Below are 144,179 nucleotides of genomic sequence, written 5' to 3'. Positions count from 1 at the left end.
GGTCGTTGGCAATTTTTGAGGGGGCATAGAGTAAATTAAAATTAAAATATTCGTTAGATTTGATCTTGTCCGTCTTATTTTATATAATTGCATTTCTTTATTTTGGGTATTTACGTTTCATCCACATATTTTCAAAATGTTTTTGAATAAAACCTTCCTTCCCCTTACTGTATTTGTTATTCATAGCTTATTGTTAACTAGGTATTTTTGAGGTGGGGCGATATACTTGACAAATCTTAAATGGGGGCGCCGCAATCTAAATAGTTTAAAAACCACTGTTCTAAAATGTAAAAGATATAACGATAAATAACTTCAACTAATAGAACAAATTTATAAAGCATTAACAAGAGCCGCAGGAACGGTTGTTGAGAGCCGCATGCAGAATGGCGCACAACCTGAACCCTAACCTGGTACACATACTAAGTTTAGGTTGTGCGCCATCTTGGTTCACATACTTCTGGAGGGCCAAAATAACACCCCCGCCAATGCTCAAAATAGGAAATGTAGTAATTATCCAGTTAGGGTTAGGGATGCAGATTGCGCATGAAATTCAAATTTTTAAACCATTTCTGACACTCACGCTAACACCAACCGGATAATTACTATTTTTTTATTAAACATGGTGGGGGGTGTTTACCCCCCAAATATCACAATTTTGCATTAGTGGCGGGGACTTTGTACAAAAGATCCGAAGCCTAATAAACCTAATGATTTTTTCAATTTCATTCGCTTTCTACGTCATAGATTCTCAAAATACACAGCGTGAGATAAACCTATGGGCTCCGCAAGCTGTTCGTTTACTCATTAAAATAATGACTGGGCTAATTTTGTAACTGTGCAAAGACAGTTAACTATTTGCGCTTTTATAATATATAAATATATATTGAGTTTTTGTACGCTTCAGATGTCATGCGTCTCAGATACAAGATACTTATCTATCGTTTCATATTTTTCGTTTTAAGGCAACTTTTTAACGTTATTTTAATTTGACGCCCGGTTTATGAATGTCAATGACTTGAATAGCTTCAAATGAGTGTTTTTAACCGGACCTTGACTGCTGAAAACGTAAATCTACCACCGAATCGAGACGCGTTAACGTTGCTATCTATCTCAGGAAGTTACTAGTAACTTTCCGTTCGGCGATGCCTTACACGCACGATTAACTCGAATGCCATGTAACTGGGGTTTTCACCGGCAAGGGACCGCGGTTGTGCTCCCGTGTTACGAGAGTTTTCACCCGAAAGGGTAAAACTGAATAAAACTGTTTTGAGAAAACGAGATACAGTCATAGCTGGTGCTATGGACTCCGTTGGAATGGGGGCGCAAAAAATCGGAAAGGAAATAATTTAAATTCGTATTTTCACTTGAATTGTTGTATTGTTAATGAATATTAGAACTCACAATACGAAAGTAACCCCGAAAAAGCAGAACTAACGAAAAAGCCTATGAGGAAACTTGATGCACGCAGTGGCGTATCTAGCGTGTGGTATCCATGGCTGGTATTACAAATTTTAATCGCAAAATGTTTTCGATAAAATACTTTCAAATTATAAATTCAAACTCGTATTTTTACTTAAATAATAACGTAAAAGCATCTCAATTAAACAACAATCGTTAGAAATTGCATGCTGCTTTAGGTTTCGATGTTATTGTTACTTTAGCGACACTTTGGTATGCGATCTCACTTGCTTTACGTGATCTCAACCGAATGAAGACATTCTAATAGAATTTCCTAAATCCAATTAAATTCCTCGAGATCACTCAGCTGAGATCGCATACAAAAGTGGCATAGTTGCTTTTAGGGCGTTTATTCAGCCATTCGCTCCAAATAAAGCCTTGTACTTTCGTTGCAAAAACATTCTGTGGCCATTAACGTTCACGCGCAAGGGAAAATCTATAAGAAAAACATGCAATTCTTTCTGCAAAAATGAACATTTCCACTTCATTAATCAAAATGAGAAATACCACTCAGTAGGTAAAAACAGCATCATCATTCATTACTAATACAATCAAATTTAATTAATTTATTACTAAGTCTAGCCATTTTTAATGGATTTGTGGCCCACTTGAAAATGTTCCTGTGGCCCTGTGGGCAATGGCCCGCTGGTTGAGAACCGTTGTATTAGCAGCTTCTGAAGGTTACTTAGATGTTATTATCATTTTTTATTACGACGGTTATTCATGTCTTTCGTTTTGCACAAGGCTCTTGCTAGCAGATTCTGAATGTTATTGTGATGTTATGCCATTGATATCTAACGATGTATACAGGGTTACAATTATTTGAGAGGGCGAGATATTTCCGGTTGATATTTCTGTGACGAAAATTATAAATGAGAATAAAAACAATTCAACACAAATAAATATACCGGTTTGGTAGCTAAAATAAAGACACTATGACGTTATCTGTATGGTCTGTGGTCTTTCCCAAATTTCGAATTTCTGCATTAGTGGCGGGAACTTTTTTAATGTGGCCCTTGTCAACTCAGATATTCCCATATCAAACATAAATTCCTAATCCGACAGTTTATGTTTGAAAAAGCGCTCACATGGATAAAAGTGCATATTGCGTTAATTCTTTCGTCATTTTGCTTTGTGCTTTTACAACTATAAGGCTAAGCAACAGCCACATTCTCTTGTATTTCCAGCTAATTTTTTTGTGTGGCCCAGCTAGATGTTTGAAGTTGGTTATATAGCCCGCCGACAAAAATGTCGCACACCCTTGTTTTTAAAGCCATATTAGCACCCTATATATCAGTGGCTTCTTATCTCGAATGCAGGGGTGTGGGCAAGGTTTTTAATCCAGGGCCAAAAATGTTGCCCAATTAGTCTGGCGGGCTATGTAAGTGTAACATAAAAAGTTACATTTTATAACCAATATTTACAGTGTTATGAAACAAAGGTGGAAAACGATATGCCTCGAACGAAAATTAAATTTAGCTGAAATCTTAACAAATTCCTTGAGCTATTTTTAGCTAAAACATCAAAATTTGGTGTCAGTTTGGTTGTGTCGGCAGCAGACGGGACAGATTAAATTGCCCACAGTACTTTGCCAATGTTTGCTCTAGAGTTTTGTTGGGGCGAAATGAGAAATTGATGGCCTATATATATAAAGACCGTTCGGAGCTTGAAATGACCAGCGGGGACCAGTTATAACCGATGAGGCAAATAGATCAACGAAAACTTCCCGATTGTTGATCTTAAAAACTACATTACAACGTGACAATGGAATATTCCACAATATATCCCTCGCAATGACGCAAACGTCCTATTCTTTATCGTCGATTCGTATCAATAATATTAGAATTGGCACAAAAGAATAGAAAGAATACAAACATGTGACTATGAAATGGTAACTTTAGCGTCACCATAAAATTAAATATTTAGTTTTTGATGTCAGGTGCTGTAAAATACACAGTTGAATCGAGGGACTGCCTCTTCCAACTTGTTTAAATTGCTTTTCGCACGCAAGACAAAGAGCCTTCTGGAATATCAGAAAATATTTTATAAGAGGAAAACAATAACAGTCGGTGGAGTTTCGAGTTAGAAGTTATGAAGTCAACCGATTGGGCGAGATGCTGCAAGATATGCGAAACGTTGCGTAACTTCTTTTGGAATTCAGTCGGAGAATCTTGGAAACCAGTATTGATGAATGAATTTGGGAAGCCATATTTCCTATATTTGTGTCATTTTATACTGACGGAAAGAGCAATGAAAACCTTGTATCCTTCTATAATACATGTATTTGCTTGGACACGATACTGCAGTCCCGGTGATGTAAAAGTTGTTATTATTGGCCAAGATCCTTATCACGGGGAAGGACAAGCACACGGGCTGAGTTTCAGTACATGTCTGGGACCACCACCATCTCTGAAGAAGATCTATGAAGAAGTAAAATTGGAATATCCTGATTTCACACCTCCCAATCATGGCGATTTAACTTCATGGGCAAGGCAAGGTGTTTTACTCTTGAACTCAATTCTCACCGTTCGAGCTGAAGAACCAAAATCACACAGGAGACAAGGATGGGAGATACTTACCAATGCTGTAATTCAATATCTGAGCGCTAACTACACCGGAATTGTATTCATGCTGTGGGGAAACGAAGCTCAAAAGAAAAGGGATCTTATCGACCATGTGAAACATGGTGTATTGTATGCTGGTCACCCATCTCCACAAAACACAAGAAATCCTTTTCTTGGATGCGGCCATTTTCGACAAGCCAACGACCTATTAGGACCGGAAAGAATGATTGATTGGACCAATCTACAACATCCCTAGCAACCCACCTCCATCTTTTGTTGACGACCATTCAATATTTTTCGATGACGTTTCCCACCGAACCGAAACCGAACACATTTTGAGACCTCAGACTTGTTTATTGAACGCGAATTGGACCCATGGATGCCTTTTGTGATTATTATGTTGTTGTGGATAATATCGCTTTTCTCTTCAACTACCGGATCGATTGCTTTCTTGTTTTCAATAGATAAAACTTGGTATTGTTTCTAAAAGGCTTTTGTATTAGATATGGGAGTTGTTTATAACCCTGGAGTTTTGTGTGATGTCATCATCAATAAAATTACGTGCCGTAATTCCTTGATCACATATCAGTGATCTGACGGTCAGACTTTACCGGTACTGTAGAATATTTTAAAACTACTTTGTTTTTGCTTTCGTGTTCATATTTGTTAGTACTTCTTTCATGTAATTGTATATATATTTAGTTGAGAAAAATTCAAAAAACCAAAAAAATTAGTTTAGTGCCTGTTATTATTATTGAATGTTATTGCTTGTAAAAGCCTTTGATATTAATTTTTATTTATACAGCTGACGTTTTTGTAAAATCTAGTGATTTAGTAAACTTACATATTCACAAGCCGACCAATTAATCAATTATTCCATTCAACAATTCTCTACTAAATGTTATGTGCAGTTAACGGAATACCGTGTTTCCCCGAAAATTAGACAAAATCTTATTCCGATTTTCTTTCGAAGAATAACAATATTTTTTTTTCTCTGGGCGGGGGGGGGGGGGTCTTTTATTTTCATTTATCAAAAACAAAATTACAAAATTTTCAAATATATAAAATGTGAAAACCGATATTCATTTACTTATAAACAACATGGTTTTATTAATTAAAACTGCTAAACATCAGTTATTAAAAAATGACAAATTATTTAAAACATGTAAGTGAGGTTTTTGCTATCTCCTAGGCAAAAATAAATTTGCGCCATCTACTAGTTCTTATTTTCAGCGGAGGGCTTATATTAAAATCATTTTTAAAATACAAACCTGGTCTCATTTTTGAGAAACACGGTACTTGGATTAACTCGTCCAGGACTGTTTCTATATTTTTATGCTTATACCTAATAAACCCATTCAGCCATTTCGTTTAGTGTGACTTTATTTGCACGGGCTGATAACATTCGATAAACGAAAATTCAAAACATCATTTCCTCCCAATAATGGGATTTTACTCAAACCATAATCTGGGCGGCGTGGAATAATCGATCTGACGATTTCTGTTTATTATTGTTGTCGCCACGTCAGTTACTTCTGAAACCTGCAAAATGTATATAGTGCGTGTTATGATTTAAAGTTATTATTTGTTATATTTTTTAGATTTTTAAGAAAACGGTGTTTCTCAAATTTTTTAAGCCACTTTTTTGGGGATTTGTCAAGTTTTGCGCCCCACCTCAAAAATACCTAGTTAACAATAAGCTATGAATAACAAATACAGTAAGGGGAGGGACGTTTTATTCAAAAACATTTTGAAAATATGTGGATGAAACGTAAATACCCAAAATAAAGAAATGCAATTATATAAAATAAGACGGACAAGATCAAATCTAACGAATATTTTAATTTTAATTTACTCTATGCCCCCTCAAAAATTGCCAACGCTCCCTTTTGGGCGCGCCCACCGTTTGTGAACCACTGTTTCAGAAGCTTCTGATACTAATTTTCATTCATACAATTGATGTTATTGGTTAGTTAATTCATAGATTCACAAGCTAAAATACGATTAACTATTTCATTCAACAATTTTCAACAAAACATTTGTGTGCTTATGTTAACACCAAAGTTAACTCACCCTGGACTGTTTCCTATATTATTTGCTTATCAATTCATGCCGCCATTTTGTTTTATTGTCATTGGACGATTACATTTCGATATTCGAGAATAAAGAATAGCATTCCATCCAACGAGCAATATTTTCGAACCATGATTGGTTAATCAAAAAATCCAATTTTTTCAAATTCCTCGAAGTGTAAAATCAGGACAACGCGGCAAGTCTTTGGATTTTTTGAACACAGTGCCTTGACATTATTGTCAGTTATTTCTATTCAATATTTCAAATGCATGTTTTATAGTAATCACTTGTATTCTCATTTCATCTGTCACTTCATAATTCAATTCGATTTCAAAATTTTACAATAAACGGATATTTGGCAACTCATTACTGTGTGATGATTCTGGTCGGGTTTTCTGGTGTAGCGAATGTGCATTGTGTAATTATGGATTATAATGTATTTAACCCTTTCATATTAATAGCATGTAATATTTCACAAAATAGGCCACATTATGTTCGCACCAGCGATAATGCATTCGTTCCATGTATTGCCTTTCTCGTTTCGACCAATTTGATGACGTATCGTTTCCGGTTTGCCGAGATAACTTTATAATATTGTGCTTTTTGTTCTCTTGTGATCTGACCGTAATCTTACTGCATTAAGAATTAAGTGTGTACAATTTTATCTGTATTTGGAATTTGGATCTTTTCAATAATATACAACAATTCGACATTCAACATCGTGTGCTTATTATCGTCTGAGGGAATCCAGATTGGAGTCACATTCCATAACACGTGTCAATTAAAAACGTGGGAATCGAACTTTGAATACTAGGGTGAACAGTCCTAAGACCCGCATTTCTTCTCCCTATACTGGTACTCCAAAGTATGTGTACCAGGTTAGGGTTAGGCCATACTTTTATTATTGTTAGCCAAGTGAATATACCCCCTGACCATAGGATTCAGTCCCTTTACATAACTTTATGTAAAATAAGCTAAAATCAAACAGTGATGTCACAATAAGAACCTACCTTTTTTATAGCATAAGCTTAGAGCAATGACTATGAACCTGTTTTACAGTAAGCCTTGGTACAAACTGCTAAATTTAACATTTGCTAAATTTGTCGAATCTTAGATGATTTGTACATCCATTCTCGACCATAACTCAGCAACCCCACTGACCTCATGACCTGTTTGCGACCCCACCTACTTATCAGTCCGATCCAATTTGGGGTCGCGACCCCGGGTTTGGGTACCCCTGCATTAGACAAACATAATCGATATAAAAATGGCATTCAGTGTGGAGACGGATTCACCACGAATGGTTATCGAGCAGCGTCATCTATGAGGGAGTCTAACATTGAATCATACTGAGGAAAAGAGTCAAACATAAAAAATAACAAAAGCCGAACTTTAAGATACATTTGAGCGACCCGATATCCCGATGTCATTCTACTTAAGATGGAGCGAGCAGTTTTGAGGAGGGAAATTTGTCTTGTATTTATTTTAGTATTATTATCATTCTTTAGTTTATTATTATTACTATTATATTTGATCGTGGACACATAATAAACTACCCCGAGGGTGAGGTGTTGCGCATCGGAACCCCTTTTTAAAATATAAAAATGCATTCTTCTGTATCATACATATCACGTTTTCGTAGCCTGAAAAACTTTTTAGACGCATAAGACTTTTGAAAACCGACGTTATCACCTCGTATGGTTTATAGTTTGCAGGTAGAACGTTCTAAATTTTTATGGTTACCATATTCTCCCCCGTGCAGGAGACAAAAACAATATTTATTAAGTGGACAATGCAAGTATCAATTTGGGTTCCATTACATTTTAACCCACGTACATTTGAACCCGTAATTTGAACCCACGACAATTACATCTGCATACTATTGCGTCTATAAAAATTTGCACCTACGGATATTTGAACCCATACTAATCCTAACCCATGGGTTTGAGAATCCACATAAAGATTGAACCCGCGGATATACGGGTGCAAATGTATGGGTTCAAATGTACGTGGGTTCAAATGTGCTGTCACCATCAATTGGTGTCTTGATTGTATGTTTAGTAACCACTTGGGGATTTACCCTAAAGTGGGACAAAGTTTTCAATTTAAAGAAAATAATTCGACTGAAATATTGGTTAGGCTTTGTTAGAATGTCAGGGTTGTTTATTTTCGTCTCTAAGTCTCACTAACAAAATAAATGACACAAAGAACCAAAAGAAAACCAATAAATGAAAGGATTGGTTGAATAAAGCGAAGTGGAAGCGTCTGAGGAGAATCTCTCTCTCTCTCTCTCTTTGTTGAGCAGATATTTATCTCTATGATTCAAATGATAAGAGAGAATAGGCGTTTCGTCGGGAAAATAATTTTTACATAAATAAAATTGCGTAAATAATTGATAACAAAAAATCGATCAGTAGTCGGAATGCATTACCATCGAAACGAGACCTCTTTTTGTAGTCGAAGCCTGTCAAAGGGATACTCCCGAAGTATGTCAACCAAAATGGCGGACGCCAGTACGTAGTATGTGTACTAGGTTAGAGTTGGGCCATAATTTCAGGTACAAATACTACGGGAGTCACTTGGCTACTCCCCGAACGCGTAATAGAACTAAAATCAGATTCAAATACTACGGGAGTCACTTGGCTACTTCCCGAACGCGTAATAGAACCGAAATAAGAAAAATTGGAATAAAATTATGGTCTAACTAACCCTAACCTGGTACACATACACATACATTCCGGTGTTCGCCACCTTGGTTCACATACTTCGGGAGTACCAAAGGGGCGAGTGCAGGTAGCAATTTGTGGCTTGACTGTGTTTTTAGTAACCACTTGGGGATTCACCCTATAGGGAGACGAAGTTTTCAATTTAAAGCAAATAATTCAACTGAAATATTCGTTATCTATTGTTGTAATATCGGGGTTGTTTATTCTCGTCTCTAGGTCTCACTAACAAAGGAAATGACACAAATGACAAAAAGAAAACTAATAAATGAATATGCCATGGAAACCTCAACGTTCTCGTGAAATTGAATATTTAAATTTACTTTGAAAGATTTCAGCTGTCGGTTATAAAATACTCAGTTGTAGTTGGAAACCGACATTCCGTCGAATATAGGGCGCTGGTGGAGATAGATTGTGAAATTAAGAAAGATTATTTATTCTGGAAGTAAGTAGTTGTAGTTACAATCTCATATATTGTACAGAAGGATGATTAAAATTCTAGCCACACCAGAGTTGTTAGTGGGCTGGATTCATTGAGGATTCAATTCAAGTTGAATATATAAGCTGTAGTGCAACCTTTTGTCGCTCGCCGGCCAATGTTAAGGGTTGCAAGTCATTGGTGCGCCGCACATATGTTTAGAATGTTGAAATCCGAGCGGATGATATATATAAATATTAAATATAAAATAAATATATATAAAATATATATATATAATGAAAATCAAGCAGTGATACATTTCTAGAATAGAATATATATTTATTTCCCCATTGCATCTCATAAAATTCTATTTGAATATTTTCAACACCATTGAACTCTTTGCACTTAGCATCAACTGTTTAGCGTTTTGTTGCCATTTGTCTAATTGTAATCAATTTTTAGCTCATTCAACCAGTAATTGTGAATTATATACTTGTTAGGTTCTATTACAATTTAGTCTAACGAATATAATCGTCAAAACGGCTGTTTTGTTACTATTATTCAGTAAAGCGTCGCGGGTCTGATCCGGCCCACGGGCCGTAGGTTGCCGACCGCTGCCTTAGTGTCTCGCTTCTATATTCAAAGTGTCATATCTTGCTGAGCTTTTCCCAATTTAACACACGATATATGCACATAAAGAGAAGATCTTACTGCTACAATTTAGTATGCACGAAAGTAACTAATACAACTTAAACAAACGGCGAATAACGATAGATTAGAACCGGCACCAGTCACGCCGTTAAGGTATTGTTTTTCGGTAATGTCTTTCTGCTCCCCTTGACATGTATCCTTGCACATTTATATCGCGCAGGACTAAACTATTAATGCAATTAATCACCATAGAACCATGAACACTTCATGAGCCATATCTTGATATAAACGGAAAACAGAGCACTCATCGCTGGTGATCGAAGATATCGGAACAAACCAAAATTATGCAGTTTAGCTATAATCCGTTATTTTCCGCTTTTAAGTGCAATTTACCGCAAATAAACACCTAAGTGTATTTTTTTCGCTCAAAATTTCAACTGAAATAAAGAAACAAAGACGACTTGCAATCGCAATCACGAATGCATACATTTTATACAGACAGCGTGTGGCAGATTGCGATTGGTTACCAGTTCCGACGTCATTAATGTCGTCATCCAGGTCTTCAGGACTGGGGGCTGTTGTGCACGTATTTAATTACTAATGCGTTATTACTCGACGACTCATATTTTCATGGATAACTTCTTTTTTCTCCAGATTTTTTTATGAAAATAAAATATTAAAATGGGACAAGAGCAATCGCATACTGTCGGTGGGGCGGCTGGTAATAAACCAACGAGTTATTGCAAAGACAATCACAAAATAGAAAAAGTAAATCCTGATAAACTCGAAGACTGGATCAAATGGGCCAAAAAACAAAAAAAATATTTCTACATCGGATACACTTCAACTGTGGATACCCGCTACATATGCAACACTTTACCAAAGAGCAAAGAATGGAGAAACAAGTTTCGCAAAGATATGACGTATTACGCTGACATTACGTCTACGAGAGGAGTTGTAACAGAAGCAAAACTCATCGAGAAATACAAGAACGACACATATTGCGTCAACTCAAAAGCAGGGAAGTCTGACGAAACCGGATATGTGTATGTACTCATTGGTCAGTGACAACCGACGAAATCTAATTGTTTTTCAAATGAATATCAGCAATGTGGTACTCTTATAATTAGTGAATGTAATTTGTATCCGATGAATGAATTTCAAGTTAACATTATCGCATTTTTGAGTGAATTTCACAGTTGGAACTGTTCTTAAAATTGAAAATAATAAAAATAATAATGAAATATTGTGGAATAGAAAAATGAGGATAAAAAGAGCAAATGATATATTGCACCAAGAAATAATAATATTTTATTCCTGAGGAATTAACCAACCAAGACACGACAAGTTAATAATTTTATAAATTCAAAATAGTAATGGAGATCTGCTCAACTTAAGCGATCCATCCTTCAACAAAGAGAGAGATTAACCTCAGACGGTTCCCACTCCGCGTAATTCAACCAATCCCTTCATTTATTAGTTTTCTTTTGGTCCTTTGTGTCATTTCCTTTGTTAGTGAGACCTGGCGACGAGAATAAACAATCCTGACATTCTAACAAAGAATAAAAAATAATTTAGTTGAATTGTTTTCCTAAAATTGAAAACTTTGTCTCACTTTAGGGTGAATCCCCAAGTGGTTGCTAAAAACACAATTTAGGCACAAATTGCTACTTGCATTGGCCCCTTTGATAAGCTTCGACTACGAGGTGAAGTTTTGATTCGATGGAAACTTATTCCGAGTACTTACCTATTTTTTTTTCATTTCTAGAAATTGAATCAATATGTCTTGTTCAGTTTCAGACAGATTTTGGTTATTTTAAAGCAATATTAAAATCTTATATACCAGTATATACTTAACTAGAGTCTCGTTGGGGGCAAAAGAGGAAATTGGTTTCCTATGTAATGTACCGATAACGTTCAGATTATTGAAATGACTGGTGAAAACCAGTTATGACCGGTTTTGAGCAGAGAAATCAACGAACAATACCCGATTTGTTTCAAACCAAGAACCGTTTCAACGCTCAGATAATCCCACAAAGCCTAACGAATATTTCGGTTGGATTGTTTTCTTTAAATTGAAAACTTTATCTCACTTTAGGGTGAATTCCCAAATTGGTTACTAAGCAGTAAACATGCAATCAAGACACAAATTGCTAAAAGTACCTGCATTGACCTTTTGACAGGCCTTGACTGCGAATGATGTTTTGATTTGATGGTAACTTATTCCGAACAATGGGCGATTTTTTTTATCGTTACTAAAAATTGATCCAAAAAATCTTGAACCAATATGTCTCTTTCAGTTTCATTCAGAATATGATTATTTCGCTCGCCTGTTTGGCGTATCGTGCTGAGCGCTAGAACGAGATGATCTCTATATGGTTATTAGGTCGACTTATCACCTTTCCTCTCCCCCGAGATAATATCATTAATGTGATCTCTAGTAGCCTCAGGCCTAGAGCGCACACAGAAGAGGAAAATATTGCGAGGTCTTCGTAATTTCCACTTTGACATTGACATGAATCTTGTTCCCCACAAATACTAGTTTACTTATTGGCTGTAATAATATTTGAAATTGTCCAGCAGTTGGCTCCGGATTCTGACTCCGAATCCGACTCCTATTCTTTAGAGAGGCAAAGTTGCTAGCGCCTTGCCTTTGCTTTACCTTTTATACAGTATTTTTTGGAATTCCTGTGAACAGTGCATTCGAGCATTTCCTTATAATACACCTGTTCTCAACCGGTGTGTCGTGGCCTATTTCTGGGCCACGGAAACATTTTCATGTGGGCCACAAACGTATTAAAAATTGGTAGAATATTCGATAAATTAGTTAAAATTTGATCGTTGTTGCAATGAATGATGCAGCGGCCTTTTGGATTTGGGTGGTAATTTCCAAGGGCCAGCAACCAACTTGCCTAATGTTAAACAAGTTCATGGACGCCATCTTGTGACATATTTGGGAAACGCAAAACAATGGAGTCTTATGGAAAATTTTCGTCATGTTGTTGTACCGAATCGAATAAGTCAGCTGTTATAAGGGCTAGAATGAAGCCGAAGGATGAGTTTTGAACTTTAAGCTATATGCTACCTAAATATATAACAATATTAAGCATAAAAAACTATCTAATGCGTTAAATTTGACCACTAACACAACGTGGAACCATTTTTGGTCATTTTTTAGAAGATTTTATAGTGTTACGCCAATTTGACGCTGTAAAATGTCTCCGCAACAATCCTACAATGTCATTTGTTCTCCTAGTACACCTTGGAACAGAGCAGTAGGGCATTATGGAGATTCACGGACAAAAAATGTTAACCAGGAAATAGAAACAGCCATTGAAGCGAAGTTGAGTCGGCCGGTAATTTCAACGAATAAATACAAATTTTCATCTGTGACGTCATAAGGAATGCCATTGTCAAATGGTTAATTATGACGATTAGAATAGCCAACTTACTTCAGAAGCAACTCGGAACCGGTATACTTGTCTTCAAGGACATTTTATTAATGTAATATAAATGTAATTTGGCAAATATGGAAAAATATCAACTTATTAGGCTAAGATTCTCCTACAAAACGCGACCTTCAAAATTTTTCTACCTAAAATATTAGTGGAAATAATCGGTATGTTTCAATGATTGTGTGCGAACTTCTCATAAGGCGCCGTGTTAGATGGCCGAGAACAATAGGCACAAGGTGGCATCCATTGTCGGAGCGTTGCCTCGCTTGTATTATATATACGCTTTGGTAATTCCCATTCTGATTAATAATGTGGAGGTGTCTATCTTTGTGAAAAAAAAGAATGCACGAGAAAGGTATTGTACCACAGAATTTTTGTGCAACGAAAGTGCGACACGTAAGAAAAAGAGTTGAGAACCCATGTTTAAATAGTTATCTTGTGGCTTGTGACGGTTGCTTGAATAAGATCAATAATTAACAATTGATTTGCAAGAACTATATTTTGGTAGATACTGAGGTAATCACATATTTCAGAGTCCAGTGGCGGCGCGTCAATAGGGCAATGCCCCGGTTGTTTTTTCGGTATAATAAAAAATATTCGAAAAATACCTCAATATCGGTTGCACAGACTGTCTACACTAGCCATATTCTCCCGACATGGTTCATTTTTCGCTCGCAAAGCCTTCGCCGAACGTCGACGGGGCGCCGCCGATTTTGCCCCGGTTGCTCATTGTACTCTGACAGAGTCATTGCGTCAAACATGCTTTCTTAAACAGCTGTTCGGAGTACATGCTTTCAATTCATTATTCGAAACGAAGAGGACCTATGAATCGTTTTGTTATTATGTTGTTGCTATTTTTCTTCTTGTTATTGATTTTCTCATTCACCAATCTAATGGACCAATTGTTTTAGAAGGCTATATTATTTTATTCTCTCCGAATTACTTCTGTGAGCTCTATGAAATTCGTTTTTTGTTTGATATGACGTCATCAAAATATGCGCACCTTGCGGAAGTCCCTTTACCGTCACGGTACCCCGATACAAGTATCGATAAATTACCGCATTTGATTTTCGGGAAATTGGTGATAAAATATTTCGTTTCGCCCTCCTTGTCCACATGTTTGAGCATAGCTTTCTCGTTATGTTGTTGTTATTCTTACTATACAATTTATTTCGGCATTTTAAAAACTCAACACTCAGCTAAAAAAATCATATCACAGAAATGCCTAGAAAACGAGCAAAACTCTAGGATAAAGTTTATAACGTGTAATGCACGTGCTCGTTTACCGAAAATAAGACACACAATTACCAATTGCAAGAAAAAAGTCTCGATAAGCAGCATTGAAAGGCTCATCGAGCGTTTCATTTGATGTGAAAATGAGGCAAGCATACAAGTTGAAAAAAATGACAATGTACATAGTGTATCGGACGCAAACGCGTTACAGACATGTCAACGCATTTGGGCAATAATTACATTTGATTGAGAAAGTGCAAAAACAAACACAACAAAACAAACGAACGCTGGAACATGTGTAGGCTACTTGCTAAGCAGTCAAACTGTTTCGTATGAGAAATAATAATAATCAAGATTCCATATATTTAGGATGAACAGGAGATATTTTTGCAATAAATAAAAGTATTGGCATCACTTGTTTGTGATGCGTCTCAACTTTTAAAGCGTCTCTGAGCGTCTCAACTTTTAAAGTCCATTTAGGCAGATCCAATAGTTTGGTATATATATATTCTTATTTTCGTCCAAAATTATTCCAACTTTTTTCGCCTTCTGTACTGAAATAGGATTTACGAGAAAATTCATGTCGTCCGGTTTTCCAAAGTTTTGATCCAAAAGTCTCTTATTGCATCGTCCGAGTAGCTTTATACAGATATATGTGTCGGCAAGTACCTTCTTCTTCTTCTTCTTACCTTATTAATAAAAAATCGCTTTTCCCATTCACTAATGGATCAATTGCTTTGACATTTTCAGTGGTTGAAGATAGTATTTTTCGGTAGAAGTCTATTACTTTAATGATTCCTAAATTTCTGTGAGATCTGATATTTCATTTAAAATTCGCTGTATAATTTTTAATTTTGGGAACACGTTTTTATGATATCGCGATTGCTGCCATCCAGATTTTTATGACATCGTGACGGTTGGTATCGGTTTTCTACTCACTCTACTGTGGCAAATTGCATTCCCGTACTACCCGCGTTTTAAAGTCCGCGTCCATCATATTTGAGCATCGCTCTCTAGTGTTATATGTTAAAAATACGTTTCTCAAATATACCTACACGAGAAATGATAGAAAACGGTACATTGTCGTTTAACTTACTTTTGTAAGACTATACTGAAAACGAATATTGAATCCGCTATAATAATTGAAATCTCTTTTGACATTGCGTGTATCGAACAGTACATTATTCGAATCCGTTCAGACGAAAATTTTGAATCGTCGTCGTCTCGATATTTTGACACCAAAGGTCGAGGTGAATTCCTCAATTTTTTTTTATTAAAGCCTATTTTTACAATGCAATTCAGCCATACGACTCTCTTCTTCCTTGTGATTTATTGATGAATTATGTTTCTAATTGTGTGTGAACGCTCGGCAAACTGTCTGAATGATGCACTCTAGTTTTGCAGTAATTTATGTGCCTGGAAGAGCCTACCAGAGATTCTATCTAATATACCTGCTTTAACCCGATGTAAACATATGTATGATAGGCGTGGTCATTTTCACGCACGAATAAATATCTATTTACGGTTCATTGCCTTTTCTGTTTGACTTCCATGAGCTGATAAACAAAAGCAAAGAAAACACACAAATGATCGAATCAATAATTATTATTATGTTTGGTTATATACAGAAATACAATTTATCAAAAATTGCGGTACTGTCGTAGTATGTGTACCAGGTTAGAGTTAAGCCATAATTTTTTTTCAATTTACCTTATTTTAGTTGTAATAGGAGTTCTAGAACTGTCTGTGTTAGTGAATATACCTACTGCCCATAGGCTTACGTTCATTTACACGGCTTGATGTAAAGTGGGCGAGCAAAATTAGTTACCTTCATATTGGTACACATACTTCTAGAGCGCCAAATTTGCAAAATACAACTCAAGATAATAATAGTAAAGTAATATCAAAGTAAATAAAAACCGTTTTCCCCCGAAAATAGGACAGGGTAGTATTTCAATTTGCTTTCGAAAAATAGCCATAGGGCTTATTTTGGGGAGATGCCTTTTATTTTCACTCATCAAAAACAAAATTACAAAATAGATAATTACGAGTTTTTCAAATACACAAAATATGAAAACCGATGTTCATTTACTTATAAATAACGTTTTTATTAAAAAAAAATGCTAAACATAGATTATTCAAAAATGACCCTATCTTGCAGGTCACTATCTTCATAAATTTCAATGAAGAATTCATTCAAATTAATTTTCTAGTATTCACTGGATCAAAAAAAAAAAGAAGATGTCGCGCGATCGACTATCGACTAAGGGGAGGGCTTATATTTACATTTTTCAAAATTCAGGATAGGTCTTATTTTCGGAGAAACACGGTATAATAATGTGTTGTTGAAAAAAATACATTAGGTCTAATTCTAACAACAGACCTATTTTTGACGATTGAAAAAACACAAATAAATATATCAGTAATTTAACTCATATAAACATATGTAAAGTGTTTTTATAAAATAATGTTAATGCCAGGAAGACAGACATTGTAAAAGTAAGCAATCTATTAGGATTCAAGAATAATTTGTGGTATTTATGTTTGGGGGGCGTTTATAGTCAATGTTTATAGTCAGCCGTGGCCTAATAATAATTGATTGTGTACATCCAGCAAAATAGGGCAGGGCATTTTCGAATACTTGATGATTCAGAATCGAATACAAAATTTTCTCGAATCGAATGTCGAATACTTGGGATTCTATGGGAATATGTAATTGTATGCGACTTTTTACTTATCGATTTTAATCTGTAAGTATGTTGATAGGTATTTGTCTGTTTGCCTGTTAGATGCACGCGATATCTCACGAAAACGAGGTTGAATTTGGTCCAGGTTCATGTGCATTCATCATATGTCGTACCAGAATCCTATTGATTTTGGATGAATTATGTCGTATAATTAGCGAGTTATCAATTAGTTAGTGATGGAACACAAGGTGTCACTATGTAGTAAGAGCGCTGTTTTGGGGATTCCCTAACTTTTGATCGATAAGTCCTCGGTCTCTGACCGATATTCTCGTTTATGTTTTGGGGGTGTGTATAGTCCATGTATACAGTCAGCCGTGGCCTAATAATAATTAATAGTGTGCATCCGGCAAAATATGGCTGGACATTTTCGAATACTTGATGATTTCAGAATCGAATCAAATATTTCTTCGAATCGAATCGAATTGTATGCGATATTTTTATTGTAATTGGTCCTGTCAACATATGATATACTGATGTGTTACTGAAAACATAGAATTCATCACTCAGACAGATTGGGGAGCGTTCACACACAATAAAAAACACGTTTTTATCAATAAATCACTACAGGAAATAGTCATATGTCAGAATTGCGTTAAAAAAATATGGCTTCAATAAACAAAATTGGGAAATTAACTTTGACCATTGACGACAAAAAAACAAGATGGCGGCGATTCGAAATTTTGCTTTGAACTGATTCGAATAATTTACAATTCAATTCGATTTGAATATTCGATTTGTAATGGCCAGCCCTAATGTAAAATTGACGGCCATAGTAAAGTAAACAAAATTTTTGATGATGAAACTGATATCTGAACAAGTTCAATCATAAAGTTTACAGTAAAATTTTAGTCATTTACCTGGTTTTGTCATTTATTTTATTCAATCCGTTAACGAAGTTCTGTTCGGCTTTGAGCTGGTTTTATATTTCACAGATGACAGCATTGCTATGAAATGATGGTGGATAATTGAACAATCCCTGGCTGCTGTACTCTGGATCTTTATATAACTCAACAGCAACATTTTTGTATGATTCGGATTTCTGCGGAAAACCGGGGAACCATCCTTCTGTTGCTATGGTGATTTCTTCTCCAGTAGACAGCAAGAGCTGATTGTTCTGTAACAATTGAATAACAAATGACAAAATCTGTTGCTTGAAATATTTACTAAACTGACATATTAGATCACCAGTTCGCAACCAGTGGGACATGGCCCATTGCTGGGCCACAAAAACATGTTGAGGTGGGCCCCAAATCTATTAAAAATTGTTAGACTCAGTAATAAATTAGGTAATTTCATTGTATTAGAAATTAATGCTGTTTTTTGCAACTTAATGGTAATTTTCATTTTAATTCCTAAAGCGGAAGTGTCCATCTTTGCGAAAAGAATTTTTTGTCTGCTGCGCACTCGGATTTCACTTTTTGATATGTTGTCACTTGTTGGTTTTGCTACAGTGGCTGCAAATAAGTCACGAGACTCCAGGATTCCGGATTGGTAGTTTATAGTACGACAACTCCACAATTTACCACGACATTTACAATATATAGAATATAGCAAAACGCAGTCGACCCTTCAGCCCAGTGGCCGAGGAAGAGAGAGAAGAGTATTTTGTCTCACGCCTCATGGGTGATGGAAGTCCAAACCCGGTCAAAACTTCATGAATTAGGGGCCTGCGAAATAAAAATCATGCATAGCAGGGGTGTATACCCTGCGACCCGCGAGCTAAATGCGAACCACAAGAAAGAAAATTGTGCGACTCGCTGCGAAGTGCCAATTTTGAATGGCGTGCGGCCCGTGAAACTAGGTTTTGATTCAGTTTAATTTGGTACGCGTGAGTTATTCCAATAAATTACAATAACCTAACAGCTATCTTGTGCGAAGCGAACAATGCATGTTACAAGATCAACAACTTTTTGTGTCGGCAATTAGCAGAAGACAATGTCCGTCTTCTTGTTTAGTTTCTATTTTTTTTATATTCCTATAGATCAGTGGTGTGCAACCTTCAATTCAGGAGGGCCAGATACAAATAACTGGGTAAACCGCGGGCTGCGCCTTCATTTAACTTATACTGTTCTTTACAGTATCAAACTGACCTCATACTCCATCCCAGTCCAGGCCTGCATCTTGTCCTGATCAGCAGGGATCAGCAAACGTAGATATTTGAACAGAAACTGGAGATGCGCAAGGTCGTAGATATTCGCAGGTTTTCCGTTGTTCATTGATTTGCAGATTGATTCGGCTGCGTTGAAGGTGACATTGTTTTCACGATACACAACTGCTCGGAAGTATTTGGAGTTGTATGTGACGCCACATTTACCTAAAAAAAAATTATCGTAATTGTTGGATATTTTATATTAGGAAGGACGAAAATAATTACAGATTACAGTAAAATTCTAGTCATTCAACTGTTTTCTTTTTTCTTCTTTTATATCCATCAATTCGTCAACGAAGTTACGTCACTAAATTTCAGATCTGACCTTTGTCAGATTTGTTCAAAAATACTGTACATCGAAAAAAGGGCCGATGATGCGAAATTCGTTTGAATGTAACAACAGTGAGCAAGTTCGGATACGTGGTAGACGGAAGACAAGTGCAGTTTTAAGTATTCTGTGGCGTCTGCAGTTGCCGCAAAACCATGGCGGTATTTCCATACTATGGCCGCTACGGCCAAACCTATGGCGACTGACTTTTTAGCTGCCACAAACCAATGACGAGCTGCCGTTACCGCGGCAGCAAATTGAAAACCAATGGCAGGTAAAATTTTGCTGCCGTAACCACGGCAGGTGGGCCGTGAAGACGGGGCTGTCCCTTATGGTGACAAATATTGGGTAAGTTGGCAATTTTTTTACTTATGAATACAGTTTTGATGAATTTGGGGTTAGGGTTTAAGTAGATATAATTCCGTATGATCAATTTAAATCTGGTACATTAATTTGTGAATATACCGTTAATACTGATTACTGAATAGCGCTATAAAACCATGGCGAGAGCTGCCGCGGTTGGTTCGTGGCAGGAGCTGCCATGAAGTGGTAAGAACTGCGCCTCACGGAAGAAGTCGTTGGACTCAGAGGTGAACAAGGTTTTTGGACCAGGGGCCAAAATTTGGCCCATCTAGACTGGCGGGCCCTGTAAGTGTGACATAAAAAGTTACATTTTATGAACAATATGTACAGTGTAAAACAATAAGCCTCGTGCTAAAACTATTTTTTTAGATAAAACATCAAAATTTGGGGAGCTCCAGAAGTATGGGCACCAAGATGGCGCACAACCTGAACATAGTATGTGTGCGGCGGTTAGGGTTCAGGTTGTACGACATCTTGGTGCCCATACTTCTGGAGCTTTTATTTGGTTAAATTTTAGTTTGGTAGTAGCAGGTGGGCCAGATTAAATTACCCAGCGGACTAGATTTTGCTCGCGGGTTATAGTTCGCCCATGTCAGCGTTCGATTGATGACCCAACCACGACTACGAGTCGAATTCTCGAAATATTTTGTAAATTGAATGTCGATTCAACTTACATAACCACCCCCAACGCTCAGACGGGTGTGGCAGATTTTATATTCAAAATGGTTATAAAAAAAAGAAAAATGAATTACTTTCAGCTTTTTCTTTCTCCTCGAGATTCTTTTTGATCAGGTTGAGGATATCTGTAATGAAATTGGCAATATACGGCAACAATACAAAAACAGGTGCTCCCGAAGTGTGTGTACCAATATGGAAGTAACTAATTTTGTTCGCCGATTTTACATCAAGGTGTGTAAAGGGACTGAAACTTATGGACTAGGGGTATGTATGTTCACTTTGCTAACACAGATAGTTCTCGAACTCGTAACGAGATAGCGATCAGAGAACGACGACTTATCTTTATCTTTAGATTTGAGCTAAGAATGAATTTATGACATAAATTATCCAAAATCAATAGGCTTTTCTGGTCCGAGATGGTGAATGTGCATGCAAAATTTGAAGCAGATTCAACCTCGCTTCCGTGAGATATCGCGTGTATCTAACAGACAGACAAATCAACATACCTACCGATCAAGATAAAGTAATAAAACTAAAATAAGGAAAATTAGAATAAAACTATGGCCTAATTCAAACCTGGTACACATACTACGGGAGTACCAAATTAAATATGCCCTGGTGACTCAGGAAAAGCAACTTCGTCCCTACCAAACAAGTGAAAAGTGAAAATGAAAAAAAAAAATTTCCCCAAAATTGAGCTATCAGTTGATACTTTAATTCAGTGATTACAAAAATTTAGAGCCACGCTTTTTTTTTAGAATTTGTCAAGTCTCGCACGCCATCTTAAAAATACCTAGCCAACAATAAGATACAAATAAGAGATAGTCAAAAGAGAACTTTTTTTTTCAAAACCCCGTTGAGAATACGAGTATGGAACGCAATGTTAAATACAACAAATGTTTTTATTTTTAATTGGCTTATTAACGCCACTCAAAAAATTGTCTATGCCCCCTTTTGTGGGGTGCGCCCACGGCTTAAGACTTTTAATCAGTTATTATTTAAGCTTTAATCAGTTTATATTCCAGGAAACCTTACAGATTTATGCGCAATTATAAATCCGGAGTATGTCCTTCGTTTACCCTTTGAACCCAAAATATATATTATGGAATAGAGCAAACTCACCGGATCCATCGTTTTTCTGTAAAATAAATACAAAACGAAGCTTATTAACAAAGTAATTTTAACACGTAAGTTGTTTTTATTACATTAGTTGCGTGACATGCGGAAGTCGGGTCAGCAGTGACATGCGGAAGTAGGGTCAGCGAATTCTTATTGATTTAGGGTCATGAAATTGAGTCCAATCTATAATGTATTTAGAGCAGGGCTGTGCAACCTGCGGCCATTGGGTCAAATGCGGCCTTTAAGAAAATGACAGGCCCGCGGAACGAGTTTTTAATCCAGTTCAATTTGATACGTGCGAATAACTGTTATCTATTTATGTATACCTGAGTCTAAATCATTATCTATGACGTTACAATGCCCTAACAGCTAGCTTGTGCGAAGCGAACAACGCATGTAATAAGATCAACAACAAAATTTTTGTGCGTGCAACTACTAGAAAGTTGCTATGTTACCTACAGCTACAACCCAGTTCTTTGTATCTGGCTCTTCTGTATTAAAGGTTACACACCCCTGATTTTGAGCATTAGAAATTTAGGAATTGCAAGGTAATTTTTTATGGCAAATTGCCCGCACCTAACGCAGTGTGTATTGGGTATCACAAAAAATAACATATTAATTTTACCTTGCAATCTCCAACTTGGACGAGTTTTCCATCGACGATTTTCGTGACGCAGACTCCAGCTGGAAAAAACAAAATGTTATATTTTAAGAATCATTGTGTCATAAAATTTAGGCTTCATTCGACCGGGAGTACACTTGCTGTTATGGAGTCCGCGAAGTGGTTGGCTATTGGCTAAGCCTCACAATCAATTTATAAAACCAATTTATCAAAATCAAAAATCGCAACAAATCTTACCTGGTATTTTTTTCTCCGCCATCAAGCCACAGATGAGAGAGATAAAGAATAGTATTTCGACGAAGTCCATGTTTGCTTCTAGGAAAGTTTGATGACACAACTAAATGATTAGCTAGAATGTGAGTTCTGTAAAAAAATATTTATTTTAGATAATGTCAACAACGACGCAGTAAGTTCCCACGCTTTTTATTATAGAGGGTGGCGGGTTCGAAATCGTGATCAATATTTTTCTATTAGCGATAAAACTTTTTGTAAATTATTAAAATGTGTATTTGACAAACCATTTACACCAAACATGGTCAAAGTACGGTCCGCGAGCTAAATTCGGCGGGTAATTCAATCTGGCCCGCCTGGCCCGCCCGGATCTGGCCCGACCGGACTGAAACCTATGGGCAGAGGGTATATTCATTTGGCTAACACAGTCAGTTCCCGAACTCGTAATAGAACCAAGATAAGGCAAAATTAAAATACCATTATGATCTAGCCCTAACCTGGTACACATACTACGGGAGTACCGCAATTTTAATGCGCGCATAACTCTCTGATTGACTCCAAGTGCCCTCTGCTGTTATATCTAACACACAGAATATTAAATAGTACTAAATTAGTAAATACACCATAATAACGCAGCATCAATCTTGATTCATAAATTATAATTAAATCGTATGTTATAACAAGCCCCTATCAACGCATTTACGTCACTTCCCTTAGCCATAAACTATTCCCAGCTCAGAAAATTTGCCTGTTTAATAATATTACGATTGGAAGCCATTTTAATGCACGAATACCTTTCTGTCCTAACAATAATTGCGACTCTCGCAATAATTCATTTTGTGATTTTTCCATGTCACGCGGACACCGTTACTTTTTCTAGGTATGCTATGCTCCTATCTCTGCTATATTTAGCACTAAACTAGTAAAAACGCATTATTAACTCAGCAGTTATCTTGACTCATAAATTGTGATTATGCTGTGTATGATAGCAATCCCCCATCAACGCGTTTTACGTCACTTCCCTTTGCTATAAACTATTCCTAGCTTTGAAAAATTGACCTGTTTTATGCGGCAAACAAATTTGATTCATCCATTTATAATATTACATTTCAGTCTAAAAAATTCCAAAAATCTGAATATTGACTCCAATTATTAAAATATTAAAGCACTACTTTAAAAGATTGGAACCTTTTATCGAATTTGGCGCGTGAACAAAACATCTGTCACTTATTATTATCATAGAAGTAGCAAGACTGTCCTAACAACAACTGTCACTACCGCAATGATTCATTTTTTGTTTTGTTTTTTTCCATGTCATGCGGAAAAACTTCGAAAATTACTCGAATGTGGCGCGCGAACGAGACATGTGCAATTTTTGAACAACATTTTGAACATTTAAAAAGAATTAGAATGATGCTCAATTTTGGCAAGTGAAAACGAAACATCTGACATTGATTAACACAGAAGTAATATAACAAGCATTCTGCTTTGACAATAATTGCGACTACAGCAATAATTCATTTTGTGATTTTTCCGTATCACGCGGACCACATTATTTGTTCCATGTATGCTCTCTTCTCTCTGTTGTATTAATTGCCAAATTAGTAAACACACCATATCAACGCTGCAGCCATCTTGACTCATAAATTGTAATTATGACGTATATGGTAACGAGCCCCTATCAACGCGTTTTACGTCACTTCCCATTGTTATATACTAATTCCCAGCATAGAGCAAATGCCAGTTTTATGCGGCAAACAAATTTGATTCGCCTATTTATAATATTACAGTTGGAAGCAATTTTAATGCAAGCGTAACCCTCTGATTATCTTCAAGTGCTCTCTGCTGTTATAGCTAACACATAGAATGATAAAAATCGTCCATTTCACTCATCTACCGTGTTTCCCCGAAAATGAGACCTAGTCTGGAAATAACTACCTTGTAATTTTGTTTTTTTATATATAGAAATAAAAGACATCCACCAAATTAAGCCCTAGTGTTATTTTTCGAAAGAAAATAGAAATAATGTCTTGACTTATTTTCGGGGAAACACGGTAACAAATTTAAATATCTCGTTGCAGTCATTCAGTCTCAAAACAATATTTTAAACATTTCAAAAAATTTCCAAAACCTAAATATTGACTCTGATTATCAAAATAGTCAACCAAACTTGAGTGATGCTTAGTAGCTATGAAATATTAAAGCATTACTTTGAAAATTTTCTCGAATTTGGCGCGCGAACGAAACATGTGTTACTTATTATTAACAAAGAAGTTGTAAGACAAACACCGGGTTAATACCGCAATACTTCATTTTGTGATTTTTTTTTTTGTGTCATGCGGAATAAAACTTCGAAAATTGTTCGGATTTGACGCGCGAACAAAACATCTGACACTCGTTATTAACATAGATGTACTAACATCCTGTCCTAAAAACAATTCCGGCCACTCCAATCACTCAGTTGTATTTTTTTTTTTATTGCACGCGGACCACCATTAATTTTTCTATCTATGCTCTCTTCTCTCTGCTACATATCAAGCACTAAAATAGTAAAAACTCATTTTATAACGCAGCAGTTATCTTGACTCATAAATTCTGATTATGCTGTATATGCCCCCCCCCCCCCCCCCCCCCCCATCAACGCGTTTACGTCGCTTCATTTGCCATAGACTATTCCTAGCTCAAAAAATGCCTGTTTTGTGCGGCAAACAAATTTGATGCGTTCATTTATAACTACGATCAGAGATGAATCCTCTTTATTTGTGAGCGACTGCGCGTGACTTGGATTAGAGCAAATTTTCAAACAAAATGTCGAAATTACTAATATTTTCATGATTCATATTTATTTCAATTTGATTTAGATAAATATTTCATATTCGTGGAGCTGTTTGCATGTGTGCAAAACTAGAATGAAAGCAAGTAACTGTCCAGTGAAGTCGGGGCAAATTATAGCCGGAATCTGAACTTTTTACCAGCATTGAGGAAAATTTCTTGGTGATAATTGTTATTCCTGGAATTATATCGAAACACGGCACATCATGTCTAAAATGCGAACGAAGCTCTGATTCATGCCCGCATTTCGCATAATATCAATGAGGCATGAACAGGAAAGGTGGGCTCACCCGCAATTTGAACCCGGGACCTCTCGCACCCGAAACGAGAACCATACCCCTAGAGTCTAGACCCAATACCAGTGGTTTCCAAACCGCGGACGCGGGTCAATTACGTCATTATCCCAGCTCAAGCACATTTATAATCGTAACAACTCAATTATATCAGTATCGGTATATCGGTTTTAATTATACGTACCGGTATCGTTCATTATTACATGACGTCCGGTGGATAAGCATTGTGTAAGTATTCGAAAAAAAATTCCCCGAGTGAAACTAACATTGTCAACAATAATTATCTTAAGTAATACATTAATTCTCATCTTTGAGATGGCCACCGGCGATTGTCATGGCCGAGTAGTTGAGGCGACAGACTCGGGAATATTTGAGTTCTGCCCGCACTGGTTCGAATCCTGCCGACGACGAAGTCGTTCCGTTCATCGTTGTTGTTTTTAAAGCGTTCTTTTTCGGTCGTTTTATTGGTAATATCGCCCATTTATTATGCTGTATTCTACAGCTCGGTACTTCAATGAGTCAGCCAGTGATTATTTGCGTTGTTATATTCATTCCAATTCTAATAAATCGATTTCATAGTCAGAATTTCACACCTGGCAATAACTGGGTTGAACGTTTTGTCAAGGCGTTAAACTTCCTGGGGCATTGGAACCATGTTACAACCCGACCACGTTAAAATGTTATGGTGGTCTCTTTTTGAATATTACATATGACTGATTTTTACTGGTTGGAAAATATGAACTTGACTTGATCGAAACCTTTTGAACAGTGTTATAAAAGGATGGAGTGGTATATGGTTTAATTTCATCGCCCCCGTTCGAGTTTCACGTTACTCGCCAATGGTATTGCTATCACCGGGTTGGCCGAGTGGTTAAGGCGTTGGACTTAAGTTCCAATGGGCAGATGTCCGCTTGGGTTCGAACCCCACACCCGGTAGGATTTGTCAAAATAACGATGCAGTATTTTTATCTGACTCGAGAGATTGAGTGAGCAAACAAGTACGCCTTTTTATCCGCCTCAGCCAGTACATGCTGGATTGTTTGGATCAAATCCCTGCATTTTTAGCGCCGAATGGCTGACAGATGAATATCAAACTTCGTAAAAACCAGGGGTGACAAACCTATTTTCTGTCGCGTGGCATTTTATCAGTCACCGGTGAGTGAGCGGGCCGCACAACTACCGTATGATACCTGTTGATTTTCATCAACAAAACGAACATCCATACTGCCTATGTTATTTAATTAGGTGCTCCCGAAGTATGCGAACCAAGATGGCGGACATCGGAACGTAACATGGGTAACAGGTTAGGGTGAGGCGATAATTTTTTTTCCAATTTTTCTTATTTTAGTCCTATTATCAGTTCGAAGACTAGCCAAGAGCCTCCCGTAGTATTTATACCTAAAATTATGGCCTAACCCGAACCTAGTACACATATTACATTCCGATGTCCGCCATCTTGGTTCGCATACTTTGGGAGCCCCTTTAATTATATACGGCGGCATTAAATAAAAAAGAAACATTCAATGAATATTTTGCTTATTGAGATTTTTGGAAGCTTTTTCGCTTTACTAAGCGCTTTATATTATGACGAACTGGTGATCTGAAAACTTTCAACTACATACTATGAAATTCGTCTGTCAGTCTCCACCTGTATCGATCAAGTTCGGTTTTGGGTGCGGCGTCATCTCACTCGGCCGCTACGTTTGGCTCCGATGTTCGAAATCCGAATTTCGTTCGAAAACCGTAACATTTTCAACACTAATTTTAGGTCGAATACCGGGGTATCTCTGTACTATGAAATTTTATTGTACTGAATAAAATACATTGTAGTCATTGATATTTCATCGCAGATCTAGGTTGGTAGCATCGTGATATAACGGAGTCAGTGACGCAATAATAGATCAAATTTGTATACCTAATTCGTAACAACGCAAAATTACGAATCAAAACTAAATATAATCGGGCTGTTTAAAACACTTTTCATGGTTCTGGGTTTCTGTGATATTTCGTAGTAATGTTCTCAATTTATCGACGAAACCGCAGGTTACTTTAAACACACAATTAAATTAATAATGCAAGAAATTATAAATAGACTCATATCAGTCGCCAATGAAATACTATCCGCAACTGCAAAATCATTACTCGACAACATAACATAAAAGTAAAAAACATCATCCGTCGAAACAGTGGGCTCTTTTCACAAGTGGCCCGCCTAATTGCGCATCAGTTGCATGAAAGTTTTCGGGTCTTTCCCCTCACTTTTGGTAATTTCAACGTACGTTTTAACGAATATTTCTTTATGACATTTTGTGTCGGTTAATATTTGAAATTCTAGTTAATAATTCCTCAGAAAAGCATTTCTGGATCCTTTGTCTTTGTGTTTCGTGCGCGAAAACACTACATTTCATAAAGTAAGGTTACCCCTTCTTCCATAAACTGAATGCGTTTGCCGATAAGACAGCGTAACTATGCTAAGACAATGGTCATTCTGATCCTCTGTTAGAGGTATCGATGATTCAACAAAAATAGATGCATGGGAAATAGTGCTGCTGTCAGTAATATAAATAACACTGGCGCTCCCGTTTTCTCTGTATAGTTCATAAATGTTTATGACTTTACGACAAACATGCACTGAATCGCCTGAGTTCTTCACCACGGGCCGAACGTAATTCCTTGGCGGGGCGCATGCGGCCAAAGAACAATTCAGACTTGATTTCTTCTGTGCTCTGCCCACGCAGGTTCGAATCCTGCCGGCTACGAAAACAATCCGTCCATCGTTGTTGTTATTTAAAGCGGTCTTTTTTGGTTGGATTATGGGAAATGTCGTCAATTTGCCTTCATGCAGTCTACAGCTCGGTACTTCAATGAGCCGGTCAGTGAATAATTTACGTTGTTATTTTCATCCCAATTCAAAGAAATCGATTCCATATTCAGGATCTCACACTTTGTGGTAATATAACAAAGTTGGACGTTTGGTCGAGGACTAAGCGTAAGGCGTTGGACTTAAGTTTTAATGGGCAGGTGTCCGCGTGGGTTCGAAATCCACACCCGGTATGATTTTGTCCACAAATCATTACGATCTTACCTGACTCGAGTTTTACGTTACCCGCTAATCATAATGCTATCACCGGATTGGCCGAGTGGTTAGGACGTTGGACTTAATTAACCTCTTGAACCCGGCAAGTCGGTTTACCGGCTTGTTTGAGTACGCACCCCGGCAAGCCGGTTTACCGGCTTGTTTTTCGTGTCGGAAGGAATCAACTTTATGATCTCGTATCTCAAGAACCACAATGAGTATTTAAATAATTTTTTTTTTGCATTGAAGCATGTTATTGGGACTAATTATATTGTGAATATCGGTGCTCTAATATACGATGTTTCAGTAAAATTGGCAATTTGAAAGTGCGTATGAAATTATTGTATGATAACAAATATTTAATATAAAGAATTTCGACTTCTTGCCTAAATAGCCACATATTCAATCGACAATATATGTGGAGAATTTGAATGTCTTTCCATTGACGCTTCTGCAACGTATGTATGACAAACCATTCAAATTTTGTTGCCAAATATGTTTGATATTCTGTAGCTTTGACTGCGTCGCTATACGTCAACCTGGCGTTTTTATCAACGTAATGTTTCGTCTCCTCACACACGACTTTGCGTGAGTTACGCAAATGCAACTGGGCGTATCGATACCCGCAATCACGTAACGGCGAGATGTTATTATTTAAATGTGCGCGAAAAACAATTAATTAACCCGATGTCACTCATTCAAAGTTCGCCCTAGGCTTTGAAATGACTTCCCGCTCCAGCCCCGATAAACACATACAAAATATGAACCAGATTGTGATTTTATTAAAAAAAAATGCGGACAATTAAGAACATGCAAAAAAAGAAAATGTATAAGTATAAGAAAATATTATGTGGATAAAAGACTGCTATACACTCTAAACCCAATATTGCACTTTGTTATGTCAATCATACCAAACATATGGGTTTCATTCCCTATGCATAAGTATTCATCGCAGTATCTGCATTTGAAAGACGTCTTGCATTGTTTGGCCAACTCTTTGTCTTTAGCGGCAGGATTGGCAAGTACTTATTTTGGTTGATATTTGAACAAATACTGATGGACGAATAAAACATTTTCCACAGAAATTTTATATGATGATATTATCTTCCCTTCACTTCACCATCACTGCATGCGTTACTCGACGTCGGTGCTTCAATCATATCGGGTTAATATCATATCGAAACTCGGCGACCGATGCCCCGCTGAGAACGTCGTCATAAAAGTTATCTTGCGCATTTTGCCACGCAATACGTTTCGAACTTACGTATCAACATCTTCATGACTTTAGTCACGTGATCGGCTTTTGCGTAGCTGCGTAATCAGTGCGCCATGGCCGGTTATCGGAGTTGTTCACCCGACACAATGATACACAATTGAATAATTAAATATAAAATTGATTATACGGCAGCCACGATAATAATTCGAATAATTCGAGTTTTGTACCAAAATAACAAAATTTGGAGCCATAACTCACTTACATGCAGAAAAATCACTGTTAGATTGGAGTCAATTTTATTGTTTTTGACAAAGTGTACTTTAAAAGGGGAAATACATTCTGAATGCACGATAAAATTTTCTTTCGATTGAAATGTCACACAACGTGCTACCTAAATTTGATAAAAAGTTATAAGCGTGTCAAATAGCCAATATTTAGAATTATTTTATTGTTCTACCAATACGGCGCCGCGAACCTCCAGAGTGAGCGAGTAACTTCGCTCAGAGATGTCAAATAATATATTATCATATCGGTATATTCACAAACTAATGTACCAAATTTTCATTGATCATGCGGAATTATATCTACTTAAACCCTAACCCCAAATCCATCAAAACTGTATTTAAAAGAAAAACGTTCCAACTTACCCAATATTTGTTACCATAAGGGACAGCCCTGTCTTTACGGCCCACCTGCCGTGGTTACGGCAGCAAAATATTACCTGCCATTGGTTTTCAATTTGCCGCCGCGGTAATGGCAGCTCGTCCTTGGTTTGTGGCAGCTAAAAAGTCAGTCGCCATAGGTTTGGCCGTAGCGGCCATGGTATGGAAATATCGCCATGATTTGCGGCAGCTGTAGACGCCACAGAATACTTAAAACTGCACTTGCCTTGCTTAGCAAAATTTGGAAGTTTTGATGGGGAACGGTACACGGTAGACCGTGGTAACTGATCTGGTAATATAGAAGTGACTCGGATCAGTTAGTATTTCATTTCACGTCGAAACTGAATTATGAAGAATGAATCATCGTCACAGGACCTGGAAAAGCTAGTGAAGTTTCCCTAGTCAAATTAGTTTCTCTGCCGGTTAGTGTAGAAAATTTCGTGATATTTTTCTATAAAAAGCAAGATTGCTTAGACTATAAACTTTTCCCCGACCTTTGATTCCCGAAAAATTCTTCCTATACTTCACCATTGCAAAATTTTCGGGGCTATTTTAAGAGTGCTGTTGCGAGTCGGCGCCTGTAAAATGGGGTATTTGTTTCAAACCATCATTCTGATTCATCGCATAAAACAATCTGTTTTTTAAAAGTACCGGTAAAGAATTTTAGCCTATTCTACCACAGCTATTTCTACACTAATTTTTTATTACTGCAAATAAATTAAAACTCTTAAGAAAACAGGATCATCATTGGATTATCTGATTTATATTTAGGTTTCCGAAACACAACTGCTAATTGCATTAATAAAATATTAAGGTATAAATAGCTGTGATAGACTGGGCTAAAATTCTTTGACGGTACTTTTAGAAAAGAGATTGTTGTATGCGATGAATCATGAAGAAAATTTGAAACACATACCCGATTTTACAGGCGACAACTCGCGAAACCACTCTTTTTGCAATTCTAAAGTATAGAAAGAATTTTTCGGGGATCAATGGTCGGGAGAAGTCTATTAAATCCAGACATTCCACACCGTCCACGTCCTTATTTTTGGCTTATTTTTAGCTCGCATCCTTATTTTTGGCTTGCGTATCCTTATTTTGTCTTATTTGGACTTTATAAAGGAAGCTTTGTGTAGTTTGTCTTATCGCCAAAGCTTTATTGTGGCATCATAAAAGCAACGCAATCTTATTTGGAACACAAAGGAGCAAGGCACAGATAGGCATAAAGCATGGTTAGTGTGGCGATCGTTAGGTTTTGTCGTGGTGGTGGTTATTTTAGCCTAAATTTAAAAAAAAGCAAACGTAAGAACGTTTTTCGTGAGTACGGGAAAGAATTCAAAGTTAAACGAAGCTTGAAGGGTGAGTGCTTCGCACATTGTGATTTGTGACGTCTGTAATTGTGACATTAACCTGGAGCACATAGAAAAGCCAGCTATTTCTGCTCACAATGCGGAAATTTTTTCAGTCGTTTATATTTTGGGTTCCAGATCGATGGAATCCCTGATTTTATTCCAACTACGCAGTGATTCCCAATAGCGATAGAGTCTGCATCGAACATGTTATTGGAAGTTTTAGCTTGGAGAGCTGAATCTATGTCTGTAAGTTGAGTTGCTCCAATAATTACTTAGTCATAGGTTGGTACCGGTAGAATTGCAATGAATTTAAATTCGGCAAAAGAGGTTCGATGCCGGTACGGTACACTATATTAACTGCGGAACTGTCTGTAAACTCGCTTAATTTTAGTTACGGTACCGTAACTTACCGTATTTTTTGCCCACAACTTTGTAACTTCGGATGAAATTTTCAATCGTTTATATCTCGACTAAATTACGTCATATTGTGCTTCTGACAGTTTCTATAGTGAGTCCTTATATATTTAAATCTGTTATCATATTCAATCGCGCAATTTAATTTATTTATTGATTGAAAAATTATGTTTTACGTGAAAATTGACATTTCGTTTTCGAGTGGCCCAAATCGTGACTTCTACTGATGCTAACTATCTCAAAATACCGTCATTCGATGGATGGCGTTATCAATGTACATAAAAATTAGACTGACCGCGAGATGTCGCAGGAGACTCGAGAAAAAGTTAAAAATTCAAATAATTCTTTTTTATTAAAATAATAGCATCTGACGCACACGTTGAACTTGACGCCACACTGACGTCGCTCACTTCGAAGACGACGTCATGTTATGTCGCCGTTACAGATTTGAAGCCAGACATTCCGGCGCCGACGAGTTGGCGTACCCTTGAAAATAGCAACGATATTTTGTTTGATTGGATCAATATCGGCTAACATATACATCAACAGTTTTCTGTGGATCTTGAATTCATGGCGTCAAATGTTGGAAATGTAATTTAATTAAATTTAGGAAAAATGGCAATTAACGAAAAGCATTTTCGTTCGATTTGACAATTTAAAAGTCCTCCATTTGGAACAGAAGCTGGTTTGAAATAGAAAAATTGGGAGCAGTCGTGAAATACTGCGTAATTATAAAATATAAATCCAGCGATAAATTGTCGCAAATGAGTTCATTTTCATTAATTTGACGAAAGTAATTTAAATCAAAGTTGCCTATTGCCAAATCGGTGTTTTGTCGTGATTTATGCGCGACCAACATCTAAATAGGTCAATTTCATAAAGGAACCGTCATATGAATGCTCAATAACATTTATCATTTACGACGTGGAGTTTGACAAACGGTACCTAAGCATTATCGGCTATAATAAAATCAGCTGTGATCGGTGAATATTCGGATCTAAAATTACGATAATAAAAAATAAAACGAGACGTTTTAGATTAAAACAACTTGAAAGTGCCGCACCGGAAACCCTACGGACGTCATTATCACCGCCGCTCCCGACGTGGATTGAACATCTGGCATTTAAAGCGTGTTTGTTTTCACGCACACAATTTTCGCTCGAGTTGCGGTGACGCAGAGAGGTGATTCCCCATCCGAAGTTAGATATTTACTGGCATAGTGAAAAATGAAACAATTAAGACATAAAAATTGATTCGATCGACGAGAAAATTAAATGCATGTACAGAGAATAACACCAATGTAATTGTAATTTATTGGAAGTTTGACGCGAGTCGGACACTAAATGGCTGAGTAATTGAGAAAAGTATAGTGAAATCATCCGAAGTGTACCACAAGATACTTTCAGTGGGCGTGGCATAACGAATTTTGCCTATGTTATTCCTAATCCACACCTGACTACGCCATCCAAATATTACGTTACTACGACGTCACCAACACGTCATAGGGCTTGCCAAATTATAATTACAATCGTCCGAAGTGGCATCTGCGCCGCCGATAACTCGCTGAAGCCGGCGATCTCTCTCCTATTATGATCGTTGTGACGAGAAAACGAGAGAAATCGCTTGCTTGATTTCGGGTGATAGTCTGCGCGTTTTAAACAACTAGCCTTATTACGCCACTGTGACGTCGAAATGACGTAGGTCAGGTGGGGGTTAGAATTGACATATGCAAAAATTGTTAAGCCAGGTCAACTAGAAGTGCATGTGGTACTAAACTATACCAGACCCGGTACCTCAGTACTGCACCTACTTATGTGTTGGAATTTAGGAATTGTTCAATGTTGTGCCCTACCGGTACTGTTTATTTTTTATTTGTGTGTACCGGTACCGTAAGTGGTGAGATGAGAAACGCTTCCTAATTTGGTTTGTTTGTGGCTGTGCGTCTCAAACTCCCGATTCATTTGTTGAACAGTTAGTTAGTCTATATGCCGGTACCAATACCGTACTGCAATACCAGAATATCTGTACCGCCACAGGTCTGCAGGTAGGCCTACTTTTGTACCGTACTTTGAGTTGTTTGTGTGAAAGCAGTTGGCCTTAGTTTTGTAGTTTGATAACTAAATCAGCATAATCCTGTAATCTGATGATGTTGTGATGGTTGCAAAATTATCAGCCACTGAGTTAGGGCTAGGCGGTGTGACGCATCGTGCTAAGCGTTAGGAATACGCTCGCCACCGCATCTCTGATTACCGTACCCTTCGTGGGTTCGCAGGTATGAATCCCATGCGGGGATGATCATGTGCGAGAGGATTGCTGGACTCCTCGCCGCCGTAGGGTGGTTCACGTAACTTATGGCTTCCTCCACCATCAAGTCCTTGCTTCCGAAAACTAATAACTGGCTAACTAATCTAATCCCATACCGGACCTGGATTGGTAACCGGACTAGAGGCCGTGGTTCGCCATATTATTTAGTTGTCTTATCCGTTTTCCTCTCCCCCGGGATAAATATGTAAATCCTATCTTATCCTACAATACAGCAATAAGGCATTCTCGACTCCTTAGTACGGTACCATACTGTAGTTACTGCAGTACTGTTACGGTACCGGTACGGTAGTCTATGACAGTGTGATTGTATAGCTCTATTGATCTGTTGATGAGTGAAGGACGACCGTGTATCCTACCAGTAACTTTAGATTTATGACAAAACGATCTGTCAATGTACAGGGTACTCGGAAATATGTTGCATTACTGTGTTCTGTGGCACCAAGAGCAATCATCATAAAAATGTGAAAACAAATATTAATTTTTCTTCAAATTTAATAAAAATGAGAGTATCATAAGAAATAAATAGTGTATGTTTTTGCAACTAAAAGCATAGTTTCATTTCATGTGAGGCAAGTATTTCCATGTTTTTCGTACGAGGCTAAACCAGAAAGGCCAAACCAGAAAGTTCTGGTTGCGATAAGATCACACGAAAATGCTTTGTAACCATTGTGACGTAATAAGCTAAAATTATTAATATTACGTCAAACGTCACGCTGGGGTCAACCGGCTATTTTTGCCCCGTTAATGGTTAAAGTGTTTTCCGTGAAATTCCCAGCCCTACTGATTATAGGATAGAAGTCCCTTAACCTGGGGCGGACAAAGCTTCCAAGCTGCCTAATTCACAAGGTGTACAAAATAGAACGCTTAATTGGTAAACTGTAGTCTACCGGTACAGTAATTCCAAGTACTGAAAAAACCGATTACTAATCTCTGAGTCCTGCAGTCTAATTACAATGCAGAATAATGCCCTTCGCTGCATTCACATCTCAAATTATGTTTCAGTCCGTGCATATGCGATTACTGGCCAAAGTTTTGAAATTAAGTCAAGATTCCAGTCTTGCCTAACCAATGTCTCAGGAAGCAATTTTTTTGAGCCTATTTTAGAGCAATAGTGTCAAACTCATATTGTTTTCCATGCATTAAATCTAACTTAAAACATATATAATCACTGGGATTTACTTTGGATCGTACTTTATAAGAAGATGGCTTTGTTTTTCCAAGTATTTGTTGAAGCGTTCAACAGACATATTCTCAAAGGACATACAGCGAGAGAGGATATATTAACTGGAGATTTCTACAAGTCTTGTGCAAAGGTATTATCATATTCTCATCTCAACTTTATATCTTTATTAGCTTTACTCATCTTAGCACAAAACTAAATGGAGAGTAGAATAGAAGGATAGGCTGTGAGGCTTGCTCATGGTGTTAAGCATACGAACTCGCATGCCATTACACCTTTGATCACCTCGTGTAGGGTTCTCAGGTTCGAATCCTGTCAATAATAAGTTTGTGCAAGAGGATTGCTGGACTCCTCACCGCCATAACCACTGATCCTCAACAATCAAGTCCATGCATTTAAAACAACTATTTCCATACCAAGCATAAATTTAAACCGAACGGGAGGACGTTGTCACATGATTAAGCTGTCCCATTACCTATCTTCACCCTCAGGATATTTGCTATACTTCCAAATAAAATTGTTATTGTGAAATATTCAAACTTATATGAAAGGCTACAAATCGTACATGATTGCTTCCAGTTAAGTTCCTAAATCTTTTTTGTTTCTACAGCTTTGCTCTTGTGACACAACTGAAGAATTTATCGAAATAACAACATCGTTAATAAAGAAACTCGTTTCGCCTTCAGTAAGTATTTCTATCTTTTTATTATTTGCTCATCGCAAGGTCATACGACCTCACTCACAAATGAAGCAGCTTGAGCTATTAGTGAAGTTATCGGTGACCACTGAAGTGCAGTGCCAAGAGCTGCCTGATCTATGAGGAAACATTGTGTAGAACAGTGGTTTCCAAACGGGGCCCGTGGCCCCCTAAGGGTGCCATTTTACATTTCCCTCACAAGAAAATATCTCGTTCTTCCTGGTTTTGTTGCGTGATGAGTTAATTTCACCGAAATTGAGCATGAATAGTTCAATAAACATAATGGGAATCAGAATCCACCAATCAGAATAACACTCTAAATACCATTGGAATGATAAACAGAAGAATGGTGAACATAAGTTCTAAGGGGTTCACAAGCCATAAATGGTGGTGTACAAGTTTTGATTAGTTTGTGCATTCATAGATTGGTTCATTTAACCGCAATCCAGTTTTGACTCCTTCAATGAAATATGCCCATATGAAATTATTTTTTGCCCTTTTCAGAAACCCATTACTGTGTTCTGTCGCACCAAGAGCAATCATCATAAAGATGTGAAAACAAATATTACTTATTCTTCAAATTTAATAAAAATGTGAGTATCATAAGAGATAAACAGTGTATGTTTATAGACCCTAAAGATGTTTCATTTCATGTGAGGCAAGTATTTCCATGTTTTCGTATGAGGCTAAACCAGAAAGACTAAACCAGAAAGTTCTGGTTGCGCTGAATAATGATATCTTTAACATATCGTAAGATATCAGTGACTGCTTGTATAGAGCCTTGTTCACAGCAAAATGCATGAATAAGCATTATGTAAAAGAAGGCACTTTTTTGCAGTATCTCCATTGTATTGTTCAAGTCAGCTCTGGGCTTCCCGAATTTCATGCTCGCGATCTTTTCCATTGTATTAGAATTTTCTGCTACCCCCTGTTCCGAGTAGTGCCGCTTGTCAAGTCTTACGATCAAAGTCGTCATTGATATGCAAGCGTACAGCTTCTCTGATCATATGTGTTCTCTCGAAATTGTGAGATTTATGTTTTGCGCTAGTTTAATTACCTAATGGACCTTTCCCCGAGCATCGACTTCTTTGTTTACTTCGTGACATTGGCCAATCAATAAGATGCAAAAAGTGACGTAACAATGCTCCCTTTTCGCATCCGCTCAGACACTTTTCTCACTCAGACACTTTTCTCACTCAGACAGATTTTCGAGCGGGGTCGTAAAAATTACCTCGTTTTCGCGTTTTTGGATTCTATTCGTTAGTTTTCAGTTGTGTTTCGGAAACTTAAATATAAATCAGATAAATAAATGATCACTCTGTCTTCCTAGGAGTTTTAATTTAATTGCAGTAATAAAAAATTAGTGTAGAAATAGATGTGTTAGACTAGGCTAAAATTTTTCCCGGGAACTTTTAAAAAAACAGATTGTTGTATGCGATAAATCTTAATGATGTTTTGAAACACATACCCCATTTTGCAGGCGCCAACTCGCAAAGGCACTTTTAAAATTGCCCCGGAAAATGGTAAAGTATAGGAAGAATTTTCTGGGGGTCAAAGGTTGGGGAAAAGTCCATTGCGTTTCGAAGCAAAAGTTTGAAAAAGTACAATAGATATAGAACTTCTCTATTCAATTGAATAGAATGGTTATTTTCACTCTTGCTATAGCATTCTTGCGTTATACGCATACGGATCTACCTGCGCAAAGGCATAGAGCAAGAAAAGGTAGTTAGTTTCACGTAACCCCAACTGTTAGATATAGAACTTTATGTGAATTTGGTGTACTCTTTGCGACCCCTAAAATTCGACCCCTAGTTTGGGAACTCTGGTTTATGCGATGTTCTCATATTTTTGTTAATATTTCAGTTCAACGCCGGATAAAAGGTGGGAATCGATTATTATTCAAGAAAAAGAAGAATTTACAACTTCTGGGTATTTTCAACCAGGAGAAAGAGGTTAGAATTTTATTTGGTAATTTTTGAGATAACTACTGGGTTTCCCAAAAATGCGACCTCAAATTGGAAAATGATTTTAATATAATTCCCCTTTAAATAAGACCTAGGCAAAAAAACGTTATTTATAAGTAAATGGATATTGGTTTTCCTATTTTGTATATTTGAAAATCTCATGATTTTTTGCTTTGTAATTGTGTTTTTGACAAATTAAACTAAAAGACATCGAGCCCCAGTGGTATTTTTGAGAAGAAAATCGGAATAAGACCATGTCATATTTTCGGGGAAACACTACCTATTATTATATCTTACCAACCAAGTCTAATGAAAGAGGAAGTTTGGATATTCAATTTTTTCTATAAGGAAAAAATTTATAATCTATAGGTTCAGTTGGTACCGTTAGTTACTTTTGCGATTTACAATATCTATAAAAGCATTTTTATTCTGTTCTAATCTCAAAATTTATGATGTTTCACTTATTTTTTAATGTTCTATTTCTAGTATTTCACAATGCCCCCTTTTCAATCCGAAAAATTTAGGTTGTGGATCCACTCCTTTAATATCATTAGCATCTCGTCACTGATGAATATATCGTAATATAATAACTCGTTTTTCACAACAAACTCACAATTCTGTACAAGAACTCTGTCGAACACTGTCCAGTTATTAAGAATAAATTCAACATTTGAACTATTAATCCATAAGGTATTTGTAACAGTGTATTTCGGTTTGATCAACACTTTGTTTTTTAACCTTTTTTTTTTTTTTTTGGGGGGGGAGGGCTTGGGTAGTTTGCGCGGACACATTCTTCACTAATGGCAATGTACAATGGCTAAGCCTCGCCTAGGCAGATATCTGCCTGCTTGATCGCGCTTGACTAATTTTTATTTTTTTATTTACAGTATTACTCCTACCTGTGTTTTCAGACAAACGGATCAAGTATGATCTAGTATTTGTGGTAAGTTTATATATTCGGTTCGAATTTTAAAATGCATATTTAATTTTTAATTGTAATTATTAGAAATAATTTGAAAATTGAATTTAAATTTTCAATTTTTTTGTGAAGAAGAATTTTTTTATCTCCATGTTTGTACAATCTTTGATATGGCCACTGATCAGTTAGGGCTTCCTCCACCACTGAGTCCATGCATTTGGAACGATAAAATAGTTAATTTGTATTCATATAGGATAGAGTTTACATGTTTTTCCCAGGGAAGAGGGAAGTCAAAAAAACGGCTAAATCATATTGCGGTCCATGGCAGAAAGTTTGGTTACCAGTTCATGTTAGGTATGGTATGGGATTAGTTAGTTATTTGTTTTCGAAAGCATGGATTTTATGGCGGAGGAAGCCGTAATCGATCATCGATTATGTGAAGCATCCTACAACAAGAGTCCAGCAATCCTCTTACCATAATTATTCCCACATTATTCAAAACTGCGAACACATGCAGAGTTGCGATTGCGAGCATATTCCTAACGCTCCGCTCGATGCGCCATACTGTCAAGTCGCATACTCAACATGGAACGGTAACAGGCCATGGTTCACAATATTTTCTTGTTGATTTTCCTTTTCCATGATAATCATGAAAAAGCTGATATTATGTACTCTTCAGCTATAGTCGAACATAAAGCAGTTGTGTAATGTTGCACAGTTGACGCATTTTCCAATCTGAACTGGCCCAGAATGTTTAATGCCCTAGTTCTACATACAAATTATAAACTTCAAGTCAAGTTCACACAGGTCTTGTTTGTCCATTCTTGTCCCGTTTTTCCCAAACTTGCTTCACTTGTTCCCACCTGTTTTGCATGCCTCACTCGTTTCCGGCTTATCTCACACACTTCCTGATTGTATTGAGCTTGTCTTGCTCTGTTTATCCCACACTTGTTTCGCTTTTACACGCTTGTTTTGCATGTCATATAATTGTCTCGTTTATTATTTCAAACATGTCATGCTCGTATTATGCTTATCTTCTTGTTTCACACTGGTTCTGCTTGCATCCCATTGGGCCTGTTTGTCTTATACTTTTCCTACTTCTTCTACCCTTGTCCTGATAGCCCCCCATTTGTAATGCATGTCTCAATTGTGTCAAGTATGGAGCGTTTTAGTTTAACATGTTTCCATTGATATTTCATTGGTATTGAATGCAATATGTTTCTGAAACTTTTATAAATTTTTATTTTTTACAGGCCGGCCATATTGAAATCATCCAACATGTAGAGCTGCTTGACGTCCTATTTGAGCATGTAAGTGCTAGTTGTGATGTAACACAGGGCTCTTCAAACTGGGGTCCCGACCCCCTCGTGGGTCCCCAAAGGGCGCAATAGGGGTTATGTTACCCTTTATTGTCAGAACTAGCCATAATTACTCACTTTACATAGTTACTCTTCTCTTGCGACCGCTTATCCCACCATCAGAGATTCGATCTTTTGTGCAAGAATATACATTGCATCTGTCTTAATAATAAAATATCTGAGGGACGTAAAAAAAATTGGGCTGTGCCACGTGGGTCGTGATTAAAAAGTTTGAAGTACACTGGTGAGTGCTCCAGAAGTGTGTGCACCAATATGGAGGTAAATAATTTTGTTGAGCATGTTTTACATCAAGTTGTGTAAAGGGACTGAAACCTATGGGCAGGAGGCACTTGGCGAACACAGACAGTCCCGAACTCGTAATAGAACTGAAAATGGAAAATAAGAATAAAATTATGGCCCAACTCTAACCTGGTACACATACTACGGGAGTACCCACTGGTGTTACATAGGCTTGGTAGTTCAGAAATATCAGACAGAAATATCATCTTTTGTAAAAAAGATGAACAATACTTAAAAACTTAGTTTAGGTTTCTTAAATCATTCAGAATAGTATATTCAATTATAACAATTCTTCAGCAGCGTTAATTTACTTGAAACTAAATTAATTGGCCATTCCAGGACAGACAGATTGAAATGTTTAAGAACATCTGCAATTAAAGATCCATCATGTATCTGTCATTTTAAAATCAATCCTCAATCTTTCCCTGATGTCCAATATTGATTGATTTCCATTACAAGTACTTTAAAATTTATAGGTCATTTAGCATTGAAATTGGATTGTTATTATTTAAAATCAAGCATGAGCTGTGATTGGAGAATAATTAATAGGTCTGCACCAATCACAGCCCGAGCTCGGCGAAGTGTGAAATGTTTTTTATTTTTTTTTTATCTGGTTTTGTTCCCAGGAGGATATTACTTGATTGGAAATAGGTGGCTGAATAATTATGTATTAATGAAGCCGCACAGATAATAAATGTTTTATAAGTCGGCCAATTGCAACCCAACCGTGTAAATCGTGTAAATTAATAATATTAAAGGATTTAGTTCAAAATATTTTTTAATGATCAAAGCAGTGGTTCCCAACCTTTTCCAATGAATTCCTCGGCATATTTTAGATCTATTTATTCCTTCCTTGCGATGCAATGTTCATTCTCTAATAATAATGCAGTGGTTCCCAACATTTAGGGCTCGTGGCTTCCTTCTGGCGGCTTTGAGCACTCATGGCCCCCCTGTTTGTCATTACAGTAGTATTTATAGGGTTATTACTTATCGATTTTAATCGGTAGGTATGTTGATAGGTATTTGTCTGTATTTCTGTCTGCACGTGATATCTCACGAAAGCGAGATTGAATCTGCTCCAGATTTTTCATGTGCGTTCATCATATGTCGGACCAGAAGCCTATTGATTTTGGGCGAATTATGTCGTATAATTAGCGAGTTATTAATTAATTAGTGATGGAACACAAGGTGTCACTATGGAGTAAGAGCGCTGTTTTGGGGAGTCCTCTAACTTTCGATCGATAAGTCTTCGGTCTCTGACCGATATTCCCGTTTTTTTTGGTTGATTCTGAATCCCATTATGTTCAAACAATTCATGCTCAATAAAGTGAAAACACCTTGTGGAATAACCTTGTCAAGCAATGAAACTGGGAAAACGGGGAATTTCCTGTAAAGGAAAGGGTGAAATCAGTTTTGCAACAGCATTGTGGGCCCCCAACTTTTCTGCAGCCCTCTTGGGCCCCCCCTGTTGGGACCACTGCTTTAACGGATCTTGCGTTATGCGGAGGTCGCACTCTAGATTTTGTGCAGTTTTAAATAGTTTATATTGTGCCCACAAATATGTATAAGGTATTGCTAAATATCTAATAATATTAGGGAAACTAGCCAAATGAAAAACAGTATTTTCCTTCCAATATTTACAAAATTTTTCCTGGGAACAACCAATATCCATTTACTTATAATTAACACGTTTTTATTTAAAAAAGAAAATGCTATTAATAAGGTATTATTTTAACGGAAGGGCTTATATTAAAATTATTTTAAAATTAAGTCTAGGTCTTATTTTGGGGGAAACAAGTAGGGATGGGGAATATAGAGTAATTTACTATTCTAGAATATTCGAGAATAGTTGAATCGAATCCAGAATACAGAATCCTATTCTATTTTTATACTTTTTTAAATAGTGGGACCACATTGCTGGATTTAGATGTTAAATTATGAATGCAGGCATTTCCCAGGATAATGAAATTTAAGAATATTAAAATTTTTTTTTCCTCGAATCGTTCATAATGTATGTAATCCCTAAATGCTGATATGCTATAAAAAGACTCTCTCTATACACTTTAATAGTAAACGGTCGAACACAAAAATATATATTAAACGGCATTAAATCATTAATGTTAGAGTGCCGAGAGTACTAAAACTCATCCGCTGAAAATTAATTAGATGCAGGACCAGCGTGTCACCACTGCAACCTATGCGGGTGGTGTGAAATAATAAATTTAACCACTATCAATCCAAATCAACTATGGGTCCGCGTTTTTATTATGTACTTGAAATTGCCGTCTTCGTCGTCTTCTTGTTCTGAATATGCTGGGCGGTATTACCGTGTTTGATGTTTACCGATTTTGAGGGTATTTTACGAGAAAACGCGAGTATGATTAAACGAGAGAGATTTCCACGCAAGAGAAAATGCTCATCTTTGATTATTAAATTATAAATGGGAAATACAAAATTGACGCATGACGCCGAAGAGGCGGAAACCGAATCCTGTTATCGGATCCTTGTTGGATTCGAATCCTCCTGATTGGGTATTCTATATTGCCCATCCCTAGAAACAAGGTATCTCTCGTGTATAAGTAACAATGCATTTCATTCAAATATTCAAATTTTCAATTATATTTAACAAATACCCAAGGGCATTTGTGCTATGAAATAAGCATTTGTAAACAGCTTTGTGATGTCTCCAGGGATGTTTTCATAATCTCGGATCAGAGTCCAGGCAATTATCTATGATTAGAATATTTATAAAATAACAGTTGACATTTGTACTCTCGGGATTTGGGAATAAAGAAAATTGTTTCGGAGGTTTGAGTTTTTAATTTTTTTTTGTGTATACTACATTTGGCGCTTCTTTCACTATGAACAATGGACTCTCTTAGTGAAGTTACAAACGACTACTAGAGTTCCAAGAACTGTTGATATTATAAAGCAGTAGTTCCCAACCTTTTATGGCTCGCGGCCCCCTTATGGAACCTTTTAGCACTCATGGCCCCCTATTTATCATTCCAGTGGCATGTATAATAACCAAAATTTTCTTACCCCAACTACTAGAAAGCCTATGTTGTTTTAATAAAGGTACGGTCGGCGGTTTCACCCAGTTATTCGTATCTGTCCCTCTTGTAATAAAGGTCACACACCCCTGATTTAATATCATAATAAAAACCATGAGAGGGATCTTAATTATTTGAATAATTTTTTAGCGCCAATTACTGAACTTCTCCTTAGTAAAAGTTTATTCAATTCAGTTTTAAACCAGTTTGCAGTGCGAAAAGGGTTACCGACGCCTAGCTTAGGACGTGATAGCATGCCAACTAGTCATATAATAGCATTTTTTGCTGTCAAAGCAATCCATTAATCTCAATTAAATAATATAGGTAAATTTATATTTCAAGTGTCAGTAGTTTATTTTATCACGTGCCGAAAGTACACGTTGTACAAACATAATAAAAGACAAAAAAGTGCATTTTAGTGTGAAGCGTGACGCGATAAATCAGTGATGGTTATGGAGCATCATGTTAGATCCAGGGCTGGGGAGTCGGAGCTGGAGCTTGGAGCCATGGAGCCGTGACATTTTGATGGAGCCGGAGTCGGAGTTGGAGCTGAGCTGGTCATGATAGATGGAGCTGGAGCCAGAGCCGGAGCTGCCAGAAATTTCAGCGGCTCCAGCTCCTGACAATAGATTTTTTTTTTTTTCACTTTTCTGATTTTTTAATAATTTCTAGGGTTGAGAAATAATAATTACGCCGATTTTAATTCTATAATTTCTGGCGTCTCCAAACACTTAACAGAACTAAATAGTTGTATAATTACCGGTAATCAAATTACTATTGTTCTAAAGTAAATAGTGTTGGATTATATCACGGATCTTGGTATTTTTAAAGGGCGATAACGATTTGGCAAGATCGCAAAAATATGAATCAAAATTAATTATAATCGGGCAGTTTTCCACACATTTTACGTCCGTAGCTTGTCATTTATGTCAGAGATGCTTTTATTATTTCGTAAGTCGACGCAACATTGAGTTACTTTGAACAGAATAAAAACAATTAGGCAAGTGCTGGTATCGGTAATGGGTTACATTTTTAGCACAATAGAAAATTATTTTCTGACAAGTCGTTTTTTTTTTAAATATTATAAACAAAATTATTCGCCAAAGCGCAGGAAAAAGTATAAATTATATTTTCTTAATCTTCCCAATAAAGCAACTTATTTTTCCGACTTGCGAAAGTTTATTGGGGTATCGTAACAGAACGTATGAAAACAACTTATTTAATATATGACCTTGGTTGGATCTAAGCGAGACGTGTGAACATAATAATATTCAAATTTTGATTTCACTTCCATTCGCTCGTGGGATTGGCAAGAATAAACGCTTTGCGGGAAGGTTTTCTAAAAGTGAGTGCGTTTAGTTATTAATAATAACTTTACATAATTAATAATTTCCCGACGTAACTGGAAATAAATGCGAAAATGGCGAAAAAATATCCACCATGCAACCGTGAAAGAATGCTGTAACGCGCACTGAAAAATGAATATATATACCAAACAATCTAACAATTCTATTTTGTCGTCTTAAAAACACATGACAAAGTGCATAAAATCGTTTGAAGATTTTGCACGGAAACGAAACAAACAAGCAGCTTGCGAAAAGTGACTATTACTTTAAAATTTGAAAAAGTATCGGAATACTTTGATATAGCAATATGGACTGATAAAGTTATTTTGTCGTGAAAAATAGCGGTAATGCATTCTGATATACTGTTTTCTGTGAAACTTAAGTTTCATGCTTGAGAACTACAAGCAGTCGCGGTCGTTAACGGGGTTGCACACTTAATTCATTTTTTGCTATACAATCAAATTACCATATATATGTATACTAATATTTATTGATGTCGATTAGTGGCCAATGCAACCGGCTATTTTACGATTACCTGATTACAACTCCTCACTGCTTTTCTTTTTCTAATAAATGGTATTTACTGGCAAGTGTTAAAAATACTTTTGTAGATAAAAAAAAACAGACGACTTAAATTTCTCAGAAATATTATTTGCGAAAAATTTGATTTCGGCGATCTAAAAAACCTCATTGCCGCTAACGACTTCTAGTAAAAAACAAAACTATATTGCAAAGAGGGGCGTTTTGACTATTTGGGAATCTCTAAATATTATGTAATATTTCCGAATTTAGATCTGAAGTGTCGTATATAAGGTTAGGTCATGGGCTTTCTCAGCTTGGTTGTATATAACGTAAAATGGATTCCGAAAAAAATGCGATTTGTTTTCTTGTCTTCGTCTCATAAATTGCACTGCGATATAATGATGCGACGCGGTAGGTCACATGGAGTGTGTTCAGTGGATTTAGTCGAAATCGGGATTGTGCAATAATTGATTGTAGTACAGGTGTGGCTTGCGCAATACATCGGCAATTGTGGACAAAAAAAAAGCGATCGGCCGATCGCTAATTTACCTTTGTGACGTAACTAACAGTAACGACCACGTGGACATGTCTGGGCATGTTCAAGCAATGCTGAAACATGACATGTTGGCTTGCATGCCTAGGTGTCGGAATGGAATGTATACGATACAATTTCTCGCTTGTAGAAAATGCTTAGCGGCTTTCCCGAGAAAGTCTTCTGACGCTGAAAGCCGCTTTAGCGGCTTTCGCATCCCGTAAGAGGTATGCAACTTTGAAACCTTATATCTCGCGAACCATTTATTATATTTAGACAAGTTTTACATCGTGTGAAAGATAATCTACAGGACTGTCTGAAAGGGTTTTATCTGCGGCCGAGGATATGATACTGATGCAATGATGACACAATCTGCACTCAAGCTGTGAACGACCAGATGTGCAATTGCGCAATATACCTCACACAAAGAGTTACGCACGATACGTCGCATGAACGTTATCACGACAATGTCGTCGTCGCCCTTTGCGTCCTTACGCAAACTTGACGTCAAAATAGTTGATCAATTTTGTTCGCAAACCATTTGAATCGATAGTACAAATTCTGCAATAAAATGAGTTATGCGTATGTTAAGAAAGTCATCCGTATATTCTTCGAAAGGTAATTTTGTCTACTTTTCAAAATCTTACTTATATTGATGATACATTTCTAAAAAAATGTATTAAATATTACCCAAATACAAAAAAATAGTAGATGGGGCTAAAAATAGGCTTACACATCTCATCAAAACATCTCGTGAAAAATAATGCCAGTTAAAAATAAAAGACTAAATAAGCTTTTATATGACATATTACAGACCATCTGATATCTAATGGTTTAGAAGTTATTTTGATTTGAAATTAGGGATATTACAATTTTTTAAGGCGTCAAATCGATGCGCCGCCGCCGTGGGAGGTCAGGGTGAGAGAGTAGCATCGTTCTGGGGATTCAGAGTTCAAAGAGTTAAGCTCTTTTATCGGTTCCTATATGTAAATCTTTTCTTCACAATATAAAATATATCAACCCAAATGTACAGTTAACACAAATCATGTTTGAGAAAACATCTGCGAAAAATACGCTGATCAGTTGGCCACAGAAATCAAGCAAGCCTAGCTGCCCAATAAGATGCCTCAGGCCAAAAAATGGGGTCTATAACAGCCGGGAAATATAGTAATATAAGATATCCATTGAAACTCACAATATTAAGTGTTAACTTGATTTTTCATGATTCCCTTACCAAGTGTGTGATAAAATCATGAAATAAATACCAGTGAGGCATTGACTTTTTGCGAATGATAAGCTTAGCGGTACTATCAAATACATTATAGTGTGCGGAGCCGGAGCTGGAGCCAGCTCCGGGCTAAAAAAAAAAAGCTCCGGAGTTGGGAGTCGGAGCCATAGCTCGAATATACTCTGGCTCTGGAGTTGGAGCTGGAGCCACACTGATTTTAAGCCAGCTCCCCAGCCCTGGTTAGATCATAAAAATTTCTGTCTCCTTCATAAGAATTGACGCAGGAAGGCGACTATTATGACGCAGAATCAGTCAATAAATCTAATTTACCAAATAACTGTGGTGGCATCCCTTATTCAATTATTTATTTAACTAGGTAGGCCCAATCCATAAGTAAATATAGTAATGGAGGAAGGGAATTTAATAATGATGGATATACAAACAGAAATTTAGAATAAGCGTGATGAGTGATGTCCAAAATAAAGTGAATTATGAAATTATTTTTCAACTGGTTATATACGGTCTTATGCAATTCAAGAGTCCCGCTGCGCACTATTACAAATGTATTTCTGTAAGTTGTAACTTTTCGTTTAATGAATCACGCTACCTTTCTAGAATTTTTCAAGTCTTGCGCTCCATCCCATAGATAAATAGCTAACGATGAGCTACCGGTATGAATAATAGATACTAAGCCTGATTTTTTTATTCAAGAAACACGTTGAAAATACATGGATGACACGTTAATATCCAAAATAAAGAAATGTAAATATCCAAAATAAGGCTGACAAGATCAAATCTTACAAATATTTTTTATTTTAAATCAACTTCATGACTCTCTCCAAAAATTGTCAACGTCCCCCTTTGTTGGAAGAGCTTGAGATCCACTGGTGTAACCAATACATTTGTATTATTTGGTAGCATTACTCTTGAATTGCATAGCATAGTATAGTTGCATAGTATTTTTATTCCTGCTACAACACCCTTGTATTGGTGACCGTACATTTGAACCCATGTGTATATCCGCGGGTTTAATCTATATGCGGGTGCTAAACCCATGGGTTAGGGTTAGTATGGGTTCAAATATCCATGAAACAAAAAAAAATGGTGCTCCTGAAGTATGCGCACCAAGATGTCGCATAACCTGAACCCTAAGCTGGTACACAACCTGAGTTCAGGTTGTGCGTCATCTTGGTGCGCATACTTCAGGAGGTCCAAAAAAATTCCGTAGGTGCGATAGTATGCAGGTGCAATTGTCGTGGGTTCAAATGTACATGGGTTAAAATGTAATGGAACCCCTTGCATTATACGCATATGGGTCCACTAGCGCATTTACATTGAGGAAGGATTGGGAGTTAGTCTCGTGTAACTCTACTGATAATTATAATCGGTATTGTAAATTCTTGGTTTCGGAATAATTGTGAATAGCTTAATTTGAAATCTAGTCTTGCAAAGACCTAATAAGCCTTTTTATAATTTGAGAACTGCATAAAATCATTCAAACCATATCTTATATCATTAGTGCTTGGAATAGGGATTCACTACTCAGGAATCATTTGAATGTTATTTATTGATTATGTTGACAGCTTAGAATGCTATTATGCAAATAGTTGTCTTCAGTCGAATTCAATATTCTGAGATATTCCAGATTTATTATCGATCCGGTCAGACATGATTGAAATCTGGACTTACCTATATTGTGTATAATATCAGTAACCAGTTGTGCCATTACAAACTCATTAATGCAATGGTGTTTTCCAAAATAAAAATAAAATTTCAAATTCAGTTATATTCATTATTCATAAATTCTGGATTTAGAAATAATTGGGGATAATAAATTCCAGGAATAATTGAGGTTGATTGTTCCTGTTGATGGCTAGGTATTTTATTCGCTCTGAAATGAGTCTCCTTTATTATATTCGAGTGCAGGGTGAAACTAAGCGAATTCCCTTGAAAATATAGATGAAATGGGACATTATAAAGCAAAATTAAGATTTTCCAACGCTTTGAATAACAGAATAATTCTTTACTAAATGAAAACAATGCAAATAATAATAATTTAAATTTAGTGTCTTTGTCAAGAGAGTATCAGAAGCAAAAATTCCGCATAAATTGTCGCGGGTCAAATTTCATTTGCTTGAAGAAGTTAAAGATCTATTTCCTTTTTGCACAAGGCATTAGCCACGCATTATCATCAAGGGTGGTGCGTTCACTAAGAAATTATTCTCTAAATTATCGTATTATTTTTTACAGGTCACAGCGTGCTACAGCCGTTTATACAAACACTCAAAGATAACTGGTAATGATGATGGATTTCTTACAGCCCTATTCAGGCTGTGCGGTGAGTATTTCAATGGTCCAAATATCATAATTTACATTTATCTGCTTTGTTGTTAAATTTGTTAATATCATTGAAATATACAGGGTGTCCATAAAGTCTTGGAAAATTTTAAAATTGCAAATGAAATTTATCGATACCATATACTGTTTTGCACAGATGTATCAAATGAAGTAAAAACATATGCCAGTACTTGGATATTGTGTAGGTCCTTTCTCCTTGTTTACTTTTTACTTCGGATCCGTATGTGGTACTCACCACGAGGATGCTTGAACGAGATAGTATTAAAGTGATAAGTAAAAATAACATGACCTCTTTCAACGAAATAGTAAGTATATTTGTGAGCTTTCGTTAGATCATGGTCTAACTTCTTCAAACAAAAACACTTGAACAATTACTGATTAAAAAACAACAAATCTGGTCAAGAATATTGAGAACTGGCTTCGTACCATATATGAAATTGTGAAGGGACATTATGGACACACTGTAGTGTATATTGATCATTTGGAGGTCCGATGTATATATATTCTCAACATGATTATAGCTAGGGATGGCCAAAAATAATATTTCACTATTTTGAATACATTTCGAGAAAATATTTTTGAATATAAAATATTGAATACATTCTAAATTGGTGGCAAGTCCAAGTGCAAAAGTTGTACACATACTACGGGACTAACAGGAGTACCATTAATCTTCTCTAAGAATACAACCTCATACAGGTTTGAATTTGGTCTCAGTTTTATTCTCCTGATAAAACTGTGACTAAGACATGTTGAAGTGCAAAGCCCACAGTACTACTGCTCATCCTAACCTGTCGTAATTTATCACTATGACGCTGGAGTTTAATTTGAAAGTAAATAATTTTGAGTTAAATCTTGATAGAGTCAATGTATCTCCGTCAAATTTGTTGGCTCGCACTTTATCATATTTCAATCATTTACAGTAATGATATGAGCAACATTGGTGTTCTGTATTGTTTGCTGTTAAACTCAATAAAACATGTCATGTCCTGCCTCAAGTAGAAACGTCAAATTGTTAAACAAAATTTAAAATTGCTAGCGGAGATTAAAAAAGAGAATTCAGAATTGTAGAATAGTAAGCAAAATATAATTTTTTTTTTTAATAACTTTTTTTTTACTTTCACCTTAATAAAAGATATGTATATGGTTCCGATCCTTCTGTCTGTTCCACACTTTTCCAGCTCGTTTCACACTAGTCACGCTTGTCTGAATTTTCTCTTTTGCTCCTCATACTCATGAATTGATCTATCCATCAAAATAACACTATAAATACTATGGAAGGATAAACAAAGGCTCCAGAAGGTGGCCACAAGAGGTTGGGAACCACTGCTGTAAAGATTACAGGACTTTCAAAATTAGTAGATTCTCATATGCGTTCTTGCAGAGTGAACGTGTGAACCCATCATAAAGAAAAATTCTAAATATTTTTTTTTCATTTTCCAGCCGACTGGGACGAACACAACGCATCAGAAATGGAAGTTAAAGTTATGAAATATGTGAGTTTGCCTTTTCAGATTTTCTGAAGACTGAGTTACGTTTGACCACTAAAAATCATTCTGCAGGGTGTTCGATTTTATAGTGATAAAAATAGAAAATTTCATTGTTTCTGTTTATTAATAGTTCTGCTTGTTGGTCTCATTTATCATACAATAAAATTTATTTAAACTTACAATTGTTATTACTATAAATCGGGCTAAATTTTAAACTTTCATTACTATGAAATCTGTTGCAATTTTTAGACACCTTGTATAATATCTTTTGAAAGCCCAGGGATGATCAGAACTAGGGAACAATTTTCAATAACAGTTACCAAATATTCTATGGAACATTTCAACAAAGTATTTCACTGGCATTTTAAATCCATAGCACAATGTTTTCGTCCACCGCCCACAAGCGCATTGCAAGAAAATAATCCATTTTTTAAAATTCCTATCTGTCCTTGTTTAGAAATTGATACAAATCAGGGGCGGGCAAATTATGGCCATACCCAGCCCATTTGTTTCTGATGAAATTACAAATATACCATATATGCTCGTTTTACCGCCCGATCTTGATTAAGGGCCCGTTTGAATAGCCGCCCGTGTGAACAGAACATAAGAAATAAGTAAGGGCCAGTGCTTGAATACCCGCCCGATGTAAAAGCTGATTTTTTAGTGGTAGAGAACAATAGGAAATAAGAAGCGCTTTTGTCACAACGCTGTTGAATTTTAAGCGCTAGTAGATAACACTCACGCCTTAGGCATCCAAGTACATAACAGATAGCATTGATTACGTAACACCATGGTTCTCAAAATGGGCGTTGCGACGCCCAAGTGCGTCGTTTTAATATTGATAGGGCGTCGCAAAGCTTTTCTTCTTTTGCGGATTTGTACCTGTGGTGCGTGGAAAAAGTCAAAATTTTCGCGTTTAATAAATCATACTTGAGATATAACAATATATTAATTATTGTAACGATCGAAAATAACAAGCTCCCGTGCTTGAATAAGGGCCGGTTTGAATAAGGGCCCGGTTAGTGAGTTGGTTGAAAAAAATATGGGCCCAGGATACAAAACTAGCAAATACGGTAGTTTTGATGAATATAACTTTCTATAAAAGATATCGATGAATATGAAAATAACGAATCGTTGGCTGGAATACTGTAATTTCCCATATTTTGAAGATATTGGGCAAAACAAGCCACATACTTGATACTCAAGTATTAATGATTGTGCCAATTGGTACACTAGATGTTCGTTGTACATCAGTTGTTACGCTCTAGTTATTTGGTGCTATGAAATATGTGCATCAAGATGGCGCACAACCTGAACATAGTATGTGTACCAGGTTATGGTTATCAGGTTGTGCGCCATCTGGTACACATACTTCTGAAGTGCAAGTTTCTTCGTTTATATCTGATTATATTCATAGTTTCATATTGCGCTTCCGGTCCAGTAACCGTGTCTATAATCAGAAACCGGCCCACTCCATAAAGTAATTGTTCACCCCTCTGCTAGGCTATTCCATACAATTTAAATCATTTTAAATGTGTGAAAATATCAAAATGGGTGCTCCCGAAGTATGCGAACCAAGATGGCGGACATCGGAACGTAACATGGGTAACAGGTTAGGGTTAGGCGATAATTTTTTTCCAATTTGTCTTATTTTAGTCCTATTATCAGTTCGAAGACTAGCCAAGAGCCTCCCGTAGTATTTATACCTAAAATTATGGCCTAACCCTAACCTAGTACACATATTACATTCCGATGTCCGCCATCTTGGTTCGCATACTTCGGGAGCCCCTCAAAATGTTCAAATGATGCTATTCAGTTTTTCTTTTATTTTTACTCAGTTATCAGAAGATCTTGACTGTGAAAAATGTTGCTTACTCACTGTAGAAGATGACCTCAGCAATTTTGTATCCCGAGTTATCGGTAGTGAAATATTAGAAGTTGAATATTATACTCCGGTAAGTAAAAGATGTGAAATAAGGAAGGGATGGTGCGAGCGACCTTGATTTGATCAAATTACCACTGAGTGACTTGTCATGTTCTCACAGTGACCCAGTTAGTCACAAATTATTGCAAAAAAGGGCGATAACATTTCAATGATATTAATAATTTAGCTGGCTTAAATTTTGTTTGACAACAAATCACCTATTATGAAATTAAAAGTCGGAAAGTGGCGACTTTGATGAGGTTAGTTAAAATAACATACGCCAATACTAGCTCAAAGACTTGTCCAAAGCAGGACTTTTATTCCAATATATTAAAATTTTCTGTGACTCCTGTTAAGTTGGCATTGTCATGAAAGCGTGTCACTTCTCTGATCCTATGTGTTGTCTCTAAACCGTGAGATTTATGTTTCGCACTAGTTTTGATAATTGTGTTGTTCGAAGAGAAAGTCTTAAAAAGTACAATAGATATTTTGTTTAAAAATTGGTATACTTTTCGCGACCCATAAAATTTGTTTTGCCCTATTTCCCACCCGTGGGTTCGCAACCCCTAATTAGGGAAGCCCTGGTCTAAAGCACATAAGAATGTAGTACGGTAAACCAAACGAACTGAAATGTACTTTTCTTTTGTCAGTTAAAAGGAGGATTTTTTGGGACCATGTCAAGAAATCGTCAACCAAGAATTATGCAACAGTTTCTTCCTGTGAGTATTTTTTATGAGATCGTTATAACCTTTATTAAAACTGACACGAAAGAAAATACTTTTTTAGAATATTCTGAATTTTTGGTTTGATTTGAATTTTAGGCTTCTTCTACGGCAGTGGTTCTCAAACAACAAACAGTGCCGTGCCATCTTATTAGAATACGTAGAGTTTTGCGCCCCACCTTAAGAGTAACTAGCTATCAATAAGCTACAAACGAGAATATCGGTCGGAGACTGAAGACTTATCGATCGAAACTGCGGTTTCAAATCATGACTCTATAGTGACACCGCGTGTCCCATCACTAATTAATTAATCAAATAACTAATTATACGATATAATTCGTCCAAAATCAATAGGCTTCTGGTCCGAGATATGATGAATGCACATGCAAAATTTGGAGCAGATTCAACCTCGCCTTCTTAAGATATCGCATTCATCTAACAGAGGGACAGACAAATATCTATCAACATACTTAACCGATCTTAAGACCGATAAATAATAAGATAGTATATTTTATTCAAAAAACATATTGAAAATATGTGGACGGAACGTAAATAATGAAATGAATGAGAAGATTTAATAGAAACAAATAGGGCGAGCAAAATCAAATCTTACAAATGTTTGTTATTTTTAATTAGCTTCACGTCCCCTCAAAAAATTGTTTATGCCCTCCTTGTGGGGCACATCCAGGGGCGTAGCCAGAAATTTTCAAAGGGGGGGAGAGGGGGTTCTGACAATTTTTTTTCGTCAAGTTAGATCTAAACTGCTAGCAGGTCCGATCAAACGCTGGAATACTCGTGTTTTTATTAGTCTTGGGGTCTAAAAAAGCATTTGAAGCTACGAAAATTGCTATCTATTATACAGAAAAATGATTTTATTTTTTTTACATTTCAAATGGGGGGGGGGGGGTTCGCCTCGAAAAACCACCCCCCTGGCTACGCCACTGGGCACATCCCACCGTTTGGGTACCACTGTTCTATGGAGAATAAAATTATGAGAAATTATTTGCAAGAAATGTCATCTCCAAGCTCCGTAGCTCTAAAGACGCAGAGAAGAATTAGTTTTTGAGATACAATCATATAAATATTTACTTAGTGAGGGGAAGCCCACGAGACTTTTAATTCTATGTTTAATCATGGGCCATTATCCTGCCGCTCACGCTATATTATCATACGCACTCTGCATCAGGTGAAGTTACGGGTCAAGTCAACATATCAAATCCACCTCTCTAACCGCTAAAATTGTGTATTCGTGTTTCAAATAACAATAAATTTCTTGATTTAGAACGAACAAGACTCTCTTCAAGAACTTTTTAAAACTGCAGTTTCTTCATTTATGTGCGTTCCTATAATATCTCATTCATCAAAAGAAGTTGTTGCTCTAATATGTGCTTGTAATAAAAGCAATGGGCAAAGGTATGTTGAAGGAAATTTTTTATCGTAAATATAACAACGAGAATATCGGTCGGAGACCGAAGACTTATCGATCTTAGATCGGTAATTAGTTAATAACTCGCTAATTATACGACATAATTAACCCAAAATCTATAGGCTTCTGGTCCGAGGTAAGATGCATGCACATGCAAAATTTGGAGCAGATTCAACCATGCGTTCGTGAGATATCGCGTTCATCTAACAGACAAACATACAAATAGACAGACAGACAGACAAACAGACAAATACCTATCAACATACTTACCGATCTTAAGATCGATAAGTAATCAGATGTTGCAGGAGGCCATTCAAATAGGAATTAGGGCCGAGTTACCATTCCTTTTTCTAACTTGTCGTTCATTTGGCAACCTAATATCCCTTATATAGGCTGTTCAAGTGGCGATTTGTACCATCCATCTCTATCCTTAACCTGATGTCTATTTGGTAGCTCAATAGCTCTGTCTATATAAAGAAGGCCATTTAAATAGGATTAGGTCCATATATCCACCCCTGTTCCTAATCTGCTATTTATTGGCAACCCAATATACCATCCACGGAAGAGGTCATTACTTATCGATCTTCAGATCGGTAAGTATGTTGATGGGTAGTTTGTCTGTTAGATGCACGCGATATCTCACGAAGGCGTGGTTGAATCTACTACAAATTTTGCATGTGCATTCATCATATCTCGAACCAGAAGCCTATTGATTTTGGATGAATTATGTTGTATAATTAGCGAATTATTAATTAATTAGTGATGGGACACGCGGTGTCGATCGATAAGTCTTTGGTCTCCGACCGATATTCTCATTTAACTGTTGATATGGACCATATATTCTGCCCCATTTATAACCTGTTGTCTATATGAGATCCTAATAGTTCTTTACTGATGAGGCCATTCAAATGCCGATTGGAACCATATATTCCATCTACCTATTCCTAACCTGCTGGTTATATGGCGGACCAATAGTCTTCAACATATTGATATATTGAGCCATCATGATGGCGATTGGGACCATATATGATTGACTCTGACCAGTGTTAATCAGTTGTAGAAACACTGGCCTAAAATATTTAGGGGAACACTGTTCCTAAAAATGAAGTAGAACACTTTCTTTAAAAATAAGTGGGAACACTGTTTTTAAATAATTGGAGACACCTTCCAGTTCCCACCCTAAAATAAAGGGGAACATTGCCTTAAATTAATGGGGAACACTATTCTCAAATGAGGGGGACATTGTGTTAAAAATAAATGGAAACGTTGTCTTAAAAGTAAATTGAAATAAAGGAGAACACTACACTTTAAAATAAAGGGAACATTGTCCTAAAAATAAATGAGAACACTACCGTAAAATAATATGGAACACTACCATAAAAATAAAAAAATAACACTAACCTAAAAATTAAGTGGAACTACCTTACAAACACAGGGGAACACTACCTAAATATTCTTTTCCCCATTTTAGATTCACTGTGAATGATGTTTCAAATGTTCAAACCTGTCTCCGTTACACGTGGACACTTCTCACATCTTCTCTGGCACTTCAGAAGGAAATCAAAGTTAAAGATGAATGCCAAGCTATGCTGCAGATTGCAAGGAATTTATTCAGTCATTTAGGTGGGTTAGACTTACAAAATAATATATTTTGGGCAATTGGATTTTCTTGTGTCCGGGAGTTTCGCCGTAGGAAAGAGTATTTTGCTGTAAAATAAGTATTTGTGATAAAAACAGTTAGATTTATAGGACTAGGGTTAGGGTATGCTCTCAAATACTAAAACTTTTTTAAATAAAATCTCTTTCAGATGATGTTACTATCCTTCTTGGCGAAATCATACAAGAAGCTCGGACATTAACGAACGCTGAACGTTGCTCTGTGTTTCTTGTTAATAAAGAAACAAATGAGCTGGTTGCGAAAGTTTTTGACGGTATTATAACTGTCGACGAGGTTGGTGTTATTATAGTTTTCTTAATATTCCTTTTCAATCTATTTTAAGGGTAGTAGTAGATAAGCTAAAGTGATTAGTGTATTTTAACATGCTGTAGCTAGGGATGGGCATTTTCCAATACCTGATGATTTCAGAATCTAATCGAATATTTTTTTCGAATCGAATCTCGAATACTTGGGGAGTCGATTAGAAATATGTAATTAATTGTATGTGACTTTTTAATTGCAAGTGGTCCTGTTAACATGAGCGACTGAAAACATAGAATACATCACTCAGACAGATCGAGCGTTCACACACAATAAAAACACATTTTTATCAATAAATCACCACAGAAAGTCATATGTCAAAATTGCGTTAAAAAATATGGCTTCAATAAAAAGAAATTGGGAAATTCACCTCGAGCATTTGCGGAAACAGAAAACAAGATTCGGTGATTCAAAATTTTGCTTTGATAATAAATATTTGATGCGAAATGCCCAGCCCTAGCTGTAGCTGCATTATTATAGTGTGTTTTATAATTTTCTTTATTGGATTATGATACTGACTGTCTGACTCAAGTGATGAGTAACTGTATATTGGATTGAATTCAGGCTGATATTTAACAAATAATTTAATATTTAAAATATGTTGGTAATTAGTTCAAAATTAGCAAATATATTCTGAATTTGGCGTGTTTTCTCAACACCGATCATGACCTTGAGATGCTAAACGGTTGGTTTTCTAGCAAGACAGTGACGTGACATGGCCCTTGATTTGAAATTTTGTTATTATAGTTTAGTGAGTCAATGAAACCGATTTATTCATCCTTGTGTTGTTATGCTATTACATCTTGCCAGTAATTTGTTTTGGTTTTTACGTATGGACCAATGTTGTCATTTTTCTTCTTTTTATTATTAAAAGGGGTATACTCACAATTTCTCTAATGAATGAAATGAAGTACACACCGTTTTAGTGGTTTAAATTTGAAAAAAAAAAATTTGTAAAACCTCATTTTCAAAAGATATGCTCAAATACTAAACAGCATAAAGTCGCTTCATGGCCAAAAAATAAAATTACTAGAACAAAATATTAATTTTCAAATAACAGGCGACCATAGGAGGTTTGGAAATACTAACGTTTTATTCATTGGCACAAGAGTATATTAGCAGTCACTAAATGAACAGTTTTTCTTCTCTTGGGTGGCCCTTTGTACTTAGTTAGGTATAATACATTATTCATAGCCATTCAATGCAGAATAAAGGAGAAAACTTTTATCAATAAATCATTTTGCTTTAAGAAAAATAGCCTTAACAAAAATATTTTGATATCTTTAACTTCTCTTCTAATATTTACAGTTTTGTTGATCTTTTTGAGCTTTTGAAAATATGGCAATTTTACTGGTTGGCTCCATAATATTCTAAAATAGGACTAGATAATTGATTTGTTCAGATATCAGGAACTTTTATCAATACATAAGAATGGGCCCTTCAAAAATATTATTATATCTATAACTTGTTATTAACTTCCAATATTTGGTATTTGAGGTTTTGTTGATTTTTTTGAGCTAGAATATGGCAGTTTTAATGATTGGCATCGTAATATTTTGTCTTCAATCATGAATTTCTCAACCGAATCTTTGTATTGTAAAAAAGAATCAATTTGGCAACTGTTGGAATGGCTGGGCAATCAAGCAACTAAATAAAATAAAAATGTGCAATTTTTTTTGGGGGGGGAATATTATTTACGCAAAGCAAATTGAAGAGAAATTATAATTTGTTTTCAACAACATTTTTAATTCATGCCAAACATGCTCTGGTAATCAATCGGTCGAGGCCCTGGTATGGCAAAAATATTATTTTAAAACTGTTTTCAGGCCTAATTAGCGTACATATGCAGCAATTTTGTCAAGTTCTTGTCACACTGTGTGAATAAATGTAATTTTTCATGCAATAATATTTATATTTCAGTCATTAGATCCGAGGCAATATGACTTTGAGGTAAAGCAAGTATTTTTATAATCAGCTTGTGATCATTACACTAACAATAATTTGCCCATGCTTGAGAATAATGCACTTTTGTTTGGTGTGGCTTTGGGGCTTATGGGTCATTGGCATTTGTGGGTAAACCTTTTGCAGAGGTGGGCATTTGACCTTGGGCCAAATGTTTTTCCATTCTAGACTGACGGGCCATGTTAATGTGACGTAAAAGATTACATTTTATGAACAATATTTATAGAGTTACAAAAGGAAAAGCCTCGTGCCGAAACTAAATTTAATCCTAATCTCAACAAATTCCTTGAGCTATGTTTACCGAGCCAATGGTGTGATTTTTGCCTTGTTAAGTTTATTTCTATCCTAACCCGGAACATAGAAAAAGAAGAATCCCACTTCACACCCTTACTTTTTAAGAAGCATTCTTAAGTTTGGTAGATTGAGCAAAAGGTTTACTTACAAAGGAACTGCCCTTTAATAATAAAGAAGTTTTGCTTTTTTCAATAACAGCACCACTTTGTTGTTTCCCAATTTTTGAAGGATTTATATTAAATTTCTAAAATGATTTTGGTTTCTTGGAGTTGAAACATATTTTCGGAGTCTTGTTTAAAAGTTTGTTTCCTGCTCAAACTACCATTTACAGAAATGTTTTGGTCTTCTCAAATTTATTAAATAATCAATTATTCTTGAATTTTATCTAGTATCTAGTCCAATTTGAATTTGAACGAATCGATTTTGTACTAAAATAAATAATCCAATTTGGATATAAATATATTTTATATCATGATCTTAGATGAAAATCCCAAATTTCATTAAAAAAAAAAACATTATTTTCAATTTCCTGAACACCCCAAATTATTCTATTTTAAAAGATTCCAATTCAAATTTTACCTCCTCCGTTAAATGTTCGATTCTCCTGTAGGACACTCTGAAATGCTGTTCTATATATTTCTAAAACAGTTTAGTTTACAGACTACGATACACACAAAGCTTTATTCATTAGAAGGTGGTTGGTATTCTAGGCTGCTTGGCTTTTCATTTGCGAATAAACTCATAATATACCAGTGTTCACTTCAGTAATATTTAGAATGAATACTGCTTTTTTGGTAATCCTGAAGTATTGTACCAAGATGGCGGACACCGGAACATAGTATGTGTACCAGGTGAGAGTTAGGTCATAATTTCAGGTGCAAATACTACGGGAGTCACTTGGCTAGTCCCGAAGTCATAATTTACCTAAAATAAGAAAAATTGGAATAAAATTATGGCCTAATTCTAACCTGGTACACATACTATGTTACCTTGTCCGCCATCTTGGTTCACATATTATGGGAGTACCCTTTTTGATTCATTATTTCAAATTAAAAATTCTCCCAGTTCACTATTTCGTTATTTGCTTTATAATAGTTTATGCAGGCGCAATTAATTTTTTCTCTTGCAAAAAAATCTTGCATTTAATTTTTTATGGAAATAATTCTTGAAGTGAACACTGATTTTAAGCATCGTTCATCACGCTTGTTTATATTTGTTTCCATCATGGCAATACAGTACAGTTTATGACAAGGGTCCGCAGCCAATCCGGTCGCTTCACTGAATTATAGTTACAAAACAGCTGTTTTGACGATTATATTTTTTACGTAACAGTATTGTGAGACAAGTAAAATAATCTAACAAGTCTAAAATTCACAATAACCCCTTCGATGAGCCTATAATTTAATTATAATTAGATGAATGGGAACAAAATGCAGAAAATATGATGCTGAGTGCTAAGGGTTCAATAGCGCTGAAAATATTCAAATGGAATTTTTTGAGATGCAATGAGGAAATAAATGCGGGCGACTGCGGACCTCTGACTTATGATATCGTTGATTAGTGCAATTTAGTTTATTTCCCAAAAAAATAATGATAATTCTTGAAGTGAACACTGAGTTTAAGCGATATTCATCACACTAGTTTATTTTCATTAACTATTCATCTTAGCAATTCAACGACGATCGTGAATTGGTTTGTACTACATGTTACTAATCATTACAATAAAAAATAATTTCACACTAGCTTTTAATTCTTCGTTGATCTTAGTTTTGTCTTAGGTAATTTCTTGTGAAATGATGCAACGGAATTAAATAAAGTGATCACTTCTCTCTTTTTTGTAAAAATTGTTGGAGTGAACACTGTATTTAACCGTTATGTCATCACATATAATAAATTTAATTCTGTCAAAAATTAATCGTTAAATAATTCAATGCTGATATGGGTTAATTTTATTAATTACCAAAAGTGATTCATGTTTAACATTCTTTTCCTGTTTTATATCGGTTGATTGATTGATATTCAATTATTTGAAGTGAACACTGTTTTTGAGTGCGTAGATCATATATGCAATGTTCTGTATATGTATTCAAATCATTTTTGTTGAGGTTAAACCCAATCTTAATATTATAATTTTTCCGCCTTGCAACTTAAATATGCATTCATCAAATTCAATAACAATCATTATTTCAGGCTGTACTTTGTCAAACATAATTCCTTGTTTTAATCTATCAAGTTGTGTTAACAGCAGCATAACTTAACAAATTTTGCTTTCATCAGCATCACTATATCTTTGCTCAATCGCTACTGATAACAAAATGTTGCAGTTGATGTTTCGATAATTTTCGACGCTCCATTCTATCTGTGCTCAACATTCGTTCTATTCACAATGCTGACTATACTTTGTTGTCAGAACTTTATTATTGCCTTTTTATTATGTCATCACAAACTCTGAAGATTCAACATGACTCCTTGGCCTATTATTAATCGGATCAGGATTTCCAAAATTTTTGGGCTGCCGCGACCCACTTTCATTGCCATTTTTTCTGTGCAACCCATAATGAGACGTTGATATATGAGAAAAAAAACAATGTATTCCCATGCAATTTACCAATAATGTGAAACTTGAGCCTACATATTGGATATTATCAGATCAAGTCAGATAATGACGCTTAATTCTAATTGTTACGTGAGGATAATGCCACAATTTCTCGATCTAATCCAAAAACTGCTTGTAACATTTGAAATGCTTCGCGACTCGCCTTGAATAGCTCGCATAGACCCACTGGTTGGGAAGCACTGCTTTAACCAAATAAGAGTTTCTAACGACAACATTTCATAGTTGAAGTTTTACTTTCACTGTATTTGGAAAATTATTACCTTGAGATCTGGATATTTGAATATTTTAATCTGTATTTTCTTCATTTTCATAATTCTAACTTTATTACAGCTCATTTTAAACAATACTAAATCGAAAGCATGCCATTAATTTGCTTGCTGTGTTGTTCTAACTTTAGTAATCAGGTTCAGGTGGTTTTGGGTGTTTTGCTTTTTATTTGAACATATTGATGTTGGTAAACAGCTTTTATTATTATGAAACCTAGTAATTTGGTCGACTGTAAGCATTCTTCAATGTTATTGATTGGGTTTTTACTTTGAAGAATACACTGTATAGGCAGCCACTGCTTTGGAAGAAACAGAAATTATCTTGTTTGGCCTCGCCGACTCAATTTTTTACGTCCTGGGTAAGGTAGCGGACATGGGGTTCGAACTCAAGATCTTTAATTGGGTTATTGTTTTTCATGGTGTGTTTCATAAACAAGGCACTGAAAAAGCATTTTCTGAAACACAAAAAACTATTATTTTAACTACTGATGAAATTGCAAAGGGAATTTACCGATATCATATATTGTTTTGGCCCTCACAGATATATTAAATGAAGTAAAAAAACTTTAACAATTACTGATTAAAAAACAACAAACCTGGTTAAGATCTTTTGAGAACTGACTTCATTGCAAAACTAAAATTATAAATGAATTTTATCGACAACTTGTATTATTTTAACTACTGGAATCAACCTGAAATTTCACATAAAAGCTAACTGTTTGGCACCATTGGTTATATGCACCACATAAAGTTATACCCATTCATTGAATTCTTTAGCAAAGAGTCTGCCCAGATCTGTCAGTATTACATCCTTCCATAGTTATTCAAACAAGCAAATATGATCAGGTCTATAGCTAATTACAGATTTTGTTTCCAAATACCAGGGAATGAATGAAGTGAGGCTGCCGTTATCTCAAGGAATAGCAGGACATGTCGCAACTACAGGTAACTAAGAGCTTAGAAATTAATTTCCTCGTCTTATTTGGTTTTAAAATTGGTGGTTTTTGAAAATAATGCTTTACTGAATAAGTCGCAACTACAGGTGAACTTCAAATCTGCTTAAATAAATTTGTACTGCGTGATATTTTTTTTGAGTTAGAGTAAACCTAAATATTACTCTTTGGAGCATGCATTCAAATTTCCATATTAGAATAGTTGTGTGGCTTAACAATTTTTAATATGACCTTCCTGATATGTTATTCAAAAATTAGTCCACCGTGACGTAGCCCGTCATTCAATCCCTGCAAACGATCTCACTGAATGCAATTGAGGAAACGAGAGAGTATAACTTTGTATACAGTCGCAGATCTTGACGAGCCTTATTACTTACTTTGACGTAAATTGTTGGATGACATGATGGTGGTCGGGAATGACATATTAGAAAATTGTCGGACCACGCTCACTAGAAGTACTTGTGGTACTAAACTAGACACATCGACGTTATTTATGAATAAATGCTTCTACTCATGCATTGCTTTAATATCAATACCGGACAAATACAATCAGACATTTTATTATCATTCTTCTTACTTAGAAGTATAAAATCATATCATATTAAACAACAATCTTATTCTGCAGGTCAAACTCTCAATATTACTGATGCATACTCTCATCCTCTCTTCTACAGAGGAATCGACGAGGCCACCGGATTTAAAACAAGGTTTGTACTAACGGGTGTTATAAGTAGGGACCTACACAAACTACGACATATAAGCTGACCTCCTAAAAACAGCCCTAAAATGGTGAATTTATAAAAATTCGCATGTAATCCAGCCGTACAAATTGTAAAACGCCATACAGCAAATGGTTGCAGAAGAGAATTAGTGAAAATGATAACCATTATTGGGTGCTCCCGAAGTATGCGAACCAAGATGGCGGACATCGGAACGTAACATGGTTAACAGGTTAGGGTTAGGCGATAATTTTTTTCCAATTTTCCTTATTTTAGTCCTATTATCAGTTCGAAGACTAGCCAAGAGCCTCCCGTAGTATTTATACCTAAAATTATGGCCTAACCCTAACCTGGTACACATATTACATTCCGATGTCCGCCATCTTGGTTCGCATACTTCGAGAGCCCCCATTATTGTTATGTTTCACTTCCATCAATAAGTGGAACCTACACAAACTAATACTGTTTCCAACATTTTAGATATATTTCTCCTTTTTCCTATTTTGAAACTCTTCCTCCTTGCTATCTATAAATATTTTGTTCTCTTTTGTTTTTAACCCTTTAAAAGGTTCTCAGCTAGTTTTACAGACCAACTCACATTTCAAGTTCTGTACAGTTGGCATGATTTCATATAAAGTAAACAATATTAGAAATACTCACACTTACTGCAATTTCCTAAATAAGACTCTTTCCACAAAAACACCAAAATTCCTATCTGGTAATAAAAAGCCTATATATAGCCCAGCAAATTTGAAATATTCAAATTGTAGAAATTAGGAAGTTATCAAATCACAGAAACTCAATGAATCTGTATTAAAACGTTGCTACTCGCCATCTAGTATCTTATCCTTGAATTATTTTTCAGGAATATTCTCTGTTTTCCTATTAAAGATGATGGAGGAAGTAAGTTGTGGATTAATATTTCAAAATTATTTTGATAAAAATGTTTTTAGCCAAATTTATTCCTTTTTTCTCCCATACTGAATGTTCATTGATCTTGTGATAACTCGACCTTGACTTGACTCGAGAATCTGATGGCTCATGACTCTGGATACTTATTATTGCCCACTGCTGCCAATTTATACATTTGTGTTAGTGTAGAGCAGGACTCTTGAATCAAATAGTAAGACGTATCTATTCCTGCTACAGCATCCGCATACGGATTGACTAGCATAGAGACATTAAGGAAGGATTGTGAATTTGGGAATTGCCTACTGCAACCCAACTCATAAAAACATATTAACTCCTACTTGTCTTCTTAAAAACTGTTCTATATTTTTTCACAGATGTTGTTGGTGTTTCACAACTATGCAATAAAATAAAAGGTATGTTGAAGTTTTGCCAGAATTACCTAGTTCTCTTGTACAGGGTGATCGCCAGAAAAGCAGAGAATTAGTCAAACAGCTATTTATTCTTATGAAGGCAAATTTTTACAAAAATGCTTATCTTATATTACACTTCTAAAGGAAACAAAAACGTATCGAAAAAAAATAAGTAAGCACTCATTTTATTTGTGATCTATTCCGACTTTCAACAAATGTTCTGCTCTTCTAGCGACCACAGTGTATATTTTGAAAATGTGTAACTCATCTGGAATCGAAGTGTGTAGTAGTAGGGGTGTGAAGTGGTAGGTCAGTGGTTCCCACCCAACCTTTTTTGTTAAATTCATCCCTTTGTCTATTTTTGAGTCCCAAATTTCTGTTTTACTGTGTATAAAAGGAGCTTATTTATTCAATCATTCATGATCTTTCATTTGATTAAACCGGATTGCACACAATAATATCTGAAAAACATTTAAACCTATTACTTAAACATGATTAAGGTAACTTTACTTTGCTAGCCTTGCGTTCATAGAATATTGACAGAGACCTATAACATGATTAAATTTATATTAGTGTTTTAAATTTAGTAATTAAGTAATTTCCACCTAAAGTTAGCATAAAGCAAGTGAAAGTACAGGAGGTTCATTAACCAGCTTTCCGGTTTAACAGTGGAAGGAATTCAGTGAAAAAATGCTCTTTTGCTAACATTCCTTTCCTTGTCTTTTTACTTAATTGTAAACAGAAATTAACCACTGCGTCTGCACATATACCCCAGCGTTTCGGTTTATCAGCGAAAGGTAATCAGTAAATAAGTGGATAATTCTCCTTAGTGTCTTTTTCTCTGCTGTGAACAGAAATTAACCAATGTCTTCTTGTTCCCTCCCAGGTCATGCTTTCACTCAATATGATGTAGACCTTGCAGAAAGGTTTGCTGTTTTCTCAGGAATTTCTATCTCTCATGTAAGTATATTATTATGATTTCTATGGATCTGAACGGCTTAAATTGCCTCGTCTTTCGAGTAATTATTTCTGTGGGCGGTGATGTCAAAAACAAATGAAATTTTCAAATTGAAGTTCATTATGAAACTTTAGTATCAGAAAATGCAATTACATGTAATATATTATATGTGAACTAGGGATATCAAATACATTAGAAATGTGACTTTTTGAGCATCTGATGGTCAGTTTCCTTCGAATCAGCTTTTTTCAAACTCCGCGAAACACAAGCTTCTTCAGAGCGCTTCGTAGAACAGGGATCGAATTGCGACTAAATTGGTTGTCATGGCAATATCGGTCGTACTTCGGCGACTCTGGGTAATAAATTTGTCTCCCAACTGGCTACAAACAGGTGGACTTGCTATCTAAAGAATCGGACAGGCCTCGTGCTAGTCTGGAAAGCATGGAGTTTTTGTTGATCGTTCAATATTGTTAACCGTCTGCCCATTTGGTCTAGTCAAGTTTACATCAAACTTTTTAATTTTACCATAGGATAATTTTTTTGGAAATCAACCATCAATTTTACCTCATAATTTCTTGGTGTTTGGCAAGTCGAGATAAAAAGCATAGGTGTTCTGGGACAAAAAAAGTTTGAGAAACGCTGCTTTAAAATAATCTAAACATAAAAATCAGTCAAAAAAATGCTGATCCAAACTTTTCGGCATTTGCAAATTGAAAAAGTATGAAAACCAATCAAACAAGTCTTTTTCTTCACAAAAAGATCAATATGATGTATGAACACTTAGCGTCCATCTCAATATGAACTCGACTTGATAAAATCAAAAGTTGAAATTGTAATTTTCTTTTTCAGTCTCTTCTATACAAGCAAGTAATTGAAGTTCAATGCAGGAATCAACTAGCAAATGAGTTAATGACTTATCATATGAAGGTGAGATAATGTAATAAAAACACAAATCGGTGATTTTATAAGTTAATTTTAAAAAAAGTTCTTGAGTTGCAAGAAAGCTATCCTGGGTCTAGGGGCGTGTTTACGGGGGGCCCTAGTGAGTGGCAAATCTGTGAAGTTCATTTCAAGAGGCCTGTTTCTGCAACCTGTCGGTATATAAAAAAGGAGGCTCCCGAAGTATGCGAACCAAGATGGCCGACATCGGAATGTAATATGTGTACCAGGTTAGGGTTAGGCCATAATTTTAGGTATAAATACTACGGGAGGCTCTTGGCTAGTCTTCGAACTGATAATAGGACTAAAATAAGGAAAATTGGAAAAAAATTATCGCCTAACCCTAACCTGTTACCCATGTTACGTTCCGATGTCCGCCATCTTGGTTCGCATACTTCGGGAGCACCTAAAAAAGTTCCACCTTTCCCTAACTGTTTCTCACAGTGATTGATGATTGAGCCGCAATAAAGCTATTCTAGACCTAGGGGCTAGAGTATTTGGAGTGGGTCATAATACTAGTCGCAAAACTTATTTTATTTTTCACTTTACCAGAAAACTCCCCGTTCATTCCAGCTTCATTTGAGATAAGGTTATTTTAACCTAATCCTCCCGGTTTGACGCATGCGCGAAATTTCAGACGTTTTGCAATGCTGTGTGTATACCATGAGGTCTGGAATGTTTGTTATGGTCTTGCTTGAAAGGAAATCTTATTCCCCACACAACGATATGAGAATGAACCTTATATGACATTTAGAAGTGATAAAATTTCGCTTACGTATCACGCGTGTACTTCCCGCTGCGATATAAAAATGTCGCACAACAAGAAAATGATTCCATAAACCTTGGCGTTGCGCGCTAACCAATAACAAAAGCTAGTATGATAAGGTCTTATTTTGAAGGTCATTTTATATGCTACATAACATAGGAGAGTGGACATCTCACAACGTCAGGAAGTTATAAAAATATCGAGTCGTTTGATCGCAGCTGCCTCACCGAAAAAAAGTTAGGCGTTTTATCTCGCAAATTCTCCTTGTCTGACGATTATAAGCTTTTATGATTCATAATAAATGTTTTATTATGACTCACAAAAGCTTTCAACGCGATAAAGCACAAACAAACAACCGATCGATCTATCAAGCTTAGCCTGGCCTGATTCGATGTGGTGACTTCTCAAACGGAAAATTTCCAAAACGCTTGAACAACGAGCGCTATGAAAAAGCGTTTAGTACCATATGAAAGAGAAAACCAATGTGCAGTCAACTGTATAGTCACATTTCAGCTTTACAATAGCTGTAGACGTCCAACAGCTGATAGAATGAGAGAGTGTAAATATTTTTGTTATTTTTTGACGTTACGAGAGACCTCTTGAAAGAGGTGTTTTAGTTTACGGTCCTCCAGTGACATCTAGCGTATAGTACTCTAAAATACCTTTCCAATGGTATATAATTATTGTATATTGGGTAAATTTTGGGGGTCGTATGACATTAATAAAAATGTATTCAAAATTGGGCTCGATTGGGCGTCTGAAACAGGTTAAAGGATGTTTTCTGTATTCATGTTTCACGTAAATCATGTGTCTTTTTCATTATGATATATTTTTTCTATAAAAGCATCTAGGTAAGAAGGTACTGTATTCGGGGTCACTGAATTTTTTCGGTTCGAGAAGAATGTTCAAAAGTCTTTTTTTTAAAGTCTATACTCGTTTGGCAACAGTCGTTGTATTTTACTTTTTTTTTCAGCGTTTATGTTATTTATCTTCCAAATTCAAACCCATTTCTGAGCTTTTTTCACCCCTCGGTTAACCAAGAGATCTCTTTCTCTGCTTCTAGATTCGTCAAGAAGAAGTTGATCAATGTTTAAAGTCTCTACCGGATTCCGCAACATTTTTTGACCCTGATTTCAGTAATTTTGTTTATTCACCAAGAATGCTTGATGATGAATTAAAATGCATGGTAAGTGTTTTTTACAGTGTTTGCTAACAACAAGGCTGTGAAAACTGAAAGTATCGAAAATATTGATGGAAGATTTACTAGTTTTCTCGAAGCACTGTTCCGAGTAAGTTTGCTGAAAGCAAGTATAAAGGTTAAAAAAAAACGATTGAAGAGAGTTGATGTAAATTATAATAAAAATGATAGTTTTGAGCATGTAAATCAGTTCAGCCAATTCTTCAAAACACTACTATAATAGGGATCTAAAATATAGGGAGAATTTTTCTGGGTCAAGAGTTGGGGAAACGTCCATGACTGCATTAGTTCAAAAAAAATCAACTGTCATTTGTTCAAATTTTTCACAACAATATAACTTTCACTTTTGTTTGTTGGCTTTTTGTTAAACAAGGCAGACAAAATAATCGATGGGAACGCTTTAAAAGCTGGAGCCATAAGTATTGAGAATATTTGGTATGGGTTCACAGGTCATGAAGGTTTGAGAATAACTGCACTAGGCCAAGCTGTAGTACTTGCCGAAAAGTTTGCCACAGGAAATTACGCTGTAATAATTCTCGTTGAAGGAAATTTTGTCGGATAGGAAAAAACACAAGATCATTTTGCTGTAAAACAAGTGTTTGTGATAAAACAGTTATGAATTATAATGAATCTATTTAAATGAGGCGATTTTTCATACAGCGATTTTTCCTACGCGACGAAATTTCCTACAGCGAATTTTCCTAGAACCGCTTTAGTACACATTTAATTTATTCCTCTTATCACAGGCAAGCGTGCAGATGTATATTGAGCTGGACCTGGTCGCTCGTTTCCACATTTCAACCAAGACCCTCACCAAGTTTATCATGATGGTGAAGGAAGGCTACAGGAACCCACCGTACCATAACTGGAATCACGCTTTCTCTGTTGCTCATCATGCTTACCTTATGGCAAAGAACTTAAATTTTGGAGAAATTTTTGGGTGAGTGTTATGTGTTTGGGTACTGCCGTAGTATGTGTACCAGGTTAGGGTTAGGTCATAATTTTATTCCGATTTTCTTTATTTTAGTTCTATTGCGAGTTCGAGGACTGTCTGTGTTAGCTAAGTGAATACCGTCTGTCCATAGGCTTCAGTCCCTTTACACAACTTGATGTAAAGTGGGCAAACAAAATTAGTTACCTCCATATTGGTACACATACTTCTGGAGCGCATGTGTTTGATCTTAAAATTATGTATATATGTTCGTTTTCTCTTATAAAAGCCTGTATATAAACAGCCACTGATATGTAACGATATATAGGGTGTCCATAAAGTCATAAAAATTTTAAAACTGCAAATTGAATTTATCGATACGATGCATTGTTTTGGCCCTCACGGATGTGTTAAATGAAGTAAAAATACTTGAACAATTACTGATTAAAAAACAACAAACCTGGTTAAGATATATTGAGAACTGATTTCATAACAAAATTGAAATTGTAGTGACTTTATGGACACCCTGTATGAGTTACTAATATTTCTATCCAGTTTATTACACGATATGTGGGGTGTCTGAAGATATAAACGGTTTTTCATATGTTTCCTGTTAAAAGGGAAGGAAAAAGATGGTTAATATTATGGTGAACTCTGACCTCTCATCACGCAATGTGTCAATAACCAATCCAATTTAATTCCTACAAACAAAATTGGCCAGGTTCACACTGCCCGAATCGCATGTGCTGTGATAATGTGTTTGTATTATTTATTTATTCAAATTAAGACACATCTGTTTAACACAGTTAACGGTAACAGTTTAACAGTAATGACACACTGACTATGAGAGCGGAAGACAGATTCAATATCTTAACAGCTTCTATAGGTCGATTAGATGTGTGATTGGCCCAAACATGAAAACGTCACACACACCTGGACTTACAAAGCAGCCAATGAATAGGTTGTCTATTGAACCATGACAAAATCACAACACATGACATGTTTCTTATTGCAGGAGTGAAATATCCATTTTTTAGACTAAAAATAAATTTTTATATCATTCACAGAGTGTCCATGCTTGCGGAAAAATTTAAAGAACTTTGTTATTGTTTCATTAAATATCTACTTTCGAATGTGCTCAAATGTTAAATTTTTTTTAACCCTTGATTAAAATTTATTATTCTAAATTTGATAAATTTGTTTTTAGTGATTTGGAAGTCCTGGCTCTTCTGACGGCAAGTCTATGTCACGACTTGGACCACAGGGGGACGAACAACGCTTTCCAAGTATCATCTGTGAGTATTTTGTTATGTTTATAAAGCCAGAGGAAGCCAGCATGAGTCTCGCCTATTATTTCATGTTCTAGTCTTAAAATATTTAAAAATTAGTCTTATTTTCACAAGACTTGAATCACTGATTATAGCAGGGGTAGCCAGTTACAGATAATAGACTTGGTTACTGGGCCGTAGGCTCAAAACTCAATATGAAGAACTATGAATTAAAAACAGTTTGTTTACAACAGCTAGGCTAACGTTTGTGTAATAATAAGCACGATCGAGATGTTATTTTCATCCATAATTTTAAACAGAAATTTATATCCATAAAAACTATAGTCGTCATTTCAGCACACACTCGTGAGCCGGATCCGATCTGCGGGTTGTAATTTTCCATTCCTGGATTATAGTCATACTTGCAATCTTGCATTATACTCTACCAGTGCAATAGCCTAGAGCAGGGGTCGGCAACCTTTTGTCGCTCGAGGGCCAAAATTAAAGGTTACAAGTCATTGACGGGCCGCACATATTTTTGGAAAGTTAAAAATCGAATGGATGACCGATGAATCACATTTTATCACACAGATCAGAAGTTGAATTTTAAGCAGCGCGCGAAGACTGACCATTTGAATATTTTTGCGCCATTAAACCATTTGCACTTAGCATCAACTTTTCTGCGTTTTGTTGCCCTTTGTCTAAATTTTAATTAGATTATAGGCTCATTAAACAAGTTATTGTGAATTATATACTTGTTACGTTATAATATAATTTAGTCTACACGTAAATTCTTTTGCGTAAAGAAGATAATCGACAAAACAGCTATAATTTTTTACTATAATTCAGTGAAGCGTCCCGGGCCGGATTATATTGCTCCGCGGGCCGTAGGTTGCCGACCCCTGGCCTAGAGGAAGTTTATGTAGTTGGTCCACACTAACTAAATAAATTTTTCAGATATTTATCTCAGTGTCTTTCCATTTTCATATTATTTTTGAGTAATCAGAGAGTAATTAAAAAGTCAAAACTCTCGAATCATTGGCATCTTTGCACTCAAGATAAAAACGATAAGCAATTTGGTCCAAAAAATTTTAGTTTCCATATTATTCTTTTTGTTTTGATTCTCATATTATTTTTTATGTTCAGGCATCAACACTTGCTGCTTTATACAGTTCACAAGGATCTGTTTTAGAGGTGAGAATATATATTCTATACTGAACTGCTTTTTTTGCGAAGTATTTCATGCCTTTACTCTGAAGTCCCTACATAAGAAGACACTGATACTTGAAGAGTTTGTATTCTTTGGGGGGGTCGGGATTTGAGACTGAGATGTGTAGACCAGGGGTGTGCCAACTGCGGCTCGCAAGAAAGATTGTGCGGCCCGCGAGAAATGCCAATTTTGAAGGATGTGTCCGCGAAACGATTTTTTAGTTTAGTTAATCTGGTATGTGAGAGCAATTCAACACACAAAAAAAATGCGACACAAAGAGATTGGAACCAGATACCAGTTCTTTATCTGTGTTTTGAACTCGACTTATATGCAAGGATGCGGTGATGCTATTGCTATTCAATATATACTGAACAACACACTAGCTTATTACTTATCGATCTTAAGATCAGTAAGTATGTTGATAGGTATTTGTCTGTTTATTTGTTGTTTGTCTGTCTGTCACGATCGTGCAATATCTCACGAAGGCGAGGTTGAATCTGCTTCAAATTTTGCATGTGCATTCATTATATCTCGGATCAGAAGCCTATTCATTTTGGATGAATTATGTCGTATAATTAGCGAGTTATTAATTAATTAGTGATGAGACACAAGATGTCACTATGGAGTAATAGCGCATGAATCGAAACGGCTGTTTCTGTTTTGGGGGATCCCCTAACTTTCGATCGATAAGTCTTCAGTGTCCGACCGATATTCTCCTCTTTCTATCTCTTAAATCTCTTTATCTTTTACAGCATCACCATTTCGCTCAAGCAATGTGCATTCTCAATTCTGGATCATGCAATATCTTTGAAAACATGAGCAAAGTGGTGAGTTATCATTATCATGTGCTAGGAGGCATGTTCGAATCCCGCTGGAGATAATTATGTGTGAAGGCCTTTGTTTCAAAAGACGAAACTTGATAAAGATATTCTAAGGAAAACATATCATTTTTAATTTAAATTCCGGTAAATTTATATTGAAATACCCTAATAATGAGGAGTGCTTCAAACTATGGTTATTTATAGAATATACCGTATTTCCCGGCTAATAAGTTGCTTTTCTAGACCCCAATTTTTCGGCCTGAGTTTAGGGGGGGCTATTCGGTTCTCGAAACTTTTTTTTGTTAGAGAGCCTATTGAAAGATTGACTATTATATACGGATCCCCCCCAATTCGATGTGAAATTAAATTTGAACAACATTTTTCATAAATTTATCCGTTTCAACTCACTATTTCTGCAGGAAACCCTAATAATGCCGTAACACAAACTTCTGAAGAAACAGCTATTGTTGATTTTATCGCCACACAGACTTTAAATCCAATTTAGTGAAAAACACAATTTGTAATATATATCGTATATTTTGCAACAAAATTTTGCAAGCTAGTTTTGCTAATATGACAGTGGCACTCAAGTACTGGTATAGGCTATGTTGCGCAGAAAGATTAGAATTGCTCGCACGTACCAGATTACCTAAACTAAATACTCGTTCCGCGGGCACACCATTCAAAATTTTTATCTCTCCGCGGGCCACACAATTTTTTCTTGTGGGCCGCATTTGGCCCGCGGGCCGCACCCCTGCTTTAGATTAAGTCTGTTTTTCGCTTTCTTCTACTCCTTGTTGAAAATCCATAAGATTCATTATTGCTAAAGCATTGATATATTATATTGTGGAAACCAATATGGCTAGGGATCTCTGGTCATGTAGTGTAGGAGGGCTGAGATGCGTGATTCGGATGGCGTTATCTCACTTTGTGGTTTGTTCGAACACCGCAACATTTTTGTGCATGATATTTTGGTCGACTAGCGAATTGCTCGAGTATCAATGTATCACTGTAGCTCATTACATATTAATGACATATTGCATAAGATTTTGGTCGAAATGGAACGTGATAATGCATATCTCATAAAAGGAATACATTCAGAAATAATATTTCCTAATACATTATAAATAGGTTTATGATTATAACAAAAAAGTTCATTATATTAATTCATTAAGCTTGAATTTGGGGATGCAGGAAAGGTATATTAACATGATATAATAGATTCTCCATTTCAAAACTTTTCACAAAAAATTAATAAAGTCTTTGGTACTCCTGTAGTGTCGGCCCATGATTTTATTCCGTTTTTTCTTTATATTAGTTCTATTATGAGTTCGGAGATGTCTCTTTATACAACTTGATGTAAAATATGCGAACAAAATCCATTTTGGCACACACACTTCTGGAGCGCCAATTCTTTTTAGTCATACCAATTCTTTTATTATGTCACTGTGACTTCGCAGTGATATAATTCTTGGATGACGAGTCAGGTGGGGGTTAGAAATGACATATTCAAAAATTGTTGAGCCAGGCCAACTAGAAGTACTTGTGGGCGTGCACTTCATGAGACCCGGAGTTTCCAAACCTCGAGTCCTCTGAGTCAAGATCAAGTTCAAAGTCAAGTAGAATCATTGAGTTGAATTTCACTATTAGTTTGTTAACTCGGAAACATTTCATGTGGATCAATTGTCAACTAGGCATCGGCACATCGAGTCTGAAGTTTAATTATCCACTAAGCTAGGTTTCACTGATAAATGATAACTCAAATGGAGTCACTGTTTGAATCAAGATATAGTTCGAAGTCAAGTCGAATCATTAAACCAAGTCTTACTGGCAAGTAAATGGGTACTCCCGTAGTATGTGTACCAGGTTAGGCCAGATTTTCCTTATTTTAGTTTTATTAGGATTTTGTGGACTGTCTGTGTTAGCCTAGTGAATCTCTTTACACAACTTGATGTAAAAATGGCGAACAAAACTAATTTTCTCAATATCGGTACACACACTTCAGGCCCCTTTGATACTCCCGCCGTGTATGAACCAGGTTAGAGTTAGGCCATAAATTTATTCCGATTTTCCTTATTTTGGTTCTATTACAAGTTTCTAGTACCCTCTGCTAATAGGTTTCAGTCTCTCCACACAACTTGATGTAAAGTAGTTATCTCCATATTAGTACACATACTTCTGGAGCGTTAAAAAAGTCTAGGTCCATACGGCGCTGACAGAAAAACAAATTTCTTGCGGACCAGTGCGGAACCACCAATTAACCACTTTAATAAATGAAGAATGCAGTCAATAACTCAAATCTGCCTAACACTGACCCGAGTGTTCAGTGCTCTATGTCTTCATTGCCCGCCACCTCATTTTTTTCAGTGTATTGGAGATTGAGCAGGCTTTGCTAACTTTTTTATTTGTTATACAGAGATTTTGTCATGTTTGGAATTCTTTCAAAACTTTCAAATACTCAATAAAAACATCTCTTGCTGTTGGCCTTAACTTTGGGTCCAAATTTTTACATTTTTGATGAATGAATTCTAATTTTTTCATCAAAAATTTTTCCATTTTTGATCTTTCTATTAATTTTTTTGTAATGTCAGGAATCTTCCAAATATCAGATTTTTCATCGACTGGCTTTCTTGATTTATATTTCTTATATTCCTCAAGTGTGTATCTCTGCTCGGGTGCGATGAAATAAGGTTTCTTCATTATCCCATTGAGTTCCTCTCTGTAAAGTTGTATAAGTTGTTAGATTTTCTCAAAATTTAGCAAAATTTTGGATGCTGGTATTCTAGTATTTAATCGTGTAGGGAAAATCCCAATTTAATTGCATGTCAGGAAAACCCCATCTTACTCGAATGTAGGGAAAACGCCAACTTACCTACATGAATGGAAAACCACAAATTATGTGTATTTATGTATAAGTTACGTACATGTAGGGAAGACCCCAACTTACTTGCATGTAGGGAAAAACCCCAACTTACTTCAATGTGGGGAAACCCCCCATCTTATTTGAATGTAGGGAAAACCCCAACTTACGGACATGTGCATGTATGGAAAACCCCAACTTACCTGCATGTAGGGAAAACACCGTCTAACTCCAATATGGGGAAACCCCTCATCATATTTGAATGTAGGGAAAACCCCAACTTACGGACATGTGCATGTATGAAAAACCCCAACTTACTTGCATGTATGGAAAACCCCAACTTATTTGAATGTAGGGAAAACCCCAAATTATGTGTATTGATGTATAAGTTACGTACATGTAAGGAAGACCCCAACTTACTTTAATGTGGGGAAACCCCCCATCATATTTGAATGTAGGGAAAACCCCAACTTACGGACATGTGCATGTATGGAAAACCCAAACTTACTTGCATGTAGGGAAAACCCCATTCTCTTTGTCCACCTGTGGTAGCTCATCCACATCACTCATGAATACAGACAAGTCTTTGGTAACGATGAATTGCGTCATTGCCTAGAGATGAGAAAAAATGAAGTGGTTCAGTGTGATAAGTTGAATTACAGTTTAAGTCGTTGGCCCTCAACCAGGGTCTGTGGCGCACCGAGGGGCATAATGGGATTTGGGATCTACCAATCGTAATCACACTATGAATACCACTGGAATGATGAACAAGGGGGCTATGACTGATAAAATCTTCCGGAAGGGGTCCAAAATATATAAAAGGTTGAGAACCACTGGTTCGAGTGCTTCATGTTGAAGGTGACAATTTTTTGTTTATTTCTATCTTGACTTAATATGTCTGTAGACAATTATTTATATATATATAAAGGAATAAGTTTTGTAGAAAAACTTGCGAAGCCCCTTTGCACTCATAAATTCCTTAGAGTGAACACTAGTGTACAGTGCCTTTTATTGGTTAAAACTGTCTTATTCATTGTTTTTCATTCATAAGTGTAAAAAGTAACCACTATTATCATCACTATTATTTTTAGAAAAACTTGCGAAGCCCCTTTGCACTCATAAATTTCTTATAGTGAACACTAGTGTACAGTGCCTTTTATTGGTTAAAACTGTCTTATTTATTGTTTTTCATTCATAAATGTAAAAAGTAACCACTGTTATCATCCCATGCGTCAATACCCTAAAACAGAGTCCTGCAACCCTTAAGACAGGAAGGCCAGATACAAATAACTGGGAAAAACTGCGGGCTGCACCCTTATTTAGCATAGGCTTTCTAGCAGTTGCAGGCACAAAAAATTTGATTTTTGTTCTTATGACATACGTTGTTTTTGTTCGCTTCCCAGAATCTAGCTGTTAGCGCATTGTAACATCATAGGCATAGAACATAAATTGGACTAAGGCAGTGGTCGTCAAACTTTTTGAGACGCGACCCCATTTCAAAAATTATGACGTATGATAAGCTTGTGACGCCAAGGTATGGCGAGGAAAAAAAATATTTCAAACCACTAAAAACTAATCACAGTAAAATCTCATTCCCAAAAATTTTATCACACGCTCTAGATTTCGTGTTACAATTTATTATTGCCGTCACACAATAGCCTTATTATAAAAGATATCACTGTAATTTAGAATACCCAAACTTACTATGTAGTGCTAGTCAGCTCAGTGTAGAATGCACGCAATAGAATAATGAAAATAAAAAACAACGCCAGACACTCGGCATCCCCCGAAATATTCAAGGCGACCCAACTTGGGGTCGCGACCCACACTTTGGTGACCCCTGGACTAAGATGTAGGCTTCGCAGTGCAAAGGGGTTGGAATTACTTGAACGTACCACAGCAAACTAAATGGATCGTTTCAAGGGCCGCACATTATACCAAATTGGCACTTCTCCGCAAGCCGCACAATTTTTTCGTGTTGGCCTGCGGGCCGCACACCCATGTCCTGAAACATACTCCCAATCAAGTTGAAAAAAAAATTATTTTCACCTCTGTTCGAGTGTGGAGGTCACAGTGCACCCTTGGTAACCCCAGTCCATGGTGTAAATAATCGAACGCTCCAACAATTTTCGTTGCCCATTCAAATCTTTGCAGATCGCTGAAACCCCTGTACGAGTGATAATTCCTTCTGTGTAGCTTAGCCAAATCCATACATTTTTCACAAGATTCCGTTAATATTGTTGAGTTGGGCGGCTCCTCACAGTAACCTATAACCTAACAGTAAACAGTTGTATAAGTTGAGAGTTTAGGCCATTTGCGAAAAGCCAAATTTGCTGTGTTTCTCACTTTTTATGGCCGCTTAACCATTCAACTGAAATCTTTTATTCAAATTAATACGGTTACAAATCTTTTTTAAAAAACACCTCAGCGCAAAAATAGCCAAAACTGAATAATTCACTATTCCGAATACATTCTAAAATAATATTTTCGAATATAAAAAGTCAACTCCAGAAATATTACAATCTTATATTTGAGTTGAGTAACTTGAATCTATAACACCTTGCTCTCAAGTCAGCGCCTTCGAAAACTGGTTTTCTCATTTTTCAGTCAAGTGTCTGTGAAAATCTGGCAAACTTTCATCCAAGTCAAGTGACTCTGGCAACCTTATATTTGGGTCAAGATAAATTTGGCGACGTCATTCTCATGTCAGAAAGCTAACCCAAGGGTGCAAAGTCCCCCTGTGATGTCACAGTTACTATTCCCATTTTCTATGGTAGCAAATTTATGGTGGATAGCGTTCTTGACCAGAGATGAAAAAAAAATGTAGAAATAAAAATAAATCAATATTTTGAATGAAGTTGTAGAAAATTTTTACGACTTCCTCCAAGAGCAGGGGGATGCACAAAATTTTTTGTTCATCCTTGAATCAGGTGACAATTAATCTAGCAACCATAATTTCAAGTCAGGTGAATCTGGCAACCTTACTTTTAAGCCAAAACTTACTTGCATAGCATAGTTCATGTCAGGTGTGACAATAGCAGACAAGTTATTTGTTCATTATTACTCATCGCTTTTAATCGGTAAGTATGTTGATAGGTATTTGTCTGTCTGTCTGTTAGATGCACGCGATATCTCACGAAAGCGAGATTAAATCTGCTCCAGATTTTGCATGTGCATTCATCATATCTCGGACCAGAAGCCTATTGATTTTGGGCGAATTATGTCGTATAATTAGCGAGTTATTAATTAATTAGTGATGGGACACAAGGTGTCACTATGGAGGAAGAGCGCTGTTTGGGGGGATCCCCTAACTTTCGATCGATAAGTCTTCGGTCTCTGACCGATATTCTCGTTATTATATTCTTTTGAATTTTGCGATTCCGAAAATCTGGCAACTATGTTTGTGTGTCACACAACACTAAAGATATGGCAACCCTAAATCCAATTCATATGACAATTAATCTAGCAACCATAATTTCAAGTCAGGTGAATCTGGCAACCTTACTTTCAAGCCAAAACTTACTTGCAAAGCGTATGGAGATGGCTGAAGCATCAGTAGATTCCTGTTTCCTACCATCACTCTATTAGTTTGCTTAGGTAGATTCCTGTTTTTGACAATTGCAAGTACATACTTGTCATATAGGAGTCCAGAATGAGCCTGTTAACACAAAATTGTATTTGATATTGCCATGTTAGTTTTAAATGAGTTGGGGTTGTTTTTTGGCTAGGCATTTTTGAATACCTGATAATTTCAGAATCTATTGAATATTTTTTTTCGAATCAAATCTTGAATACTTGGAAAATATATTATTGTAAGCAACTTTTTATTGTAATTAGTCCTGTCAAATGAATTACTGAAAAGATAGACATCATTCAGATAGATTGCTGAGTGTTCACACACAATAAGAAACGTGTCTCATCAATAATCCACTGCAGAAAATAGTCATATGTCAGAATTACGTAGAAAAAATATGGCTTCAATATAGAAAATAATTGAAATTCACCTTGAGCATTGGCGGAAAGAAACAAAACAAGATGGCCGCGATTCAAAATTTTGCTCTGAACCGATTCAAATAATAATTTACTATTCGATTCGAAATGCCCAGCCCTAGGTTGTTTGCATTAAAATACATAATAATCGGAGGGAGAGAACCCAATACGACGGCTTAATTATATGGCGAACCATGGCCACTCCTCCAGTTACCAGTCCGATAGTGGGGGAAGCTGTAACCAACCAGCGTTTACGTGAACCACCATTGAAAACTGGGAGCCCAGCAATTCTCGTTCATAAATATTCCCCACCGAGTTCAAAACTATGAACCCACGCAGGGTTATTCGAGGTGCGGTGACAAGCGTAGCACGATGCGCAACACTTACCACCCTACGGCGGCTAGGATTCCAGCAACCCCCCTCATTCATAATTATCACCCCCCAGGATTCGAACTTGCGAACTTTGCAATGCAGAATAGATAGTTAGTTAGCTAATTATTATTTTGAATGTTTGTCTGAAAGTCAAAGTCATTTTTTGTCTGATCATCTGATATTAGATATTTGGATGTGAATAACTTAAATTGGACGGTTAAATAATCTTAATTATTGACTCACTATTTTTCCAATCCCGCCTCCCAGAACATTTCCTTCTTTCAGGATATTTTTATCTTTAATTTCTTCGCAACCAAGCCATGGCTGACATTTTTCCATTCCATCCATTCTAAAATATCCATACTCGCACGGAATTGTCGATTCTGTCTCGAAACTTCGTCGCAAAAGCTTCGATAAAACAGGTTTTAGTTCGTCTGGTATTTCTGTTACATTTTGTAAATTTTTTGCATCGATTTTAAAACTTTGGAAAAATTTATCGTCTTTCAATTTATTGTCCTCATTTTTAAGTCCTATTTTTTCAATTTTTTGATTTCCTTCTGCATTATGATGTAATATCCCAGAATCAGCGTTTTGTGCCTCGCCATACCTTGCTAACTTATCGTTGATTTCTACCTCTGTAAATAATCGCTCATCCATGCCTCTCTCTTTAGTGAATGTCCTGCTACATAGGTAGTATTTCTTCGTTGTATATTTTACGACAAACGTAAAACAAATAATAAAAAACATCCCGAACAATAATTTATTATACAAGACCTGGTTCCTGTTATGGAGCCTCATCTAAAATAATTTGACATCATTACATCTTAAATAATTATGTTGTTATCTGTTCCCATACTCAAGGGCTATTCAACTATTTTTACCAAAGATCCGTATACAAAACTTCAAAAATACCGGGGTCTGGTCTTTCAAAAATTATTTTTCGACATTCTTAAATGCGCGCTTCCTCGGCCAGATGATGAAAAATCGCAATTCAAGATAGCACTATTTGCATTGTTTATTATGCCGTTACAGTTCGCTCCATATATAGTCAGGTGCAAATAATAAAATAAACTTTAAAACTATAGAAGTCATTTAATAAGAGGAAACCTCAACATATCAAAAGTGGGGCCAATGATCAAAAAAAAAGAATTGGGTTCGGTCAGAATCGGATAATCGAAAGATCCGCATTCAGAATGTGGTTTGTCAGTTGAACTCTGCCATACAATACATTCTTAACCACATGAAAGGCCATGCTTTTCCACTATTAATCTTCTTTTTGCTTTTCCTCTCTTGTAGATAAATATAGCGAATTGAGGGATGTAACCCGATCAGACAAAACTTGAAAATGCTGTTTTGAGAAAATGATTGAACGGATATTTTTATTTTCAAACTCCTATAACTTTTTATTTAAATACTTGGCGCTCCCGTAGTATGTTCACCAAGATGGCGGACACCGGAACGTAGCATGTGTATCAGGTTAGGGTTAGGCTATAATTTTATTCCAATTTTCCTTATTTTGAAAATATTGGCACTCCTGTTGTATGCCAACAAAGATGGCTGCACCGGAACGTAGCATGTGTATCAGGTTAGGGTTAGGCTATAATTTTATTCCAATTTTCCTTATTTTGAAAATATTGGCACTCCTGTTGTATGCCAACAAAGATGGCTGCACCGAAACGTAGTATGTGTTAGTTTTAGGCCATAATTTTATTCCAATTTTCTATATTTTAGTTCTATTTCGAGTTCGGGGTCTAGCCAATTGACTCTCGTAGTATTTGTATACTGAAATTATGGCCTAACCCTAACCTGGTAGACATTTTATCTTCCAGTGTCCGCCACCTTGGTTCAGATAACTACGGGAGTACCCTTTTTCTCGCCTTCCCTTTCTAGTGAGTGAATATAGCAAACTGGGGAATGTAACTCTGAATAGGCAAAAATTATTGAAATATAGTATTTTTTTTTAAACTTCTGTAATTTAAATACTTTGGTGAATATTGCTTCCAAATTTGTTTATATACCAGCTTAAAGAGTATCCATTATTCCTAATATTTTCAAATAAAAGTTTTCCTCAAAATTTTAACATTCACCGTTCTGTCTCGAAACCTTAACCAAGTGTTTCAACCGGCCGACTTGTGTCTGCTGAAATTCCAACTATAATTTTTATGGATATAAATTTCTATAGAAAATATCGATGAAAATAAGGTTATAATGACATTGATTTCGTTTTTTCTTATCATTAGATAAACGTCAGCCTAGCTGTTGTAAATAAACTGTTTTTTTCCTAGTTAATACTAAGATTTGAGCCTTCGTCTCTGTATTCAAGTCTGTTATCTGTAACTGGCCCACTCAGAAAACTAATTGCCCACCTCCTGCTTTAATCTTATTCCAAGTAATACTCACTGAACCTACATAAACTTTGCCTACTTAATTTCAAATTTCATCCGATACTCATGTTTCGCCTATTTAGGTTTATCTTGCAGCCCTCAGGCAGAATCAAGTATCTTCTTACTTAAGCATATGGCACCTCATCGTACTAGTAATTTAGCCTATTTTGAATGATAAGGCCTGAGGTAATGACTTAGGAAACCTTTCTCCCTGTAAAAATTGATTTAATCAAAATTATCTTTGATTAGCTTTGACCTAAGTCTGACTTTGTCCCTACAATAAAACTAAAAATAAGAATAAACTGCACCAAATACTTTTTGCCCAAAATTTTTGTATCACCAAACTCCTGCCTTCATTGTTTTAATTATTATTAATTTGAATCATACATGATGTAGGTTTTTATGCCTCATGTTTTGAAGATTTTGCAACTTATCCAAAATTGCAAATAAAATATGTTATCTTATGCCACAAGGTGATATTGTCCACATATTACTTTAATGTCTAATGTCGAAACTGTATTGAAAGTTATGGCAACTTTCCTAATTTCCCGTCCTGAGTGTTTAGCTTGTGTGTTGTTATTTTTTGCGTGTAGTCAAACCCTTCAAGAAAAAATTCATTTAGACTGTTTTGTAGGCTTTCATTATCTTAAGATGGGGCAACCGTGATAAATGCCAGCTAAATAACACAAGACTGGTTGTGCCAGGAATCTATTACTATCTCCAGATAGCTTGATGATGGTACCATTTAGGTCACATAGGGAACACTATCTAAATTTAAAAATAAATTATCTATCTATGTCAATCAGTCCCATATTTCGTTTGTTAGGGAATTGTTGCTCAGTTAAATGCAAGTTTTGTTTGCTTCCATTGTTATTAAATGAAATGAAAAACTAAAATCAGCTATTTTGACAGTGTTGAAATTTTATGGTTATTGCACATTCTAAAAATATTATTCAAATCTTCAAGCATCAACACTTACTTCTAATTGTGCAGTCATTTTTTGGACCAAAGTTATAGAAAGCCAGACATTAAAAACTTTTGGACAGGGCGAACGATTTTTATTTACATATTTATCTTGGGGGAGAGGAAAGCCAATAAGACGGCTTAATCATATGGCGAACCACGGCCTCTTGTCCGGTTACCAGTCCATGTCAGGTATGGGATTAGTTAGTTATTTGTTTTCGGAAGCATGTACTTGATGGTGGAGGAAGTCGTAACCGACCAGTGGTTACGTGAACCACCCTACGGCAAGGATTCTAGCAATCCTATCGCACATGATCATCCCCGCATGGGATTCGAACCTGCGAACCCGCGAAAGGTAATCAGAAATGCGGTGGCGAGCGTATTCCTAACGCTTAGCACGATGTGCCGCACCGCCGAGCTGTTTAGAATAAAATATTTGAATAAATAATTTCCACCCATAGTAGTTTTTATACGGAATCGTCGCTCATGTCGTTTGCTCCTCACCCTGTATAAGCATTCACCCACTATCTACAGTGACATAGCCAGGGGGGTGGTTTCGCGGGTCGAACCCCCCCCTCAATTTTCAATCATTTTTCTGTATCATAGATAGCATTTTGCGTAGCTTGAAATGCTTTTTAAACCCCCAAGACTACTAAAAACACACGTATTCCAGCGTTCGATCGCCCCCGCGAGCAGTTTCAATCTAATTTAGCAAAAAAAAATTCAGAACCCTCCCCCTCCTTTGAAAATTTTTGACTACGCCCCTGACTATCTATCAGTGTTAACTCTAAGCGAATTATGAGTGCGAAAGTGCTTCGCAGTCGAAAAAAAAAGTGCGAAAGTGCTTTTGCCGATTTTAACAAGTTAGGTGCTCTAGCTTTTCATATAACCCATTTAAAATGGCATAGATACTCGGAAATGCGCTCCTCCGGTTAATATTATGAATTAAAGAGAAGCCTTTCCGTTAACCGAGTTCCCGAGAATTCAACTTTTCGATTTATCCCTAAACCTAATCTGATAATTATTAATTTGTGATTTTGAACCACTTTGAAAGTCGCCACCCGCTGTTTTAAAAGGTAGGTTAACCTACGTTCTCTCCCAAATATTACGCAGGATACTCCCCTGTTTTAGGAGATAGGTTGACCTACTTTCCTTTCAAACTTTTTTCTCCGAAATATTACACAAGATCACTTTGAAAATCCTCCCTTTCGTGAGCTAGCGTGACCTAATTTCTCATTTACATTTATATTATACTATTTCAGAGCTTACCCAATAACAAGTAATTTTTAAATGTCGACATGCCTTGGTTTGCGTGCGAGTTAGTTTAAATCAGGAAGAAAGCATCATATATTGGCAAAATGTTTAGTAATGCCATGTACTTTCAGCATTCATAAATAGCACTCTTTGTAATGCTGCTGACCTAGTATCAAATATTCGCATCATAACGCCACTTGCGAGGTTTCCATATATTTCAATTACACTAATAGGAACAATGACAAAGAGTTTTCTTTTGCGAAGGTACACGAAATATAACGAGGGTGATTCTTGCAAAAAACATGAATATAAAAAATAAACGAATGATATGATAGTGGATCCCAAATAATTTTGAGAGTGTCTCGAAATACCAATCCATTTGATAAATAATTTTTATTCGACCACATGAACGCTGATATACGCATTCTCAGATATCGGACAGCCAGTCGCGATATTCAATCGTTCATATGCACAAATCTCACATTAATAGTAATTGCTACCCACGTTTGTAAAGTTTAGAAACCAACAAACAGAAAATAACTTATCCTAAAACGCAATTAAAATTCAGTGGGCAATAAATTCGTCGCCAAGACGATGCCATACAAAACAAAAAAGATTTGGTCGCGAGATTTACGTTAGACGACTGCAAAACGACATTGTTTTTAAGCAGAATGTAAAACAATCAAATTAAAAAGCGGGAGTTACGACGCCATTAACACATCGTGTGTATTAAACTTCCCTGGTAGGTACTTTGGTAAGTACTATTATTATTGTACCTATACACTTGTTGGAGTATTTCGGACAATTTCGAATTTAAATAAATGAAAACCAGACATATAATAAAGACGCAAAAGTAAAATGAACATTTATTGAAAAAGTTATTATTTAAGAAAGACAACATGATCGTACAATTCCACCAAAACCTCGATGTTCGCAAGTGAGATGATAAATAAATACTTCCCTGTATTCGATCAATTAACTTTAGCGTATCGTTGTTCTGCCAACAAACAGCCGGGTGCAAAATATTTCCGTCCTGTGATATGCTCACAAATATTCTCGATATTAATATCATACCCTCGCGTATGTACTTTCTATTAGCTCTTTAGTGATCCCTTCCATCCTTTGCCAAGTCATGTTTCGAATATGTGAACATTTTATTCGACCATACATGGCCGGCGGGATGTTAAAATTGTAAACAAGAGAGAGGTAAAATCAATGGCGAATTTCGTTATAACGGCTCGTTTACGAATTGTTGCGCCTGTTATCGTCGAAAATGATTACATTTGTTGTATTTTGAGGCATTTAAGCAGTAATAATTAGGGCATGACATCATCAAAATCGTCAAGTGAGATCTTGAAATTGCAAATTCCGTAAATAAAATTGCGAATTATTCGGTAACGAATCCAGCTTTAATGACCGTCGGGGTATTGTTTTGTTGAAAATTATTATTAATGTGAGAGCGCCAAAAACATACAGTCTATACCAGGGGTCGGGAACCCATGGCTCGCGAGCCATATATGGCTCTTTTGGTGACGGCATATGGCTCTCAGAAAAATCTAATATCCCAAGACTAAGCTTACTATTGTTACGAGATTTCAAACTCTTTTATAGCAAAATTTGGCAGGGAATTCCCAATACGTTTGAGAACGCGCGTCCAGCACATGTCTATGTTATGTAAGATAATTACCAGACAGGCATTGTGACAAACAAGGGGATTCTGGAACATATATTGTGACATCACAGAGCGATAGAGTTTCAAAAACACTACGGAGATGCCTAAACGAAAAAGGGTGATGAGTATCGTAGATTTCAACTTGGGCTGCATGTGAGCAACCGTTCAAGGCCCGCAGCGACTACATGCAGCATCAGAAATCACATTAAATGTATATTGACATTGTATGTGTTGACTTTTGAGTGAACATTTCAGGCCTGATTAAGTGAAGAAATGTTATATGGCTCGCACGGAAATGCAATTGAAAATATGTATATTTTATGGCTCTCTTGACCAAAAAGGTTCCCGACCCCTGGTCTATACCAATGCGACTGCAATTTATATGGTCGCAATTGGTGTGGCGCGTTTATTTTCTGTGGGCAGGAATCGTAAAATACCATCTTGAGACAAATTCACTTCTATTATAAAATCTTAATTTTCAGTTATTAATGTTATACAAATAACGTGTGGCAACTTTTTAATTTATCGTCGACCAAAAAACCGCCCCACACTCGTCCAAACGTGTGTCGAGCTTGAACGACAGGAACAGATTCATCGACGACCTTAATTAGGGAAAATATGTATTTTATTGGGAATGCAAAATAAATGTAACAAAACGCATTTTTTGTGATATAACTTTGTATTTTCGGAAACGGGTTGCCGTGAAAGGTAAAATTTGAACTAAATTAATCGCAAAAATGTTTTATTTTAAATGTAACAAAACACATTTTGCGATATAACCTTGTATTTTCGAAAACGGGTGTCCTGAAAAGTAAAATATGATCTAAATTAATCGCAAAAATGTTTTATTTTAAATGTAACAAAACACATTTTTCGAGATACAACTGTATTTTCGGATACCGGGTGTCATGGAGAGTAAAATGTGATCTGAATTCACCGTAAATAATGTTTCATTCCAAATTTATCATAACGCATTTTTTTGCGATATAACTTTGTATTTTCGAAAAGGGGGCGTCACGAAAATTATTAATCTAATGTTTTATCTATCGTCTAACTAACGTCTGGAACACATCATTTTCGGGGAGAACTCTAGCCGCCGAAACGTCATTTAATTTAAAATAGAGAATGTTTCACGCATTTCAAAACGGAAAATCACCAGTAAGTGGACAGGGATTCAACCCTCCGGATTCAGTATTCTATATCCCCGGTGTCAGAACTTTCTGAAGAATGGAACAAAGAACCCGTCAAACCGCCGCGGAAGGTGGGGAGTATTTTTTGCACTAATAATTAGGGCGTGACAATATCAAAATCGTCAAGAAACTGGTGAATTTGCAAATTCCATAAATAAAATTGTGAATTGCTCGATACATTTTAGCTATAATTATCGCCGGGGTATTGTTTTGTTGAAAACACGTTGAAACTTGAGGGAATTAGTTACAATTAGCGCCTGACCTCTATTAGGCACTCGAGCACTCGAAAAAAAAAGCACTCGAGCCCAATCTTTTTAGCATTAAGTCGCATACGAAAAATATCCTGTAAAAGAAGTGCTGTTCATTAAGATCATCTCGTCTTATGACCACGCAGAAATGCCTTTATAGCCGAATTATTCAATCACTATTTCAAATCAACATTCTGGATTGGCACAATTTCAGATTTGCGAAGTTTATCACCATAGAAATACATGAGAAAGTTAATTATCGTCTTAATAAATATCTGCATCACGGTATGGACAATAATATTACCATTCGCATAAAATTGGGACGGTAAATTTACAAATCTTGATAGGTAATATTAAAGCCAGCGCAAATGTTAATTTGAGTCCTCAATGTCTTCAACAGCTGTTGCCGATGTGAACGAACGGGTAAACCCGAAATATAAAACTTCGATGTCCGCCGACCCACAAGAATTCATATTTGTAAAAAAGAGAGGGCGGGAATATAGATTACCCAAAACCTGGATATCCCCGCCAAAACGATCGGTGACAAGAACAATTAGCGATTACAACGGAATTAACCAGTAAAAAGGCTTTGTTGCCGATTTTTTAATGTTTCCACCATGTTTATTCGGTACTCCTTAAAAATATTCGATTTAAAAAATATTGAATTTTGCCCACCGGTCCTCGCATATCAATGAGAAATAGTTGTGTAAATATCGCAAAATTCCGGAAAATGCCACGTCCTTTCAACATTGTGATTACAATAAAATGGCACTTAATGGTATTTTGTGAATTTGTTGATTTTGCAAATCTGTAACATGCTGCTAAAAGTTTCGTCTGATTTGAAAATCGTGCAGTTTGGTCACAATTCATCCAAAGTGACTATAACACGTTACTAACACTTTTATAGTCATTTTGAATTCATCGATATCATTGATAGTCACATGACCACTCTCCTTCAAAGAAACGCCCACGCTCCGGGAGCGTTTTTTGCGGGAGAAGCGGAATCGGTGTGCTTGTATAATAATCATATTATAAACAAGAATTTTGCCGTTAATGCAAAAGCTTTATCTTCTATGTCTGCATCTCATAGGTTAGAATTCCGGTAAATATCGTTATGATATGCAGAATTGAGTTACAAAAGTACCAGTATGTTACTTATTTGTCAACTTAATACTCGAAAATATTTGTTAACTTTGAACTTTTATTGCATTCAAAATCGGAAAAAAGTGCTATTTCTCTTCAAAATCGGAAAAAAGTGCTATTTCGCAGTCCCTAAAAAAAGTTGCGAAAGTGCTTCGCAATTTTCGCAAAAAAGTGCGCTAATAGTGAACACTGCTTCCCTGTATTCGATCAATTAACTTTAGCGTATCGTTGTTCTGCCAACAAACAGCCGGGTGCAAAATATTTCCGTGATATGCTCACAAATATTCTCGATATTAATATCATACCCTCGCGTATGTACTTTCTATTAGCTCTTTAGTGATCCCTTCCATCCTTGGCCAAGTCATGTTTCGAATATGTGAACATTTTATTCGACCATACATGACCGGCGGGATGTTAAAATTGTAAACAAGAGAGAGGTAAAATCAATCGCGAATTTCGTTATAACAGGCTCGTTTACGAATTGTTGCGCCTGTTATCGTCGAAAATGATTACATTTGTTGTATTTTGAGGCATTTAAGCAGTAATAATTAGGGCATGACATCATCAAAATCGTCAAGTGAGATCTTGAAATTGCAAATTCCGTAAATAAAATTGTGAATTACTCGGTAACGAATTCAGCTTCAATGACCTTCGGGGTATTGTTTTGTTGTAAATTATAATTATAGCGATGCGACTGCAATTTATATGGCCGCACTCGGTGTGGCGGGTTTATTAATAGTGTAAAATAAATTAAACGAATATCAATTATAACCAAGCCTGTCAGCGTGTTTATTTTCTGTGGGCAAGAATCGTAAAATACCATCTTGAGACAAATTCACTTCCATTATAAAATCTAATTTATCGTCGACCAAAAAACCGCCCCACACTCGTCCGAAGGTATGTCAAGCTTGACCGACAGGAACAGATTCATCGACGACTTTAATTAGGGAAAATATGTATTTTATCGGGAATGCAAAATAAATATAACAAAACGCATTTTTTTGTGATATAACTTTGTATTTTCGGAAACGGGTTGCCGTGAAAGGTAAAATTTGATCTAAATTAATCGCAAAAATGTTTTATTTTAAATGTAACAAAACACATTTTGCGATATAACCTTGTATTTTCGAAAACGGGTGTCCTGAAGAATAAAATATGATCTAAATTAATCGCAAAAATGTTTTATTTTAAATGTAACAAAACACATTTTTCGAATACAACTGTATTTTCGGATACCGGGTGTCATGAAGAATAAAATATGATCTGAATTAACCGTAAATAATGTTTCAATCCAAATGTATCAAAACGCATTTTTTGCGATATAATTTTGTTTTTTCGAAAACGGGGCGTCATGAAATATATTCATCTAATGTTTTATCTATCGTCTAACTAACGTCTGGTACACATCATTTTCGGGGAGAACTCTAGTCCGCGAAACGTCATTTAATTTAAAATAGAGAATGTTCCACGCATTCCAAAACGGAAAATCACCAGTAAGTCGAGTCGACAGGGATTGAACCCTCCGGATTCAGTATTCTATATCCCTCAGTGTCAGAAATTTCTGAAGATTGGAACATAGAACAAGTCAAACCGCCGCAGAAGAAGGGGAGTATTTTTTGCACTAATAATTAGGGCGTGACATTATCAATATCGTCGAGAAACTGGTGAATTTTCGAATTCCATAAATAAAATTGTGAATTGCTCGGTAACATTTTAGCTATAATTATCGCCTGGGTATTGTTTTGTTGAAAACATGTTGAAACTTGAGGGAATCAGTTACAATTAGCGCCTGACCTCTGTCCTCTATTAGGCACTCGAGCACTCGAAAAAAAAGCACTCGAGTCCAATCTTTTTAGCATTAAGTCGCTTACGTAAAATATCCCGTATAAGAAGTGCTGTTCATTAACGTCATCTCGTCTTATGACCACGCAGAAATGCCTTTATTGCCGAATTATTCAATCACTATTTTAAATAAACATTCAGGATTGGCACAATTTCAGAGTTGTGAAGTTTATCACCATAGAAAAACATGAGAAAGTTAGTTATCGTCTTAATAAATATCAGCATCACGGTATCGACAATAATATTACCATTCGCATAAAATTGGGACCGGTAAATTTACAAATCTTGATAGGTAATATTAAAGCCAACGCAAATGTTAATTTGAGTCCTCAATGTCTTCAACAGCTGTTGCCGATGTGAACAAACGGGTAAACCTGAAATATAAAACTTCGATGTCCGCCGACCCGCAAGAATTTATATTTCTAAAAAAGAGAGAGTGCGGGAATATAGATTAACAAAACCTGGATATCGCCGCCAAAGGGATCGGTGACAAGAACAATTAGCGATTGCAACGGAATTAATCAGTAAAAAGGCTTAGTTGCCGATTTTTTAATGTTTCCATCAACGTTCCAAAAATATTTGTTATTCGTTAAAAATATTCAATTCAATAAAATATTGAATTTTGCCCGGTACTCGCATATCAATGAAAAATAGTTGTGTAAATATCGCAAAATGTCTCATGCTTTCAACATTGTGATTACAATAAAATGGCACTTAATGGTATTTTGTGAATTTGGTGATTTTGCAAATCTGTGACATGCTGCTAAAAGTTTCGTCTGATTTGAAAATCGTGCACTTTGGTCACAATACATCCAAAGTGACTATAACACTTTACTAACACTTTTATAGTCGTTTTGAATTCAACGATATCATTGATAGTCACATGACCACTCTCGTTGAAAGAAACGCACTGTGTAGTATTCCAACATCTGGTTTCAAAGACGCGGAGCGTTTTTGCGGGAGAAGCGGAATCGGTGTGCTTGTATAATAATCATATTATAAACAAGAATTTTGCCGTTAATGCAAAAGCTTTATCTCCTATGTCTGCATCTCATAGGTTAGAATTCCGGTAAATATCGTTATGATAAGCAGAATTGAGTTACAAAAGTACTAGTATGTTACTTATTTGTCACTTTAATACTCGAAAATATTTGTTAACTTTGAATTTTTATTCCATTCAAAATCGGAAAAAAGTGCTATTTCTCTTCAAAATCGGAAAAAAGTGCTATTTCGCAGTCCCTAAAAAAAGTTGCGAAAGTGCTTCGAAGCAAAAAAGTGCGCTAATAGTGAACACTGCTATCTATCATTATGTAAAGAGCTATAGTTATTGGAACGGCCAAAATCTCATTGGTTCAGCATTGCCTACCCCAATTTATCACACTCTGGGTGATACGGCGGACATGGGATTCGAATCGGAGTAATGTAATTTGAGATGCCAACACATTTAAGTCTAACACTTTACCTACTAGGCCAGTGATTCCCAACGTTCATTTTTAATTCCTCCCTTTGCGAATTCTGTAACTCTGTCTTCCTTCTTCAATATGAATAAAAACTCCTTCCTTGTTCAATCTTTAATAAATCCATAGCTAGTGTTATGCCCAAGTAACGATTCCACTTTTGTGCTTTTTATGTAGTTATATAATAAGTATTGTTGTAATAATAAAGAACTAAAGCTTATTAGAAATACTACAGCAAATACGAAACAAAATCCCTCACCCAAAACCACAAAATTTCTCACTGGTAGGAGGGGGATTTTCCCTTGTTTGGGAAATGTAGCACTAGACCACTGGTTCTCAACCAGTGAGCTATCACCCACTGCAGGACCGCAGCAAAACTTTCAAGTGAGCAACAAATCTGTTAAAAAATGCTAAAGTTATTAAACAATTCAGTTCCATTTGTGTCACTATGGGTAAATTTTGATTATAATAGCAATGAATGAAGATGCTGTTTTCTGTAACTGAAGAGTAATTTTTATTCAAATCATTAAAGTGAAGGTATCTATTTTCCGTGGACATATTTTTTTCGCATGAAAAAGTTAATGGGCCGCAGATGTTCGGTTTAACGAAAATGGGCCAAAAAAAAGTTTGAGAACCACTGCAATAGACCAAAGCTACTCAACTGGCGGGCGGCGGTCCGAATCCGTACCTTTCGGGTATTCGATTTGGACCGCGCCTAATTCTTTACCTTGGATCATTAGCCCCACTTTTGAAGTTTCCTTTTATAAAATCACTTCTATAGATTTAAATATATATAAAAAGAACTATAACACCATAATAAATAATCTTGATTAGCTAAAAATCATTAGTCGACCGAGGAAGTGCATGTTTGAGGATGCCGAAATATAATTTCTGGAAAGACCGGACCCAAATAATTTTGAAGTTTGTATGCGGATCTTTGGTAAAAATAGTTGGGTAGCCCTGACCTAGACAATTGCCTTGACCTTCGATACTTGTTTTTCAGGATTATGTGAGAGTTCTTGACCTCATTAAAGACATCATACTCGCTACAGACGTCGCTCATCATCTCAAAATCGTTCCAAAACTAGAAGAAATGGCCGAACGTCGTCTCGATCCATCAAATTGCAACGAAGAAGAGAAATCTTTGCTGCTAGACCTCAGTATGACGGCTTGCGATTTGTCTGATCAAACTAAAGATTGGAAGAACACAAAGAATACCGCGGTAAGTTGAGAAATTACAGATTTAGAGAAAATTTAGGTATTTATTAGTCTGATTTGTTTAATGTTAGTGCATTAGTATTGCATTTGCAGTTGAGGACGGTCGCAAAAATGACAGAATATCAACAAAACTGTCTTATTTACTGCCCTAAGTTGAGGATTCACATTTTTTGAGGGAATTTATTTATTTGCCGGTTTGATTATTGTCACTTGTTAGTATTGCATATTTGTACCTGTGGTGAGGATTTTGAGATCCGAGTGAAGATGGACTGAATATGACAGATATCAATATCTCTGGTTGTTTCAGCTTTTTGTAGCTTTATCCTCGTATTATTTCATTACAAGACTCAAACCCTTATTAACTTTCATTTCCCCCCAAATAATTTCGAGATTCCTTAACCTGTCCACCAACACTGGTGCTTAAGCAGTATCTATTTGCATTAATTTAAATTCTTCTTCAATTCCAGGAACTGATTTACAAGGAATTCTTCAGTCAAGGTGATATGGTGAGCTGGATTAATCCTTTTGTATATATTTTTGCTCTGCTGTCTTGAGTGCTGCATCAGCGGGGGTGTCTACATCAAATATGGAACAATATGGATTGCTTTGCTAACCTTATGTTGTTTTTCTCAATGGGGTGTAGGCTATATTTCGCCCAAAACAATTTTTTTTCAATTGAACAATTTTTATCCTAGCAAGCTTTGTACGTCAAGCATTTCAGCAAACATTATGCTATAAGGCCTTTATGTGCGGGTACCCATGCATCATCTCTGTTTTCGCTCTCTTGTTTTTTCCTATAGTCATTTCGAAGATGCCCAAAACAAATCATGTAAGTCTCACAAACAATAAGACTACTTAAAAGCCTTCGTTTCATTTCTAAAAGCTATACAAAATAGTGACCTAACTAAATCAAATTTTATATACGAGTACTGATGCACAACCTTCTTGACCATACATTTGAGCATTACTCGCTTTTTTTTTTCTAAAGTCATATTTGATATTGGTATCTTCAGTAATAATTTAAAATAATTACATTTGAAAATTAGCATTAAAGTCTAACACCGAGACTACGATTAAAGCCTTTGTTTCATATTTAAAAACTGTAGAAAATAGTGACCTAATAAAATCATTGGCTTCATTCAAACTTGTAGGAAGAAACATTGATTTCTACATTTCCCTTGTGTATGTGACGCTGTTTTCAACACATTATAAAATAACTCATTTACAAAATTGTTATTTTAGAATGTGTTTAGGGACAGAAGGTTATTTTGATTTCAGTCATCCCTCGTAATTGGGTTTCTGTTAAACCTAATATCTTTTTTGTAGGAAAAATCCAGAGGAATTCTTCCAGCGATAACTAATGATAGAGAGAGAGCTTGCGTTCCTGAATTGCAGATAAATTTTATGGAACACATTGCTAGACCTGCATACAGGTGAGTCCGGTGTATAATGTCAAACGGAGCTCCAGAAGTATGTGCACCAAGATGGCGCACATCCTGAACATAGTATGTGTAACAGGTCAGATTCAAGTTGTGCGCCATCTTGGTGCACATACTTCTAGAACGCCTGTCAAACACTTTGCCGCTTGTGATGAATTAGATAGGCAAGACCAAATTAGGATTCAGGGGAGAGAAAAGATAATGAGATGGCGAACCACGTCTTCTCGTCCAGTTACCAGTTCAAGTAGGGTATGCGATTAGTTAGCCAGTTATTTGTTTCAGATGCATTGACTTGATGGTGAAGGAAGCTCCGTAAGATCAGCGGATGTGTAAACTACAATACGTCGGTTCAGTCCAGCAATCTTCTCGCACATAACCATCTCCGCATGGGATTCGAACCTGCGAACCCACGCAGGATAATCAAAGATGCAGTGGCAAGCGTATTCCTAAAGCTTGGCACGATGTGCCATACCTGCGCTATTCATGTACCAGTGGATACTTCTACAAAAGCCTTGTATAATAAAGGCCTGAAGTTATTCAGCATAAAAATAGCCATGAATTGCTTGCTCTAACAGCAAACTGGAAGCGCTAGTTTGTCCAATTAGTCCAGGTTTATGTAGGACGAGTCTTCCACCGGATTCTGAGAGGCCATCATTTTTTTCACACATAATTATCTCTGCGAGATTGAAACCTGTCACGTATAGGCAGGGTTACCATCTACCTAGAGCCAAAAATAAGCACGGGTGTCAAAGGGGTATTTTGCGGGTCACTTACCAACGGATGAAACACAGAATAAAAACGAAAAATAAATTATATACAATTCCATTCCGCACTCCGCACAAGTTTTATTATCAGCACAAGTTTTTTTTAGAAGTCATTTCGAACGAGGTTGCATGCAGCCACGAAATACCGCAAACCTTACCATTAACAGAAACAGTCTGCACTGAGAGAGAGCGACAAAGCTTTGTACTCAAAACATTACCGAGTCATTTCTGTTTCTAGGACAAAATAAGCGCATAACCCAAAAATAAGCACTTTTCTTAGAAATAAGCATATTATTACTGTATAAGACGCGGACTGGAATATAAGCACAATTCTTAAAAGTAAGCATGATATGGTAACCCTGCGTGTAGGGGAGTTCAGGATATTGTTATTCCTGCAAGATTCAAGCCTGCCTTCCCTCACAAGATAATCAACAGTACAATGGAGGAAAGCATGTTCCAATTGAACTCTCAATTTTTAATTGGACTCGAAATTTACATATTCATCATTTTTCTAAATTGCTGTTGTTAGGGTTGAGCTTTTCTCTGCACAAGTGGAATGATGTTCACCAGTTTATTTTTGCTCTTGAAATGAAACCACTAGGAGGCAATTTCGCATTTTTTTTAAAATTAACCTGCAAACCCCATGAGACCGAACTTTTCACCCCTAATTTTGCTGTATTGCCTCAATTTATGGAAAATACCTTCATAACATGTGTTTTTTAATGGGGTTCTGCCAGTACAGTCCAGCGGTTGCCTATATTAACATATGATATATGGTGACCGAACATTTGAACCCACGTACATTTGAACCCATACTCCCATGTTTTTTTTTCATTTGATAACCACGCCACAGAACTTCCCCGATACGTATACGCATCAATTGCGAGAGGCAGACATGCCAAGATGGGATTTCATCGCATTACAAACCAATATTAGCAATTCTTATATATATTCGCGCATTCCCATCTGAACAGCGTGGAAAAGATTATAACCATCTACACCAGTGTTTCCCAACCCGAGTCCGCGGTCTCAAATGAGTCCGCGGAGCGTTTGAATGAGTCCGCAACGAGCCAGAAATTCAGCCACGTTGCGATTTACGTTAGAATTTACATAAAAAGCAAGTTTAGTAACATAACATTAATCGAGTCAATAATTACTGGTTACTGAGTATATCTGAGCATATATTCGAATATTCAACTATTAGAATAGCAATTTACTATTCGAAAATTTGGTAACAGGTGACGCGATAGGTCACTTGCGCTCAATCAGACGATTGGATTTCACGGTGACCGTACATTTGAACCCACGTACATTTGAACCCATGTGTATATCCGCGGGTTCAATCTATATGCGGGTGCTAAAACCCATGGGTTAGGGTTAGTATGGGTTCAAATATCCGTAAAACAAAAAAAATTCCATAGGTGCAATAGTATGCAGGTGCAATTGTCGTGGGTTCAAATGTAATGGAACCATATTATTATATACACGGTGTTCGCTCAAGAAACACAAAATTTGTCAAACAGCTTTTTATTATTACCAAAAATAACTTTACAAAGTTATTCAGAGGGATACGTTATATTACATTCTTAGATGCTCAAAATGTCGTCCGTGCACTTCAGAACAGTATTATACCCTAGAACTTTAAGCTCGTGTAGTGTTTTGAGGGTTAATTTGTGGGATATTGTTCCAATTTAACCTATACCTATTCGCATTTCATTCATGATGTCATCTGACTTTAAAATTTTCTGTTTTTCTAGCGACTAGTATATTGTTCATATTGTTATGTGAACACTTTATACCTTGCACTTCAGACTTTCATATCCACATATTTAATCATTTCTCCTTTATTTTTTACAGGATTCTCTCAGTAATTTTCCCTCCATATACCGAAGCATACGATCGTTTCGATTCAAACGTAGAACGATGGAGACTCGTTTGCACAAAGTTTAAAGAACTTGGATTACCGAATACTGGATTATTAGACTTTATAACAGAAGATTTTGAAAAAGAATTATTCTGAGAAAAGACTTACGCAGTGGGGGGGGGGATTCACCGTGACCTGTGAACATGTTTTGGTTCTGTTTCAGACATTAGACGACGGCAGCATATGTGTAATGTGCACCACAGTTGATAACTAGTGGTATATTTGTCGATTTGAAACTTGAGAAAACGAAGTTGTACGTAATGTGATGAATTCTCGGGGGCGCGCAAATTATTTGTGATTTAGACATAAAATGACCGCAGCAATTGTGTAATGTCTGGTACTCTTGTAGTATGTGTACCAGGTTAGGGTTAAGACATAATTTCATTTCGTTTTTCCTTAATTTAGTTTTATTACGAGTTCGTGAACTGTCTGTGTTAGTCAAGAGAATATATATCCCCTGCTTATAGGTTTCAGTTCCTTTTCACAACTTGATGTAAATTGGGCGAACAAAATTAGTTACCTCCATATTTTTACACACACTTCTGGAACGCTGAATTTTTGTACAGCGCGTCATGTTAATGTACCTCGCGTAGTGTCATACATATGTTTTCTGAAACGTAGGAAGCTGTTGTTAGCGAGTTCTATACAAAAGAGAACCCATTTCCTAACTTTGGATCCTCTCACTGGTTGGCAGTTGTCATATGCAATATACAGACAAGACAAATTTTCAAATTAATGCTGCTAGTTGATGCTAGATCAAGCCAAAGAGTTGGATTGAATTGAAATTTGTAATTATTGGCGATTTGAAACCGTGAAAATTCGTGAAATCAAAAATTTTTTTTTTTTTCGGGAAGTAAAATTTGATACAATTGGTTGGCTACAATGTAGAATTTGATCCACACAAAGTGGCGTAGCCAGGATGTTTTCAAAAATGGGGGTCATGGAATTTCTAATTAGCAACTTAAACCAGGGCGGTCCAAGATTGGCAGCTCCGCGAGCCACAAAATTACTTTTGCATTGTTTCTCGTCACAATAGTGCCAAGAACTTCGCTCGTTTAACTTCGCTAGTTGCCTCAGCAAGCCATAACACTAGTCAATTCAGTGACATTAGTGATGCAACAATAAGTCAAAAAGTTTTGTGGTTAATTTTATGACGAAACAACACGAAATGCGATTTTTTGATTCCTCTCCGAATGCGACGCGGGCCGCAGATAATGAAGCAGCGGGCCACATGTGGCCCGCGTTTGAACCACCCTGACTTAGACCATGAAAGCTAGCGTGTTTGGGAGGCCGAAAACATGTTTTTTTTTTTTTACGAGTCTTATGAGTCTAAAAGGCGTTTTTTTTCACATTTTAGAAGGGACTTCTGTGTTACATCTACATTGTATTTTTATAGTAATTTTTTATTTAAATTGTTATAGTTAAAGTATTTTGGATTTTAATATTTGATCATCTCATTAAAATTTTCATGTTTTCAGTTAATTCATCTCTTAGCAAATCATTTTAATGTATTTAAATGTCTTTTGTAACGAAAATTTTTGCACAGCACTTTAATTACATTTTGGTATATTTCCTGGTACTTATATTATATTTGTCATGTCTAGCGTCCCACCTTAAAAATAACTAGCTAACAATAAGATACAAATAACAGATAATAAGGCGAAGGTATGTTTTATTCAAAAACATGTTGAAAATATGTGGATGGAACGTAAATAATGAAATAATGTTAATATCCAAAAATAAGGCGAGCAAGATCAAATCTAGCAAATATTTTTATTTTTCTTCACACGCCCTCAGAAAATTGTCTACGTCCCCTCTTTGGGGAGCTTCCCCCCATTTGAAAAACCACTGATTTAATCATTTCAATCCCAACGTATCTTATGCAGATGTGATTCTGAATTCTTTGATTTCTTCAAACCTGAACCTTCATTTTTGATTCATTTTCTACTAAACAAACCGTGTTGCCATCTGAATTGGTAACATCCAAGAATTTTCTAACCAGACAAACCATGTTGCCATCTGAATTGGTAACATCCAAGAATTTTCTAACCAGACAAACCATGTTGCCATTTGAATTGGTAACATCCAAGAATTTTCGAACCAGACAAACCATGTTGCCATTTGAATTGGTAACAGCCAAGTATTTTCTAACCAGACAAACCATGTTGCCATTTGAATTGGTAACATCCAAGTATTTTCTAACCAGACAAACCATGTTGCCATTTGAATTGGTAACAGCCAAGAATTTTCTAACCAGACAAACCATGTTGCCATTTGAATTGGTAACAGCCAAGTATTTTCTAACCAGACAAACCATGTTGCCATTTGAATTGGTAACAGCCAAGAATTTTCTAACCAGACAAACCATGTTGCCATTTGAATTCGTAACAGCCAAGAATTTTCTAACCAGACAAACCATGTTGCCATTTGAATTGGTAACGTCCAAGTAATTTCTAACCAGACAAACCATGTTGCCATTTGAATTGGTAACATCCAAGAATTTTCTAACCAGGCAAACCGTGTTGCCATTTGAATAGGTAACATCCAAGAATTTTCTAACCAGACAAACCATGCTGCCATCTGAATTGGTAACACCCAAGAATTTTCTAACCAGACAAACCATGTTGCCATTTGAATTGGTAACATCCAAGAATTTTCTAACCAGGCAAACCGTGTTGCCATTTGAATAGGTAACATCAAAGAATTTTCTAACCAGACAAACCATGCTGCCATCTGAATTGGTAACACCCAAGAATTTTCTAACCAGACAAACCATGTTGCCATCTAAATTGGTAAGAGTCAAGAATTTTCTAACCAGACAAACCATGTTGCCATTTGAATTGGTAACATCCAAGAATTTTCTAACCAGACAAACCATGCTGCCATCTGAATTGGTAACACCCAAGAATTTTCTAACCAGACAAACCATGTTGCCATTTGAATTGGTAACATCCAAGAATTTTCTAACCAGGCAAACCGTGTTGCCATTTGAATAGGTAACATCCAAGAATTTTCTAACCAGACAAACCATGCTGCCATCTGAATTGGTAACACCCAAGAATTTTCTAACCAGACAAACCATGTTGCCATCTAAATTGGTAAGAGTCAAGAATTTTCTAACCAGACAAACAATGTTGACATTTAAATTGGTAACAGCCAAGCATTTTCTAACCAAGCAAAACGTGTTGCCATTTGAATTGGTAACGTCCAAGAATTTTCTAACCCGGCAAACCATGTTGCCATTTAAATTGGTAACATCCAAGAATTTTCTAACCAGACAAATCATGTTGCCATCTGAATTGGTAATAAACAATAATAATCATTAGTGAACTAGGGTCTGTTGCAGGGTTTCCCAAACTTTAAAACACGCTACTCCTTTCAATATATTAAACGGCGACCCCCATTGAAAATGCTAAACAGTTCGATGTAAGTGCGGCGCTTCTTGGGTCTTGCGATCAAAGTTGTTCTTCTCTGATCCTATGTATTCCATCGAAAACGTGATATTTATGTTTTGCGCTAGTTTCACTAATTGGGTTTTGCGACCTCCGGTTTGGGATGCCCTGGTGTGTCATATGTCTATCAACCAGCTAGATATCCCAGATGTATGGTCATATTTGATAAAAAAAAACTATTGGTTTCGCTGGTTATTTAATGAACTCGTTTAGAAATGAATGATACTCGTACTTTTACTTGAATAATAACATAGATTCTAGTGCAAAAAAACTAATGCAAAACACAAATCTCACGATTTCAAATATGATCGGAGTAGTGGCGCGCTTGCATAACAATGCCGGCTTTGATTGTTAGACCCGATAAGTGGCGTGTTTCCAAATCACCCACGGGTCGCACAGGAGTATCTAGCAGGCCACATGCGGCCCGCGGGCCGTATGTTGTGCAGGCCTGTCATAGAAGGATCTCATTTCAAGATCCATTACTGAAAATTATCAACTAACGATCATAGGGGCGGGGCACATATTCAGACTTTGCCATAGGCACCATTTCATGTAGATCCGCCACTAATTTCAAACTAGATATCGATCGGAGGCCGCGGACTTATCGATCCAACTGGGGTTTCGATTCCTTCGCTTTGACTAAATAGCGACACCACCGTGTTCCATCACAATTAATTCGTAACTTGCTAATTATACAACATAATTTATTCAAAATCAATAGGCTTCTGGTCCGAGATATGATACATGTACATGCAAAATTTGGACCAGATTCAACCTCGCGTTTGTGAGATATCGCGGAACATACGAAAGTGTCAAAGAGACAAAAACCTATCAACATACTTACCGATCAAGATCGATAGGTAACTAATATAATTGAACTTTAAGTGATTCAAAGGTTTGACTGCATCTGATAAAACGCATCTTTCATATGGTTATTAACTCTGTTATACCTCAGCCAAAGAGGTGGCAACTTTCTGCCTAGATAGCAAGTATAATTTATCACTTAAGACATACTAGCTTTGCCTATTTAATATTGGAGATGTCTAATTCTATGCTTTATCTAATCTCAATCAGTAATTTGGAGCAGATACAATACTTTGCAGTTTGCAATATATATATATATTATTTAGTTCCTTTCTATAGTTTTACTCTATTGATAAATGTAGCTATTGTTGTATCCACTGTCGTTTCGTCAATAAAACACGTGAAATATTTGTTTGTTTTTAAATTTTTTTTGTGAAAGCTGTAAGAGGAGTAGGGTTAAACTTTTAAAATATGACATCATAATCCCGTTTTTGGAACTCGTTGAAAGTTAAATTGTTCGAAAATTTCGGTGACGGATTCGGTAATTAATGTGAATCCATGACAAAAAATATGTCCTGATACTCTTATTGGAAGAAAGGATGTAACCAGTGACGGGATTCAAATTTTTTGTCAGCCGGTTCCATCACAAAAGTCATATTTTTCAGTCGGTTCTGTTACAGACAGAACATTGACAATAACCAGTAATGCTAACCGGTTCGCCGGTCTCATAAAATTCCGTGAGAATGTTCTATAGAACCGATGCGAACCGGCTGAATCCCACTGCTGGATGTAACGTAAGTTTCAAGATATCGAAGCGATTAGATAAAATGTTTTGGTTCTAATTAAAACAAATATTAATTAAGATATTATGACTCGATTGCACGACGAAGCGGTGTTGTCTCAACATCATGTCGAAGTAGGGTTACCATAATTTTTTTACTTCAAAGCGGGACGCCACCAAAGACACGACCCCCTAGCTGTGATCCTGTAACTTTACAGTGTCCGATTTTACTACATAGGCCTATATTTAAAGCCATCCCTGCTGTCTTCATTAACCATATTGTCATCGAGAGTTTATGCGCATATTCTCTGTCTAAATATCGGGGTTCAGTTCGAAAATAGAAAGGAATAGACGCTAACGATACAAATGATCCGGATTTTTTATGTACAGCAAAAGGAATAAAGAATGATGAAATAGTCAGCCGTTTTCAAGCATCAAGAATTTACTTATTCGCCCAAGCATGCTTTTCTATAGATAACACCTTCAAAAAGACGTTGTTCAATGTTACATTCACGTGAACGTCCGAACAGGACCAATTAGAATTGATTTTACATGTAATACGTTCGCTAACAACGCGGGAAACAACGAAACAAACAAAATAACGCATTCACCTTTAGTAAATAGGCAACGTTGCTATACACAGCAACAACAGTAACAAGAACATGTTCGTGTATTATGCTGGATGGCTGAACGCCAAAGCGGGACTTTTGGCTGACTTGTCGGGACGGCGGGACAAGACGCTAAAAAGCGGGACTGTCCCGCCTAAAGCGGGACGTATGGTAAGCCTATGTCGAAGTCATTATGTCAACCGAATGTGTCTCTTTGTTTTTTCTTTCGTTGACCGCTTTTCGCAGGTCGTAAAGCAATTAAAGTTGTTATATTTCGTATGTGTCAAAGTTTTAGACTTGGATGAACCAGTGGTTTCCTTCAAATTTGCTAGACTATCTGAAATGGTAAGAATATTTACAATATACATAGGCTTACTATACGTCCCGGTTTAGCCGGGACAGTCCCGGTTTTAGCATGTTTTCCCACCGTCCCGGCGATAGACTAAATTGTCCCGGTTTTGCAGTATGATAGTCATAAATAATTTTTCTATTTGATACTATTACAAAATTGATTTTTTTTTAATGGAGGCAGCCGATTTAGCACTGATTTGCGTCTCACTTCGTTGGTTCAGATAGAGAGAAAAATTATTATGTCAAATCATATGACAGGAAGTATGAACCATGCATCAATTTAACACCCAACTGTACTGTCGTTGAAGCATCAAAATGCCGTAAACAAAGTGCAAGTTTTCTAATGAGTTGAAAAATTTCCAGTATTTGAAGCGAAGGCCAATAGAGGATATTTTAATAGGATTTACAGCTAATTTTGATACCCGTAATCTACCCACAATGGTATGGGAAATGTGAAAACTATTACTAAGCCCCTAGAATCGAACCAAAGTTGGCTTGTCCAATCCGCACCGTCCCGCTTTTTTGCTTCAGAAATATGGTAAGCCTAAATATACAGGGTGTCTTAAAAGTAATATACACTTTTAATTTTGATTTGCTTTTCAGGTACTCATCATAGAGCGTTCATTTCTTCAGGAAACATAGTATGGATAAGTAGTAAAATTAGGTATTGTTTGCATCTTTCATCAACCTACTCTAGAGAATGACAATTAGATACATTAACCCAAGAAATGAGGTGCAAAATTGCTGTTTGGCAAGTAGCATATAAATCAGTACGGCAAACTTATCGCCTCTTTAACAGAGAATTTGGAATGTCGGCAAATGTCTTCCTAGTTCAGAAAATAATATTTTGTGCTTGAGTAACGTATTTCAATGTTTTGTCGCAGATTTAAACGTTTTAACGAATGTTCTTTATACTTATTTCATTATCACCCACTTTGCGCGGTCAAATTTTTTTCGCGACTCCCAGGAATTAAAATGAAACTAAACTAAAAATCAATAATACAAAAAATATCAAAAAAAAATTTATTAAAATTGAAAATATCTTTGAAAGGGACCGATGTGCTTGCATATTTCCGCACAAAAGATCGAATTTTGGCTCTAAATCGGTGACGGTGGTCTCAGTAGCCTGCTGGTTCCAAATATTTAAAACTTAATCGATATTCGTTTTAACATAAGTTAGTATCGCGAAAGATTTTGAGCTGAGCTCTTTCACGGCCCATCGGGGGTTCGGGACCCTTAATTTGAAAAGCCCTGGTTTACCCATAAATGGCCCATACCGCTCAAATACAAATTCTTACATTACCGTAGGCGTAGACTGTGAATACCAGCGCGAAATTTGAACGCGTGTGACGAAAGCGTTTAAAGAGGTCGATCCAATTACGCTTGTAATTTTGAAAGCCTTTCCATACAATTTCGTTTCCTTGCTATATCATCTGGTAAAAATAGGGATACTGTCGTAGTATGTGAAAAAAGATGGCGGACATCGGAACGTAGTATGTGTACCATGTTAGGGTTAGGCCATACTTTTATTCCAATTTTCGTTATTTAAGGCCTATTACGAGTTCGGGATCTAGCCAAGTGACTCCCGTAGTATTTGTACCTGAAATTATGGCCCAACCCTGACCTGGTACACATGCTACGTTCCGATGCACGTCATCTTGGTTAACATACTTCGGGAGTACCCCAAAAATTTGGTAATTGATGTCATGACATGCAAAAGCTGAGGTATAGGCTTCGCAACGCATAGAGATTGGAATTACTTGTACGTACTAGATTATCCTAAATTTAAAAACTGTTTCGTGGACCAAATACAATCAAAATTGGCTTTTCTCCGTTGGCCGCACATTTTTTCTTGTGGGTCATATTTGGCCCGCAGGTTGCACACCCCTAGAATACATATTGCTGAAACAGATAGATTCCGATTAGTTAAGGCGTTATTACCCATACTTTATCACTTGAAACGGATAAATTACTGGTACGAAGAAGTGCCGTGATATTACGAAAGAAGATACTTTTTCTGCCGTAGGCATAAATTATATGAAACTTGATAATTTATCAGCTGAAAGCCTACACTTGCAAGGCTTGTGTATCACAGAGGATTAATAGAAATAGCATTTGCTATATTTATTTGAGTGGAAATTATTGTAATTTTAGCTAAGCGGTGTGGCACATCGTGCTAAACGTTAGGAATACGCAAGCCATTGCTTCTCTGATTACCCTGCATGGGTTCGAATCCCGTGTGGGATAGCTATGTGTGATAGGATTGCTGGACTCCACGCGGTACATTGTCTTGCTAAGAGCTGTCGCGCGAATAATCATATGCGAGGGGATTGCTGGACTTCTCACTGCCGTAGGGTGATTAAACCTTTTATCGGCTTACACTTGCAAGTCCCCGGTAAATCTATGTAATCGTCATTTTCTCGTAATTTGACCCAGTGTGATATTTTTACAGGTTGGAAATATAAACTTGACTTGACTTGACCGCCATCAAGTTCATGCTTCCGGAAACAAATAACTGGCTAACTAAGCTGTTACCCAACATGGACTGGGTAGTGATAGATCAGGGCTACTCAACTGGCGGACCGCGGTCCGAATCCGGGGTCTCATGTAGTTTCGTATCTAACGTACTTCTAGTGGGCGTAGCATAACAATTGGATCAGGATTGACATGTCAAAAAATTGTCATGCTACGCCCTCTAGAAAGACGTTAGATACGAAACTGCACGAGGTCCCAAATCCGGACCTTTCGAGTATTTGTTTCGGACCGCACCTAATTCTTTATTTCGGATCATTAGCCACATTTTTGAAGTTTCCCTTTATAAAATGTCTTTTATAGTTTTGAGTATATATGTATAAAAAGAACTATAACACCATAATAAACAATCTTGATTATCTAATAATCATTAGCCGGTCGAAGAAGAGCGCGTTTGAAGATGCCGAAATATAATTTCCGGAAAGACCGGACCCAAATAATTTTGAAGTTGAGTAGCCCTGTCATATAAGATTGATAGAAATAGCATTTGCTATATTCCCTTGTGGAAGTGGGAATTATTATAGATATAGCTCGGTGGTGTGGCGCATCGTGCTAAACGTTAGGAATATGCTCGCCACCGCACCTCTGATTACCCTGCGTGGGTTCGAATCCCGTGTGGGACAGATATGTACGAGAGATTTGTTGGATTAGGAATACGCTCGCCACCGCATCTCTGATTACCCTACATAGGTTCGAATTACGTTTGGGATACTTACGTACGAAAGGATTGCTGGACTTTTCGCAGTCATACGGTGGTTTACGTAAGCGCTGGTCGGTTACGGCTTTTGAATTAGAGATTAGAATGTTGGGCGTCGCTGCTCGATAACCAGCTTTCCTTCCCCGGTAAATCAATGTAATCATCATTTTCTCGTAATTTGTCTCACTGTGATATTTTTACTGGTTGGAAAATATAAATTGACTTGACCGCCATCAAGTCCATGCTTCCGTAAACAAGTAACCGGCTAACTAAGCTGTGACCCAACATGGACTGGTAACCAAACGAAAGGCCATGGTTCGCCATATGATCAAGTCGTCTTATCGGCTTTCTTCTCCCTCAGATTGTTCTTATTCGTGGATGATTGTAGATTGCTTTGTTACGAGCGAATAAGCGTTTGAAAAATCTAATGATTTAAAATCTTTTATTTAGATGAGGCTTCATAAGAAAACGCAGGTGTTACATAATAATAAATTATTAGCCTGGATGCTTTTGATAATTTGTTTCACGTTTGTGGTAAAATATGCAACATTGAAATATTACCGATGCAAAAGGACATCGACTATAGAGAAAGGCATGGATGAGCGACTTTTCACAGGTGTAGAAATCAACGATAAGTTAGCAGGATATAGTAAACAGCAAAAAGCTGAATGTGGGATATTACAACATGATAAAAATAGTAATCAAAAAATTGAAACAAAGAATTTTAATGACGATGAATTTCCGTACAAAAAACTTGAAGTCGATGCAAAAAATTTACAAAATGTTTCAGACATACCAGACGAACTAAAACCTGTTTTATCGAAACTTTTGCGACGAAGTTACGAGACAGAATCGACAATTCCGTGCGAGTATGGATATTTTTGAATGGATGGAATGGAAAAATGCCAGCCATGGCTTGGATGCAAGGAAATTAAGGATAAAAATATCTTGGAAGAGGGGAAGCATATAGGAGGTGGAAAAGGGAAAATAATGAGTATACAATGCTTTTTATCGCCCAGTCAAGGTTTCCAAAAACGCAGCTCTGATCACCGCACGCAGGGGAGGGGCAGCAGATGTTGTTCTCGATGTGTTCTTATTTTAAGTAAAAACTGACATTAAAGGAATAGTCTTTGTATGGCTGATTGTCAGGCTTGTTTTATTGGCAATATCCAAGACGGTTGACTAAAATACAAATGAAACAACAATGTTCTGGTAACTCGACGACATGCCGTGATTCGCCTTAATAAAGCCACCTCTAATCCGCTTTTCTCTTTTCCGCGATGAATAGGAAAGTGGCATCCTTATGCATAAGGTGTTCTTTGTCCATGTGGAGTATGGAAAAAGGGAATAAAGACCCCGCCACCACTCGAAATAAAAAAAAATAGTAATTATCGAGTTGGAGTCAGAAATGCAGAATGCGGTGGAAATTCTAACTTAGGATAGGATTTACATATTTTTCCAGTGGGAGAGGAAAGCCGATAAGACGGCTTATCCATATGGCGAACCACGGCCTCTCGTCCGGTTACCATTTCAAGTCGGGTATGGGATTAGTTATATTATTTGTTTTCGGAAGCATGGACTTGGTGATGGAGGAAGCCGTAACCGACCAGCGGTTACGTGAACCACCCAACGACGGCGAGGAATCCAGCAATCCTCTCGCACATAACCATCCCTGCATGGGTTCGAACCTAGGAACCCACGCAGAGTAATTAGAGGTGCGGTGGCGAGCGTATTCCTAACGCTTAGCCCGTTGAGCCACACCGCCGCTCCACGTGGCGGGGTGTTTTTCCCGAATGTCACATATTTGCGTTAGCAGCGAGGGTTTTCTGCAGAAGATAGTTGATCAGTAATCTGTATCAGATACATGGACTTAGTGGCAGAGGAAACCGTTATCGACCAGCAATTGCAAGAACCACCCTCCAGCGGCGGAAGTCCAGCAATCCTCTCGCACATAATTATGTCCGCGCGCTTGTGTGGAGTAATCAGATGTACGACGGCAAGTGTATTTCTAATGCTTAGCACGATGCGCCGACCGTCGATCCATAAAGTGTACGATACGCGTTATATGTGTTAACAGGTTCGTTCTGGACTTCTCTACAACAAGTATGAACTTGCCATTGTCAAAAACAGAGAAAGAGAGGAGATTACTAATAGAGTGATGAAAGGGAACCGGAATCTACTGATGCTTCAGCCTTCGCCATACGTTATACAGGTTAGTTTTTGTCTTCAAAGTGGTAAGGTTGGCAAGTCTTTATGACTAAGAAAATAACGTTACCAGATTTTTAGCGTCGCATGACTGAAAGGAGTGTTGCCATATTTTCAGAGCCGCGTGACTGGAAAGTGTGTTGCCAGATTCTCGGAGTCACGCGGCTGAAAAGTATGTTGCCAGATGTTCAGAGTCGCGTGAATGTAAAGTGTGTTGCCAGATTTTCAGAGTCACGCGGCTGAAAAGTTAGTTGCCCGATTTTTAAAGTTACCTAACTGGGGAGTAACAATTTGAAATTTTTTAAGTGGAAGCGTGGATATTCAAGATTTGGCGTTTAACAACCTGGTATATTCTAATAGTTACATTCGAAATCAAAATGAATACTGAAACAAACACAAATATTCAAACTGAATATCGTTACTATTCTATAAGCTCAAATTTTTACACACCGCTTCTTACATGTAGTTTAACTCGGTGATTCTTAAACTTTTTAAAGCCGCGCCCCTTTTTTAAAAATTGCTAAGTCTCGCACCCACCTCAAAAAGAACCCAACAAATAAGAGAAAGTAGATCGAAAATATGTCCTTTTCAAAAAAATAATGATGAAAATACGTGGATGGAACGTAAATAACTAAATAATGCGGGCAAGATCAAATCTCAAATATTTTTATTAGCTTCACGCCCTCTCAAAATATTCTCTACGCCCTATTTGCGGGGCGCGCCTCTCGTTTGAGAACCACTGGAACTAGTCAGTTGCTCTATTCATAGCGCCTTATTTGGAGCAAAATGCGTGAATTCGCGTCATATTAAAAATCAGAAAACATTTATTTTATTTACCCTGAGGTCTTTCCAAAACAATTCAAGTTTTGTCTTTTTAAATTAAAATAACTCAAAACTTGGGGTGATTAGTTAAAGTTGTCATAAGAACGGTAAGCAAGGAATTGGGATCTGCATTCATTTTTTTCGCGAAATGCCTAAACCAATGGTTTTCAAACATTTTAATCAGTGTCACCTTTTAGAATTTCCAAAGTTTTGCGCCCCACCTCAAAAATAACTAGCTAATAATGTGCTACAAATAAGATATAGTAAGGCGAAAGTATGTTTTATTCAAATAGCGCGTTGAAAATACGTGAATGGAACGTAAAAATCCAAATAAAAAGTGTTAATAGTCAGAATAGGGCGGGCAAGATCAAATCTAACAATTATTAAGCTTCACTCCCCATCAAAAAATTGTCTACACCCCCTTGTGGTGAGAGCCTCAACGTTTGAGAACCGCATGAAATTCTCTACTTATACATAGGGCTGGGCATTTTCGAATACCTGATGATTTCAGGATCGAATCGAATAATTTTTTTGAATCGAATCTTAAATACTTGGAGGGTATGAAATTGTATGTAACTTTTTTATTATTTTAGGTCCTCCAGACACATGAATTACTGAAAACATAGAATACATCACTGACAATAAAAAAACACGCTTTCATCAATACCTCAATACAGAAAAGAGTCATATGTCAGAATTGTGTTAAAAAATATGGCTTCAATAAGAAAAAAATTAAGAAATTTACCTCGACCATTGGTGGAATGAGGTAAACAAGATGGCCGCGATTCGAAAATTCGCTTTCAACCGATTCGAATAATTTGCTATTCGATTCGAACAGCCCGACTTATACAAATGTTTTTCTCAGGTTATAGGCTTCTGTGAGGAGCCTCCCAACTCAACAGTATTAACGGAATCTTGTGAAAAATGCGCAGATTTGAATAAGATACTTAAAAGGGGTCAACGCAGTTCCAGCAAAAGGTACAGTGGACAGCAAAGATTTGAATGGGCAACGAAAATCGTTGGTGCGTTCGATTATTTACATCATGGACTCGGGTTGCCGAGGCTGCACTGTGATCTCCATTTTCTGCCACAGGTAAAACAGAATTTGTATTTTTTTAAACGCTAGAGCAGGTGTGGCCAACACGTCGATCGCAATCGACCGGTCGATCGCCACGTCTCGAGTTGTCAATCATGTCTGATGTCGAGTGAATTTAATAACATGCCCCAAAGTTTTTCCTTGAGCAAGTTTCATGCAGCGCCTGTTGTGTTTTAAACAGATCGAATACTATGCAGTACATGCGCAAAATGCAGGCTGTTTATCTGAATTGTATGACTCAAATAAATCCCAAATAAACGATAAAAATTGTTTCGGGTCATCATCATCATATTGAATAGAACATAAAAACTAAATTATCGCGCGCTGGAACTTATTTCGAAATTAGTCTCTTCGATATTTCTTGTCACCGCAGGCATTCAATCAATTCATCGTTACCAAAGACCATTCTTTATTCATGAGTGATGTAGACGAGATACCACAGGTGGACAAGAAGAATGGAGAATACGCTACATGCCAGTAAGTTGGAGTAGTTTCTTAATTCTTGCGTAAGAAATAGCACACTTACCTTTTAAACTTGACTATTCCCTCATTCATAGTATACGGTATCATGACTCAAGAGGGTTGTATTTACGTCCAAATTTTCAATTTTATTTTCATGTACACATGTAGTGTATTTGACGTTGTGTATTGTCTCTGTTTATAGATGTTGGTCTTGTCTTACGAATTCCTCTGTAGAAACAGTTTTGTATACTTCACCATTGTTACCATGCCTGTCGGTATAAGTGACCAAATTATGCGTATTTGATTTATTGCTTTTTATACTTATTAAAAAGGGGTGCATGCCACACATTTATGTTTTAGGCCAGTATGGTCTTGTGCAGGGGTCGACAGCCTACGGCCCGCGGGCCAGTCCCGTATCACTGCTTGATTTTTTATTATTAAGAGTATCCGTTCGGTTTTCAACTTTCAAAAAATATGTGCTGCCCGCCGAAGACTTGTAACCCACAATTTTGGCCCACAAGCGACAAAAGGTTGCCGAACCCTGGTCTTGTGCATACATCCCGTCTTCAATATTGATAATTGTCAACTCTTTTATATCGGTTTTACGAGACGATTCTAAAAACCAATCCTTCTGCTTTATTTAAAATTGGAAACTAGCAAACAGGGAAACAAATAATCCGATTATATTATAAAATTATTTTTCGATTATGCTATAATTTGCGCTATAAACAAGATCTTATATAAGCTCTGGTCACCACACCTCTCTGATTACACTGTTCGAATCACATGCGGGGATGGTTATGTGTAAGAGGATTGCTCGACTCCGAAATAAATATGTAAATCCTATCCTACATACTGAGATGACGCTATACTTCACGACCAATCGAGGGTGGCCTAAAGATACCAGCAGTACTCGTCGTGATAACGAGAATTTACCGTTCTAATCAGACTATTATTATGTTGCATGAGTGGCGTTCTGTTAAAGAAGGTCCAGGTGATCGAGAAAATACATCACCGATTTTCTTGAGTAAGTTGTGAAGGTTTTAGTTTCTAGTGTTTTTAGACGGGTTTTCACTGTTTTTAAGCGATTTAGCAGGGTTTCTAGTTGTATTTTTTCATACTGTCATTGGAGACGTCAGTGTACATAACGATCGTTTCAATATTATATTGTTGTAGTGTTACTGGCTTCCATCGCCAGGGATAAATATGTAAATCCTATCCATGGCAAAATCCTTTATTTAAGCGAATCTAACGATTTATCCAACTTTACAGCCGGGAGATAGGTGGAATAATGAAACAGCCTGATTTCATACCACCTGAGCAGAGATACACAGCCGAGGAATACAAAAACAAAGAGCCATGCAAACCTGTCGATGAAAAATCTGATATTTGGAAGATTCTGGACATTACAAGAAAATTAATGGAAGTATCAAAACTGGAAGAATTTATAATGAAAGAATTAGAAATTATTCATCAAAAATGTAAAAATTTGGATCCAAAGTTAAGGCCAATAGCGAGAGATGTTTTTATTGAATATTTGAAAGTTTTGAAAGAGTTTCAAACACGAAAATTTAGCAAATCCAAATTAACCTTTAATACACAATAAATGAGGTAGGTTGCGAGCGATTAATTAATGGATAACCCACTGAAAAGAGTTATAACTTTGGCCGTTATTGGGTAGACTTGACCAATTGGACACAATCGGAAAGTTTCAAAAGTGTTTCAAGCGTGACAAGCAATAACAGATGAATGATTTAGCAAATCCATATTATTCTCTAATACACAATGAATGGAGAAACAGCGAAAATATACCCCGCTGCACAAGGCATCAACTTGAGAACAATATTAAATCAGTGTTTGGGAGATTTGAATCACCATTCAGCAAAGGCTAGAGGGCGCTCCCGGAGTATGTGTACCAAGATGACGCACAACCTGAACTCTAACCTTGTACACATACTATGTTCAGTCTGTGCGCCATCTGGAGTTATCTTAATGAAATGAGTCAGCAAATAAAGATAGTCCGATGAACAGGAATATAACTTGCGCCGGGAATTGGACACACTTGACTAATTGACTTGGTTGGAGTTGTACTCAAGACACGGAAACAATCAGTAAGTTTTTTCGTGTTGCACCAAATTATCAGGGAAAAAAACTCACGTCGCACGGACACGGTAAAAAAAATGTTGCCTTTAAATAAAACTCAATTTTATCATAGGTATTGTGTACTTTATGCTTTTTAAAGTTTGCAAACATGTAGGCCCAGTGCGCCGCGGCGCACACACTCAGAACCGCTAATTTATCGAATACAGCTCTATCTCTAATGCACAAGGAATGAGGCGGCAAGCAACAAAGAGATAAAGCGTTGAACCGGGCTATAACTCGGGCCGGTGTTAAGCAGACTTGAGTTATTGACTCTACTTGAGTTAAACCGAAGGCGCCATTCATTAGAGACTAAAAAGTCAAAGTCGACTACGCATCTTTCGGACCCGCACAGTTTGCTGAAGTTTTCATTGTTTCACATTTCAAAATTATTGCCTAATTTTATACCGTGTATGTTTATTTAATGATGTTCTCAAACTGATTTTGGAGGACGGGTGTGTACTTGTAAGTTTTTTAACTTTGTCTGTAAATTATGCCCATCCTCCAGGCCCTCTGCATTCTGTTGGTTGTTGTTTTGTGCTATGTCAAAGTGAGCATAATAAAATTGTTTGATTGACTGAAGTCACTCCAGTCGTGTAAATGAAATTACTCGTACTCAATTAAGTGTTTTAATTTATTAGCAATGATTATTAACGAAGATCAAATTAGCCGCCGTGGGGTGGTTCATGTAATCTTTGGTCGGTTTAAGGCTTTTTCTTTGCCAGGTCTTTGCATTCAGGTTAGAATCAGATATGGCATATGCAAAGACTGTTACGCCAAGTCCAATATACAGGGAGTCCTCGGGTTTCGACGGTCGCGACTTACGCTGTTTAGAGGTTACGAACGCACTTCATAAAAAATATAAAAGATAATGCTGTACTGTACAGTATTTGCTTTTATTCATGTGATATGGAATTGTTTTCTTTTTTTTTAATAAAGTACTCTTTTGCATTATTTGTACATTTTATTACAGTACCATACATTGCAATACAGTACGATATGTATAAAGTGATTTATGAACTGTACAGTATAATGTTCCGACTTACACTGAAATTCGGGTTACACCGCGTCTCGAGAACGGAACAACGTCGTAAGTCGGGACTCCCTGTAAGTACTTGTGGTATTTAACTACATTAGACCCTGATCAGATTTAGATATTTATTTCTGCCGTGCATGAAATATTGTGCAAAAAAACATGAAAAATAAATCAATTGAGAGATATAAAAATAACAGAAATACAATAATTCAACTGCAATAGACGTGGGGCCGCAAATAAGCTATAAAGTTAACGTGTCAGCGACAACAAAATGACAAGACCCTGCATCTGGATTAAAAACTTGTTGAATATTCCCGGTTGACATAGACTTGTGACCAGGTGAGAGGCGGGGTTCCTCGCATTGTTACGTGCACTTTCCCTCCCCGGGATAAATATGAAAAAAAAAAATTCTCATCAGTCCTTTGTCAATGATATTTAACTATCTTGAGTTCTTATCTAACTCGAATATTTGTCTAGGCAAAAATGGTGTTTAAGGTGCCATTTTTACGCCATCGTTGACTTATTGCTGATTGATCATTGGTACGGAAATGAACAAGGAAATCGGTGCTCTGAGAAACATTCATGGCATATAGCATATCCCCATTATGCGCATATTTCATATTCTGGCGTCACAAAGTATATTATTGAACACAAAGTGTGGGGCTCCTGAAGTATGCGAACCAAGATGGCGGACATCGGAATGTAATATGTGTACTAGGTTAGGTTTAGGCCATAATTTTAGGTACAAATACTACGAGAGGCACTTGGCTAGTCTTCGAACTCATAGTAGGACTAAAATAAGGGAAATTGGAATAAAATTATGGCCTAACCCTAACCTGTTACCCATGCTACGTTTGGATGTCCGCCATCTTGGTTCGCATACTTCAGGAGCACCCAAAGTGTAATTTTGTGAATGTCGTTATTGTTTTATTGTATTTTTTATCACGATTTCCACAAGCTTGAAGCCTGATTCGAGAGCATCCATCTCGTTGTGTTTTTTTTACTTATATTATATACCAGGGGTATGCAGTCTTCAATGCAGATGGGCCAGATACAAATAACTGGGTGAAACCGCGAGCCGCGCCGTCGGTCAAAGTTGGCTTTCCAATAGCAGTCACAAAAATGTTTGGTTTTTGATCTTGTGACTCGCGTTGTTCGTTTTGCACAAGCTCAAGTATACGCTTTGCAACGCAAAGGAATTGGAAGTACGTAAATCAAAAACTCGTTTCGCGGCGCACACCATTCAAAATTGGCTATTGGACGTGGGCGCACAATTTTCTTCTGTGAGCCGCAGGTTGCACATCCGTTCTATTATCACAAGGTGAGATTGTCCATGGATTGCTTTTGTGTCACATGTTCATGTTTTATGAATTTATTTGTGTCCTGTACGTTTGCCTTGTGTATTGTCTGTTTTTTTACAATATGACGAATCTTAAAATAAATTATGTCATCTTAATAGATGAATAGTTTTTTTTTAATTCCATAATATACACTAATTTAAATGGAGTATTCTGGAAATTGAGCAAAACTATTGAAAAAGTTTAAAACATGAGAAATATCATTTGCCCGCAACAAACACACAAAATCATAAACCTAGTTAAAAAAGGCCAATACAAATATGGCGACTATCTAAACGAGAATATCGGTTGGAAACCGAAGACTTATCGATCGATAGTTAGGGGATCCCCAAAAACAGAAACTGCAGTTTCGATTCATCCGCTCTTGTAACTTGCGCACTGCGCATCGCACACACACACTCGGCGGGTTTCAAAATTCTCTCGCTTCACAAAAATCTAGATCACTATATCAATAATTGATTGATAACTCGCTAATTATAGGACATAATTCGCCCAAAATCAATAGGCTTCTGGTCCGAGATAAGATGAATGCACATGCAAAATCTGGAGCAGGTTCAATCTCGCTTTCGTGAGATATCGCGTGCATCTAACAGACACACACACACACACACAGACAGACAGACAGACATACAAATACCTATCAATATACTTACCGATCTTAAGATCGATAAGTAACCAGGGGTTCTCAACCTTTTTTTCTGTCAAGTACCCTAGAGTCACGAAACAATCAACGCGAACCCCCGGTAATCGGACGCCGAACAAAGTTGTGATATACTTAGGGTTACCATATTTTTGTGACTTCGAATCGGGACGCCTCGAAAGACAACGACCCCTTAGCTGTGATTTTATAACTTCACATTTTCCGATTTTACTACATAGGCCTACATTCCTACATTTAAAGCTGTCTCGGCTGTCTTTATTGACTATATTGTTATCGAAATTTCATGCGCATATTCTCTGTCAAAATATCGGGTTCAGTTCGAAAAATAGGACTTTTGGCTGACTTATCGGGACGGCGGGACAAAACGATGAAAAGCGGGACTGTCCCGCCTAAAGCGGAACGTATGGTAAGACTAGATATACTGATATATTAACTAACAATTTGTTGCAACACCAATTTATTGACCATATGTAACTAAATTAAATCGTCATGTTGATATTATTGCCATTGTCGTCCGCCTAACTAATGAATTCCTAAAATCTCTTCCAAGTTACAATAAGCATAACCACTTCTCCAATGCTCGCAGCACGCTGTCTCTAGAGATTTCACAGTTTGTACGCAAAGCCTTGAATTTTACATTGTTGCGTCATAATCACAACAACGCAAGATCAGGGAAAATCTACGTTTCAATCGGCGTCTAGTTTCAATGGACACGCATTTTTTTCATGGTAGTAATAAAAACAGCAACATACAAAACATCGGCTGTCATCCAAGTACCCCTGTAAATCTTCTCGTTAACCCCTGGGGGTTCGCGAACCCCAGGTTGAGAAACCCTGATCTAAACAATAACTTATATACAGGCGGGAACAAGGTAGTTTCTTTATCGTTCATAGAGTTCTTTTCTTTGGTAATGTGATAAGATTCGAGAAAATGTCTTCTTCTGTAATGAGTTTTATTCTCTAGTATCCTGCTGTTTTCCCAGTCAATTCTGTGATCTGTAGGAAGAGCATGTTTTGAGAGGGCCGACTTTTCAGACTTCTTTTGTTTGACATCTCGCTGGTGTTTATTTCTTCGGGTTCCATGAAGTTTTTCTGAATGGAATTCGAAAGACGGTAAATTAAATGTTTTGCTAACACCGGTTGTGCTTTATTTATCATCGATATAAACCTGGTGGCAATAATGCGCTGTTGCACTTGTTCTTGTTGCTTTTCTCCGCTGCTAATTGACCTATCTATTTCAAACTTTCAGTCCTTGGCGAAGTTTAGCGCGGACTGAGAACAATTACTTTTTAATATCTTGCTGAGCTCAGGACTACTGATTATCTCGAGCGGGATTGCTGCTGATTTATTGCCGTGAATGCTAGACACGGCGGTGCAGCGCATCGTGCTAATCGTTAAGAACACGCCCGGCACCGCACCTCTGATTACCCTGCGTGAGTTTGCAGGTTCGAATCCCTGTTGTGTGCGAGTAGGGTTGCCAACCGTCCTTTATTTCAAAGGACAGTCCTTTATTTGAGATTTTTGTCCTTGTCCTTTTTAAGATGATAATTGTCCTTTATTTTTTCCAACGTCGTTTTGCCCGATAGTTATAGTACTGTGTTTGATATTGTTTCGTTCTTAAATCGCCTCCGTTTATGTATTTGCAAGCTTTTAATTATTCTTTTTCATTTCGCTTTGGTACGGCTCAAATAGCCAAAGAAATACCAATTTTTATTAACAATTTCAAGTATTTTACATTAATTTTCCGAAGATGGCAATATTGGCAACACTCCCAAGATTTGAGTGAATTCTAGTTCAATAACTAAAAATTCTTCGTATAATTGGTCTCTAAGATTTTAGATTATTTCTCAACTCTGCGATAACGTATTTGGAAAAAAGATTTAACTTTAATGAAAATTCAACATTCAGAAAATTATCTCTTTTGGATAATCTTTCTCCAAAATATCAGACACTTGTAAAAATTGAAGAGCATTTGAAGTTTAAAGACAAACCTAATTTGAATATTTTTGACCTAGTTGATGAAATTGCACCCATTCAAAAAAAAAAAATTGGCACGATTCAAAGCACTAAACTGTTGCAGAATGCAGTTTGATTGCGTCAATGTTAAATAAACATTAAATGAAAAACACATGAAGATTTTTTTAATATATCTTCATAGCTTGTTTATAGTTTGTATTCCATTGTTTTATATTGTTCTTTCCTGCAATTTACAAAATGAATGATGACGGTAATCTATGTCCTCTATTGAAACTTTTCATAGTTGGCAACCCTATGTGCGAGAAGATTGCTGGACTTCTCGCCGCCGCAGGGTGGTTTACGTAACAGGTTACGGCTTTCTTCACCATCAAGTCCATGCTTCCGAATCTGAGTAACACCCCATACCCGATATGAACTGGTAACCGGACGAGCGACCGTGGTTCGCCATATGGTTAAGCCGTCTGATCGACGTTCCTCTCACCCGGGATAAATATTATTTTAGCTTTATTCTCGCAGCTACGCGGTGGTTCAGCAAACTTCAATCGATTAGTTTTCAAAAGTCTTGCACCTGTGCATCGAAACATATTGAACCGACAGACTCATACCCGAACTGTGAATGTGATTTGCCAACACGTTTCCCTCGATACTTTTTGGCGAATCTTTTGATTATCAGTGTTAGGTAGAGGTCAGAGGACCCCAAACGCAGTGGCGTGTTTTTGTCATTGGTTCTCAAACTTTATCTAGAATTTGCCACAAGCCATATCACAATGACGAATCAGTTTTGATTCAATTTAGCTCTGTTACATAGACTTCATTGGATTGATTCCGGACACGGGGAATTAGTGCAGGCGCTGCTACAATTGCCATTCGTCGTCTGGCGACAGAGGAAACGTCTTCCTCCAACCAACAAATAGGCCAGAATATAACTTTCTTGCCTTATACGCATCATTAAATTAATGCCAAGCTTCGATCAAGAAATTTTTTTTCATGATGAAACTATGGATGACATCCTTCAAAAATCTATAATGGTTTGATTATATTTAATTAATTAGATGTGTTTTTGCACAGGTTTCTGTGCCAAAATCTATAATTGTGTCAAATTAGCTGAAAATCATGATAGGGTTTTAAAATCCCCTGTTGCAATGTTAATGTTTATTTTGTTTTTCAAAAATTTGGTAATTTGGAGACGAGTCAATCTTGGCAAAATGTCGGCTTGACTTATCCCAGCCCTTGCAACGTTTCTCACATTACGGAAACCAGTGACTGAAGTAATTGATAAATTCTATTTACGTTAAAAATAGACCAGAAGTGGGCACTTAATTAAAGAAGATACCAAAGACACATACCCAAGGACATGGTTAATCACGACCTGTGGTCTATATGGCGGCCCAATAGTAGTAATTGACGAAGATCTGTATTCCTATTGGTCAGACCTATTCGAAGGGTATATGGCGTTTTTAGAACAGGTCAACTCCCCTATTCTCTCCTGACGTTGCCAAATGTTAAAATTAACACAGCATACAGCGAAGCATTAAACCGTGTGTAGATAATTTTTAAATACAACAGCAACATCAATATAATCACAGTAGACAAATTTAAATATGACAATCGGAAATATCGAATGTACGTTTTCCTCACATTCTTCATATAATTGTCATATTGGTAAAATGGCATGTCAGACCTATTGTCTATTTCAAAATGTCGCGACTTAACACCACAGACAGCAAATCATTAAAGTGTCACAGTAGACAAATTTAAATAGGACACTCGGAAATGTATTAATGTGGTACAACTTTTTTCTTTACATTCTTCCTGTAGTTTGTCATATTGGTAAAAAGACATGTCATGGTATATGTAAAAAAAAACAGACCTATTGTCTATATCAGGGTTTCCCAGTGGGTCCGCAATGATATTAAAGGGGTCTGTCTGTTCGAACATTAATGCATTTTTTTGGCTGAGCGGTGTGGACGAATATCCATTGCTGTCAGAAAAGGCAATTAAAATTTTATCGCGTTTTGCAACACCTACATGTGAGGCAGCATTCTCAGCTTTTACCAGACTTGCTGTAGAGACAGACCGACGAGTTTGCTTGTGACAAATTGCCCAGTGAATTGATAAATTGTGCACGGCACGGGGGTACGCCAAAACTAAGATTTACAAATGGAGGACACAGCCTAAATAGTTAGGAAAGAAACCCTTGTATATACATATATGTATGTTTGTATATGTATGTATAACCCTTGGCAAAAGATTCAAATGACGATTGGGAATAATATATATACCCATCACTCTTCCAGCCAGATTTCTGTATAATGACCCTTGCGCAGGAATGACGATTTATACCTCATATCCTTCCCTTTTGAGAACCCAAATGTATATAATGTATTAGATACAACAGCAACATTAACATATTCACAGTAGAAGGTTAAATATGACACTCAGAAATATCAAATACGACATTCGGAAATATTAAATACGACACTCGATAATATGAGATGTACTACAGCGTTTTTTTGCTCCATATAATTCCTATGATAAAAAAATTTGCATACAATGGTAAGTTTTTATGGCATGAGAGAATAGACGAAACAACCTGTTCAATAGTGATAAGGACTGTATATCTGCTTATTTCTAACCTGCTTCATATGGCAGACAAATAAGGGAACGGATACCGCCTATATGGGCACGGCGGTGTGGCTCAACAGGCTAAGCGTTAGGAATACGCTCGCCACCGCACCTCTAATTACTCTGCGTGGGTTCGCAGGTTCGAATCCCATGCAGGGATGGTTATGTGCGAGAGGATTGCTGGACTCCTCGCCGTCGTTGGGTGGTTCACGTAACCGCTGGTCGGTTACGGCTTCCTCCACCACCAAGTCCATGCTTCCGAAAACAAAAAATATAACTAATCCCATACCCGACTTGGAATGGTAACCGGATGAGAGGCCGTGGTTCGCCATATGATTAGGCCGTCTTATCAGCTTTCCTCTCCCCCGAGATAAATATGTAAATCCTATCCTATGGCAGCAGATAAACCCTATGTTGAAGACTGACACCATTACATGACTATTCTTAGTATGATGTCCACGTGGCAACTGTCTACAGCAGTGGCTCTTAAAGTTGAATGACCGGGGACAAAATTAGAAACTGATGGATATTGACTGGAGTGCCCACAATGTGCCGATACCAGTACGTATAATTTGGATACCAAACTTACTCAAGTTCAGAGGGCCATATTAAATCACTAGGCAGGCCGTAATTGGCCAGTGAATCGGGACTTATAAGCCACTGGTCTACAGCGAAGGTTATACAAAACGCCCTTCAAAAAAAGAATCTCACTCATGCATAACAATAATGGGAGCTCCCGAAGTATCTTCACCAAGATGTCGCACAATCTGAACCCTTACCTGGTACAGTTCAGGTTGTGCGCCATCTTAGTGCACATGTTCCGGGAGCTCCCAATAATGTGTGAAACACATAACTTAACAGCAGGGGTTTCCTTACAATCAATTTGTAAAATATGGTGCTACCCCGATTTAAAGTAATGTTCACTTTCGAATAAATCCTCAATCATCTTTATTTGAATTTTCTTCAATTTCTTGCTTCCGAGCACATTTTTCTACAATGGAATCAAAATTTCGGATGAATGCGAGACCGACAATTCGAAACAATCCAAGAAGTGTTCCCTGGATCAAAGCTGATAATGTTGAATTGCAAGGAGACATTCCTGAAGTAATTTGACCTGGAAAAGATGTGAATATGTATTTTAGCAAGAATGAAATATTCGGTGCTACCGAAGTATGTGAACCAATATGGCAGACATCGTAACGAGTATGTGTACCAGGTTAGGATTAGGCCATAACTTCATCCCAATTTTTCTTATTTTAGTTTTATTATAAGTTCGGGGACTAGCCAAGTGACTCCCGTAATATTTGTACCTGATATTATAGCCTAACCCTAACCTGATACACTTACTACGCTCCAATGGCCGCCATCTTGATTCACATACTTTAGGAAGACCAAATATCCAAATTCTGAGTTTTGGCAATGTTTCGAGGCAGTTTCAATTGAAAAATTAAAAAATGAGTAAATGAGTCGCCGAAAAAATCTCATTCAATTTGTAAATCTACAAAAAAGAGAATGCATGGCCTAATCGCATAGCAAACAAACTCTTGAATCCCTTATGATAGTTATCCTTACTCTTGCTACAGCATCCTTGCATTATATGTATACAAATCCACTGACATAAAAGAAGGCTAAGTAGTTAGCCCAGCAGAAACCATATTATCATTAGCGCAATTCAAATTTGATATTTCAAACTCCGAATTTTAGGGATAATTAGGAATAGTTTTATTAAAAAATTTAAAATTTAAGCAAATTGCAGAGATTCAAAATTGAACACATTCAATATTTCAATTCTGGTTTTTGGTGATTGGGAAGAATAGGAGCAAAATACATTCTTCTTATTTATTTGACTCTTATTGGATTTGATTATTATCACAATTAAAATATCCCATCTCCCACTTGCGGAATTTAAAATTTAGACGCCTGACTCCATCTCCAACAAAAACTCGTCCACACCTACCTAATAAAAATCCTTCCAATCCTATTGTGCTCATGAATTCCCCTTTTATTGCATCACAAACGATTCTTTTAGCAACAGATTCTGCAGAATGAAGACCTGAGGTCTCAGATATTATTTTGGTCTCTTCTGGTTTTAAATCACCTGGTCAAAAAATTAAGAATTTTATTCCTTATTTTTAGGGCACTTTTCTTTAAACAAGGTTCTAAATATGACATGGTCAAACTGCAGCCGGTGAGCCAAATCTGACCCGTTGGGTAATACAGTTTGGCCCGCTTGATTATGAATAAATTTAGTTTTGGCACGGGGCTTCTTTTTTTCACTTTTGCTTTTGTAACACTGTTTTTACGCCACACTGTTTTTATGGTCCCTCAGTTTAATTGGGCAAAATTTTTGGCCCCCGGTCATAAAACTGCCCACCCCTGTTCTAGATTATGGCCCGGCAACTTTTTTCATACCAGGGGCAAAATCGTCTCAGGACATTCACAGCTAAGTGGTAAAGCAGGCGCCCAAGGCAAATCATCTGCAGAGGCCTTGTACTGTTGATTGCAATTTCATAACTTATTACCATATATCAGTAGTTCTCAATGGTGGGACGCAGCTGACGGGGCGTAGATAATTTTCGGCGCTCCCGAAGTATGTGCACCAAGATGGCGCACAACCTGAACCCTAACCTGGTACACATACTATGTTCAGGATGTGCGCCATCTCGGTGCACATACTTCTGGAGCGCCCATTTGTTTGAAGTAAATTGATTATGATTCCTTCAATACTTTGATCATAATTCATTTATTATTTTGCTGTCATTTGTTGGCTTGTGACATAATGTGGTAAAAAAAGAACTTGATGTCCTTTTTGAAGAACAGGGTCCACATGTGTTGCCATCAGTAATTTGGAAGTGACAAGGAATCATAAAAATGACTAATGGAAACGTGTTAAAAGCAGAAGGAGATAGCGGGGTGCCGCAGAAATATATAACAACAAACCTTCGTTCTCCATATGGAAGCCGGGTGTGTCTGTGTCAGGTGGGAAAGCCATTGTCACTGCCATGTTATGTGGTTTTACCTGAGAAAAGGAATAGCCTCATTAGAGAATCTCGTTGTTGTTGTACACTTAAATATGTATGTAAATATCTAAACCAATAAAATAAAAAGTTAACATACCTCCATATGCAAAGTCTCAGCCAACCCTCTCAATGCATATTTAGAAGCGGAATAAGCCGTGTATCCAAATACTCCAAGCTGTCCTGCTTGCGAGCTGGTGAATATGATTCGACCTGTAAAGAATAGAATTCCATATTTACAAGAGAGATAAGAGCTTGAATTCCAACTCGGCTGCATGTTAGAGGAAAATTTACAAGGTCAGCAATATCCAAAACAATTCGAATACAACTTGGAGTCATAAAAAGTTTGAAATAATTTCAAATTGGGAATGACTGAAACTCATATTTTAACTCAAATAACAACGTACAAGTATCTCAATTCAAAAATAGTCATTATAAATCAGGGGTGGCCAACCTTTCACACACCATGCGCCACGTTTTAAACATAATGTTTCAGATGCGCCGTAAATCTCTTGTATTCCCACGCCTAATGTCCTTTTCTTGTTGCAATTATATAAATTTATAATACACACACATATATACACACGTATATGTAGTTTTTACAATTTACAACTTCACATGAATAGAAATTAAGCAAGGAAGTATAATAAATAAAACTTTGAGCATTACGCAATAAAGCTGTTTTCAACAACGAAGAGTATCAATATTTAAACTTCATTTATTTTCCTGGTAAAGATGTAATGCGCCACCCCTAATCATGCAATGCGCCACGTTTGGCGCATGCGCCATAGGTTGGCCACCCCTGTTATAAATTGTCAAACAACTATCAAGGCAGTGCATTTTCAGACAGTGCCATTTTACGTAGATACGCCACTGATCTAGGGGGGGGGGGGAAGGGCGTCTTATTGGGTGACTATATTCATTTTATTTTTTGGAGGTCGGTTTATTTTTCCATGAGTCTTCTCGAGCATGATTTGCGTAATTTTTATATCTGGATTGATATATTTTATAATGTATTTACGCCAAAGTGTCTGCCAAACACGTCTGGAGCTTCTTTGTTCACAGATTTCTGGCTCTTGTGAAGCAAAGAGGCTACAGTCGTTTTTTGTTTATGCAGTGGAGATTCAATGAAAGATGGAGGCATAATATTTCGATTTTTACACAATAATTACACATCACAGCAGGTATAAGTTAAAAGTGGTTTTCCGAGAGTTTTAACAGTCACTGACATTAGAGTAGATGTTGGTGGCTCAAAATACCTAATTTTTAAATAAAAATGTTCTAAGTTATTCATAAATATAAAAAATTTACTATATCGATATATAATAAACTTTAAAATTAAATTTTGATCAACATCTAACCTTGTTTTCTTTGCTTCATTCCATGAACAACAGCGAGAGTTGGATAAACCGTTCCAAGATAATTCACTTTCATGACTCTGGCAAAAATTTCAGGATCTGTGTCCTAAGATAAAGAATTATGAATTGAAGCAGATTTTTTTTTCTCAAAATGGGCCCAGGGCCACCTTGTGGATAGTATTTAGAAGACTCGAATCATAAAAGTTTTGAGTTTTTTTAGAATTTTTGTTCCACTCTGAAGGAAACTTCAGACAAGCAGCTCGACAGTGTGGCCCATCGTGCTAAGCGTTGCCACAGCACCTCTAATTACCCTGCGTGGGTTTGCTGGTTAGAATCCTGTGTGAGATAATTATGTGCAAGAGGATTTCTATACTCCTCGCCATCGTAGGGTGGTTCACGTAAGCGCTGGTAGGTTACGACTTCCCCCACCATCAAGTCTATGCTTCCGAAACCAAAAACTGACTAATCCCAGACGCTCCCAAAGTGAGTGAACCAAAATGACGGACACCGGAATGTAGCATGTGTACCAGGTTAGGATTAGGCCATAATTTTATTCCAATTTTTCTTATTTTAGTTCTATTATAAGTTCGGGGACTAGCCAAGTGACTCCTGTAGTATTTGTACCTGAAATTATGACCTAACCTTAACCTGGTACACATACTACCTTCCAGTGTTCGCCATTTTGGTTCACATACTTCGGGAGTACCTAATCCCGCACCCAACATTGACTGGTGACCGGAAGAGAGACCGTGGTTCCTCTTCCTGGGTAAATATGTGAACCCTATTCTAATGATGGTGCTTGATTAACAATAATTAAATGAGAGCACACGGACAAGTGCGATGGTTGGAAACTTTTCAAAATAAATCATCTATCTTTACCTCAAACTTTTGTGCGTGAGAAATTCCAGCACAATTGAATAGAAAGTCAACAGGACCCAACTTCTCTTCTGCTTGTTTAATCGCTGTTTTCACCTGTAAGATAGAGAGATAAATAAAGAACAATCAACCGGAAAATGCCGTTGAGGAAGATTTACTCCAAACTCAAATTATTCAAATAACAAATTTGGCTCCACGGCAAGTGAAATTTTGATTCTGGGTTAACAGAATTTCAAGTTTGCTTTCAGTTCCCAACTCTAAAAAATAGATAGAATCCTGTTGAAATAGAATGCTCAGAGCTATGCCCCTGTTAATCAATCCAGTGGTATTTATAGTGTTTAGTTTGATTGGTAGATTCCAAATCCCATTATGTCAAAACAAATAATACTCAACAAAGTGAACACACATGCTGTGAAATAACCTTATCAAGCAATTGAACTTTGGAAGAACAGGGAGTTTTTTTGTAAAGAGAATTGTAAAATCAGTTCCGCGGCTAGCCTTAAGCTGCTGTGGCCCCCATTTGGGAACCAAATCCCATTATGTCAAAACACATAATACTCAACAAAGTAAAATAAGTAAATAAGTAAAATACCACACACACTGTGAAATAACCTTATCAAGCAATTAAACTAGAAAGACCAGGGAGTATTCTTGTAAAGTGAAAAGGAAAATCAGTTTTCTGCCTAGTATTGTGGCCCTCTCCAACTGCTCTGTGGCTCCGAGTATGAACCGCTAGTTTAACGCTTTATTAACCACCAGACAACCAATTATCCAATATCGCCCTCCTAAGATATCTTTAAGTTCATTACACTAACAAACAGTGTTCCCTCTACGGTGTGTGCGCGCACACAACTTTCAGCGGATGCGCACACGCATAGATTTACTGCGCACAAACGTATTTCGATGTAATGCAACAATGTGCTCGGTTGACAGGTTGAGAAAGTTTGTTGTTGCCCACTTATTACCTGGTTAGAGCGCCAAAATTTCTTCTTTGGTTTTTGCACAAATATTAGTCATTTCCAAAAAAGTGCGCACACACCAAAATTTCTGCGCACACATACTACAAAAAATTAGAGGGAACATTGCTAACAAACCTTTTCTGGATCTTCAGCGACATCTAGTTGTATTGTGATCACTTTTTGTTTCTCTCCGCCAGCTTTCATAACTTTTTCAATCTCTACTTTCGCCTCCTCTAATCGTTTTTCATTTCTTGCTATGATGGAAACAAACCCTCCAAGGCGAGCACATTCCTAGACAAAAGTATAATTTTGGTACTCCTGTAGTATGTGTACCAGGGTTAGGCCATAATTTTATTCAGATTTTCCTTATTTTTGTTTTATTACGAGTTCGGGAACTGTCTGTGTTAGCCAAGTGAATATACCCCCAAAGGATTCAGTCCTTTTGCACAGCTTGATAGGCGAACAAAATTAGTTACCTCCATATTGGTACACACATTTCTGGAGATCCAAATTTTGCGTTTGGTTATCGATTTTTTTGGAAGATTGAGATATAACGACTTTTTTTAAATGGTGTAGATGAGTTTTTTATCATCCTCAGAGAAAAGAGAGGGATTGGGTCTTGCTAAAGATTTTTAGAAAGTATAAAAAGTCTCAATTCTCCTGAACTGGGTGAAGGCATGATATTGTACTAAATTATAACAATGCAGTCTTACGGTTTCTTTTACCATAGATTGGACAAGCCTATAGGAAAGCATCTGACAATATGCGAAGAATAAATAGTTTTTCCTGACAGGACTCCTAACGCCTGTGATACTACCTAGCAACTTGACGATGCCCATTGAGAAAAGTCACAAAAAATGTATTTTTTGACCAGAGATTGGTTTACATTAACCACCCTATGGCGGCCTGGAGTCCAGCAATTCTTTCGCACATAACTACCCTCCACATGATTCGAACCCTTGCAGGGAAACGATTAGCATGATGTGCCACATCACCGAGCCAAATAAGAATGAAAACATTAGGATCAGAAACCGCTGCAAATCAAATTAACACATCTTCTTAACTACTTTCAAATTTTAAAAAATCTTACTTTTGCTATAGCCAGACCAATTCCACTTGATCCTCCTGTGATCATGACATGAGCTCCCATTGGAGTTAAAGTGGATGGTTTAGATGCAACGACTATAACCACCACAATTACTAGGATAATTAGGAATATTAACAGCAACATGTTGCTTTTCTGCTTGAGGTAAGAGTGAATAAGGTTAAAATAGTGTTATTAATAAGTATTTAAATAAGCTGATAAATAAGAAAAAGTGTGATACATTGAGATAATCATTGCCAGGCCTGCATGATCACGTTTGGGTTCAAAATTGAAGCAAGTTCAAAACTCAAAAAAAAAGTTGCCATTATACGCGCTGCAATGCGCATAATTCTGATTGCACTCAAACGAAAAGACACTATGCTAACTTGATTCCAACAGCTACTACTCAAACCATGCCAAGTTCTCACGATAAGAGCGTACAATTTGTAGGGTTGGCCTATATGTGAATTTTTATAAATTCACTGTTTCATGGCCGTTTTTAGGGGGCCAGATTACATGCAAAATCGGCAAGGATTCATTTTACTAATTCAGATCGATTAAAATGAGATTCAGAAAACATTTTGCAAATATAAACAAATCAAAATTGAACAACAAAATTACAAAAAAATACATTGGGATATGGATAGCATGATGTAGCTTAACAAAAGAGTGCCGAGAACTGGATGTAAAATGTAGTAACATTTCAAGAATGAGGTATTTGGTCTAATAATATAAAAATGGATGATGAACCAAGAAAACCAATGAGGTATGACAGGCAGCAAAAGTACAATTTCTCTACAAAGGAACTTATTCCGCTATGATATATTGCTTTTTACATAAACAGTAGAATGGGTCAATCATTACAAAGATAGGACTGAACATCTCAGTGTAACACATTTGAAAACAAAAGGACAATCAACAGGTATTGGTAACATAGATTCGTTCAGATATAAATAATAGAACCAAGAGAAGTATTGAAGCATGATAAGCAGCACCGGCGCCCTTTTAATATAAAGGAGATAATTCTGCCTGATTGATTTATCTCCAATAAACATTAGGTTTGAACTCTCCCTATGAGACATTTAACTGAGGTATTGATAACAAAAATCTAATAAAATATGAATAGGAAATAATTCTAAGAGAAGCAATGAAGGGTGGCGAGCAGCAACCATATTCAGTAATTACTGCAATGCTTAGAGATAGGATGGACATATTTATCCCGGGGGAGAGGAAAGCCGATATAAGACGGCTCAACCATATGGCGAACCACGGCCTCTAGTCCAGTTACCATTCCATATCGGGTATAGGATTAGTTATGCTATATTAGTCCACCAAGAATAACCCCTATCCCAGGCTACACAACTCCTCAGACCTTTCCCAAAGTCTTTTCCCAACTTCACTATTCATCGCTACAGTTGACCACGCCTGCATTTTCATATCCACAAAGTATTTACCAGAAAATTTCTCAAGACCAGGTTGTAGACAACAATAAAGCGGAGTTTGACTTCCATAGTATGGTGAACGACCAAAAATCAACATAACTAAATATCTTATTGTACTTATGAAGATGCCACGTTCAGCAGCGAGATTTTCTCCTAAGTGACTAATAAAAGCACCAGGATGTGCCGCATAGGCTGTGATGTTTTCATTTTTAATCCTTTTTGAAAGCTCAGTTGTAAAATATACATTCATTAACTTGCTGTTTGCATATTGGAGAGCTACTTGAATTGAGTACATCTCGCGATTTGTAATTGAAGTTAAATTATTGAAATTGATTTTTCCAAGTTTGTGAATGTCAGATACCAGATTAACAATTCTGACTGGAGAATTCTTTGCTGTTTTTCTAAAAACTGGCAACATTAAATTTGTCAGTAGGAAAGGTCCGATATGATTTGTCCCGATAATCATATCAAGTTCATCTTTAGTTTCCCCTTCTGCCACAATTGCTGCATTATTCACTAAAATATGGCAACACCAATCAGCGTAGATGAATATTTTCACAAAGTTTTTAATAGACTCAAAATCCGCTAAATCAAGTTTCATCAAATGCACATTACGATTGTGACTTCGCAGTCGAATCTCCTCCACAGCTCGTAAACCTTTCGAAACATTTCTACAAGCGATGATCACTCTTGCATTACATTTTGCAAGACCGATTGCAATATGTTTTCCACAGCCACGATTCCCGCCTGTCACAACAGCCGTCTTTCCAGTAAGATCAACTTCGACCTCACAGACTGGCCCAATTTTGATGAATTTTACCCATGCTATAAGTATTACAATGAACACAGCAAGACTCAATAAAATAAGAAAAACTGACTCGATGGTGACAAAATCCATTTAGTAAATCAATCCAGGCCAAACTGTATGTGACTAAGCAATTCTGAATAGAAAGATAAGAATTGAGAGACAGGATTTCAACGTTAGTTTTAGAAAGACAAGGCGCCCAGGATCTTCGCTGATAGTTGATGCCCACGCTTAAGTAACCGGTTATCATCCACAGAAACTCGCGGATCTTTTAACGACGACGCGATTAATTAAGAGAGCTGGTTACCAAAAATGCCAGTTTATTTCAAACGCTGCGTGTTTTGTAAACATCACGTGACTGATATACTGTGAGTAAAAATTTAAAAAATAATGTCATGCTCTGCCCACAAGAAGCATGTCAAGTACGAACTACACGAGACCCCAAACCCATCCGCATATTTTATAGTTTGGTTGGGTATGAAAAGGCTAATGCTCTGATGCTTGCGCTTGATTGGTGGAGGCTAAAACTGGCCAGAAGTCCCAGTACCAGTGTTCACTTAGCGCACTTTTTTGCGAAAATTGTGAAGCACTTTCACAACTTTTTTAGGGACTGCGAAATAGCACTTTTTTCCGATTTTGAATGAAATAAAAATTCAAAGTTAACAAATATTTTTGAGTATTAAGTTGACAAATAAGTAACATACTAGTACTTTTGTAACTCAATTCTGCAGGCTAAGGGCACCTAACTTGTTAAAATCGGCAAAAGCACTTTCGCACTTTTTTTTTCGACTGCGAAGCACTTTCGCACTCATAATTTGCTTAGAGTTAACACTGCCCAGTACTATAAATTCAGCAGTGACAATAGTCTGCTCTGGCCTTTATTAACTACAATAGGTATTTCTGGACAAAAAAAACAGAATAAGTAGATGGGTTTTCAAATTAATTTTAGGAAGAGAATATCAAGATGGATAATCAGAAGCAGACAACGACCACCCCCCCAAACCTAATTTCTGGTATGTTTGTCAAGTTACATTAGCGTGATAGGTAGGGCTGGGCATTTTCGAATACCTGATGATTTCAGAATCGAATCGAATATTTTTTTCGAATCGAATCTCGAATACTTGGGAGATATATAATTGTATGTAACTTTCTTCTTGTATTTGGTCCTCCAGACCCTTAAATTACTAGAAACGTAAAATACATCACTCAGACAGATTGCTGAGCGTTCACAGACTTCACACACAATAAAAAACACGTTTTCATCAAAATCTCACTACAGAAAAGAGTCATATGTCAGAATTGCGTTGAAAGAATATGACTTCAATAAAAAAAATTGAGAAATTTACCTCGACAATATTGGCGGAAGGAAAAAAACAAGATGGCGGCGATTTGAAATTCCGCTCTGAACCGATTCGAATAATTTACTATTCGATTCGAAATGCCCAGCCCTAGTGATAGGTGGAGGAAGCTATAAAGAAGCACGTATTTTTGTCGTGGAGTTCCTAGGTTTCTCTCGTAAAGTCAAGGGGCTCCGTATGGAACACTTCGAGAAACTTGTTCTAAGCAGTGGGCCTGAATGACCTTAGCACCATAAATATATAATCCATTCCTAACTAATAAGAATAACTGAATGGCCGGAATACAGGAATAACTTATGCTAAACAGTATAAAATACTACCGTATATACTCGCCGATAGGTCACGCCACCGTATAGGTCGCACTATTAGTTTTGTGTTAAAAAAGTTTAATTTAGAGTTGACTCGCACATAAGTCGCACTGAAAATCTAGGAATTTTAAAGGCCCTTTGCCTAGCTTTTTTGCATAGATAACTTCCATTTTTTTGTAGGGCTTAATATAATCAAAATATGTTTATCGACACCTGTGAGCGATAATGGTGTTCCGACTTAATGGCGATTTGTCCTTATGTCAAGCAGATTGGTCGCAACTATATTTTTTCAATAAATTGCGATCTATCTGCGAGTATATACGGTATTCTATTCTTTAATTTCTTGATCCCAGGTTAAGATGACTTTGCTCCACACCGTATGGACTTTGACCATGTCAGGATATTTCAAAGGGGGGTGGTTTCGAAATTTCTAATTATCAAGTTAGACCGCAAAAGTTAGCGGGTTCTGTCGGAAGCCGGAGAATGTAGGTTTTCAAGAGTCTTCAAGGGTCTAAAATGCATTTTGAGTTCGTTTCGATGTTTTTTTTTACATTTTATAAAAGGGGTTCAACCCTCTACTCCCACTGTTACGCTCCTGACCTTGATAACCTTTATTCATCAACGTCCAAAGTCGAGGAAAGAAGGTATCCATCCACTTCTTTTACAAAATTCCATCCTTGTCACAACTGAGTTTTCATACAGTTTATAGCCTGCATAACACTAGGAAGCTTACTTATTTATTTGATAGAAATCTGGAAGAAAAATAAGCGAAAAAGGTTACAAAATGTACTAGAATAGTAATGCGAATCAAATATTGCAGTAAAGAAGATCTAGTCTACTTTGGTCAAACCTCATTTGGGAGTCAATGAGCATGACTTGACAGCATTAAAACTATGAAGATGGCTTAAATTTATATGTAATAGAACTGGGAGGATTTCGTAGCCATAAAAAAAATAGGACAGTGCAATTTATTTATTAGGATATAACATGAACCACTATAAGATGGCGAGGAGTCCAGCAATCCTGTAAACCCATGCAGAGTAATCAGAAGTGACGTGGTGAGCGCAGTTCTAACAATTAGCATGATGTGACACATCAAAGTGGGATTCTCGATTGCAATGAACTATTCCCATATGTGCAATCTGAGCTTGGAACCACACAAGAAACCTATGTTTTTTTCCATTAAGCTTCCCCCTCTAAATAGACAGGTAAATATTATCTCAAATTCTTTGAGTAAGGTGTCCATCACTCACATCATGTCAAATATAAGCAAAGTTCCACAAATAGGCCATTAAAAAATATGAATACTAAGGATGTATGCTTGTCATGTCTCATTAACCCCTGGACGAGGTTAAGTACAAATAGTGCCAGAGTAGACCAGATCAGAAAAGCTTATACAAATTGTGCTACGTAAGTAGAAAGAATGGTACAATTGGCAAGCAGGTTGAAGCAATAATATAATAGATATGTGTATGTATGCTGATCCTTCTAGATCAGGGGTGCACAACACGGGGCACGCGTGACAAATTTGGCACGCCAAGTGCTCTAGCGTGGCACGCGAACAGTTTTGTAAAAAAAAATCGTTTATGATGTACATTAAAATATCACGTTTATATCAAAATCAGCCGTTTTTTTATTAAGGACATTAAATTGTTTATTAGTTTGATGTGTGTTTTACAGGAGTTAATTTACAATACCAACAATTGTACGTGGCACGCGACAAAATTATTTTGATAAATTTGTCACGTGTCCTCATTTGAGTTGATCACCGGTTCTCAACAAATGGACCATGGCCCACGGAAACATTTTCATTTGGGCCACAAACCTATTGAAAATTGCCAGATAGATTGATAAATTAGTTAATTGTAATTGCAGTAGCAATGAATGATGATGTTTTTGCTGATGAGTGGTGATTCTCATTATAGTGTCTATCTTTACAAAAAATAACTTTTTTTTATTTTTCTTGTAATTTTTCCCTCGCATGAGAGGGCTAATGGTCCAAAGAATTTCCGAGCAACAAAAGTGGGCTGGCAACCAGTGTTCTAGATCAGGGCTACTCAACTGGCGGACCACGGTCCGAATCCGGACCTTTCGAGTATTAGATTTGGACCGCACCTAATTATTTATTTTGGATCATTAGCCCCACTTTTTGAATTTCCTATTATGAAATGACTTTCATAGTTTTGAATATATATACGAAGAGAACTATAACACCATAATAAACAATTTTAATTTGCTACTAATCATTAGTCGGTCGAGGAAGTGCTCGTTTAAGGATGCCGAAATATCATTTATGGAGAGACCGGACCCAAATAATTTTGAAGTTTTGTTTGCGGACCTTCGATAAAAATAGTTGAGTAGCCCTGTTCTAGATGATATGTAGCATGGATGATGAGCCACTAACACATACGTTTCAAAGCCAGGTGCAAGCTTAGACTTGAGGAGTTGGCACTCCTGAGTCAATATTTATTTAAGATGACTCATCTACATTCTAAATGGAATGACAACAATTATCGCCAATGAGTCATACCGTATATATTTTCGCAATTAAACTGAGTTTAAAAACTAGAAAAAAGGGTTGGGAAACTAAAGGGTCGAATTATACGCACATAACTCTAATGGCACTAAAAATTCGGCCTATGCGCACATAACTCTTGTTCGCTCTCAAACGAAATGACATTATGCTAAATTCATTTTTCGATGTGATATGTGCGTCTGGCGTGTTAGGGTCGGCTTACATGCAAATCTTCATGAATTCACCTTTTTCAGTGGCCTTTTCGAAAAAAGAATGTAAAACACTGAAAAAAGATTCCAGTAACGGAATTCAATAAAGTTTGCTTTAAACATAAAATATACAAAGAAAACAATATTCACAGCATTGATAGTGACAGAGCTACTAAATTCATTTTTCGATGTGATATTGTGCGTCTGGCGTGTTAGGGTCGGCTCATATGCAAATTTTCATGAATTCACCTTTTTTAGTGGCCTTTTCGAAAAAAGAATGTAAAACACTGAAAAAAGATTTCATCAACGGAATTCAATAAAGTTTGCTTTAAACATAAAATTTACAAAAAAACAATATTCACAGCATTGATAGTGACAGAGCTTCATTGAAAAATATTTTGCAAGACATAAAATAAAGTATTTGAAACTGTTAAAACATGCTGAATATCTGAATATTTTGACAATAGTGATAAGTAGGTTATTTTTTGGCGCTCCTGAAGTATGCGCACCAAGATGTCGCATACCCTGAACCATAACCTGAGTTCAGGTTGTGCGCCATCTTGGTGCGAATACTTCAGGAGGTCCTATTTTTTACCATACAGGAAATACAAACTGTAGAAAATGAAAGTTTCAGAGTGAACTTGATCTTAAAAAAAAAAGACAATAATATTCACTAAATTGTGTTGCCACAAGTTGGGCATGTCATAGAAATATGGGGCGAGATATAGAAACATGGGGCATTCCATAGAAATATGGAGCATGACATAGAAATGTGAGGTGTGGCATAGAAATATGGGGCATGTCGTAAAAATATGGGACATGTCATAGAAATATGGGGCATGACATAGAAATATGGAGTATGTCATGGAAATATAGGGCATGATATATAAACATGAGGCATGACATAGAAATATGGGCATGACATAGAAATATGGGGCATGACATTGATGGAAAACCCAAGTTCAAATACAGCCATGTTTGAAGTGAAGACATGAAAACGCTTCATAAAACAATATCATTCATTTTCTGAGTTGAATCAAATGTACAGTCAGATATTTTCGAACATTATTGATACTATACCGATATTTTTTCTGTTCTGTTTTGTGTTTCAGACTGTTTGTTATTCAGATATTCTGGTACAGCGGCAGAATCAATTATAGTTCAATATTTGCTAAATCTAGAGGCAGAATCTGGTTTTATAGATGATAATCATGTCCCATAAGTTATGTCGAAAATAAAATGAAAAAGCAACAATAACAAAACACTTAGAAGCAGCTGATCTGAATATTGTCCAGTTTTAGCCTTCCTTAGCCATATAACCATGCCTAGCCAACATAGGATTTACATTATTGTCCAGGGGGATGGAAAAGCCGATATAAAACAGCTTTAATCAGCGATATCTCTCATTGATTTCGATTCAAAATGTCACTCATGGCTCGTTAGACTGAATAAATATATTCAAATCATATCTCAATAGTGTTTAGCATGAACAGAAGACTGTATATGACGTCCCAAATAAGAGTAAATACCTGGCTGTGTTTTTACTACTGCGTGATAATTTTGGATCGATATCTCGGGTCTGATATATATCTAAGTTGTCATTCATGGCTTATTTGAAAGAGGAGGTTATACACAACACACTGAAATAGACAATTTGTCTGTATAACTACCGTACTTTCTTTACTACAGTCGTTACAATTTGAAGCAATTTCTCGAAATTTATTTCGAGAATGTCTACACCGAAAGAGAGTATAGATATCTCGCTCGCAAGGCGACTAATAAAACCATTCGATAAACACCTACGTGGTGTATTTCGCTTATTTGAACGGCGAAGAATATACTTTTTATGGGAGGTGTCAATAGTTACGCAGATTGTCGGAGGACATAGGTCATATGGAAAACCACAGACTCTCGTCAGGTTACCATTCCATGTCGAGTACAACGGCCGGCAACCAACTTGCCTAATGTTAAACAAGTTCATGGACGCCATCTTGTTCCATATTTGGGAAACGCGAAACAATGGAGTCTCATGGGAAATTTTCGTCGTGTTGTTGTACCGAATCGAATAAGTCCGCTGTTATAAGGGCTAGAATGAAACCGAAGGGTGGATTTTGAACTTTAAGATATATGCTATCTAAATATATAACGCAATTGGGAATACAAAACTATCTAATGCGTTAAATTTGACCACAAACACAGCGTAGAACCATTTTTGGTCATTTTTTCAAAGATTTTATAGTGATACGCCAATTTGAGGCTGTAAAATGTCACCGCAACAATCCTACAATGTCATTTGTTCTTCTAGCGCAGCTTGGAGCTCAGCAGTAGGGCATTATGGAGCTTGTCAGACAAAATATGTTAACCAGAAAATAAAAACGGCCATTGAAGCAAAGTTGGGTCGGCCGGTAATTTCGACGAATAAATACAACTTTTCATCTGTGACGTCATAAGAAACGCCATTGTCAAATAGTTAATTATGACGATTGGAATGGCCAATTTACTTCGGAAGCAATTCGGAACCGGTATACTTGTCTTCAAAGACAATTTAATGTACTATAAATGTAATTTGGCCAACATGAAAAGATATAAGCATGTACGGCTAAGATTCTACTTCAAAACGCGACCTTCAAAATTTTTCTACCTAAAATATTAGTGAAAATAATAGGTATGTTTTAATAATTGTGTTGGAACTTCTCATAAGGCGCCGTGTTAAACTGCCGAGAACAATAGGCACAAAATGGCGTCCATTGTCTTAGCGTTGCCTCGCTTATATTATATATACGCTTTGGTCGAGTATGGGATTAGCCAGTTATTTGTTTTCGGAATCATGGACTTGGTGGCGGAGGAAGCGGTAACCGACCAGCGGTTACGTGAACCACCCTACGACGTCGAGGGGTCAAGCAATCTTCCAGTACATAATATCATAGCATATATAAAAGATGATAAGCTTTAGAATTTGGCAGTCTCTACTTCCGTCCAGAACAGATCCGATTCTCATCATCTAAATCAGAGTGATGCACCAAAATGTGTACTGCCAACGAAGTGCAATGTTTTGCGAAAAAACTTGTTTTTCAATGATATCAAATGGCCGATATTGGCTGAAAAGCACTCAAGAATAGAAGATACGACTTAACTATCAGTGAGAATCATTGAGACATGCATGACATGCTAGCATAACTGTTATCATATCCTGTTATCTCGTTTTGCATGTACGCCATACCAATTCCAATTTAGCGATGTTTAAATCAGGCGGAATATTCAAATGTATCAAAATCGGACTCAGTGTATCCTCGCACATAAGAAGACTCCCTAAACCAGCTCTAAAAAAGTGGATTTATAAAAATTTGCATATAAGCCTAACCTACAAATCCTAATCACTGTCAAACCCTTTAGTGTTATCTGAGTTAAGCCCGTATAAGCCCTTAATTTGGTAACTTTTTGTAGTTTTAAACTTGGCTTATATGCGATGGTATACGATATATTTGATAAAGTAAATGCATGATTTTAAGAAATATTAGAATATTTTCATTTGTCAAAGATTCAATAGTGAAAAGAAACATGCTGATTTAAATTAAAAATTCCTTCAGCTACCCAAGTAACAAAAATAGAAAGTATGAAGTGGAACTAACGTAATCATATAAAACAACTACAAAAAAATGGTGTTAAAATGTATTTAAATTAGCAACACACATTTTTGTGGTTACTTAAAGTGGTTTCACTTTCTAGTGCTAAGTAGTTATTGATTTATTTATTGAATAGCAGACCTTGCCATGATGTATTATATTGATAAGGAATTGTGATCAAAGAAAACATGCAGGGTAATTCTTTATACTGATCAATAGTACTAGCTGACATAAAAACGGAACCCATAAATATCCTGATTACTTATACGAATAACACTGGTTCTCAACCAGAGACATTTTCAAATGGGCCACAAGCCTAATAGAAATTACTATGGTTATTGAAGAGTTTCATTTGTGTCATTATAGTCAAATTTTTATTCTAGTAGCAATGAATGATGTTGCTGCTTTTCATTCTAATTATTGAAATGAAAGTAATTATTTTTACGAAAAGAGTCTTGTTTTCTTGTAGTTTTTTCCTTGCATGAGAAAGTTAGTTAGCCACAGAATTGTTATACAATTAAGTGGGCCACGAAAGAAAAAAGGTTGAGCAGCGCGTGTCCCATCACTAATTAATTAATAACTCGCTAATTATACGACATAATTCATCCAAAATCAATAGGTTTCTGATCCGAAATATGATGAATGCACATGCAAAATTTGGAGCAGATTCAACCACGCCTTCGTGAGATATCACATGCATTTAACAGACGGACAAACAGACAAATACCTATCAACATACTTACCGATCTAAAGATTGATAAGTAATAATAAATTGAACCATAGCTTTAGTAAACAAAATAGTACCGGTAATGTGTGTATACGTATTAGCAAAATTATAATTTACAATAATTTAAATTGGTTATATTTTAGGGCATTGTCTTTTCCCGCGACGCTCTGGTTGTCACTAATTCGTGGGCTACATGGGGAAATTTTATTTTGTTTGGGCGATCTAGATGTCTGAAATTATATAACCAACAGACAAAACACGTTGCACACTCTTGGTTTAGAGCAGGGTGGTCTAAACCCAGTGGCTTGCGTCGCATTCGGAGAGTAATCAAAATATCGTATTTTAAATTGCTTTTCGTAAAATAAATCAGAAAAATCGTTTGGCATATTGTTGTTTTATCACTACTGTGACTGAATTGACTAGTATGATGGCTAGCTGAAGCAACTAGCGAAGTTTAAGATGTGATGGGCAATCTAAATTATTACATGGATTTCTATCGTTTTGGTCGGGAATATATGCTAACAATATAGGCATGATAGAAAACTAAACATCGAATGCGGATTCCATTAGCCTAGGTTGGTAATGCCTGATAACTATGTGTTTACACAATAGAAGTGCTTGTTTTGTACTACACTGTTTACCTATTCTTGGTACTATTGTGGCCCGCGACCAATGCAAAAATAATTTTGTGGCCCGCGGAGCCCACAACCTTGGACTAGGGTGTAGTTTAGAGTCTTTAAAATAGCTCATAAATATTTTGAAACCATTGTTCTATTCATTTGATGAGAGTCGCATTCTTATTCTGATAATACTTCTAAGTTTTCAAGACAAAAAGGCGAACATTTAAATTTCTAAAAAAAGTTTCATTTGAAAATATTACAAAAAAATAGGTGCTCTTCGAGCTGGTTTGAAGCAATGTTCACCAAAGTATTTCAATAAAATGCTACAGGAGTTATAAAACTCAAAAATTATTTTTCTGATGTTCCAAAATTTTTCAAGTTTCTACCTTAAGGGAGAAAGCCTTTAAATTTGGTTTTAGTTCGATATCATACCCTCCGGTCCGTATATTTTCTCATATCGGAATCTCTTTGGGGCAGGTTTCAGTACATTTTTGCTTAAAACGGTTGACTGTTTTTTAATGAATTCAAAGTGATTCTTAGCAAAGTTATACAATTCCATTTCCATTTTCCAAATTTTAGAACTGTGAAATTTGTTCAAAGTTTCCTCGTTAGGGGGTACTTTATGTAATGTGTTCCTGATATGGGATTGGGACCCCTCTCTAAAATTGTTTGTCATCCCCCTGAACATTCGAGGCAGAACTGCTTCCAATACTACGACGAAATCTTCCATGTTTTCAGTTAAGCCGACAAGCAAATAATTATTCGCTAGATTCCTTTTAGCTTCTTGTAATGCCCATTCATTTCCAACATCCCAACAATCCGCAGACTGCCCGCAAAAAAACGGGATTTGAAGCCATAATTTTTCAACTGAACAATCGCTATTTCGGCGTCCCTTTTTCACACACTCGTCAAAAGTAGTATCATCACCCTGTCTTGCTCTTTTAAGTCCTTTACGGTAATCGTCACCATACCGTAAAAAGTAATAATACGATACAAGTCTATCCAAAGGGTCCCTAATTATGTTGATATAAATGGGTGTCACCGGACTGCCAAATCGTTTAAAATCAAGATAGGCCATATGCCCATGAAAAAACACTGGCCTGTACTCCCTCCAATCCGTTATATTTTGAATAAGTTTATATTGGTCCTGTACGGACATTATATGACTGTTTTTAGTAGTGTTTATATGCAGAACATAAATCCCATTCCTTTTACAAGAGTCATAAACAAAATTCGTAAAAGTCGTGCTTCCAGTTTTCGGAACTCGATTGTATAACACAACAGTCGAGCTATCGTCCATAAATGTGTGTTTTTCCTCTTCACTAGTTTTTGCGAAATCTCGTACAACGGTTTTTGAAGAATAAATCCCATTGCTTTTTACTTTTAAGAGTTGTAATTCCAATATAGCAAATCCAAGTATGATCAGTAAAGCAAGAGGTATCCACATTCTTCGCGAAGTCATGTTAATTGTCCTACGCATCACCGAATATTAGGCAACTTACAAAGAAGAAAAAGATATAGTATGCAATGACTTGTGTTACAATCCTTGCATTATACGCATTCGGATCCACCTGCGCAAAGGCATAGAGCAAGGTAAGGTAGTTAGTTTCATGTAACCCATCATGTAACCCCAACTGTTAATAAATGATACAATTACTAATTTCGAAACTTCTAATCAGTCATCAGAGTAATAATAGGCACAAACAACACATGAAATTGAGCTTTCTTGATCATTTATCGAACACCTCGACTGGATTTTAAAACGTGAATATTAGCATGCAGCCGCATAAAATTAACAAATAATGAAAAAAAAAATTTTCAAATTGGGCAGAGAACTCATAAACAAAATGTGCTTTCATATTTTGGCTAATGCAATATGCAGACGGTCACAGTCTCTCAATTCCGAGACGTTCCAAAAATTGGTTCAATGAAACAGACACTCTATTTGTCTCTCGTTCAGCATTTCCAAAATAGAGTGGAATTACTGTATTCCCTACTACAGCCTGGGAGGAATTTTGGGTCAGGTATAGTTTATTACTAAAAGTACTTTCAGTAGGCTCAGCTTGTTATTCCGGGTCTCGTGTAGTTTCGTACCTAACGTACTTTGGGTCTCGTGTAGTTTCGTACCTAACGTACTTTGGGTCTCGTGTAGTTTCGTACCTAACGTACTTTGGGTCTCGACCTCGTGTAGTTTCGTACCTAACGTACTTTGGGTCTCGTGTAGTTTCGTACCTAACGTACTTTGGGTCTCGTGTAGTTTCGTACCTAACGTACTTTGGGTCTCGTGTAGTTTCGTACCTAACGTACTTTGGGTCTCGTGTAGTTTCGTATCTAACGTACTTCTAGTGGGCGTAGCATGACAGTTTTTTGACGTGTCAATCCTAACCCCCACCCGACTACGTCATTCTAAAATTACGTCATTAGGACATCACAATCACGTCATAGAGCTTGCCAAATATAAGTACAATCGCCCGAAATGGCATCGGCGCCGACGATAACGAACTTGCTAACGCTAGCAATCTTTCTCCTATTGGGATCGTTGCGACGAGAAAACGAGAGAAATAGCTGTTCGATTTCGGGTGCTCGTCTGCGCGTCTTGGATGACAGGTCGTATAGTTTGAAGGGCTACATTATGTCACTGTGACGTCGTAGTGACATAATTTTTGGATGGCGTAGTCAGGTGGGGGTTAGGATTGGCATGTCAAAAAATTGTTATGCTACGCCTACTAGAAGTACGTTAGGTACGTAAC

The 144,179-nt window shown here is 36.7% G+C and overlaps 6 protein-coding genes, 1 non-coding gene and 2 pseudogenes across 9 annotated transcripts; 4 read left to right on the top strand and 5 right to left on the bottom strand.

Moving 5' to 3' along the window:
• The first annotated feature begins 3,302 nt into the window (after positions 1–3,302).
• LOC144419963 (uracil-DNA glycosylase pseudogene) lies at positions 3,303–6,556 on the top strand (annotated as a pseudogene).
• A 9,615-nt stretch (positions 6,557–16,171) lies between these two features.
• LOC120336348 (uncharacterized) lies at positions 16,172–22,946 on the bottom strand. Its single transcript, XM_039404016.2, has 6 exons — positions 22,819–22,946; positions 22,585–22,643; positions 21,963–21,978; positions 20,915–20,965; positions 19,413–19,636; positions 16,172–18,436 (listed from the first exon to the last, which is right to left on the bottom strand). The coding sequence occupies exons 1-6, from the start codon at positions 22,886–22,888 to the stop codon at positions 18,242–18,244; spliced, it is 615 nt and encodes a 204-aa protein (XP_039259950.2). The 5' UTR covers positions 22,889–22,946; the 3' UTR covers positions 16,172–18,241.
• Positions 22,947–26,790: 3,844 nt separating this feature from the next.
• Positions 26,791–26,873, top strand: Trnal-uaa (transfer RNA leucine (anticodon UAA)). Its single transcript has one exon. It is a non-coding gene; the product is annotated as a tRNA-Leu (tRNA).
• Positions 26,874–36,150: 9,277 nt separating this feature from the next.
• Positions 36,151–103,589, top strand: LOC120335511 (cGMP-dependent 3',5'-cyclic phosphodiesterase-like). 3 transcript variants are annotated; one of them, XM_078119338.1, is made up of 30 exons: positions 36,151–36,295; positions 36,773–36,847; positions 37,364–37,452; positions 38,723–38,811; positions 39,711–39,766; positions 40,996–41,052; positions 50,332–50,419; positions 51,883–51,935; positions 53,768–53,884; positions 54,504–54,572; positions 55,858–55,988; positions 57,473–57,624; positions 57,810–57,952; positions 59,900–59,929; positions 61,904–61,927; positions 64,003–64,063; positions 64,697–64,778; positions 65,656–65,693; positions 66,077–66,115; positions 66,999–67,072; positions 67,920–67,997; positions 69,839–69,961; positions 70,720–70,913; positions 72,112–72,199; positions 73,319–73,366; positions 74,135–74,209; positions 94,582–94,800; positions 95,264–95,302; positions 96,123–96,229; positions 98,857–103,589. In XM_078119338.1, the coding sequence occupies exons 1-30, from the start codon at positions 36,185–36,187 to the stop codon at positions 99,017–99,019; spliced, it is 2,712 nt and encodes a 903-aa protein (XP_077975464.1). In that variant the 5' UTR covers positions 36,151–36,184; the 3' UTR covers positions 99,020–103,589. The 3 variants fall into 3 exon arrangements, with proteins under 3 accessions (XP_077975464.1, XP_077975468.1, XP_077975470.1); XM_078119342.1 differs by lacking the exon at positions 61,904–61,927; XM_078119344.1 differs by lacking the exons at positions 59,900–59,929; positions 61,904–61,927.
• LOC120335512 (protein O-mannose kinase-like) lies at positions 76,077–82,082 on the bottom strand. The gene is made up of 5 exons (XM_039403025.2): positions 81,669–82,082; positions 80,587–80,721; positions 79,113–79,337; positions 77,572–77,675; positions 76,077–76,922 (listed from the first exon to the last, which is right to left on the bottom strand). The coding sequence occupies exons 1-5, from the start codon at positions 82,080–82,082 to the stop codon at positions 76,628–76,630; spliced, it is 1,173 nt and encodes a 390-aa protein (XP_039258959.2). The 3' UTR covers positions 76,077–76,627.
• A 6,305-nt stretch (positions 103,590–109,894) lies between the features above and the next one.
• Positions 109,895–114,339, top strand: LOC120336072 (protein O-mannose kinase-like). Its single transcript, XM_039403673.2, has 4 exons — positions 109,895–110,360; positions 112,041–112,268; positions 112,645–112,748; positions 114,006–114,339. The coding sequence occupies exons 1-4, from the start codon at positions 110,307–110,309 to the stop codon at positions 114,337–114,339; spliced, it is 720 nt and encodes a 239-aa protein (XP_039259607.2). The 5' UTR covers positions 109,895–110,306.
• A 7,089-nt stretch (positions 114,340–121,428) lies between these two features.
• LOC120336380 (3-ketodihydrosphingosine reductase-like) lies at positions 121,429–129,996 on the bottom strand. Its single transcript, XM_039404047.2, has 8 exons — positions 129,829–129,996; positions 128,874–129,029; positions 127,783–127,875; positions 126,907–127,009; positions 125,646–125,758; positions 125,469–125,547; positions 124,486–124,626; positions 121,429–123,642 (listed from the first exon to the last, which is right to left on the bottom strand). The coding sequence occupies exons 1-8, from the start codon at positions 129,967–129,969 to the stop codon at positions 123,467–123,469; spliced, it is 1,002 nt and encodes a 333-aa protein (XP_039259981.2). The 5' UTR covers positions 129,970–129,996; the 3' UTR covers positions 121,429–123,466.
• A 118-nt stretch (positions 129,997–130,114) lies between these two features.
• Positions 130,115–134,443, bottom strand: LOC120336381 (retinol dehydrogenase 11 pseudogene; annotated as a pseudogene).
• A 43-nt stretch (positions 134,444–134,486) lies between these two features.
• On the bottom strand, positions 134,487–143,207 carry LOC120335589 (heparan sulfate 2-O-sulfotransferase 1-like). The gene has a single exon (XM_078119345.1). The coding sequence runs from the start codon at positions 142,907–142,909 to the stop codon at positions 141,845–141,847; it is 1,065 nt and encodes a 354-aa protein (XP_077975471.1). The 5' UTR covers positions 142,910–143,207; the 3' UTR covers positions 134,487–141,844.
• Between the last annotated feature and the right edge of the window lie 972 nt (positions 143,208–144,179).

The sequence above is a fragment of the Styela clava genome, chromosome 2 (assembly GCF_964204865.1).
Source record: "Styela clava chromosome 2, kaStyClav1.hap1.2, whole genome shotgun sequence".
In the NCBI taxonomy this organism is placed as follows: Eukaryota; Metazoa; Chordata; class Ascidiacea; order Stolidobranchia; family Styelidae; genus Styela; species Styela clava.
Note: the sequence above shows the minus strand (reverse complement) of the source record. Positions and strands in the feature narration are given on the sequence as shown.

Bases quoted from the DNA above. Each gene is read 5' to 3' on its own strand.
- LOC120335512 (XM_039403025.2), bottom strand. From the start codon at position 82,082: ATGGATGAGCGATTATTTACAGAGGTAGAAATCAACGATAAGTTAGCA. The intron at 80,722-81,668 runs GTGAGTCAATAA...TTGTGTTAACAG, and splicing joins GAGGCGGGATTGGAAAAATA to GCTCATTCTGGACTCCTATA. The intron at 77,676-79,112 runs GTGAAAATAATT...TCTCATCTCTAG, and splicing joins ACCTCCACACTCGAACAGAG to GCAATGACGCAATTCATCGT.
- LOC120336380 (XM_039404047.2), bottom strand. From the start codon at position 129,969: ATGTTGCTGTTAATATTCCTAATTATCCTAGTAATTGTGGTGGTTATA. The intron at 129,030-129,828 runs GTAAGATTTTTT...ACTTTTGTCTAG, and splicing joins TTGGTCTGGCTATAGCAAAA to GAATGTGCTCGCCTTGGAGG. The intron at 124,627-125,468 runs GTTTGTTGTTAT...TTTTTTGACCAG, and splicing joins CTTCCATATGGAGAACGAAG to GTGATTTAAAACCAGAAGAG.
- LOC120336348 (XM_039404016.2), bottom strand. From the start codon at position 22,888: ATGGACTTCGTCGAAATACTATTCTTTATCTCTCTCATCTGTGGCTTG. The intron at 22,644-22,818 runs GTAAGATTTGTT...TGTTTTTTCCAG, and splicing joins GGCGGAGAAAAAAATACCAG to CTGGAGTCTGCGTCACGAAA. The intron at 19,637-20,914 runs GTAATTCATTTT...ATTTTTTTTTAG, and splicing joins GGAGAAAGAAAAAGCTGAAA to GTAAATGTGGCGTCACATAC.
- LOC120336072 (XM_039403673.2), top strand. From the start codon at position 110,307: ATGAAAGGGAACCGGAATCTACTGATGCTTCAGCCTTCGCCATACGTT. The intron at 112,269-112,644 runs GTAAAACAGAAT...TTGTCACCGCAG, and splicing joins ATCTCCATTTTCTGCCACAG to GCATTCAATCAATTCATCGT. The intron at 112,749-114,005 runs GTAAGTTGGAGT...CCAACTTTACAG, and splicing joins GGAGAATACGCTACATGCCA to CCGGGAGATAGGTGGAATAA.
- LOC120335589 (XM_078119345.1), bottom strand. From the start codon at position 142,909: ATGCGTAGGACAATTAACATGACTTCGCGAAGAATGTGGATACCTCTT.
- LOC120335511 (XM_078119338.1), top strand. From the start codon at position 36,185: ATGGCTTTGTTTTTCCAAGTATTTGTTGAAGCGTTCAACAGACATATT. The intron at 50,420-51,882 runs GTGAGTATTTCA...TTCATTTTCCAG, and splicing joins AGCCCTATTCAGGCTGTGCG to CCGACTGGGACGAACACAAC. The intron at 65,694-66,076 runs GTAAGTTGTGGA...ATTTTTTCACAG, and splicing joins TATTAAAGATGATGGAGGAA to ATGTTGTTGGTGTTTCACAA.